The following is a 144,179-nucleotide window of genomic DNA, read 5'->3' on the forward strand; positions in this document are numbered from 1 at the left end:
GGAAGTCGGTACTCCCTCCGACGTTTGCAGATTGTCTTAAAAACATCATGGCGGTGAGTAAATTAGACACTTTATGTGGGGGTGAAAAGTCTGCTAATTTGTGGTCAGCGTTGAATGCCTGGAGTGAAAAATAAACTAATAGTCCAATGATTATGCCAGAGGTCTTGTGGTCCTGTCCTTCCTATGTAGCAAGTACCATTACGAGAGGAAGTTGGACGGGTAACAACCCTACCTCTGGGCAATCTTCAACGGCTATCCACAAACACGAGGGCTGGAAAGGAAGGTTTGTGTCAGTGGCTTGAAGAGCGCCTATTCAGAGTATTTATCAACTGGTTGCATGTATGAGGACACAATTTTTTTTTTTTAAAACAAGTCATGACCCTTTACAATCGAATCTTTTGTGTATTATTTCACATCTGGTGCTCCTACCTTAGTGTAGCACAAGCCATAGACCCTTTATGATTGAATCTCTATGTGTGATCCGATAATTACTGTTGTACTTGTTGCCAGCACAAAGCATTCCCTGAGGGCTGGCTTACAACCAACCACACGCATCCAGCACATTCGTCACTGGACATGTGACCCTGGTAATAAAAAGGGGCCGAGCGCATGTTCCTGTACTCAGTTCCACTATTGATCTAACTTTGGCCGTGTGTTCATTATGTATGCATGATGTGGCCCTGGGCCCAACCACATTACCTTGTGCTGTGGACAGTGCACGCAACCATGTTACCTCTGGCAGTGGGGAAAACTTTGGTTATGTAACATTGTCTGGGTCATTGTATAAGTACATAGGTAGAGACTGGATCATTAGAGTACTGCAAGGAGAGTGTATAGTGAATTTATAAGTACTTGGGGATTGGCAGAGTGATTGGATAAGTAGATTTGTTGGCTGAGCCTAAACACTGAGCATGAGCTTGGCTCTAATTGGCTGGCCTCCATGTGCCAAAAACAGAAATTTGTGCTTTGCAAGGCCCTGTATTGCTACAACTGCAACACTCCGCTGAATGTGCAATAAACATTCATATCCACACAGATACGTCATGTCCATGATCTTTCATGTGTGGAAGTATGGATGAATACAGGGTCAGTGATTCCGCCTACCTTCCATGTTAGCAATGTTGTGGGACTTGGGTCACAGGGTGACACATTGGCACTTGCGGCCCCCGTGGTGGCAACACTACAACAGAGACACCCGCATCAGTCAATAAATCAATCAGCCATTTGTAAAGCGCACTACATACCCATGAGGGTCTCAAGGCACTGGGGGGGCACTACTGATCGAACAGACAGGTCTTGAGCATCCTCCTAAAGGTCAGCAGGTCTTGGGTCTGTCGTAGGCTCAGTGGGAGAGTGTTCCATGTCTTGGCGGTGAGGTGGGAGAAGGATCTCCCACCAGTGGTTGTTATTCGGATGCGCTGGTTGGTGGTGAGTGAGAGGTCGGCGGAGGTAGCTGGCGGTTGGGGATGTAGAAGGAGATCCGTCTGTTGAGGTAGGTAGGGCCGGTATTGTGGAGTGCCTTGTGTGTGTGGATGAGGAGCTTGAAGGATATCCTCTTGCTGACGTGGAGCCAGTGCAGTTCCCTCAGGTGACGGGGGATGTGGCCGTGGCGTGGTACATCGAGAATTAGTCGTGCCAAGGCGTTTTGGATGCATTGTAGTCAATTGACGAGCTTGGTTGGGGCTCCTGCGTAGAGAGTGTTTCCGTAGTCGAGTCTGCTGCTGCCGAGGGCTTGGGTGACTGTCTTTCTTGTATCTGTTGGGATCCATCTGTACATCTTGCGGAGCATGTGGAGGGGGTTGAAGAAGGAGGAGGAGATGGCGTTGACCTACTTGGTCATTGAGAGCGTTGAGTCGAGGATGATTACCAGGTTGCGTGCGTAGTGGGTGGGTGTAGGGGCTGTTCCCAGTGCCATCGGTCACCAGGAGTCGTCCCAGGCTGAAGGGTTGGAGCCGAGGATGAGGACCCCCATCTTGTCCGAGTTAAGCTTCAGGCAGCTGGTCTTCATCCAGTCGGCGACGGCCTTCATTCCTTCGTGGAGGTTGGCTTTGGCGGTGATGGGGTCCTTGGTGAGGGAGAGGGTCAGTTGATTCCTCATACAGCCCAGGACGGAACCACACCCAGAGTTCCAGAGTCATTGTTCACAGCCTCATGCAGGACTGGCATACAACAGGCCAGATCACTCCGCTTACGCTTACAGGGAGGAACGACGATGCTACATGTTCCAGGTCTTCCCTGTAGTGATCTGCTGATCAGAGGTCTAGTTGCCAGCATGCCACAGTCTCTCCCTAACGGCTGGTGTACACCCATATCACACCCATGCAGCACAGGCATCACAGAACATGTGACCCTGCCAACAAAAAGGGCGAGACACACATGCTGGAGGACATTTCCATTCCCATGACGTGAAGTACACAGAGTGGGTGGCAGCCGAGGCACTTTGCCCGACACCGGCCTCCCGCAACGTGGCGATGACTTGAGTTCCACTGAGTTAGTGCCACTCGTGCTGAGCGGGTGTGCAGCCTGCGATGATGCGTGGCCTCGATACACCATCCTGACAATGAAGACCCGATTTGAATTGTGAGCTCGGCTGAACCGTGTGTACGCCAAAGGTAGCTGGCTGTACAGAAATGACTCTTTGGCGCGGTGCAGCAGGATGCGCTGGGGGCCTGTGCACCGGAATCCAGCGATAGCTGAGGAGGTTGCTTCGGCACGTGATGCTCACTCTTGGACACACGCCGGTGGCGGAAGGTGAGCAGAGACGCTTGTTTGCGCAGTGGTGGGCAGACCTCAGCTTCTTCTAAGGTGATGAGTATGGGAAAAGAATATAATTTGTGTCAACATGATATCATGTAGAACATTAAATACTTACTACAAGTGATGGCCAATTTTTAATTCCTAATTAAGCTTAACATTTATTGATGATTAATAAAACTAATACAATTTGGAACAGTTTGTAAACTACTCAAAAAAATAAAGCGACTTCATTAATAATTCAGCCGTAACTCAGAATAAAATTGAAACAGACAAAGCAAAGCTGGAAGTTGGACCCTTTAAATGTCAAATGTAATAAACATTGGTATGTGTATGTATATATATATACATATTTCGCCAGTAGGTAGTTATAGTTAGGACCTAGTTTCCATAGGAAATCCGCAACATTCTATTTGGAATAACTTTGGCGCCGGTCTTCGAAAACACGCAAAATTCTCCAAGAAAATGGCCTGCTCTGCTCCGCTCCTTCCCAGAAAGTTTTGGGGTGATTCGTAAAGCAGGGGATGAGAAAAAAGGGGGTCCCAAAACGTGTTTTCCCCATGCAATTTTCCATAGGACCTTTAGCCAGGGCTACAGCCCGAACGACTGACCGGAATTACACCAAATTTGGCAAAAAGGTAGAGTTCGATTCCAGATCACGCTTTTTGTTAAATGGTGTAAATCCATTCAGTAGTTCCTGAGAAAATCAAAAGTAAAATCATAGATATATCTATAGACGAAGTACTGTACGCGTACAGTAAGCGTACTGTAAAACGTACAATTACGAGCATAAGCTGCATGCTAATTGGCTGTCAACTGTCTGTCAACACTCGAAACCAGGAAGTGTTGGCAGCCATCTTGTGCCTTGGTAGAACCGAGGCATAAGAAAGCAGTGAAACAAACATGCAAAACATGCAAAGGGGGCAGGGTAGAAACACCCTGACCCCCTAGGCCTGCTCAGGGGGTTCCACAAGGACCCCCAAGGCCAAAAAACCACGGGATACGCGTTTGGTACGCGTACCCTGCCGATCGGCAAACAAAAAATTAATGGACCACTCTGCAAACGGACCCCCTGGTGCATTTGCAGAGGGGGAAATAATTCCCCTTGAATACTGGGGGTCCCTGGGGGCCAAGTAGCCCACCAGAAACCTCCAGTATGTGCCAGGGGGCTGGTGCATACTGATGGATAAATATTGTGCCCTGACCTAGGAACTTGCTACTTGTCTCAGGGGGTCCCTTTCTTATATATTCAAATAGAAAAAAAATACACATGCAATAAGATAAGGTATATAGGACTGCATACGCATGAATCGCTGCTTTGCCTTTTTGTATCCAGGCTGCGGCATCCCATCTACTCCCTCCGCTGCACACCTAGGCCTCCTTTTTGCGGACAGGGTATGTTCTACATCATGCAGTCCTGCTCTGCCACCAAGAAGTCTCACATTTGGTGCTGAGTCTTGATATCACTATGGCAAAGGACATACTCGTGCACCCATTTATTGGTAGGGTCACGTGTGTTGTGACGCATGTGCTGGATGGGTGTGGTGTGGGTGTATACCAGCCATGAGGGAGTGCGTGTGTACCGTTCTGACAACTAGACCTGGTACTAAGAAATCACTACAATGGAAATCTGGGCCATGGAGCGTTGTTGTGTTTTCCTGGAAGCGTAAGCGGTGTGAGCTGGACTGACGTAAGGCAGAGCCTCGCGAGGCTGTGAGTGATGACTCCGGAGCTATGGGCGTGGTTCTGTTGTGAGCTATGAGAAATCAACTGATTCAGGTGTCTGTGTTGTAGTGCTGCTGTCACCCGGGTCTTAAATGAAAATGTGTCATTATGTCTGTAAAGTCCCACAACATGGCCAACATGGACGGTACGGGGTATCACTGACCATATATTCATCCATAGTTGCACACATAAAAGATGGTGGACATGACGCATTTATGAATCTATGTACATTCAGTGGAGTGTTGTAGCTGTAGTAATACAGGGCTATGAATGCTTTAGGTTGCAGTTTTTGGCACATGAAGGGCAGCAGATATATATACGTATGTGGTCATTCGGGTATACTGTCAAACCTGGTGCTGGAAATCAGTGTTCGAGGCTCGGAGTCGTGTCCATATCCTGTTATTGTAGAGAAATGACATAATCTACGCAGGCCTGAATATGTACTGTAAATACGGTGCTCATGTAAATTGCTGATATAGTTTTGGATTGAATTTGCGCTATATAAATACACTATTATATTGCAGTATTGTAATGATCCAGTTTGTACATTCGTATTTATAGAATGAGCGAAAGAATGTTATATAATCAAAGTTTTTGTTACTGGCAGAGGTAAGATGGTTGCATACGCTATTTACAGCACAATATAATGTGGTAGGGCACAGGAGCAGCATTTTACAAACATAATAAATACACAGACACAGATAGGCAGTTGAAGTGGGTACGGGCATGTGTGCTCGACGTTGCTGTTGGTAAAAAACAGTAGAATAGTAATCATGATATCATACACAGATATTTAATCGTGGTGAATAGTTTATGACTTCTGCTGTACAAAGGTAAACAAATTAGGATGGCAAAAACAAGCAGACTCACCGCAGCCGAGACGCCGCCTAATCTGACACGGTGGAAACTCGACAGCGGAAACTTGAGGTCAACACATGCGCACAAAGCAGAAGGCAGGACCCCTCCAAGGCATGGGCAGGACACAAAGACCACAGGGACACATCGCCCCCAACCACACAGCAACACACCCCATCAGGTCACAGGCCAGGTGCCCATCATGTGAACCCTCATGCACACCAACAAGCAACAAGCACAGCAACAAGTAAGCACAATACACACCCTGCACCATACAACAAACAACCAGGGACACAGCCACTGCAGGAGTGGCTGGCAAGAAACACACAACGCCAGTGCCAATATCACTAAAGGCTGCCAACACCTCCCAGCACAAACACACACAAACAAACACACACCCTGGGTGTAGGTACAAACAGAACACACACACAGGGATGCCTGAACTGATGCCTGCATAAAGACAACACACAAACACCACAGGAACAAACACAGAATGACATCAGAAACAGACATACCCTGACAGCCAAACTGTGGAAGGGCAATGGGAGCACAAACACACCATGAGTGCACAGCATCATCACTCAAGAAGAAAACACACATAATAGTTCAGAAATCACACAAGAAGGGCACCTGCACAGCCCCACACTGCAACATCAAACCAACCACACATGCACACAAAAGCAAAAATCTACAAACACCACAGGACATCAGGGGATGCACATCTGTCAATGCCAAGGCCACAGACACACACCACTGTATGTACAACAAGAAGCCAGTGCACAACAAGCACAACAGCCACACACAGACATGACTGATACAACCTCAACACACACACTGCAACTCAGTACAGCACAAATACAACAGCGCACACAGGAAGTCAAGCAATACAACATCTTACACACATACATACATCCAACACAACAACAACAGGATGCACCACTCTGGGACACAAGAGCACAACCATCTCCACCAGATCTCTGGGCAGCACACACAGCTGTAGTGCACATGACCAATCCACACTAGACAAATAGCACAAAAACATCACACATAAACCAGTTGGGCAAGGTCCAATGTGCAACAACACTTCAGGCCCAAGAACTGCACCACATGGCACAGTCCCACAAACAATTGAAGTGGAAGTACATACACTTGTAAACCAAGGGGATATCTGACATTCAAGTCAACTGACTAGCATGTCAGTAGTAGACATATAAGTGTTGTATCCTACACAAATAGAGGTAGTGCAGACCTGCAATGGCCAGGCACAAGTGGCACACATAGGTGATGGCAGTGCACCACACACACCATGCCATGCAGGAGGATAAAAGGCACCACGTGCCTGCAATACATGACAAACACAAACACAATGCCAGTGAGAAGCAGCAGGGCCACACAGTCTACACAAACACACTCCAGACACGTTGATCATCAAACTATCACAAAACTGAAGTGGAAGTCACACACATATCACACCCATAATTGACAAAAACAACAAGGAAGAGTCACACAGAACTGCGTGGACACACCAACACACTGCACAGTGCAATCCAGACAACTCACACAACTGCATACAATCATGTATACAGGGCAGGACAATACAAACAACAGGCACACACCTCCTGGATGAGACATGTGTGGCCATCACAATCCAGGGGCACACACACATCCACAACCACCACAAAGTCACAACCTTCACACTGCACACCTCATCACCACCCAAGAGCACACATTACATGTAGTCCAGGGGACCATGACTGAGGGCCAACACAAAATGACCATACACATGCACAGCTGGGCACAGATACATGAATAACACATATACATCATGAGCTTGCCCAGCCTGCATGCAAAAATGTGCACACCATCACACCCATGTCAGCTTGGGGCACTGTACCCCAAGCTGACATTGCAACAACGTAGCCAACAATAGCAAACCACTACAAAGAGAATTACATGACAGGCAAAATATGCAACACAGATAACACAAGTATCAGTGTCTGAATGGATTGAAGACCCTGATAACCCTGTCTAAAATGTGATGTGGCCAAACAGCTTGGTAATGTTGAAGTCACACATACAGCATGGGGCACAGGCAACAAAATGCACAGCCCAAAATAACTTTATTCTGCAAGGACACTGACAAAGCAGACAACAGGAGTAACTGTCTTTATTGACATATTGCACAGATGTGACAGCAGAACAACAGTAGACAAGAGCAAGGCACACAATGCTGTTTAAATGCAATACAATCTGCACAGGCAAACTACAAACAGGAAGGCTAGTGTCCATGGCACAGGGGGGAGTCCAACACAGCAGAGCAACAGAGCCAGTGTCCATGGCACAGGGGGGGGGGTCCAACAAAGCAGAGCAGCAGGGCCAGTGTCCATGGCACAGGTGAGAGACCAACACAGCAGAGCAACAGGGCTAGTGTCTATGGCACAGGGGGGAGTCCAACACTGCAGAGCAACAGGGCCAGTGTCCATGGCACAGGAGGGAGTCCAACACAGCAGAGCAACAGAGCCAGTGTCCATGGCACAGGCGGGGGTCCAACAAAGCAGAGCAGCAGGGCCAGTGTCCATGGCACAGATGAGAGACCAACACAGCAGAGCAACAGGGCCAGTGCCTATGGCACAGGGGGGAGTCCAACACTGCAGAGCAACAGGGCCAGTGTCCATGGCACAGGGGGGAGTCCAACACAGCAGAGCAGCAGGGACAGTGTCTATGGCACAGGTGAGAGCCCAACACAGCAGAGCAACAGGGCCAGTTTTCATGGCATAGGTGAGAGCCCAACACAGCAGAGCAACAGGGCCAGTGTCAACTACAGGGCATACAACAAGTACATGTGAAGCTGCACAGGAAAGTGCAGAGCAGCAGTGAGTGACAAGGCCAGTGGCCGGGGAGAAGTGCAGAGTCAGGACATGTGAAGCTGCACAGGCAAGGGCAGAGCAGCAGTAAGTGACAAGGCCAGTGGCCAGGGAGACGTGAGGGGTCAGGACATGAGAAGCTGCACAGGCAAGGGCAGAGCAGCAGTGAGTGACAAGGCCAGTGGCCAGGGAGAAGTGCAGAGTCGGCACATGAGAAGCTGCACAGTGTGTGTGTGTGACTGTAGCCTTCCATGGCCAGCAACACCCCCAGGTGGCAAACATCGGCCAGGACTAGCACACCTGTATGAGCAATAGTTGTATGAGGGGGACTGCAATTCACATCTGAGTGTCATGCGGGCTTGGAGCTGGCTGTGTGTCGGGGACAGCAGGAGCACTTGACTTGGGAGACAGAGACATAGATGATGTAGGCCTTTCAGTGGTTTGGCAAGCTGGATGGCTATTTGGACCAGGTGGTATAGTGGCACAAGGAGGTGGAGTCATGCAGACCTGTGGCACAGTGTGGGTGGGAGAGGTTGGAGAGGTGCAGTTCCACTTTTTGGGAATATGAAATGGCCTCCCTGTTTTGGTGTTAATGGGAACTGATGAAGACACAACAGGCACACACACCAACAGTTCCGCATCAGGTGCAGACACTGGCACTCCCTCTGGTGATGTGCTGGATCCTGCGGAACACTTTGTCTGGCTACGCCTCTGGACCACCTTTCCCTGTTTGCCCGGTGTCCCACCTACAGTCCTCTCCTTTGCCTGTTTGCCCGGTGTCCCACCTACAGTGCCCTCCTTTGTGTGTTTGCCAGGTGTCCAACCGACAGTGCCCTCCTTTGTGTATTTGCCAGGTGTCCGAGCTACAGTGCCCTCCTTTGTGTGTTTGCCAGGTGTCCCAACTACAGTGCCCTCTTTTGTGTGTTTTCCAGGTGTAGCACCTGTAGTGCCCTCCTTTGCCTCCTTGCCAGGTGTCCCACCTACAGTGCCCTTCTTTGTGTGTTTGCCAGGTTTAGCACCTACAGTTCCCTCCTTTGCCTGCTTGTCAGGTGTCCCACCTACAGTGCCCTCCTTTGTGTGTTTGCCAGGTATAGCACCCACAGTGCCCTCCTTTGCCTCCTTGCCAGGTGTCCCACCTACAGTGCCCACGTCCATATGTTTCACTGGGCTTGGATTAGGAGTTGACGTGGTGGGGGGATGTTGCCCTGTGCCCTTCCTAGGTGTACCCTTGCCAAACAACACCTCCTCAGTGGGCATAGACACTGCATGCCTACTTCTGCATGAGGTCTTAGGGACAACAGAGTTCTTTGCTGGTGATGCCTCTGAGGCATGGGAGCCTGATGCCACCCTCATTGCTTTATCGACCTTTTTCTTCCCTGACAGGCTCTTGTCTATGCATTCTGAGGTGGCTCTGCTCTTCCTAGGGGATGGTGTCTGTGGGTGGGGCCGTTTGGGTTGTGTTTGCTGTGTGCTCCTTGTGATGTATCGTGTTTGTGACGCATGCGCACTGTGGTCACTTGCATCTGATGTGGCCACTGACTGGTGGGTGGACAAAGGCACCTGAGCAGGAATTGGAGCATGTGCCTGGTGAAGGGCAGATGTCACTGCGGATGACAAAGCCTGGATTTTATGGTGTAGCCCACCCAAGTCACAGTGTATACCCTCCATGTATGCAACCACCTGGCCTAATTTCTTGTCATGCTCGCTGAAGGCATTGATCAGGGCAGTCTGGCCCACACAAAGATGGCGCAGGACCTCTACTGACTCTGCAGTGAAGGCATCAGGGGAGACAGGTGCAGGCTCAGCAGTGCCAAGTGTGAATGTAACTCGTCCCCCCATACGAACATGGATACGGGCAGCACCAGAGGAAGTGGATGGGAGGCTGGCCACTGTGTGGTAGATGATGACGCTGACTCACCATCCCCTGTGCCTAACAACAAAGATGCATCACTACTGGGATCAGATGAAGCAGTACTCTGTGTGTGTATAACAAAGGAGAGAGTAAGGGAGGTTTGCACAGTCTATGTGTGGTGGGAACTCCTGGTCCCCTAAGGTAGAATTTAAACAACAATGGAAGAGTACCCCCTGTGGGCGAAAAATACAAAGAAGAAATTCCTTCTGTATCAGGAGCTTAAGGCTCTGGTTAGCAAAAAATTGCCCCAAACCTTATACAGGACAGTAGTAGTCCTTAGAGAAGACCCCTCACTCACCAACCTGGTTGGTGACATGCTTCATCATTGGGGTCCCACCCCATAGGCCGAGTGCCCATAGGGTGTGCTGCGACACCTGGTTACAGTGGAGCGGGTTTCTTTGTTATTATATGTGCAAAGGATAACTGTGAAAAGTGTGTTAAAAAGGGCCAAGTCTACTCACACCAAGAATTTATTCTGGAGTGCTTGAGCCCTGTTAAAATATATTTGTGGCACCAGTGCCTATTTAGGAAGGTTTTGGTGCCTCGAGAAGTGTGAAAAACTTAAAAATAGCCAAGTGTGCTATGTGAGTAAGTTAAAAGTAGGTCTACATGTTTCAACCATCTGTAAAAATTCTTTGGTTTTCGTCAGGACCGTGTATCTTGAACGGGGTGGTCCACACACGCTAAGGCGCGTCCAGCCCTCGTTCAAAAACAGACCATAAATAGTGCTCTGGTGTAAAAATGTGCTTTTGTCCCGGGTCAGGAAAAAAACACTTGAAGCGGTAATTAGCGCTTCATGGGCATCGAGTTGGCCAAGACGGCAAGTGTCCGTCACTTGCGGCTTCTGCTCGTCTGGCGTACAAACCTACTTGGTTCTCACTCGTTGATGCCCGCATCAACGAGAGAGAACCTACTTCTAATTTCTTCTTTGTATTTTTCGCCCACAGGGGGTACTCCTCCATTGTTGTTTAAAAAGCAGTACTCTGTGTCTCAGGGACGGATTCCTCCTGCATACTACGGTCCCCCTCAGATGCACTGGTGAGCTCTGTTCAATTGGCCTCCTGTGCAGCTGTGGTGCTACTTTCACCACCACTGGTTTCCAGGTCCCGGTCCTCCGTGCCCACAGTTGATTCTGCATGAGAGAGAGAGACAGGGTTGTGTTAGTGTCAATATCAGGACAAACCAATCCAATCACTGCAGTACAGGAGATGCCCAAATCAACATGCTGAACAACACAGCCTGCAATCACATAGCAGCACCACACTACATAGACCACTACAGTGCCTGTAACACTGAATCTCTGGCATGACTGAGCCATGTTGAGGACACACACCACAACACCCTGCCTGTGGATTAAGTGTCCCAGACATACAACTTGACCAGCCCACACCTAGGGGGCCTGATGTGTGGATAACACTCATTACTACAGACATACCTTCAGGGTACAGGAGGGGAACCGCCTCCCCATTAGGACATGACTGGACACAATGCCAAGTGAGCCATACCAAGCATCATTTAGTACTCTGGGCCACCTTGTTGTCAGATGTGCGGGCCTCAACGGTCATGGTGCATGCAAAGTATGCATACATGAACACACCCTTAGAGATTCCTCACACTCTATCAATGCTGAAGTGCCATGTGTATCTTCACACATCTGGCAATGAGGACGAACATCATGGAGTGTCACCTTTGTGAGGTCATTTTGTCACAATCCATGACACTGGCACACATCCCAGCAGACAATCACATGACACAGCACAGCTCCATCAAATGAACATCACATGGTCCCCCGCTGCAACATGCCCTGTACATATGCATCCACTCCCAGCCACAGTCACCCTCCCCAAAAACACACCCCTGCCTTCTTGCTGATGCTCCTTTAGTTGTGCATCCAGCTCAGGATGAGTCTCTGCCAATATGCGGACCATCAGTGGAGTCATGTTGTGTGGTGCTAAATGGCCAGTGCGCGGTATCATGCCCACTGTCATCTTAGCCACGGTTTTTGCAAGCCGACTGATGTAGTCCCACCTCTTGTGGCAGTGTGTGTGTTGTCTGTTGGAGACCCCCAGGGCTCGCTCCTTTGCTGCAATGGCCCTCCACTCGGCCTTACTGTGGTGTACCTTGAGCTGCAGGTATGGGAGTGAAGAAGGGGAAATTATCAGTCACACAGTGTCATGTACCAACATCTATCACCAGAGTAGCAAGACATCTACTCATGACCATTTTTAAACTCCCAACATAACATACTGGGGGATACCTCACAAGGGCACTCTGCATGGGCCAAAACCATGTGATTGCATGCATTCATGAGGGCGTACAGGGGCACAGATAATCACACACACATGCAGGATGACTGCACTGAACACCCTCGTTGGCTTGCAGACATCACCAGTCCCATGCATGTCTGCACACTACATACATCACATTTATACCTGTGTGTTTTGAAGCACGGTATGCAGGCACTGGGCCTAGTCTCTGGAATCACACTGATTCAGCCAACGGTGGCATACAGAAACAATCTCCCAAGCAATTCCTGTCCTGGCACCTACATGTCCAACATCCCGTGGCCCTTGATGGCTGATAATGTAACACACACCACTCACACATAGAACTGCAGGCAGGTAAAAAAGTGACATTGGAACACACACACTCCCTCGCCCTGGAGACAGCTTGTTTGTCAGTGTATGACACAACCCCACACCCTCAGGCATATCATACTGCAGCACAAGTACATGTCTGACACCCCACCTGCCCTACAGCTACCTCGACAATGACTTACCACTACATTGAGACCACCATACAACCTTGGGTACTGTGCCAGCACCTCGTCCACCAGGACCTCCAGCTCCTCGCTTCTGAATTGACTGGCACGGATCTTCTCTGTCCTTGCAATCCCTGTGGCCATGGAACACCTGTTTTGGAAGTAACTGGTGAGGGGTCCCAGGCAGCAGCAGGAGAGGGCCCCAGGCAGCAGGCACATCGGGCAGGAGAGGGTCCCAGGCAGCAGCAGAAAAGGGGTCCCGGGCAGCAGCAGGAGAGGGTCCCAGGAAGCAGGCACTTCAGGCAGGAGAGGGTCCCAGGCAGCAGCAAGAGAGGGTCCCAGGCAGCAGCAGGAGAGGGTCCCAGGCAGCATCAGGAGAGGGTCCCAGGCAGCAGCAGGAGAGGGTCCAAGGCAGCAGGCTCTGTGAGCAGTGGAAATGTGAGGCTCACTCCCATAGATTTATAGCCCCATGGGGTCGTTTCTAAGCTGCAAAGCTGCAACAATTGGTTGTGTAGTTCTGCCTCATTCAAATTCATCAGATGACCGGCTCCGCGGTGGAGGAGCACGCATACCGCGAATTTCAAAAGTGCATCATGCCACCGCGATCGTCGCTCCCATTGGCTGTAGGCAATGCTACATGGCGGTGATGCACCGCAGGGTCCCGGGGTGCGCGACTGCGATGGTGCATCGTTCAAATTCATCCACATGCTCCGCAAGATCTACAGATGGATGCCCACCGACACACGAAAAACCTTCACCCACGCTCTCATCAGCAGCAGGCTCAACTACGGCAATGCCCTCTACGCCAGAGCCCCAGCTAAACTCCTCAGCAGACTCCAAAGAATCCAGAATGCCTCGGCACGCCTGATCCTCGACGTCCCCCGCCGAGACCACATCACCCCCTACCTGAGAAACCTGCACTGGCTCCCCGTCGACAGAAGAATCACCTTCAAGCTCCTGACCCACGCACACAAGGCCCTTCACAATACAGGCCCAGTATACCTCAACAACCGACTGTCATTCTACGCACCCAACAGGAGACTCCGCTCCGCTGATCTTTCTCTGGCCACCGTCCCCCGCATCCACAGAACCACCTCCCGAGGCAGGTCCTACTCCTACTGCGCCGCCAAGACATGGTACTCCCTCCCTCTCCTCCTACGGCAGACAGAAGATCCTCAGACCTTTAGAAGACTACTCAAGACCTGGCTCTTCGACAACTAGCTGCAGCCCCCCCTCCCCCCGCCCCGGCGCCTTGAGACCCTCGCGGGTATGTAGTGCGCTTTATAAATTGCCTGATTGAATTGGCCTGATTGATTGTTCCAATGACCGCCTCCGCGGTAGCGGAGCACGCATACCGCGATTTTCAAAAACTGCATCATGCCACCGCGATCGTCACTCTCATTGGCTGTAGCCAATGCTCCATGGCGGTGATGCACCGCCGGGGCCAGGTGGTCGCTACTGCGATTTGGGTGGCGGAGCATCCCCACCTCCATCTACACATGTCCATATGTCAATGGCTACCGCACTTCGTGAAAGGGGTGGGGCTGGTGTCTCACCGCCGGGGCTAGGCGGTAGCTACCGTGATTTGGGCAGCAGAGCATGCCCACCGCCATCTACGCATGTCCATATGCCAATGGCTACTGCACTTGTGAAAGGGGTGGTGCTGGTGTCGCACCGCCAGGGCCAGGCGGTAACTACCGCGATTTGGGCGGTTGAGCATGCCCACCGCCATCTACACATGTCCAAATGCCAATGGCTTCCGCACTTGTGAAAGGGGTGAAGGACTGGGTTAATTTAAGACCCAGCGGTGCCAGGGATAACACCTGAAACCTTCGTGGGTTACCTGTTCCGGCGTACAAATAACAGAGACACGGGACACTTCCTTCGGCGTCAAAGATTCGAGGTTTATTTACTGCAGGGAACACAGAAGTCATGTGAAGTACATAACATGTAGGTTCGCGGAGCCTGATTCAAATTGTATCTGTGGATCGCTCCTTTTATACAGTTTCTGAGCATAGGATAACATGGTACACAAAGAATTACAACCTGGTTCCCATCGTAAAGACCGTAAGGGGTCGCTTTCATGTATTCAGAGCCCGGAACATAATTACAGTAGCATTTGGCAGTTCCCAACTGTAAAAGTACGTCTTTCCACCATTAGTACATTCCTTTCGGCAGTAAACGAATCAGGGAAGAAACAGAAACAGGTGCAGAGGAAGACGAGGACAGTAACAGATCGAAAAGGGTATAAAAAGGGGTGGTATCAGGAAATACGAGTTGCAGGAATCAAAGGTCGTGCCTAATGAGATGCACGACTGAGACAATAGACCGTCACGGCAAGATGAGCCTCGAGCGGGGCCATCTGCCTTACAGTGTCATCCCCCTCATCATAAAGACACCCTCAAAGGAACATGTGTCTTCCGTAAGAGTTTGGGAATCCCAGGGTCGCGAAGCGGACAGCGTCCGTTTGCTGGCTACTAAGAAACAAAATGGATGCCGCATCTAAAATGGAACCCGTGGGTTCAGATGAAGAAACCCACGAAACAAACGAACGGTTTAGGCTAGCACAGCGAAAACGCGTACACCCACTAAACTCGTCATTTGCAGTTCATAGATACTAGACTCGACCATATTCGTGCGAGTCGAAAACACCTTTTACAATTGTCACGGAACCTCAGACGCTCCTTTTGCCCTCATGTAGGCAAGCACTAATCGGAATCATAATCGATCTCGATATTCATCAGACCATCTAGATGCTGCTGCAACATAATTCTATCCATCAATGCTTCCTTGGTAACAGGCGGCCGTCTTATACACGTTGTAGCACAGAGGCCACATAAGGCAGGACCACACTGCACACAAAGACAGCACGTGAACAAAAATGCTACAACAACCCCAATGATCATCAGAATCTTCCAACCCCAAGTCGACATTAGGCCCCAAAACCATCCTAGTAGCGTCCAATCTCCTACATCCACGTGTATGGACTCAGAGATCTTATGCAACTTCGAGATGGCCTGATAGACAGTCGGAACGTTGTCTGGAATGAAAATACAACAGCTCGAATGGATCACCTTACATACTCCACCTCGATCTGCTAAGACAACGTCTAATACCATACGGTTCTGTAACGTCATAAGCCTATCCGCCTGAAGCTCTGCTGTGATGTTGCCAAGGGCACTGGCAGTGATATTAGCAGTCGATTCCACCACTCGAGTCAACTGTCTCAGGTTCCTACTATTGACCATAGGTCCCCAAAACAGAAAGAAACCCTTGAAAAAGTCTCCTGCCTCTTGACCGGCAGTGTCCTCTTTGGTAATCACGCCCCTCACAACTCTAGTCTTGTGGAAATCTGCTGCAACTGTGAAGGTTGGTGGCAACAAGTTTGCAATATAACAGGTGCCCACGAAGTCCAGGGGCAACCATGTATATGCACGGTCGTAACAGACAAAGTACGTACCCTTGGCAGTCAGAAGAACAGGGGAGGAGAGCATTGGTAAAACGTATGTTTCAGAGCAAGCACTCTCCCCAAGGTGAGCTCTCGGGCTTCGGCAACGGCCTTTCAGACAGAAATTACCAAGGTGGGGTACGATCCATATTGGAGATGAACTTCTAAGCTGTCTATCGCCCACGAGCGCACTATACTCAACCTCACTCAGATCCCTATAGGCTCGCACCTCTTCATCTGGGATAAGCGATGGATCATAGATATCCCTATCTAAGTCAGCTATCGCTATTGCCAACGACTTATGGTACGGACCAGGACCAAAGTGGGGAGAACGTGGCTCTCGATTGGGGTAAGAATCTAGTGCGCTTCGAAACATTGATTGGAATGCTCGAGCTGAACCCTGGGAGCTGTAAGGAAGAACCAAGTACGGAATTCCCTTATCGGTGGTATGTGGCATTAATCCACACACCCAACAGTTGGTAGTGTTTACAACTAACTGATGCTGATGGAGGAGCTGAACAAAGGAATTGTTCATGAATTCCGCACGTCTAGCCTGCTCGTGTTGCGGTAAGATGTGGAAAGAATGAGGAGAAACAGTAGAGGTAGGTTTAGATTCAGTAGAAGGGGTAGGTGAGGCAGTAGGCAGCAATGATTGTATCGTGTAATACACCCCACCCACCAATAACAAAGAGACAGTTAGGAATAAAAGGAACGCCTGAAACATGAAGCATTTTGTATAGGCAATTCTACGCAATTCAAATCTTTGAGCCTGAGCCTTTTCCAAATCCGACAGCCTTGAGAAAGCCATCCTCTAAAACCGTCCGCAACGTTTTTGACGCACTTCGTTCTGTGTAGCAATAGTCAATCCCCAGGAGTTCCTAGGAACCGACGGTCTTCGACCTAGTGTCAAGACCTACTAACCAGAAGGAAGTACCCGTGCGGCGCTACGGCCCACCCGGATGTAAGGTATCTTTAATTAACAGTATGTACAAAATCTCCTAGCTGTGGAAGTAAAACATATATATGGAAAAAGGCTCAAATTTACAAAATTACAATTTATACGAGTGTGTTCAGACTGAATGGTGGCAATGGGGTGACGTAGATGTCAGGGGAGTAAGCAAAAATATTTTTATTAGTCTTTAGTACTGGATCGAAGAAAATATCGGCTTCTCCCAGGACGTGTCTGTTCGTCAAACAGTTGATCCGAGGATGAGACAGAGTTCTGTTGATCAATCAATTGTTCAGATCCTGAGTTTTGTGGTGACAAATGTTCAACAATGTTGTTCTGCTGCACTGAGGTATCTCCGACAGGCTGAGCGTCGCTGAAAGGAAAGAAGGTCGGCACAGTTTCGTTTTCAGACGAGGCGATGCCCTTTCTCACCCACGAGTCTGCTGGTAAAGGTATAGGTACCTTTTTGGTATGGGTGGCATGCACCCAGTTCTTGCGTCCTTCCAAACGAACAGCAGACCTCGTGGCAAGGAGCACTTGGTAGGGTCCAGTAAAACGAGGCTGAAGGTTGCGCTTCCTGGCGAAATTCCTCGTCACCACCCAGTCTCCGGGCTGGAGCTGGTGGCCTGGACCCTCCGTCTGCGTCGGCAGTGCTTCAAAGACCTGTTGGTGAATTAACCTCAGTTTAATAGTCAGATCATGAAGATAATCGATCAACATAGGGTACTCAAGATCAGAGAACACACTGGGTCTAGGGACCCCCCAAACATTGGCAGGGCAGCCGAACACAATCTCATAGGGACTGAGCCCTACTCGGGAGTGTACAGTCGCCCTAGTTGACAGAAGAGCTAAGGGTAAAGCGTCAGGCCACGAGAGACCAGTCGTAGCCTGAATCTTTGCTAACTTTAATTTAAGGGTGCCATTATAACCTTCAACCAAGCCTGCTGACTGGGGATGATTGGCGCTGTGGAATTTTTGTGTAATTCCAAGGCCCTTACACACACTCTTCATCACACTCCCTACAAACTCACTTCCGTTATCAGACCATACAATCCGTGGCATTCCATACAGAGGAAAGTATTCCTTTAGTAGGATCTTTGCAGTGGACATGGCAGCGTTGTCTTTGAGAGTGTAGACTTCAATCCATCGGGAGAATGCGCAAACCACTACTAAAACGTATTTTAGGTTATTGCATCGCTCCATATGGATGAAGTCTAGTTGTATCACTTCAAAGGGACATGAAGGGGGAGCAAAATGGCCAGGAGGTGTAGGAGTTCCCTTACCAGGATTATACATCATACATATCATGCAATTCTTAACCAATCTCTCAGCACACTTAGTAATACCATCATTCTTCCATACAGGGGACAACAACTTACAAATACCTTTCGCACTAATATGTGCCAAGTCGTGTGCCATCGTCACAACAGCTAGCACATACGCATCCGGCAACATCCACCTCTTATTCTCCGACAAATCAATCCAGCAGCCATTTGCATCCAACTTTCCCGTACTCTCTTTCCACTTCGTCTTTTCAGATTCAGTGGCCTCGTTCTGAATCGCTTTCACACTCTCGATAGTGTCCTCACACATACCAGTCTCTGTAGGCCACCTAACCGAACTCGTCACATACATTCTAGTGCTAAGGTTCCTGGCAGTCTCCTTAGCAACTTCATCAGCGAACGCATTGCCACGACCAACATCATCCGTCACCTTACGGTGTGCACTACATTTAATAATCGCCACCTGCTCGGGCAATGTAAGTGCATCCAAAAGATCATTCACAAGCTGTCCATGCTGAATCTTCGTACCATGCGACGTCATGAAACCTCTCTCTCTCCACAAACGTCCAAAACTGTGCGCAACACCAAAAGCATACTGACTGTCAGTAAACACATTCACCCGCTTCCCTTTTGACAAAACACACGCTCTAGTCAAGGCAATCAGCTCTGCCGCCTGTGCAGAGTTCTGATTCAATCTCGCAGTCTCCACAACCGTACTCAAAGTTACCACAGCATACGCAGTCGTCACATCGCCATTCGGCAACTTAAAACACGAACCATCCACATACAGGGTACCATCGGGATTTTCCAATGGAGTATTTTTCAAATCAACGCGACCTTTTGTTTCCTCCTCGGTTCGTAAGTAGCAGTCATGAGGTGCTACTTCGTCTGATTCCATACTAATTGGCAACAGAGTCGCCGGGTTCAGGACATTGCAACGTTTTATTTGAATGTGACTTGCCAAGAGCGTCAACTCATAACCAGACAATCTTGCACTCATCAGGTGTTGAGTTTTCGTACGATTCAAGAGAGTGTCAACTGCATGTGGAACCATCACCGTAAACATATTATCCATGACCAATCCTGCAGATTGTCGGATGGACACCGCAGCTGCCGCTGTTGCTCTCAAACAACTCGGCAATGCTCTAGCTACTGGGTCCAAGGTCGAGGAAAAATATGCACATGGACGCTGCTTACCGCCGAATTGTTGCGTCAAAACACTCAACGCACAACCTTCCCTCTCGTGAACGTATAGTGTAAACGGCTTACTGTAGTCAGGAGTACCTAACACAGGGGCCGAACACAACGCATCACGCAGTTCAGAAAAACTTTTCTGACATTCTTCCGTCCATGGTAAAGGAGTTGGAACATCCTTGCACGTAAGGGCTACCAATGGTTACTTCTTGACAACAATATTGCAGTTTAGAAGGTGACACCTTGTGATGTAAGTCACAGAGATGCTGCAACAACGATACTGTAGCAGTTTTGCAAATGTCCTGAGTGTCCGCAGCCACCAATAAGTCGTCGACATATTGGATCAAGGCCGCACCAGCCGGCAACACAAACGCGTCAAGTTGGCCTTTCAAGGCTTGACTATATATCGATGGACTCTCACAGTAGCCCTGAGGAGCGCATTTAAACCTAAAGCTGCGGCCGCCAAGAGAGAAACCGAAAAGGTCCCTACTCTCTTCAACAATCGGAATGCTAAAGAAAGCATTCTTCAAATCAATCACTGAGAACCAGGACGCAGATGCTGGAATCAGAGTCAGTAGAGCCGTGATGTCAGGCACCACAGGGAACTGAGGAATCACAATTTTATTCACCTCCCGTAAATCGATAACAAAACGATAAACAGGAGGCTTAGATGGATCAGTGCGTTTCAAAATGGGCAGCACAGGGCTATTACACACGTTTCCCCGCGTCTCCTCAATAACATCTTTCTCAATTAAGTCGTAGATGATCGCTAACAACGCTCGCTCACCATCAAGGGAGATACGATACTGGGGAATACGTGGTAATCGCACATTAGATTTCAAGTGAACAACATAAGGAGAGATATCAAGTAGACCCACATCATTGGAACCTGTCGCCCACAAAGATGCAGGAAGAGAACTCAATTCCGGTGGAAGCTTATCGAGAGACAAGTACATAGGTGAGATGACGCTCTCACCCAAAGTAAGCTTCACTCCCGCAGGAGAACTATACAGAGTCGCATATAGTCGTTTCAGCAAATCCAAGCCCAAAAGGTTTTCACCACAACCAGTAGTCAAAATCAAGGGAGCTTTCAGCTCACATGGCCCAATTGTAAGGGGCAACGGACGAGAAACCGGATTGCTAACGGGGGCGCCTGAGAATCCAACTGAAACATTTGTTAAGCCAGACAAAGGTGCGCCAGGGAGTTTCGAATGCATAATGGAACTTTTCGCTGCACCAGTGTCCAACAGAAAAGGCTCAACTACGCCCGAGGTGGCAACTGCGACGTAAGGCCTTCCGTGATCAACCGGAACTGATACTACTCCCTCTCCTTGTCTATGGCTGTCCTAGTAATTACCGTCGTCAGCATCCTGATTGACGTAATAATCATCCACATTGTACTGAGCGGATCTGCCTTGCGACGATCCACGCTGATCAAAACAATTATTAGAATCAGAAGAATTGTTGGGACGATCATTTTGAACACCACGACCTCTACCACGCGAGGCCTGCTGAGGACCACTACGACCTCCTCTAGATGAATTTCCACTATTGCGATCACGCAAAACTGGACAATCGAATTTCAAATGACCCTCTCCCCTACAATAGGCACACTGATTGTACCCCAACATGGATCTCTGCGAAGAGGAATCATTTCGTGATTGCGACCTATTCGACTAAGACTGCGATCGATTCCGCTGTTGCGAATCATTCTGATTCGAACGTGGAGGATACGCCTGTTGCAACAACACTTTAGTTTTGAGTTCTTTTGTCTTTTTATCTGCTCGATCATTTTCTTCTTTCTCTCTATTCTCATAATATTGGGCCGTAGCCAATATTTGAGCAGAAGTGGAAACAGCCCACGCACTTTCTGAATTCCTTAACTTGTTGCTTAAGTCCGGCAACAAGTTCGACACAAATTTGTTCACAAACAATCTCTGACCTCCATCAGTGCCCATATCCTGACCACTGTGATCGATAAATGCCTCCTCAAATCTCGTAAAGAAATCGGAGACACTCTCATCCTTCTTTTGCTTGCAAGCGGACAACTTGTCCCAATTCACCTTCATAGCTGGCATAAGCATCTTCATGAGAGTAATTATTCTCTGGGGCAAAGCCGTAATTAACTGTTCAGGCTTAGCCCCACCAACTTGCCGTGTATCCGCCGCTATAAGAGCAGCCCAATCACCACCTAATTCTGCTACATGATTTTCCTGACAAATTTTCGCCCAAACCGGTTGCGGAACTACGTTACCGAACAACATATCAATGTCAGCAAGATTCATTATCGTAGCATCCACTAGCTGCGACAATTCTTTATAGTACCCTGTAGGATTCATTCGAGGGTCAGGCAAAGATTGCTTCACCTGCAAAACTTCCGATCATTTCCATGGGAGGTGTACCCACACTCTCTGGAAATGTGGCAGGATCGGCGGAATTTGAGTAGCATCACCCGGCATCCACACTGGTAGAACTTCGCGCATGGGATACTGACCAGGCGCTGCTAGTGGTCCCTCAATGTCTTCTAAAAACAATGCCGGAGGCATTATAGAAGGAAGAAAAGACAACAACTGCTCAACAGCACGTCGAACATTGGTACCTACCAACATTCCGCTCGCAAACTGAAGCTGAAGATTAGTCAAAGCAGTCAATACATCGTCAGATGCATCAGCCGATATTAGGTCACGTAAAAGCTTGCACATTTCCTCAAACACGAACCTTTGTGTCGGTACGTTGAATTGACAAAACGTATCAAGCACCACTCGCGGAGGATTTCTAAGGGGGTATTTCATCCAACCCATCGCCATGTTATACAGTGAGTCACGTTCCCTACTACCGGGAAGCTGACTCCGTCTTTGAGGACCATCCGAACCAGCGGACTCAAGAATAGGTCCAAGAGAATTAAAGAAGTTAGCGGCAACAGACGGGGTACGACGTCGAACAGATGGAGAAGAAGAGTAACTCAACGGGGTAACAAGAGAAGCGTCAGGTACAGAAGAGACAGCAGGAGTAACCAGAACAGTAGGAGCAGCGGAAACAGGAGTATGGGGAAGTACAAGCAGGGGAGCAGTAGGGACGGAAGCAGGTAGAGGAGCAGGAACGGGTTGAAGTACGGGGACAGGTTGTGGAACAGGAACGGGAGCAGGTAGAGGAACAGGGACAGGGGGAACCACTGGAGCTACAGTACCCTGGGCATATGGAGGTGATGACTTCAAGAGATAGGACAACAAGGGGTCCTCTACTGATTCCTCCTTCTTATCTGTACCCGTCGGTAAAGCGGGGTAGCACTTATCTATAGTCATACGCTGCAATCTATCAAAAACTTCCTTTTCCTTTTCCTCCTTATCTCGCGGGAACTGCTCTGCATTTCTTACCGTTGTAACGACACCTTCTCTCTTATTCCGTTTAATCTGCTTGATTTCTCTCTGCTTGGCTTCTTTACGCCACAACCGAAAGGAATCAAACATGGCCAGCCTTGCTTTTCTCTGAAACAATTTAGTTTCAAGATTATCCAAAATCGGGGTCTAAAAACTACCATGAGGTGGCCAACTAAGGACACCGTCTTTTTTAGTATAACGAACCCAACACTCATTGAATGTAATTGGACCCAAACCATGTCTACTGTACAGCTCATAAGTTGGAGTTCCAACCGGAGGTATCGGACACGAGTCCTCCAGTCGGGAATCCGCACCACAACTTCTGAAGCAACTGAACAAAGTACTACGGCCAGGCATCGTGCACACTAACCGAGTTTCACAAACGTCAAGGGTTACGGGATTACACTATATCCCTGCAATGAGCAAAAACCCTCGGTTTTTGGCGACTGCAGATGTCAAATAGTACAACGAAGAACAAAATACCAAGAACCACAAATGCAATGGAACCATGCAACAACTAAGCACCCACAACAAAGGACTCTGGGAGCGACCCACAAATACTTAACTCAAAGATCAATGGCGTCACCAGGAAGGCCCGTCCATCGTCTCGCTGTACCAAGGTCTACGCCAGGCGCCAAAACAGGTCTACAGTCAGGGCAGCAGTCCGTCGCAGCCGTCAGGAGGTGGGAATCTTCGCGGGAAAAGTCGTCGGGCCACTTATTTCGACAACAGGATCGATGAAGCGGGGTGCACCTTCCCTCGGAGATTTCACACGAAGTTCCTCACGATCGTCGGGCTTTGGACCGGTACCACTGACGTTGCCCCACGTTGGGCGCCAACTGAAGGACTGGGTTAATTTAAGACCCAGCGGTGCCAGGGATAACACCTGAAACCTTCGTGGGTTACCTGTTCCGGCGTACAAATAACAGAGACACGGGACACTTCCTTCGGCGTCAAAGATTCGAGGTTTATTTACTGCAGGGAACACAGAAGTCACGTGAAGTACATAACATGTAGGTTCGCGGAGCCTGATTCAAATTGTATCTGTGGATCGCTCCTTTTATACAGTTTCTGAGCATAGGATAACATGGTACACAAAGAATTACAACCTGGTTCCCATCGTAAAGACCGTAAGGGGTCGCTTTCATGTATTCATAGCCCGGAACATAATTACAGTAGCATTTGGCAGTTCCCAACTGTAAAAGTACGTCTTTCCACCATTAGTACATTCCTTTCGGCAGTAAACGAATCAGGGAAGAAACAGAAACAGGTGCAGAGGAAGACGAGGACAGTAACAGATCGAAAAGGGTATAAAAAGGGGTGGTATCAGGAAACACGAGTTGCAGGAATCAAAGGACGTGCCTAATGAGATGCACGACTGAGACAATAGACCGGCACGGCAAGATGAGCCTTGAGCGGGGCCATCTGCCTTACAGTGTCATCCCCCTCATCATAAAGACACCCTCAAAGGAACATGTGTCTTCCGTAAGAGTTTGGGAATCCCAGGGTCGCGAAGCGGACAGCGACCGTTCGCTGGCTACTTGAGGGCAAGAAACAAAATGGATGCTGCATCTAAAATGGAACCCGTGGGTTCAGATGAAGAAACCCACGAAACAAACGAACGGTTTAGTCTAGCACAGCGAAAACGCGTACACCCACTAAACTCGTCATTTGCGGTTCATAGATACTAGACTTGACCATATTCGTGCGAGTCGAAAACACCTTTTACAATTGTCACGGAACCTCAGGGGTGGTGCTGGTGTCGCACCGCCGGGGCCAGTCAGTAGCTACTGCAATTTGAGGCACATGCTATGGCAATGTCTATCGTGAACATTGCATCAGTAGACAGCAGCAACCTGGATAAGGGCACATGATAGGGCACACAATGGCATTATCACATATGATACACAGGTGGACGCACGTTATGTGTGAGGCACATTGGTCTGTGGTCCCTCCCATGTCACTTAGGCATTTGATGGTTGCTCATGCTACACAGTGTAAAGCTGGTGTGAATAATGTGTTCGGAATTAATGTGTTGTGTGTCAGTGCTGGCCTTGGCAATGCTTGTCCCACTGTATGGTGTTGTCACTTACTTCTGCTTTCATTTTAAGTTCTTGCAAATTAGGGACATTTTTACTGCTTCTGTCATCATTGGGTTTTGGATGTGTGCCAAGTTACATGCATGTATTAATGTGTGACAGGTACAGCAGATGGGAATGAGACAGTCATGATCATCTTACACATGTTGTTGGATGGTATGGTACAAGGTGTACTGATATGTAATGTGTGTTTCTGTATGTGTGCATTCACATTGACCAATGTGTTTTTTGTGGCACTTGTGTATTGCTAATGGATAGGTGTGCCCTCGGTGTGTCTTATATGTCCATCCATGTGACATGGTGTACCACGCATATCTCATGGCAGTCTTTGCTTTACCGTCACATCCTTACATGTATGTGCAGTGTCCATCTCAGGATGGTTGTCAGTGACATGTGTCCATGTACATCTCAACTAGGAGGAGGCCTAATCCCATACGTCACCTGACAGTGCTGGAAGACATGGAGGATATAGCGATCATTCGCAAGTTTCGCCTTGACAGACCGACACTGAAGACCCTTTGTGAACGTTTGGAGCCCCACCTGCAGCCTCATCGCCACTATCCAACAGCATTCACACCCACATACAAAGTGATGGCAGCCCTCCACTTTTTTGCTACTGGTTCCTTCCAGGAGACTGTGGCCAGCGCTGCAGGGATGTCGCAACCCATGTTCAGCCTGGTGCTGAGGGATGAACTTGCAGCCATGATGTTCTTTAAGGAGAGATACATTCATTTCCCTAGGGGAGCAGGATTGGCCGGTGTGAAGGTGATTTCTATCCCCTTGGGCACATCCCACATGTTGTCTTACATCCTGAGGAACAGCATTGTGCCCGGACGATGGCAAATCTAGTACCCGAGCGTGCTTGGATTGTGGATGAATATGCCTAGTGGTATGGTGTGCTGTGTGTGTGACCTGCTGCCCTCTGCCTGTGCAACATTGCAATGTGTGTTTGTCTGTCCTAGGTGACTCTGCATATCCCAGTCGGCCATGGCTGCTAAGCCCACTACGGAATCCCCGGACCCCGGCTGATATCAGTTACAATGAGGCCCATGGCAGGACCCGACGTGTCATTAAGCGGACTTTTGGCCTACTCAAATCAAGATTCCGCTGCCTTGACAGGACAGGAGGAGCACTGGCATACTCGCCTGGGAAGGTCTGCAATGTCGTTGTGGCATGCTGTATGCTGCACAACCTGGCCATTCACAAGGGGATCCCCCTGCTCCTGGACGATGATGAGGACCCAAGACCCCCGCCTGTTCAGGGCCATGAGTCCAGTGATGAGGACAGTGGAGAGGAGGAAGGAGTTGACATGCGTCAACAGCTCATCAACCGCAACTTCAATTGAAGGTGTGTAAAGATGTACGACTTGTACATTGTCTGTTGTGTTTGTTGTTGTTGTGCAGGGCTATCTACAGATGGTACAGACAGGCACATGTTGAGTCACCTGTGTGTAGGAAAGGTGGCATTGATGTTCCATATGTGGAGGTATGCTGGACTCTATTTGTTAACACCTGCTGCACATGGTCTTGTATGCCTGTAGTCTCATGTGTATGTTTTGTGTAGTGTTATGTCTGTGATGCCACAATGACACCAGTGACTGTTGTTCTGTTGTGTCTCCCTAGGTGCTTCAGAATAATCCTGCCCTACATACTGTACATCATTTGGACACATCATGGACATTTTCTAAACTGTAAATATTGCACTAAAAACGATACAGCACAAGATCTGGTGCGCCAGGTTTTTTATTTGCAAAGTGTACATGTGAGGGGTGCGGGAATATTTACATGAAGGTGGTGAATGGGCAGTGATTTGACAGGCATGGTAGATGAGATGCAAGAGTAGACACCACAAGGATGTGGTGACCCAGTCCAACAGACAAGTGCCATTGTCAAGGCAGTGTGGGAAGAGGGTTGCCATCAGGGCTGGCTCCGTGACTGGCGTGTGGCTGGTGCGTTGCCTCTGGAGACTCCCAGGATCTTCTTTGGACACCCCTTGACCTTTTTGGCGGTGGGGGCCTGCTGCATGGCCAGCGGTGTCTGAGGACTCGCCTCTCTCTGTTGGCGCAGGTGAGGATGGTATACTGTCATCCTGCGGCACAACAGAAGGGGGCAGAGGTGTTGGTTGTGATGCAGGCCTGTCCATCAGCAACGCCACTTGCTGGGCCATGAGTCCACCATTTGACCAATGCGTGTGTCGATGGACCTCATCAGCAGGATGAGCTCACGTAAAAGTTCGTCTGACTGGCCACTTTGTCCCTGGACCTGTTCATATGCACTGATGACTCTGGTGAAGTGGTCCAGGGATGGTGTGCCAACCTCCTGAGGTCTGGGGGGACCATGGCCCTCCCACCTGCCCTGCTGGCACAGACCTGTTGCCTCACCACGGTGGGTCCCCGCACGCTCTCCCTGCCCTCCATAGTTGGTGTTGTGTCCTGGTCATCCCCTGGGACAGGGAGGGTGGTTGTGGTGGCCGAAGTGGCAGTGGTGGAGGCGCACGCCGTGACTGTAGGGGTATGCTGTGCAGTTGTTGGTACAGCAGACGTGGTGGTGGGGAGGATTGAGTCCTGGGACCTGCTGGGCCTTGGCACACCAGATGGGCCGGCCTGGAGCTCATCGTCCAAACTATCCTGGGAGTCAACATCCGAGAGTCCATGTACCGGGGGTGGAGACTGGCTCTGCTGGTGGTTGTTGTCATCAGCAGCGAGTTCTTCATCACCTGTGGATTAGATTGTGAATGGTCAGTGTTGGTCTCTGTGCAAGTATTCTGTTAGCTGCATGTAATCAACTGTCTGTACACTACACAATTGAGAGATCTTCACTATTATTGGTAATGAAATTACTAGCGGTAATTACATGGCGGAGAGGAACATGAATAACTGGTACATGTAATGTATTGATGCATTGGATGCAACTGCTGCTGTGTGTTGTGGTACAGGCCTCCCTCCCCCAAACAGAACTCTCATGCAAGATGGATACCTACCTGTTAGGTGAGGGTGGACAATGCAATGGCTGACACATGCTCATGGGTGGTTTGGGAGGAGGGCTCCATATTGGTGGGCTGTGGGACAGGGGGAAAGGTGGGAGTAGTAGTGCAGGCCTCCCTCCCCCAAACAGAACTCTCATGCAGGATGGATACCTACCTGTTAGTTTGTTTGGTGTGCTGCAACGGCTGCCACATGCTTCTGGGTGGGGGAGGGCTCCATCTTGATGGGCTGTGGGACATAGAGCATGGTGGGAGTAGTAGTACAGGCCTCCCTCCCCAAAACAGAACTCTCATACAAGATGGATACCTACCTGTTAGTCTGCTTGGTGTGCTGCAATGGCTGCCACATGCTCCTGGGTGGGGGAGGGCTCCATCTTGGTAGGCTTTGGGACAGGGGGAATAGTGGGAGTAGTAGTACAGGCCTCCCTCACCCAAACAGAACTCTCATGCAAGATGGATACAAACCTGTTAGGTGAGGGTGGACAATGCAATGGTGTTTGGGTTGTGCAAGGTATTACTTATCAGTGTGTAAGTTGATATTAGTTTGTACTTACTAGCCTCCACTCCCCCGGCTACTCCTGTGAGACTCTCAGGATGCAGTATGGCAAGCACCTTCTCCTCCCATGGAGTGAATGTTTTTGGTGGAATGGGAGGGCCACCGCCAGTCCTCTCAGCCAGCTCCCGGGTCTTGCTCCTCTTCTCCTTGACAACCCTCTTGCGATCATGCCACCGCTTCATGATCTCTTTCTTGGACCTTGGGGTGGTCCCTACTGCATTGACCCTTTGAACTATCCTTTCCTACATTTGTGTCCTTGTGGCTAATGGTGTCTGTTGGACCAGGCTACCAAACAGTTGTGGTTCCACTCTCACTATCTCATCGACCATGACTGTCAACTCACTCTCTGTGAATTTGGGCATTTTCTGTCCTGCCATGGTGTGTGGTGTATGAAGTGTTTGTGGGTACAGGGGTTTTTGGTGGGTGTGGTATTGAGTTGTGAGGTGTGTTGTGTGGTGGGGTATTGTTGGTGGTTGTGATGGTGGTAGTGGTGGTGGTGGTGGTGGTGGTGTGTGTGCTGTGTTCTTTGCCTCTCCTGTCAGATGTGGTGTAGGGCCTTCTCTTCTGGAGTGCTGCAAAGGATTGTGGTCAGTGAAGGGGCGGGTTTTATGCTCAGCTGTGTGGGTGTGTCCAAATGGTATTTTAATGTCAGATGAGTTGTGGGTGTAGGCCAATGGATTTGTATTATTTTTTGCGGATCTGTTCTTTAATTGTTATGTGTTTTGTGTATTTGTAGGGCATGGCTACTTTACTTTGTGTCAGTTTTGGCATGTTTGCGGTGTTTTGGCATCGACCACCATGTTTTTCATGTTTGATCCGCTGCGGTAGCTATGCTGCAGCTCCTCTGCTGTCTCTCCCATTCACTCCTGTTTGCGACCGCGGCGGTCAGAAACACCGGATCGTACTGTGGGACCTTCGGGGATATACTAATTTCCCGTGCGTTGTCTCCGCTTTGCTTGCGGCGGGTTGTGATTTTTCTGCTGCGTTTCCGACCGCCGCGGTCGGATTTTGGATGTCTCCGCCCGCATCAAGCGGTTTTTGTTAGCCCGCTACGGTCGCGGTCGATCTTTTTTGGCGGTTGATCCTAATTTGACCGCCGTTTTTTCCGCGGTCCCGGCGGGCGGTTGTTTCCCGCCTCCATGGCGGTCAGGGTGATTTTCGCCCGCTATCCTAAAGGGGCCCTAAGTTACTATCTGTATAAATAAATGAAGTAGTGTTTGAATAAGTGTGTAGCTGAGTAAATATAAGTGTGATCAATAGCTAACATAAGTAAGTAGGATGACTGTATAAGTGAGTAGGATGTGTGCTGCTGTGTCAATGTCGATATAGGTGTATAAGTGCATTTAATAGTGTTCTATTGATTTGAACATCGTGTATGAGTCAATTTATAGGTGAGTGTTTAGATGTGTGTGCAGACCTTGGAATCACTGAGTGGGATTTTAGAAACTTGTATTGTGGGCCAGTGGTTTAAAAAATTGGTACTTTAAATTGTATACTGAGTGATTAAAGGTCATACTACTGTGTAATGAGGTGTATCAGAGTGTCACATGGATGATGTAATCAGTGATGTCATTTGAGATGTCATCAGTGATGTCACTGACCATGTCATGAATGATGTAATATGTGACATCATCACCAGTGGATTGCGGGCGCGCAAGTTATAGTTAGTAGAACTAGCTATAACGGAGGAATTTCAATGGTTTTGAACGAGTGAAGTGTCCAGCTAACTATAACACCCCTGAAACCTATGGTTTTTTCAGTGAATTTCAAAGGTTTTTTAAATGATAATTTTTAAATGTAATATTAATTATATTTTTTTATACTTATTTTCTACATGATTTTAACTATTTATTTTTACATATTTTATTTGTTAAATTGCATTATATATTTTTAATATAAATGTAAAACTCGAATATTGTTTTTTTTGTTTTATATTTTTATTTTAATATATTTATATTATTTTCTTTATTATTATTTTTTTTCCAAATTTTTTTGGGGAGTTGCGCACTCAAAGCATACCTTTCTCGATCATTGCACGGAACCTAACCGCCATTTTAGGAATGTTGTGAAGGATCTGCGCAGGGTGTGCGACGATTGCGTATTTTCATGAGTGATTGCTAGGCGACCGGTACACGACTCCTGCTCCCGCTCATTCGCCACACATTACTCTACGCGACGCTCGCACTTCTGTGTGATGTCTGTACGTGTTGGAAGCGGTGGGTGCGCGACTCCCACAAAAAACTGTTATTGTCTAAAATGATATATATATATATGTCCTTAATATACATATTAGGGCAAGACATTATCTAAGCTATTCATAAAAATCATATATTTTTACTTGTAATAAAGTTATATTATTTTTAAATGCAATTTCGCAAAGTCGCGTTGGGTGTGTGCTGCCTGTGCACACGGTGCGTGGACCCCATGTGACTTGAAAAAAAGAGGTTTGATTGGTTCAGAACATTTCCCAAGGTAACTATTGAAGGACCGCACACATTCCAATCATTCTTCTTTGTGCTTCTCTGGAGACACATCTCTCAGCTCAGAAGAACTTTTTTTGACATCATTTCTTTTGTGGTGTTTTTTCAACTCCATGACATCATGGCATCAGGACAGCAGCCACAACAAGATTCTGAAAATTCTTCAGGGGAAGAATTTGTTGCTGAACCTCCACGTCCTCAGAGGCCTACATCAGTGGTGTGGAAGTTTTTTACTTTTCCAGAAGGCCCAAAGAAGGTGAATGCCACGAAAGTCACCTGTAAAATATGTGAAAAAGTCCTATCTAGAGGCAGTGCTGAGAAGAAATATTCATGCGGTACTGCCTCTATGTACACACATCCAAGGACTCTTCACCCAGTGAATTTGGCTCGGGAGGAGAGCAGGAAACTATAAGACAACCCTCCATCTGCAGTGCCAAGTACCTCTGGCACTTCCACCACACCAGCACGAGCGGATATACATCCGGAATTTGCTCAACTGAAGATGCACTGCGTAAAGTGCAACCAGCTTCTATGCTATGGAGAGCAGTCGGTTGACCTAGTCTGTACAGCGCAACAAAATAATCGTTGTTAGACTTTTGTTTGCTTTTGTTAGGAATGCCTGTTAATTCCTGAAGTTGCCTATTTTTTTCATCCTTTTTTTTCTTTCATTAAAAAACCCCCCCAAAAAATATCAAAATTGTTTAGAAAACTACAAAAAAATATAAAACAAAAAAATAACAAAAAAAAGTTCTTTTCAGAACTAACTACTCTGGTTAAAGAAAGAGCCATATTTGTATGATAGTGTATGAAACTATGGTTGAATGTATGCATAGTGCATAAATGACTGAAAGAATGCATTAGTAGTGTATGGTGAATGTAGTGATGCAACATATGTACATAAATAAGTTGCAAGCCTACGCTTCCCTCTGCATTGCCGCACAAACTGCAGCCATGCGGTGATACAGGCACCCTTGCACCATGGTGCAAGGATATCTGTGTCGTGCGGAATTTGTTTTTGTGCAGGAAGACACACCTTCCTGTACAAAAACAATCAGTGAAGGCATTTTTCTCCTTCAATGTATGCTGTGCAATGCACCACTGCGCTGTATTGCAGAGAGGTGGTCTAGGCTGTGCCCCTTTTCACATCTCTGTGCAACACAGTTCTGTAGTGTTTACCGGATATTTGTAGTGAGCTAGTTGAACTCTTAGAACCCTTAGGATTCAAGTTAAATAATAACCCAACATAAAAAGGTTATAGGGCGTGTTTACACAGTGGTGAAGGAAGGGGATGGTGCCCGATGTGACATGTGGAAACACACTCTGTAGCGTGTTTTGAGTTAAGAAAATACGTCTCCAATAATCCTGAAACTTCCTGGATCTTACTAGCCCACTATGTCCCTCTATTAAACATCATAGAGCTGCATTGCAGTGAGTTGGTTCAAGGCCATGCCCCATTTTACACCTCCTTGCAATGCAACTTTCTGGTACTTCTAGCACATATCTGGTGGGTTAGTTCGCCCTCAGGGACCCTTAGAATGCAAGGGGACTTTATCCCCTAACTTAAAATGCCCACGGAGCATGTTAGCACACATATCAACTCAGTCCTTCCCCACTTTCTTCACCAGTGTGCAAAAACAGCCCATTGTGTGTTTTAATACTTAGTTAATCTTACCTTGAGAGTAGTCGATTTGAAAAAATGGTAAACATTTTTTTTCAGATATTTTTTATAATTTACATTTTTTTAAATGAACTGTGAAAGAAAAGAAAAAATCAGTTATAATATATAATATATTTTTTACAACACAACATAATTTGAATATTATATAAAATATGTTATTTGCCTTTTTTGCTGATGTCAGAATATATTGAATTTCACTACAGTGATTTCAATGCTACTCATCACATAACAGCGGGCAAAAAAAAAATCATTAAGATTGTTTGAAAAAAAACAAATCTATGTAAAGAATATACAATATACTCAACTATTTCTCAACATTCCACAAAAACAACATCCTCAATAACATACCATATAATACAGATCTCATATATATTAACTGCTTTCTTCTAAGACAATTTTCTTTTTTCAGTTTCAAAGAACTGAATTAATAATTAAATGAACAATTCTTTATCATTTTCATATACTTTAAATGATGTTCTTTAAAAATATATGCTGTGAGATTATTGAAGAAAAAGTCCTTAATTTAAATGTATACATTTCCTTTCGGTCAAATGGTATTGCTTAAATCCTTTATACTGAAACTCTGCAATAGTAATTGTATTAATACTTTTTAACATTTTCCTCATAAGCTGAATTATCTTCTTAAAACTTTGGCTTTGAAAATATTAGGTACAAATTTGGTAATTCACTAGGCAAACATTGTTTAAAAACCAATTGATCATCATTACAATATGTCCATCCTTTACTGCATTTTAAATAGACAGTGTAATGTCCAGATGTTGTAGAAGGACCCTCATGGAAAATAATTGCTACTGCTACAAAAGTTCTTCCTGATATTGATACTTGACTAAAAAACGTTTAACTAAAGTTTCCAATTTTTTTCCATCAGTCGTACAAGTTTGTATCATTAAAATTATATTTTGTCCATATCTTCATATAAATAATGTTGATAACATCTCTGATTTGCATTGGCTAAGCTCCAAGTTTTGATTTGCTGCTTTAACTAGTTTTTTGAAAGACACTGTTTTACAGTGTGGTAAAGTCAAATATAAAAAACTTTCAGTATCTATGTTAGTGCCACATCTAAACATCCAATTTTTACATTGATGTTCCCATTTATAACAAAGGCCAAAAAGATTTTCAATTTCTATTCCTTCATTTTCCAATACGGCAAGCATATACATTAGAAATTCCTGAGCATCTTGTTGGATATTCTGCGTAAATTGTGTAGAACCAGAACATATATCCGAAAGATTATGAATTCTCCATAATTTGCGTTAGCAAACTTTCAATAAAAAAACAACATTGACCACTACATTAGCATAGCAGTATTTTCTAACTGTTAACCAACAATCTCCTCAATAGTGTCCTTTGTCTTTTTGCTTGTAATCTCAACATTATCTAGATTTCTTTCCGTTTCTATAACTTCATTACAGATATTCTCATATCTTCTTTTTTGACCTACTACTCTTTTACACAGTTGGCATCTGCAATAAGCTTTCTCTCATCAAAATCAATCAAAAACAATCCAGATAAAGTTCTGACTCACGACAAAGCAACATATGCCATACCCTCTTTAAACACAGTACTTCCAATGTTCACCAAAGCACTCTCTTCACTTAATCCTTGAGATTTATGAATAGTCACTGCACATGCCAGAGAAAGTGGAAACTGTTTTCTACAGGCATATAAATCTTTAACAAGCAAAAAACTAACTGAAGATTGACCAATTTGTTTTACTTTTTTAATGTGATCACATTTTAATTTAAAAGAAATCAATTAAATCTCTATTTTGACAATTAACAAAATCAACAACTTTACCCGTTGCTCCATTTACTAAACCTTTTTCTACATCCAAATTACGCCTTAAAATTACCCAACATTGTATACGTACATATAGATTATTTTCTAAACCAGCAGTATTAGATTTCGATTTTACTAAAGAATCCAATTTTGCTTTCAGTTTTCTGTCAAAATAATAGGGATTCCTTCAGGCCCTATTTTATCAATGGCTTCCATTTGTATTATTTCTTCATTTTCTAGCTTCAAAAGTTGTTCATTGAATATAGAACACTGCCGCAGTGTTGGCATTAAGCAGATTATAGATTTACTTTCTGAAAGTTTCATATATATCTTTTCAGGAACTATATTTTCATTTGGAAATGAATTTGTAAGTAGTCGACTTTGCCAAGCTTGTTTGTAATGTTCTGTCAGTACTCCAATTCTTATATCTTGAAGAATAGTTCCATAATCAACATCATTTGCCTGCCGCATATTTGTAATGAGTTCTTTGTATTCAAAATATGACAAAATATTAATGTTTCCAACACTTTCCAAAGACTTTCTCGTGTCTTCATGCACAAGTGTTTTAAAATTCTGGTTGTCCTTTTACGGGAGTAAGTTGCAGTAGACCTCCAAAAATTATAACATATTTTCCTCCAAATAAGACATGGTACTCTGTTTTAAGAATTTGCTGCATTCTTAAATGCACAAAAGCAAACATTACGTTTGAGACCATGCTTACTTCATGAATAATCAGAAGTTTCATTTTCCTCAGCACTCTTGAAACTTCGTAACAAGCTTCTCTAGATAGCTTGTGATATTCCAATTTGTTTTCATGCTCTCCAGATAGCATTAGTAAACAATGTAATGTGATTACTTTAATGTTGTGTGCTGCCAACCCTGTTGGAGCAGTTACATCACTAGACAAAAGATCAAAACTTTAATTAAGAAACTTTTTTTTGTTCAAGCTTGACCGATGACATACATTTGAATAGGTTGAAATGCTGAGCATGTGCATTCCTTCTTTTCATGAAGAAATCCATGGTCAAACTGTTGTCTCACTTGCTGATATATTTCTTTCTGTTCAAAATGTAGTTGTTCTTCCAAGTTTCATAAGTCCATAATATCTTCTTGAGCTTGACGCATTACTGTTTCCACTTCATTCATTGCAATTGCCACTTCATTTTCAAGAATTGGTTGTCCTAGTGGATCTTGACACAGTGGAGCAGAACTTTGACTGTCTTGAGAACTGTCTCTAGCAATCGTAGCTGCAATAGTAGCTTCTTGATCAATTTTATTGTTCAGCAACTTCAGATAATTAGCAAAAACTGTACATTGTATGGTCTCTTTACAAGCATTGAAGTAATCTTCATAGCTCTGAAAATCTCCAAGTAATTCCAATTCTGTACACCACTGTTTGAACACTTGCAAAAGTGCTAAATAGTAAAATTCCCTTTTATCAGGAGTATCACAACTAAGTTTTCTGTGATTAATCAAATTTCCTTTCCTTTGTTTTACCAAACATCCTACGGAACCAATCACTTCCTATTTTCCATCATTTATGTTTTCTGTAGTATTCCGTTTAAAAGTGTAGTTTTGCAGCACCTCATAGAGACATATGTTCAGAAGATGATAACTTCTATTTGGATAATATGTGTCCAACATGTTTGTTTTGACAATATCTGTACTTTCCAGATCTTTTTCTGCTAAATATTTGATTTCTTGTACAGATTTATGTACTCGATTTTGCGTTGCAGCAAGACCTGGATTCACCCAATTTATTCTTCTAGATTTTGAATATAAATTAGCAGATGATAACCGATTTGAGCATTCATATGATCCGATTTCTCAATAGGTTAACTTCTTCAAACTGAAACTGTATCATCAGACTCTTCTTGTGAGAAATTTGTTCCCACCTTTCTATAAATTCCATCTTTCAGATTTTGTAATGCAGGATGTCATACCGGGCAACAGCAATGGAATTATCCGTAACATACTAAATATCTATTATGACACTCCACATTGAGAGAATAACTGGATTATAATCATTGATATACTTTGATTCCTCATTTCTTCTCAAATTATACATATTTTTTGGAGATTTTCTAGTGATGGTATGTCTCATAGCTGACATAAAGGTGTTTAGTCTTCATTTGGATATTACAGGACGTCGAAATCCAAAACAACATTAGGTATAAAGATTTTCCTTAAAGTTGTACTTTCGTTGACAGTATTTTCCACATCGATGACTTTGAATCATAAGACTTGTTGCCTTAAGGTGTTTTCTTCTGTTCTTTTTGGTATGGCACATGTTGCATATTCTTCAATAAAAAACAAAACAATGTCATCCGAATCAGTTCTGAATTTGGGTGCATCCTTAATCCATAACAGCATATGTATATGAGGAGCACCTCTAGCTTGATACTCCTTTTTCTAAAAAAATCCACAACTTCTCCAAGAGGAGAATTCTTTTTTTTGCAGATAAAAGACATCATAGCTTCAAACCTAGGATTGAAATATCTGCATACATTAACAGAAACCAAAGAGCACAATTCTCCAGGTGTCTTGTATTTAATATTTTTTATATTAGAATTTTCCTCTCGAAGAAATTCAAGTAAATTATCTCAAGCGTATTCAGCACAGCTTAGGGTAAGAAACCACATAGGAGTTCCTAAGTTCCTTAGCATGCATTTAAGTACTCCATGACGTCAGTACCAATACTCATTAGTACCACGCTGACATGCCATCAAATTAATCAGCTGAAATTCTAAATGATCATCTCTCTGATGTACTTTATCCATAAATTCCTTTGCAGAAACATTTTGAAGATGTACTCCTGTTTTCAAAATATGGTTGACTGCATATGAAAGTCCAGGCAAGTCACTCTCAAACAAAAGATGAAATATATATGGGATACATTGTTGAAATCTTGGATCTTCTGCATACAATCTGGTTGTCCGATATTCAGATGCAGTAATCTGCTCTAATCCTTCATCATATCGTCCACCTTTTCCAGTTGGGAACAGGTGCGGAAAACAATGAGCTATCAAATATTTTTCCCATACACTCATGGTACTCCCCTTTGCTTTTTTCATTCACAATAATTCAATAGTATTCCCCATCACTTCCTTTGAAGGAAGTAGATGTACATTATAATGTTCATAGATTTCTTCACTTTTGGACATGTCCACTTTTTCAACCACTTGACGTTTCAGTTTCATCTCCTAAAAGTATTTCTATTCTTCCACATTCACTTTTTCATAGTACTCATTGCTTTTTATGAGATATAATGTTGCCTTTTGTACTTTCCTAACATCCACTAATATTTGCCAGATTGTCTTACTCTTAGTTGGAACACCAATTACTAGAAGAACTAGTGGTTCACTTTCTACATTCTCTACAACAATAGTTGTCATATATTTCTTTAAATCTAGGGGTAAATATACAACTCTTCCTTTTTATCCTCTGTAAATCTGAAGGAGGCAATTTACCTGTTTTAGGCCTCCATACGAACAATAGCTTGAAATGGGTGCACACATTGAATAAGAATAGACTCATACGTATTCTCTGGAGGAATACTTACCAACTCTAGATTATTATGGACACCTCTAGCAGGCATTTTATTCTCATCTACTTTGTTATAACAATATTTGCAAATACGCTGGTCAGAACCTAAATCAAAACAATTCTCTACCGACAAATAAGTTGCAAATTCATTCCACTTAACATTATTTTCTCTTTCACTTTTTAAATACAGGTCACAAGTCCTAGTCTGATTTTTATAAAGAGTTCGCCGGCAACAAATACAAGAATAATTTGACCTTTCACCTGAAACTTTGTAATTTGTTCTTCAACATTTTTTGTAGTAGTATATTGCACATTCTCCTCAACATTTTCCTCTATTAATGTGTCAGTTTCTGCACACTCTTGTCCAGGAGCAAAGTAACAAAACCGAACTTCATCCCAATCCTTTTTCACATCTGATACTGACCGGCACAAATATGGACTGGGATGCCCGCCACCCCTTCCACCACCAATCCAATGGGAGGAGACAGACACAGATTGAACTTTTGGAAGGCAGGGGGGCCTCACGACCCCCCCAGCCGTATTTATTAAAATATGAAACAAAATTTAAAACTTTAAATTAAAAACGTTTCATGTATCATGTACAAATTCAACTTCCATTACATTTGATGAAGACAGGTATTCAGGCTAACCTTAACAAATCTCTAATACAAAGATTTCCTAACCGAGTCTAACATCATGACATAATGCATTGCATACGAATTTGTACATCCTAACGTTAGGGGCCAACGGCAAGGTCTTAACCGGTGTCAGGTCCCTATCACCAAATTCCCGCCCTCACGTGTGAGTGGCGCATGTGCAGAGGACTTTACCCTCGTAGCCAACTGTAACTTCCCTTGTCGTGGGGACCCCCTTTCACTCGACGACATCTTAAGGTCGTCCGAGTTCCCATTCAGGGTATCCGTAAGAAGGACAGTGTGGACTCCCCCCCTTTCCCCGGCCTCTCTTCCGCCGGAGCAGATATCCGGCCCCCGGGAAATTCTGGGGAGGGGTATATAGCCGTCTCCCCATGGGAGGGGCCTATGGCCGTCTCCCCCTGGGTGACCCATCCGTAATGGGTGCCGCCCCCCTGTGGGAGGGGCCAATGGCCGCCTCCCCCCGGGCGCTCCCATCCATAATGGGTGGCGCCCCCCCTAGGGACCTTGAAATCACTGCTCACCGATCATGACCTTACCGCCCGACCGAAGACTAAATAAATACGACAGTTAGTTACCTACTAGGGAGAAAAACCTATATTTACTCTTAAAGTACAGCTTGATATATCCAATGACTTTAATATTGCTACAAAGGAAAAAAGGTCCTATAGCACAGAACGTTCTTTATTGCATACTTTCCTTAGTTATTTCTACAAAGGAAAAAAGGCCTATAAGCAAGTATTCAGTTACATGCATACTCTTGGCATCGACTTACGACGAAGGCAACGATTCCCACAAGACATGTTTTATTACAATCAAATTGCAACTTAGAACTTTGTTTCGTCCCAAATTTCTGGAACAGGGGCTGGTGGGTGGGTCAAAAAACTGCAGCTTGTTCCCTTGAGGGCTCACGAGCGACGAGTGGTGCAGCCTTCAGAGCGCAGGAACAAGAGGACGCTTCCCTGGATTCCCGCGCGTTTTATCCAGCAGCGGGAAGGCGGGGCCGCGACCCCATCCCGCCCATAGGTGCACAGACCTCCGGGCGGGTGTTTTAGGACAACCCTTTTAGGCGGTGGGGGCGTGCTCCGACCACGCCGCTATGGGCATACCGGCCGGGACACGCCCCCTGCCCGCAACGGTTTCCCGGGGGATCGGGGCACCCAACCATACAATCGGGGTGACCGAGTGGTCTCCCCTTTCCATATGGACCGGGATGCCCGCCACCCCTTCCACCACCAATCCCAATGGGAGGAGACAGACACAGATTGAACTATTGGAAGGCAGGGGGGCCTCACGACCCCCCCCGGCCGTATTTATTAAAATATGAAACAACATTTAAAACTTTAAATTAAAAACGTTTCATGTATCATGTACAAATTCAACTTCCATTACATTTGATGAAGACAGGTATTCAGGCTAACCTTAACAAATCTCTAAATCAAAGATTTCCTAACCGAGTCTAACATCATGACATAATGCATTGCATACGAATTTGTACATCCTAACGTTAGGGGCCGACGGCAAGGTCTTACCGGTGTCCGGTCCCTATCACCAAATTCCCGCCCTCACATGTGAGTGGTGCATGCGCAGAGAACTTTACCCTCATAGCCAACTGTAACTTCCCTTGTCGTGGGGGCCCCCTTTCACACGACGCCATCTTAAGGTCGTCCGAGTTGCCGTGCGGGGTATCCGTAAGAAGGACAGCGTCGACTCCCCCCTTTCCCCGCACTCTCCTCTGCCGGAGCGGATATCCGGACCCCGGGAAATTCTGGGGAGGGGCATATAGCTGTCTCCCCCTGGGAGGGGCCTATGGCCGTCTCCCCCTGGGCGACCCATCCGTAATGGGTGCCGCCCCCCCGTGGGAGGGGTCAATGGCCGCCTCCCCCCGGGCGCTCCCATCCATAATGGGTGGCGCCCCCCCTAGGGACCTTGAAATCACTGCTCACCGATCATGACCTTACCGCCACAGGCCAGATAGTTGACCGACTATCTGGCCCCCCACACCTCCAATAGGTCATGTCTCTTCAACCCCACTAGCCAAGCTATCATGTCTCCTATCAATAAGTCATTCCCCACCCTGGACAGGTGTACCCCATCATCAGAATAACAGTGATCGCCCCAGATGCACCCATGAGATTTTCTTTGAAGATGAGCAGAGCGAAACTATTTCTCCATTTTATTGTTGACCCTCCTTACCGAATGGTTCAACGCCGTTGTGGACAAACCACCCCGCCATACCCTCCTCGGAATCATGTGAGACCAAGCTATTGTACATCCCGGGAGCGTCTTTGCTAACCAACTAACTGCAGAATGTATGTGCTCAATTAGAGCTTGTCTGCCCAACCTTACCAAGTCATTGCCCCCAATGTGCACTATGACTACAGATGGCGGTGACCTGTGCCGCCCTAATAATTCTTCCACAAAACTTTGCAGTCGGTCAATACCCAGGCCCCCCTTCCCATGGAAGGACACCCTGAAACCATATTCCTCAGATGTGTGGATCGCATCACCTGTCTTGAATATGTCCCCGGCACGCCTCACGTATGAGTGGCCCACGACCCAGACCACTCGTCTTCCATTCCTTGTTCCTGAAGTGGTGGTTAGCTGACACTGGCCGGTCCCAATTTCCGCCCTGCGTCACAGGCTCGTGAAACTGTAATCCAAACAAAAGACAACAAGCGTGAGTGCACTTCTTCAGTAAATTACAACATGTGCAGCCGCACGTAACGCTTGAAACAATTTGAAGACCAGCGCCCCAATTGATTAACCGCATCGCTGCTGCGGTGATTTTTGCGCTGTGCGGCATTTTTAAAAATACTCGTCATCAGCATCGAAGGAGTTAACATTGTCTGCCCGCTGACCCCCGGCCATTGCTTCTGTAGCGGCCCCTATCCTGAAGGAATGAGTTCCAAAATCACTCGGGTTCAAGCCCGCAGCTGGGATCGTGATCGCCAGCACCCTCTGGAACTGAAACTTTGTTAACGGGGTGCCATCAGCATGCCGCAGCAATGCCCCCCCCCCCCACATTGTCAACCTCTGTTTTAGGTAGGCCTCAAAATGCCTCACTGGACAACAGTGACTACCTGGAGCGCGCTGCAACACAATGCTATTCCCCTGGGCCTCCTGAGCCGTCTTTGACCTGGCTATCGTGATCAGCAGAGAATCCCCCCTCACTTGTATGTGATCCCTGCACGTATCTCTTTTGTTGGCAGCCACTAGTTCGCTCACCCACAGGGCCCCATAGAAAGCCAATGCGAACGCTGCCCGGAATAGTACAACTTCGCTAGGTGAGGAGCATGTCTCCTCCAGTTTAGCCAACAAGGAGGTCAATCCGTCAAATCCTATTTGGTGCCTGGTATCCTTTTTGCGCCCCTCTAGGCACTGCCAGCCACGCAGCGCCTTCCTGACTACGAAGGAGTCCGTTGGGTCCCTGATACCAAGGAGCTGAGCCATAAACGATATGGCCGCCTTATACCGACTGGCGTTTGCCGCCGACCGGCCCTCCTCATGGAGAGCCACCAAAAATTGGGTAAAGGACGCCTCCTGACCCCATCTATGCTCCCATGCCGGGCCCAAAAAGGCGCAGTACGAGCGGAACGCCCCTTCATAAGGTTTTCTTGTCTTGGGCGCTAAACTGGCTGCCACGAGGTTTTGTAGTCCGGGGAGCCCATTTGCCATAATGCTTCGGGAAATGGCGCTGCCACTAGCTCCGCTGAGGGTAAACAATCCCTGAAAGCCTGCATTTTGAAACGAGAGAGCGCATCAGCTGCATTATTCAGTACACCCGGCACATGTTTTGCCCTGAATTGTACCTTTAATCTCAAGCATTTCAACACAATTTCTTTCAACGATCGCAATATCCATTTGCAGCGTGCTGCCTGCTGATTAATGCACTCAACCACAGTCATGTTATCGGACCAAAATATCACCGAGCGGTCTCTGAACTCCTCCGGCCATGCCGACAGAGCCACCCAGATGGGGAATAGTTCTAGAAAGCCAATGTTACTCGTTAAACCTCTTGTTTCCCACCATGCTGGCCATCTTTGGGCCGACCAACGGTTTCCAAGGATCGCACCGAACCCCACGCTGCCCGCCGAGTCGGTCCATAAGCCTAGTTCGGCCGACGAGGCCGGGGCTTTGCTCCAGACTACTCGGCCATTGAAATCCGCGAGGAATGCCAGCCAAATGAGCATGTCCTGACGAACCTCTGCCGACAGTCTCGTGCAATGGTGCCCTTCCCTGAGGCCAACCATGGCCTGGACAATGGATCGCGAGAAAGGGCGGACCATCAGCATAACCCTTAATGCAAAGTTAAGCTGACCTACTGTTTGCTGCAATTGGTGCAGTGTCGCTTTCTCGTTCCGAAGACACTGCAACAAGGAAGCCCTGAATTTAGTGTTCTTCTCTGCCGGTAAGCGGAAGCAATCCTCCACGGAGTCTAGTTCGATACCTAGAAACTCCAGGGAGGTAGTCGGCCCCACCGTCTTACCTGGCGCCAACGACACCACAAAACACCGCATGAGCACGCAGAAATCCTGCAATGCCCGTGCACAGTCCCGAGAGCCCGCTCGGCCGAGAAACAGGAAATCATCAAGATAATGCATCACATGTTCGTGCCCTGTGGCCTTCGAGAACATCACTCTAGAAATGAGCTAAACATTTCAAAATAGGGACACGAAATTGAACAACCCATCGGCATGCACATATCCATGTAGTATTTCCCCTGAAATGTAAAACCCAGCAAGTGTTTATCCTGGGGATGCACCGGAAGCAACCTAAATGCCGATTCAATATCCGATTTTGCTAGCAATGCACCGGGGCCTAAGCGATTCAACATTACAACTGCGTCATCGAACGATGCATACCTCACACTGCAAATGTCTGGATCGATCGCCTCATTGACGGAAGCCCCCCTTGGTGCCGACAAATTATGGATGAGCCTGTATTCCCCCGGGTCTTTTTTAGGCAGTACCCCTAGTGGGGAACACACAAAATCGGCCGTTGGTGGGTCACTAAACGGTCCTGCAACCCGCCCCAAGCCAACCTCTTTGGCGATCTTTGTGGCCGCAACCGCCGGATTGTGCTGAACGGACAGTTGGTTCTTACATGAGGGGGCCCCCCGAAAATCACCCGCCGGGATCCTGAAACCATACGAGAAGCCATCTTGCAGAATCCCAGCGGACACATGATCAGGGTATTTGTTCAGCCACGGGGTCAAAGCCAGAATATCTAAGGGCGATTGTTTGGACTTCCGCGGCACCGTATCAATCCTGCTTGGTACCCCCTTTTCCTCCGGTACCATTGGCTCTGGATCGGCAGCTAGTTTCGGGGTGGGAGGTGTTACCACAACTAGAGCATGCATGCCTGAACCTACACATTCCTTGCGGCCTGCTACACGTTCCCTTATTGAAACCCCAACACACTCCTCGCATATTTCCGTTCCTGCCCGATCTAGGCTGATTCTCCCCCCATAGGTTGGTCGAAAGGGCTGAGGATGTTTCTGTTGAAAGGCCCTGGAGCCGTTTGTGCTTGACCTTGAACCACCCGCTGATCCCGTCAAGAACTGCGCATGCCAGGAGACAGTATCCAAACAATCCCATGTCAGTGTTTCATTAAACTCTTTTGCTTTTCTAAAAGCCATGTCATACCCTTTCCATTCTTCCCCTCCATACTTCTCATGGAAGCCTGTGATCCTGCTCTGGTAGCAAGCCAAGTCACTCAACAGTTCTGGTGTTCGTTCAGCGATAATTGCTACAAAAATAGAAAAGGCCCTGATCCAGTTCATCATAGACTATTCGACCCTGAATTCTGCCATTTTTGCCCGCCATACACTGGGGTGCCATAAATCTTTCTGAGTCTTGGCATATTCTAATTCTCGATGATCAGTCAACAATGAAAACATGTTAATGTATTTATTAGCCCACACCATTTCCTTAGTTGCCATAGGAATATGTTGCGCCAAGCTTTCCCGCCTTGAGGGCACCGCGCCCTCCCCCATCATTGGGAGTGATCTCTTACCGGCTTCCGCCGCACCTCCAGCCGTGTTCGTCGTCTTATTCCGGTTTTCGGCCGCGACCGGATCCGCCACCTGTGGAGAAATAGAAGGCACGTTCGCTGTCCCAGCACCCCTTGTCTGCCTTAGCTGCTCGATAATCTGCCTAGCGTCTTCGGCCGGGTCTCCCACAGCCGCGGATCCCCTGCTCCCTTTTTCAACCAGGGTAACACAGCCGCCAACTGAAGCGCTAGTTCGGGAGGCATTTGGTCGTTATCCAGCGGTGTGATAAGCACAGGGATTGGCAATCCCCCATCCGGTGTGGGTACCGGGCTGGACGCTGGTGCTACTGGGACCAGTGGGACCTCCATCGGGACTGGGGCCTCGCTAGGACCCGCTTTCCCTTTCTTCTTTTTCCCCTTTTCCCCCCTGAGGTAATGTTTGGCAAAGCAGGCCCCACGATCCTCTTAGGTCGCCCTGAGGGCCCTGCTAGGGCCTCCACTTGTTTCCTGAGGGCCGCTAAGCCGCGACCCAACTGGTCTACTTTACAGAACTTCCTGTCCATCGCCAACACTTGGTTCACCAGTGTGCGCAGCATTCGTTCCATCTCAGAGCTCTTTCCAGTCTTCTTACCAGGCATATCCGCGTTCTGTTTTATCTCTGCCAGTAATGACTCGGACTCCAGCTACGCCTTGACGACTGAAACAGAAAAAACAATGATTACACGTTCAAAAAACTGCAGCTTGTTCCCTTGAGGGCTCACGAGCGACGAGTGGTGCAGCCTTCAGAGCGCAGGAACAAGAGGACGCTTCCCTGGATTCCAGCGCCTTTTATCCAGCAGCGGGAAGGCGGGGCCGCGACCCCATCCCGCCCATAGGTGCACGGACTTCCCGGCGGGTGTTTTAGGACAACCCTTTTAGGCGGCGGGGCGTGCTCCGACCACGCCGCTATGGGCATACCGGCCGGGACACGCCCCCCGCCCGCAACGGTTTCCCGGGGGATCGGGGCACCCAGCCATACGTTCGGGGTGACAGAGTTGTCTCCCCTTTCCAAGAGCACTGTTCATATCATTTAACATTAATGCTGGACTTTTTGCGTGATACATCTTCTGACTAACTTCCGCATTTGAGAATGATGTACTGCTAACATCCTGAAATGATGAAAAAGACTTTGACATACTTTTCTAGAAAGACAAACCAGAGAATGACCTTGCAAACCAGTATTTTTTCTCACTCTGCAAAGATCAAGTCTTTGCAACATCTTAATCTTTTGTTTAACACTTTTTTTTTTTTTTACTATATTCTCATAAGAAATTGCGTAAAATATGAATAGATTCCTGTCGTATACTACAAATACTACTGCAATCCCAAGTGTACACTGGGGCTTTAGGACGTCTCCCTATAACTTCATCAGCTATCACTTGTTCTGCATTTCTGGGTACCATCTTCTCTTTGTCCGTTGGTCAACCATTTCTAACCTTATAAGTTCGAGCACTGGTATCAACTGAATGCAATAAATTGATGTTCTAAAAGTAACTCTCTACATTAAAGAAAGTCTCTGAACTTGAACTGTGTTTCCATTCACCCAAAATTAATCACAAAAATTAGTTCTATTAATTACTCTTCTCCTCTTACTTTTGGCCTTCATAAAATAGATTGGTTTATCGTGTGATCAAATTCTTTTTAAAACTAAAATGAATAATTTCATTTTTAATTCAAATGCCTTCTCTACAATAATTTGTATTTCCTTCTTATTTTTTATAAAATACTGCTTTTTTTGTATTTCTTCACACCTTTTAACAAATTAGAGACAACTCTATTGTAAAACATTTTCTTTCTAATTTCAGCATACTGACATTTCCTCCTTTTACCACACATTGTGTCTTTTGAATGTGATTTTGTTTTATGTACGATTCTTTCCTTATTATACTTCTTAGTTGTTGAAGCATTCTTTGAACTTTCATCAATGTGCACATTGATTGTAGGCTTTGAAAGTTTTTTGATACATTCTTTGGTCCACTTACCGGAACACTTATTGTTTTTCACCACATGATGTTGCTCATCCAATACTTGTTGTTGAATTTTCTTCTAATAATTGTCCTTTTTCTGTGCTTTTCTCTTTCTTGAGTTTTCAGGCATGATAAGTTTATTTTAATGATGATAAACAATATATGTAAAAATAAATGTAGTTTAATACATTTATAAATTATACTTTTCTATTACTATATAAACACATTGTATATAAAAACCATTTAACCACTTTCTTTTGTAATCTAATTAAAATTGTAATTGAAGGTGTAAAGATAGGCATGTAGGTGGTTAGAGATCTGCATGTGTAATGGACAAGTGTTTGTACCAGTGTTTGTGGTAAGCCCTAGCACATTGTATGAGTACTTAGGTACTGACTGATTCATTAGAATACTGCAAGGAGAGTGCCTGGGTGAATTTATAAGTGGTTGGCTTTTGGCGTAGAAAATGGATTAGTACATGGTGCTGAATGGGTCAGTGGAGGAGTGCAAGGATAGTGACATGGTGTTTGCAGGAAGTGTATAGACACTGACTGGGGAATTGAAAGTGTGAAAGACAAATGTGTAGGTGGTTAGAGGACTGCATGCATAGTGGATAGGGGTTTGAAGCAGTCCATGTGCTAAGGCCTGGCTCACTGCATGAGTACTTGGGTACTGACTGAATGATCAGAGTAGTGCAAGGAGAGTGCCTGGATGAATTTATAAGTGGTTGGGTTATGGTGCAGTGAATAGATTAGTACATGGTGCTGAATGGGTCACTACAGGAGTGCAAATGGAGTGGCAGGGTGTTTGCTGGAGTGTATGGACACTGACTGGGGAATTGAAGGTGTGAAAGACAGATGTGTAGGTGGTTAGAGGACTGCATGTAAAGTGGATAGGGGTTTGAAGTAGTCAATGTGCTAAGGCCTGGCTCACTGCATTTGTACTTGAGTACTAACTGAATGATGAGAGTACTGCAAGGAGAGTGCCTAGGTGAATGTATAAGTGGTTGGGTTTTGGCGCAGTGAATGGATTAGTACATGGTGCTGAATGGGTCCCTAGAAGACTGCAAAGGGAGTGGCAGGGTGTTTGCTGGAGTGTATGGACACTGACTGGGGAATAGAAGACTTGAAAGACAAATGTGTAGGTGTTTAGAGGACTGCATGCATAGTGGATAGGGGTTTGAAGTAGTCCATGTGCTAAGGCCTGGCTCACTGCATGAGTACTTGAGTACTGACTGAATGATGAGAGTACTGCAAGGAAAGTGCCTGGGTGAATTTATAAGTGGTTGGGTTTTGGCGTAGTAAATGGATTAGTACATGGTGCCGAATGGGTCACTGGAGGAGTGCAAGGGGAGTGACAGGGTATTTGCTGGAAGTGTATGGTCATTGACTGGGGAATTGAAAGTGTGAAAGACAAATGTGTAGGTGGTTATAGGACTGCATGCATAGTGGATAGGGGTTTGAAGCAGTCCATGTGCTAAGGCCTGGCTCACTGCATGAATACTTGGGTACTGACTGAATACTTGGAGTACTGCAAAGAGAATGCCTGGGTAAATTTATAAGTTGTTGGGTTTTGGCAGAATGAATGGATTAGTACATGGTGCTGAATGGCTCACTAGAGTAGCACAAGGGCAGTAGATGTTTAGGCAGTTATGTGCCAGGAAAGAGATGGAATAACCACATGCTTCTGTCACAATGGTTGCAGAAGTGAACACAGACTCACAGTGTAATTCTAGACAAGCAAAACTATTCCCTGGACTTTAGCAGGAGAAACACACTAGTCTCGAAAGGGCAAGGTGACTACATACATTTTACACGTTTCACTACTGCACTCTACTGTGAATGCCTGACTCATTTTGTGAGTGCTTAAGCAATCACTGGGTTCTAATTCTACTGAAATGTCACAACAGGACAGCTTTTTAAGCACTTATTTGTCTGAAAAGACATGAAGTAACCACATGCTTTTGCCACAATGGTTGCACAAGTACACACAGACTCACAGTGTGAATCTAGACAAGCAAGACTATTCCCTGGATTTTAGCAGGAGAAACTCACTAATCTCGAAGGTGTAAGTGATTGCATACGTTCTATACATTTTACTACTGCACTGCTAGTGTGAATGCCTGACTCATCCTCCGAATGCATAAGCAATCACTGGGTTCTAATACTACTGAAATTTGACAACAGAACAGCTTTTTAAGCACTTATGTGTGTGCAAAGACATGAAGTCACCACATGCTTCTGTCAAAATGGTTGCAGAACTGGACACAGACTCACAATGTGATTCTAAACAATCAAGACTATTCCCTGGACTTTAGCAGGAGAAACACACTAGTCTGGAAGAGGTAAGGTGACTGCATACATTGTACACATTTCACTACTGCACTCTAGTGTGAATGCCTGGCTCATTCATGCATAAGCAATCACTGAGTACTGATACTACTGAAATTTGACAGCTTTTGTAGCATTTATGTGTCTGCAAAGCCATGAAGTAACCACATGCATCTACTGCAGTGGTTGCACAAGTACACACAGACTCACAGTGTGATTCTAGATAAGCAATACCATCCCCTGGACTTTAGCAGGAGAAACTCACTAGTCTGGAAGGAGGAAGATGACTGCATACATTCTATACATTCACTACTGCACTGCTAGTGTGAATGCCTGACTCATTCTACAAATACATAAGCAATCACTTGGTTCTAATACTTCTAAAATGTCACAACAGAAAAGCTTTTTAAGCACTTATGTATCTGCAAAGACATGAAGTAACAACATGCTTCTGTCACAATGGTTGCAGAAATGGACACAGACTCATAGTGTGATTCTAGACAAGCAAGACTATTCCCTGGAATTTAGCAGGAGAAACTCACTAGTCTGGAAGGGGTAAGGTAACTGCATACATTCTATACATTTCACTACTGCACTGCTAGTGTGAATGCCTGACTCATTCTGCAAATGCATAAGTAATCACTCAGTTCTAATAGTACTGAAATTTGACAACAGGATAGCTTTTTAACCCCTTTCCTGCTGCCGTCGAACATTGGCCATCGCGAGCACTACCTTCGTAGTGCTGCGCACGTCCAACGGCAGATGCAGCCCCACCCGTGCAAGAGAACGCCCGCACCGCGGCGGAATTACCGCCGCGGTTAACGGGTTAAGCATGTATGTCTCAGCAAAGACATGAAGTAACCACATGCTTCTGCCACAATCATTGCAAAAGTACACATAGACTCACAGTGTGATTCTAGACAACCAAGACTATTCACTGGACTTTAGCAGGAGAAACACAGTACTCTAATTAAAAACAAAGGCACCACATACAACACCTCACAAATTAATAACTCACCTTTCAAACTGATTAGTAGATTAAGAAGTATCAGAATCACACATCAGATGTTCTTATAGAGAATGTCTGTAGTACACTACTTTTAGAAAACCCAAAAATGTCAAAGTTTCCCTCTCATTCTGTACACATATACATGTAAATATCAAATCACATTGCTTCCCACATTAATTCAAGCTAACACACATTTCTATTGGTTACACATTTCAACCCTTTTCAATAGACATAACTTTGAACCCTACCCCCACTCGGCTTAATGCCTGTTACCATAGTAACAGTTCATGGAATACTCAACTGTCCACACAGGTCACAAGTTCAGCACACAATGTTGCAAATCCAAACAGCAAGTGTACTTGACTTTTCAAAATAGCAGCTTATCCGATGTAATGTTCCTTTCAAACAGTTTTCATTAACCAATAAGCAACATGCTTTTAAAACACAGACACATGCACCCTATTTTTCAGTCTTTAATGTTCAGAAACAGCCAATCATTTTTCTTTAAACTGCATTTTATCCACCATTTTAGAAAAATCTTAGTTTTCAAAGTGCCCATTTCACATACAGACAGAGGAGGATAACAGAGTCTTCCCAACAACTTTAGACTCTGAATCGGTACTTACTGTAGGTACCAAAATCTCCCACTAAACACAAGGGCTCCAATTTAGAGCCACCCAAGATCTAAACACATAAGCGTGATGTATATTTAAAAAATATTACTTTTTTTTGCTTGGAGTCGTGAACACAGTGCGTTTTGGAGTCACGCACCCAACGCGTTCACACCAGGGGGCCGCGCTGGGAGTCACGCACTCAATGCGTTCACATCAGGGGGCAGCGCTAGGTGCGCGACCCCCAGCTTTGTCAAATCTAGACATTAAATGGATTGGACAGAGAGGACTAAAGTGGCACTAATTGATGCCATTGGTTAAATCATATTTGCATCTCCAACACCCTGACCTCATAATTGTGCTGTGTGGTGGCAATGACCTAGGCACTTTTACTGGGGTAGGTCTGGAAATGCTTATGAAGTAGTACACCTTTGGAGAACTGATGTTACTTTTCCCCCAAACTGACTTTGTCTATTCTAACATATGCCAAAGGCAGAAATGAAACTGGTCCAATCAATTTTGTCTACAGATTGAGAAAGATAGGAAACATGTCAATAACGCTGTTTCTGCTTATCTCAGAGATTATGGGATGGGGTCCATTTACAACAACAATCTGCGTTTTAAAATGGATGGCATCTATAGGAGAGATGACGTACATTTCACAGAGGAGGGTAACAGACTCTTCCTCAACAACTTTAGACTCTGCATCGGTATTTACTTGTAGGTATCAAAATCTCCAATAAACACAAGGGCTCTTTTTAGAGCCACCCAAGATCTAAACACATAAGTTTGATGTATATTTAAAAAACATTACCTTTTTTATGCTTGGAGTCGCGCACCTAGTGCGTTTTGGAGTCATGCACAAAGCACGTTCACACCAGGGGGCAGTGCTGGGAGTCGCACAGCTAAGACGTTCACACCAGGGGGCCGTGCTGGGTGTGCGACTCCCTGCACGGCCTCTTGGTGTGAACGCATTGGGTGCGCAACTCCTACTTTAACACATTTTTTTTAGCTTCTATCACTAATCTATATTCTCCCCAGGGAACCCATCCCCCGGGGTCTATAGACAATGTTGGGGCCGTGGGGGGAGCCCCAATGCCCCCACGGTCCCACCGGCTCCCCGCGTCCTTCGGAAGCCGGCATTTCTTTTCCAGATCGGGAGCTGCTAACATCCAGCTCCCCGTGTGAAAAAAGCAGTCAGGTTTGCATTTTGAAAGAGAGCAGGTTTCCCTGCTCTCTCTTTCAAAATCCATACCAAGTTTGCTATGGCAGGGCAGGAGCCGCAATGCTCCTGCCCTGCCATAGCAAACAGCGGTGTCCCGGGGGTGGGCACCCCGAGACACTGCAGGAGCCGGCCCTGGGGGGTGGCGGTTTCCAGGGCCCTCGGGGGCTCCGGGATGGAGGCCGCACGGCCCCCCTCTCACAATTTACAAAGCCCCAAGGGGGTGATGGTCCCTGGGGCTGAGGGGTCCGTTACGGACCCCACAATTTTACTATGTAGTGTCCCAGGGAGGCGGCGGTCCCCGGGGCATGTGAGGGGCTTGAGCCCCCCCAAACATTTAAAAAATATATATATATATATACAAAATGAAGCCCCAGTGAGTAGCGATCCTCTGGGCTGCGGAGGGGCTGTGAGCCCCCTGCATGTATTGTTATAAAGCCCTAAAGGGTGGCGGTCCCCGGGTCTTAGGGGGCCTTTGAGCCTCCTACCCATGTATTGTGTTGCCCCGGTGGTGGCTGTGAGCCCCCACACATATTTGATAAAAGCACAGGGGGTTGTGGCCCCCCATTACATTAAATATTTTTGCCCCTGGGGGCTGATTATTAAAGAAGGGCGGGAGCCCACGCTTCTTTTTTTTTTCCTTGTAGAAAGGCCCCTTAGGGGGTCGTTGTAGGACCCCCTGAGCAGGCCTAGGGGGTCAGTGTGTTTCTACCCTGCCCCTTTTTTGCATTTTGCGCACTTTTTTGAGGGATTTCTTGTGCCTCGGTTCTACGGAGGCGCAAGATGGCTGCCAACACTTCCTGGTTTGGAGTGTTGACAGCCAATTAGCATGCAGCGTGTGATCGGGAGGGTGCGCTCAGGGTATGCACAGGGTGCACGGATCCACCGCTGCCATAGATATATATGTGTTTTTACTTTTGATTTTCTCAGCAACTACTGAACAGATTTACACCATTTAACAAAAAGGCACCTTTTTGGAACCAAGGGCTACCTCTTTGCCAAATTTAGAGTAATTGCGTTCAGCAGTTTGGGCTGTAGCCGCGGTTAAAGTTCCCAATATAAAATTGCATGGGGAAAACACATTTTGGGACCCCCTTTTTTCTCAGCCCCTGCTTGCCATATCACCCCGATACTTTCAAGATGGGAGCGGATATATATATATATATATATATATATATATATATATATATATATATATACATATATATATATATATATATATATAGATATATATATATATATATATATATATATATATATATATATATATATATATATATATATATATATATATATATATATATATATATATATATATATATATATATATATATATATATATATTACCTACTTGTGGTCGCCAGTAGGTATATATAGTTAGGACCTAGTTTCAATAGGAAATCCTCAACATTCTATTGGGTATAACTTTGGCGCCGGTGGACGAATCTTCATGAGTTTCTCAAAGAAGATGGCTCATTCTGATCCGCTTCTTCCCTGAACGTCTCGGGTAGATTCGTCAAGCAGGGGCCGAGAAAAAAGGGGTGTCCCAAAACGTGTTTTCCCCATGGTATTTTCCATAGGACGATTAGACACGGCTACAGCCCGAACCGCTGAACAGAATTACACCAAACTTGGCAAAATGGTAGGGACTGGTATGTAGTGCCCCCTTTTGTTTAAATGATGCAAATACCTCCAGTAGTTGTTGAGAAAATTTTATTTGAAAAAATGTATGTATCTATGGGCACGCACCGTACAAGTACTGTACGCGTAACGTGCGCGCACGGTACTCGTTCCGTGTGCGGACCTTCGCGTGCATGAGCTGCATTCTGATTGGCTGCCAATGTCTGTCAACACTCCAAAACAGAAGCCGATCAGCATGCCTTCCTGAGAAATCTGCATGCTTATTGGCTGTCAACACTTCTAACCAGGAAGTGTTGGCATCCATCTTGTGCCAGTGTTGACAGACAGTGGCAGCCAATCAGCATGCCTTCCCGAGATAGCTGCATGCTCATTGGCTGTCAACACTTCTAACCAGAAAGTGTTGGCATCCATCTTGTACTCGATAGACCGAGGCACAAGAAAGCTGAAAAACAAACTTGAAGAACACAAAAAGGGGGAAGGGTAGACACACCCTGACCCCCTAGGCCTGCCCAGGTGGTCCCACAAGGACAAAAAAGGCCCAATTTTTTTTTAAACCTGATCTGTTTATTTAGGAATTACCCCCCGAGGGACCAAATTGCGGGGGCATAGTGATAAAGAAGTGTGGGGGGTGCCCAATATCCCCCACACTGACCCGGGGATCGCTGCCCTCCGGGGCAAAAAAAAGCAGCCCCCTGGAGCATACTGGAGGCTCCTGGTGGGCTAGTTGCCCCCCAGGGACCCCCAGTATTTAAGGGGAATTAGTTCCCCCTCTGCAAACACGTTGCGTTGCAGAGAGGTGTAAAAAAGGGTGTGGCCTCATTACACGGCTCTGCAATGCAGTCCACTGGTTTATACTGGAGGCTCCGGGTGGGCTAGTTGCCCCCCAGGGACCCGCAGTGTGCAAGGGGAATAAGTTCCTCCTCTGCAAACTCGCCAGGGGTTGCGCTGCGGAGTGTTGTAAAAAGGGGGCATGCCCTCTGAACACCTGCAGTGATGTCATTTGAGATGTCATCAGTGATGTCACTGACCATGTCATGAATGATGTAATATTTGACATCATCAGCAGTGGATTGAGGGTGCGCGAAATATAGTTAGTACAACTAACTATATAGGAGCAATTTCAATGGTTTTGTATGAGTGAAATGTCCAGCTAACTATAACACCCCTAAAAATTATAGTTTTTTGAGTGAATTTCAAAGGTTTTTTAAATGCTAATTCCTAACTATAAAGGCCTGAAACGTATGTTTTTTTTAGTGAATTTGCAAGGTTTTTTAAATGCTAATTCCTAACTATATAAGGCGTGAAACCTTTGTTTTTTTCAGTGAATATATATATATTACCTACTGGCGGTCGCCAGTAGGTATATATAGTTAGGACCTAGTTACCATAGGAAATTCCGAACCTTCTATTGGGAATAACTTTGGCGCCGATTGAGGGATCTGCCTGTAATTTTCCTTAAATTTGCCTCGCTGCACTCCGCTCCTTCCATGAAGGTTTCGGGGAGATTCGTCAAGCGGAGGCCGAGAAAAAAGGAGGGTCTCAAAACGTGTATTCCCCATGTTAATTTCCCTAAGGACATTTTGACAAGGCTACAGCTCGAACGGCTAAACGGAATTACACCAGATTTGGCAAAATGGTAGGGTCTTGTATGCAGCAGTGCCTTTTGTATGTTTGGTGTAAATCCCATCAGTAGTTTTTGAGAACATTGAATTTGAAATTTTTCAAATGGCATTTTCTATGGTACCTTTAGACACGGCTACAGCCTGAACGGCTGAATGGAATTACACCAAACTTGGTAAAATGGTAGGGACAGGTATGCAGTAGTCTATTTTCTTTATTTGGTGAAAATCCCTCCAGTAGTTTTTGAGAAAATTGAATTTGAGCAAATTATATATCTATATGGCCTCAACATTCTATTGGGAATAACTTTGGAATCTGCGTGTAATTTTCCTGAATTTTGGCCAGCTCCGCTCCTCCCTGAAAGTTTCAGGGGGATTTGACAAGCGGGGGCCGAAAGGGGGTCTCAAAACGTGTTTTCCCATGTTAATTTCCATAGGGACCTTTAGACACGACTACAGCCCGAACAGCTGAATGGAGTTACACCAAACTTAGCAAAATGGTAGGGCCTGGTATGCACATGTGCCTTTGATATGTTTGGTGAAAATCCCTCCAGTAGTTCTTGAGAAAATTGAATTTGAAATTTTTCAAATGGCATTTTCTATGGGGCCTTTAGACACGGCTACAGCCCGAACGGCTGAACTGAATTACACCAAACTTGACAGAATGGTAGGGACAGGTATGCAGTAGTGCCTTTTCTATATTTGGTGAAAATCCCTCCAGTAGTTGTTGAGAAAGAGCAAATTATATATCTATATGCGCTCACTGTATGCTCATCGTACGCATACGGTACGCGTACCGTACGCGTACGTGCGCGTAACCTTACAGGCGCGAGCAAGTTTTTGATTGGATGGCAGTCGACTGTCAACATTCCAAACTGCTCAAACCAGGAAGTGTTGGCCACCATCTTGTTTTTCAGGAGAACTGAGGCACAAGAGAGCCCAAAACAAGAGTGGAAAACACGAACAAATTGGCAGGGTAGAGACCCCCAACCCTCTTGCCCTTCCCAGGGGGTCACAGAAGGACCCCAAGGGAAAAAATAAAAAATAAAAAAATCGAAAAAATCGAGGGGTACGCACACTGTACGTGTACGGTATGCGTACCGTGCGCGTACCCCGCGGTTTAAAACAAATATTAATTTTCTTTGCACCTGGTGGTCCTTCTGGGACCCCCTGAGAAAGGCTAGGGGTCAGGGAGTCTCTACCCTGCCCCCTTTTTGTGTTTTCCACTCTTGTTTTGTGCTCTCTTGTGCCTCACTTCTCCTGAGAAACAAGATGGCTGCTCAGGTGTTCCCAGAAGGATAATAACATATATAAGCGTTATCCGCTAATAGAATTATCATTTACAAAACCTTCGAAATTTATTGAAAAAAAATATAGGTTTCACGTCTGATATAGTTAGGAATTAGCATTTAAAAAACCTTGCAAATTCACTGAAAAAAACATAGGTTTCAGGCCTTATATAGTTAGGAATTAGCATTTAAAAAACCTTGCAAATTCATTTAAAAAACCATAGGTTTCAGGCCTTATATAGTTGGGAATTAGCATTTTAAAAACCTTGCAAATTCACTTTAAAAAACCATAGGTGTCAGGCCTTATATAGTTATGAATTCGCATTTAAAAAACCATTGAAATTGCTCCTATATAGTTGGTTGTACTAACTATATATCATTGGTGTAGTATGGGTTCTCTCCCATCGGGCCTTCACTCAACTTATATCTCTAATAATGCAAATCTCAGCTGCCTATACCCTAATGCCAGATCCCTACCCAGACATGCTCTGGACATTTGGGATTTACTTACCTCTAAATCCCCAGACCTGGTTTTCATTACCATAACCTGGCTGTCCGATATTAACACCCCTGACCTAGCAAACGCCCTCCCCTGTAACTACAATATCATTACACTAGACAGATCTGTTAAAAGAGGAGGGGGTGTAGCTGTGATTTTCAGGGAGCACTTTACATGTCAGGTGGAATCAATAGTCACTTACAGTGAACATCAGACCCTATCCTTCAGAGTATGCCATGAGGGCTCTACCATACTAGCAGGAGCCGTAGTTTACAACCGCCCAGGACTACAAACCAACTTTGGCGCTAAACTACTCAATCAGCTGCTACCTCTCTGCCTAAAATTTGAGAACTACCTCATTGTTGGCGATTTTAAATCCATTTTGAGAAAATAAACACTCTGGTTACCTCCCAATTAAAAGACAACATGGAGATTTTAAATCTCAGACAGTGGGTAGTAGACCCTACTCATATAGCGGGCCACACATTGGACCTACTTTTTACCAACATAGAGTCAACTTACATATCTGAGGTCCAGCCCTTGTCTTGGTCGGATCATTTTCTTATTTCTTTTTCATTTGACCTCCCTTAGAAAATTAAGAAACTAAGCACCACTCATAGAATATCGAAACAAGCTTGGAGACTAGTTGAGGAATCTAACTTTACGAAACACTTCCAGGAGGCCATACCTGAATTCCTGCCGGACTCTTCTGCCTGTGCAGATGTTGCATCCTTAGATGCAGGCATTCTGCAAACCCTAGATAAGTTAGCCCCAATGCGGGTATCCAGGAATAAGGCTCCAACGGAGAAATGGTATACCCCCCATTTAAAAAATCTTAAACGAGAATGTCAAAGGCTTGAACACCTTTGGAGACAGTCTAAGAATCATGCTGCCAAATTAAACTATGTCCAGAACTGGAAACAATACACCCTGGCCATCAAACAAGCTAAGAAAGATCATTTTACCCAACGCATCCAAGAGAATAGTAACTCTGCGACAGAACTGTTTAAGATAGTGAAGGAACTGAGCAAACCCACCAGTATTTCACAAACACTTATCCCCACGACTAAGGCTTGCAATCGCATCAGCACCTTCTTTTCAGAGAAAATTAAGAAAATCTATTCAACTTTTTCTCCTCAGCCTTTTAATAGCTACTCTGAGAATCCTTCTGATAGTTTGCAAGACACGGAAACCTCAGCAGTTATGTCTGCCGAGGGTATTGTACCCTGTCTAGCTGACTTTGAACCACTCTCAGCTGAAGATGTTCGAACAGCTATGCTATCAGTCAAATCTGGCTCCCCTTTGGACCCCTGCCCTCATTTTGTGTTCTCCAAGATTGCATCCACAATCTGCCCTTTAATTACACAACTTTTTAACAAGTCGCTCAGACTGCTACCTTCCCAGACGTCTGGAAGCATGCTGCTGTGATCCTCCTCCTGAAGAAAGCGGGATCTGATATCCTCAACCCAGAGAACTACAGACCCATTTCTCAGCTCCCTTATCTCTCTAAGGTCCTGGAGAAATTGGTCAATGCCCAGCTGACAAAATACCTGGAAGATAATCTTCTCTTGGATCCCTCCCAGACGGGCTTTAGAGCCAATAATAGCTCCGAGGAAACGTTGCTGGCAGTGTCGGACAGTATCAGATCCTCCACCGATCAAGGAGGAGCGGTGGCACTGATACTGCTTGACCTGTCAGCGGCGTTTGACACAGTGTCCCACCACTGTCTGCTGAAAATACTTCGGCAGAAAGGAGTCTATTCCAACGCCTTGAAATGGCTTTACTCTTTTTTAAGTAATCGCACCCAGGCGGTCCATGTGGGTCAGTTCCAATCTAGGCCTACTCCCATCGACTGCGGAGTGCCCCAGGGCGCCTCGCTGAGCCCCACTCTTTTCAATGTACACATGTAATCTTTAGCCGACATTGGAAGGAAGTGGGGCATCGGCCTTTGCTCATATGCGGACGACACACAGTTGACGGTGGCCCTGAATGAGAAGCCGGATATTATCAAAACCAAACTTCATGGCTGACTCTCAGAAATGGCCCAATGGATGCATGCCCACTGTTTAAAACTGAATGCGGGGAAGTCCGAGATCCTTTAATTCGGTGGTGCCAAGCGAGTGTGGGACATGTTATGGTGGCCACCCTCGTTGGGTTCAGCCCCTATCCCTAAACAACATGCTAGGAACTTTGGGATTATCATGGATGAAGATATATCCATGAAAGTTCATGTGCGATCCCTCTGTGGCAAGGGCTTTACCACTTTGAAACTGTTAGCCAGGCTTTTTCCCTGGATACCCCTGGACTGTAGACGTTCATTAACACAGGCTCTACGGGTTAGCCTCCTGGACTACGGCAATGTGCTATTTGTGTGGATGAATGAACATCTATTCTCTCGACTACAGGTATTGCAGAACTCGGCAGCAAGACTGATTTGCGACAAGGGCAGGCTAGACTCGGCATCGGAATGTCTGAATACACTTCATTGGCTTCCAATGCGTCAGAGGGCTGCCTTTAAACTACTTTGCCATGCCCACAGGGTCCTGCATAGGACGGGCCCTACCATCCTCTCAGGGAAGATTGAATTTTACGTCCCCACTAGGAACCTACGATCAGCTCAATCAGCATTAGCCAGGATGAAACGCATTTATAAAGTTAGAACAGGTGGCCGCTGCTTCTCTTATCTGGCAGCCAGGAGGTGGAATGAACTTCCGGATGACCTTAGACACACCACAAATTATCTCTTGTTTCGGAAAAACCTGAAGACCCATCTCTTTCCTATTCATCGCTAGGTCCTCTTGCCTCAGTTTTCAGTAGTGATCACTTGGGTCCTATTGCCTCAGTTTTCAGTAGTGATCACTTGGTATAAGCGCCGTGATATCCCTCGGGATGAGTGTCGCGCTCTATAAAATCCATAAATAAATAAATAAATATATTTCGCGCACCGGCAATCCACTGCTGATGATGTCACCTATTACATCATTCATGACATGGTCAGTGACATCACTGATGACATCTCAAATGACATCACTGATGACATCACTGATGACATCTCATTTGACATCACTGATCACATCACTGATGATATCATTCATGTGATAATAAGATGCACCTTCTCACACTCTAATATAACCTTTGATACACCCAGTGTTAAATACAGACTACCATTCTTGAAACCATTGACACACCAATACCAGTTACTACATACACACTCACTGATTCCTAGGTCTACACACACATTCACTCATTCACCCATAGAATCACTCATACATACAGTCACTCACACAGTTACTCACACACCTAGTCAGTCATGCAAAGAATCAATCACACTTCCATTTCCTCAAATATACAGTTATACACACAACACCTTACTTATTCAAACATGTTATGTTATGTTATGTTATGTTATGTTAAAAGTGTTTAATACAGCGCACATACACCAATTGGTTTCTTGGCGCTCGAGGACCATGGAAGAGGACACAGGGAGTGTAAGCAGCTAGCCGTGAGAAAGATGGAACAAATACGTTTTCAGAGATTTACGGAAAGTGGGGTAATCAGAAGTGAGCCGAATTGGGAGGGGAAGGGAGTTCCAGGTGGACCGGGCAAGGAAAGAGAAGCCAGCACCACCATGCTTCTTGCGTCTGAACCTGGGAATGATCAGCAGATTGTGGGCAGAGGATCGGAGGTGTCGGGAAGGAGCATAAGAATGCAGGCAGAGAGAAATGAAAGCAGGGGCAGAAGCAAAGAGAGATTTGAAAATGGTGCAGCCCAGTTTAAAAATGCACCGTTGCGCAACTGGGAGCCAGTGGAGGGTTTTTAACAGCGGGGTGACATGTTGGTGTTTGGGCTGCTGGAAGATTAATCTGGCTGCCTGGTTTTGCACCAGTTGGAGCCGTTGAACATATACTAACACATACTTACTCTCTTATACAATCACTGATACAAGTACACAATGATCCATACAGCCACTCACACATTTACTGGCTCTCATGTATAGTCATTTATATATGCCAACTCTCACATGCACTGTGTTTTACATATGTACTTACTTGGACCTGTAGCACTGAGATATCCATGCACTCACCAATACCCATGCACACAGTCAACCACCCATATAGCTGTTTCCACATGCACACTTGAACTCATACACCTAGTGAATCAACTGCTCACACATCTATGCACAGAGTCACACACCTCCCAGCCACCCACACACACACTCAGTCTCCCATTCAAATACTTGGGCAACCAATCAAAACCCATATAGCCACTCATATAGCTACTGATCAACACATGCAGCAGCTTACACAACAACAGACATACTGATGCACACATTCAGACAGTGTAGTCACTAACCCATGCATTTAGTAAGACACAGTTAATCACTCACTCATACAGTCAGTCACGCACCTACTAAATCCTTCATCCAGACACTTATACATCCACTCATAATTCAATATGTAAAACATATTTAAACTTTACAGAAACACACAGTCACTGGATGATGTCATCAGTGATGTCAAATGAGATGTCATCGGTGATGTCATCAGTGATGTCATTTGAGATGTCATCAGTGATGTCACTGACCATGTCATGAATGATGTAATATGTGACATCATCAGCAGTGGATTGCGGGTGCGCGAAATATAGTTAGTACAACTAACTATATAGGAGCAATTTCAATGGTTTTTTAAATGCTAATTCCTAACTATATAAGGCCTGAAACCTATGGTTTGTTAAGTGAATATATATATTACCTACTGGCGGTCGCCAGTAGGTATATATAGTTAGGTTTTTTTCTCTATGGGATTTTTGAAAATTCTATGTCTAATAACTTTGGCGTTTGTGGACGGAATTGGCTGAAATTTTCAGGAAAGTGGCACATTTTGTTTCTAAGCAGCTCCTGAAAATTTGGGGGGTTCGTCAAGGGGGGGCCGAGAAAAAAGGGGGGTCCCAAAACGCGTTTTTCCCATGTTAATTTCCATAGGGCGGTTGGCCTCACTTTTAGCTCGAACAGCTGAATGGATTTTCATGAAACTTGGCAAAATTGTAGGGACTGTTAGCCCGATGTGCCTTTGCTAGGTCTCAATATATGTGCTCCAGTGGATTTTGATAAATTAACGTTCCAAAAAATATATATATCTGTGACAGCGCTCCGGGTAGCGCTCCGGTTCGCTTACCTTTCGCGTAACGGAACTTTGCGAAGCGAATCTGATTGGCTCTCCGGTGTCTGTCAACATTCTAAACAGTTCGGAGCGGCCGCCATCTTGTCTCTCGGTAGGATCGAGAGACAAGAGGAGGCCAAAACGAAGGGGGAAATGACCGTAAGGGGGCATAGTAGATCCTCCCTCACCCCTAGGTTTGATGTGGAGGCTTTAAAAGGGCCCCGCGGGGCAAAAAAAAATCGTTTTTTTTTGCGTGGGGAGCGCCCGGTACGCTTTTGTGCAATGGGCGGTGGTAATCTAAATGATGAGGAGGGGGGGGGCATCGTTCAAAGCACATCAGCGTGCATAAACACGAAAATGTTTTTATCTACCACGTATTTGACTTATCTCCCTGAGATGCATTCCCTTGTGTTTCGGCAATAGTAGTCTGTTCATTACATAGATCGCCCGAGGGCGGTAGTACAGACCGCGCGTAGGAAAGGATCAAAAGCCATGCGTATAGGAGTATGTAACAAGCAAGTCATTTATTTGAAAAAACTAAACGTGACAAACGGTTGCAGGATCAGTGAATGTTGTTTTTTTAATTGAAAGTATAACAGGATCAGTTACAATAAAATCGTCTATACGCACACCATGGGCGAGTATCATGGGTAACATTACTTCAAAGCTTTATTAATACAATAATTAATAATGAAAAATCAACATCAATAGGGTTGTCCGTATTCCCAGTCAGTACCCTTCCCTGCCCGCCATGTGCACAAAGACAGCATACATCCCCCATAACGTCAAGGCTAAGTAACTAGAATGTCATAAGGAGTTGCAAGGTCAAAAGCCAGGGGTATAGGAGTATGTAACGAGCGAGTCATTTAATTGAAAAAACTAAACGTGACAAACGGTTGCAGGATCAGTGAATGTTGTTTTTTTAATTGAAAGTATAACAGGATCAGTTACAATAAAATCGTCTATACGCACACCATGGGCGAGTATCATGGGTAACATTACTTCGAAGCTTTATTAATACAATAATTAATAATGAAAAATCGACATCAATAGGGTTGTCCGTATTCCCAGTCAGTACCCTTCCCCGCCCGCCATGTGCACAAAGACCGCATACATCCCCATTAACATCAAGGCTAAGTAATTAGAACGTCATAAGGAGTTGCAAGTCGCTCCCATACTGGCGCCATTTTGGTCGAGGCCAGGCAGGTCCAGAGTATAGTTCAATGTCTCCAATAAGTAGCGGCAGGACCAGAATCCCTTTCGGCAGTTCTGGCTTCGTCATTACGAGCACTAGAAAACAAGACATTCTGGGCAATACCACCCTTGACGCAGCCTTTTATGCTACAAGATGGTGTCTTCCATTCAGAAAATATTGTTGGCAGCATTTTGAAAGGAAAGATAAACGGCCGTTCTCCTAGTGAGTCTCACATTGTTACATTTATGAAGAATGTTGAAGAGTAGTATGTTGAAAATCTGAAGCCATCGTTCTACAAACTCTCAACCAGCCTTGGATGGAAAAATCCTGAAGAATGTACAAACTGAAAACCAGTTTTTGTTTGCATAGCAGCAACACTTGAGTCAGCTTTGTGTGAAGCCGCCATCTTGATCCAATCAATACCGTCCCCTTGCACACATTCAGGGGCCAGGCCGCAGGACGTGTCTTCAGGTCAAACGGATTGTGGGACAAGGTCCAGAATGGAAGAGTCACCAAAAGGCAAAAAGTTCAGCCGGACCCCGGGAGCCGGCCGCCTATGTCGGGGGCGATCTTAGGCCACACCAGGGCAACAAGACTTGGGGAGGGGGCAGGAGTCAAGCGCCCCCTCCCAGTCCGCGCCACCACACCGCCTCTCGGGGGCCTCCGTCAAGCGGTTCAGAGAGGCACCGCATCACATTGCTTTCCAATGCAGTCAGGTCCTCAAACAGCCCCCACTTACTTTGAGAATAGTGAAGCTGCAGCAGGTGCAAATGAGCTTCAGTCAGTGTTACAAGCACTGCTCGGAACCCTCAACTATGGCACCCAACATCCAGGACTTATGCCATTTGTGCAAGGCAGTGACATTGAAGCATCCTAGGGACCAAGCAACATACCATATCCAGAGTCCTTCCTACAGCCTCTGCCTTCCTTCTTACCTAGTTATGGTTCTTTCACTCCCACTCCAGGCTTTTAGTCTGTGGATGGAAAACCATGAACCTACACTCACCTATGAAAATCTTACTATTGATGCTTGACTGATGCCAAGGAGATCAGAGTGCATGTCTGTGTAAGGTGAAGTACCTCTGGGGAGACAAGGTCCAGAATGGAAGAGTCGCTGTATCGCAAGAGTGGGTGAAACTTAGCCGGATGGCGGGTGAGACGCTGTAATAGCAAGAGCAGGCGCAACTCAGCTGGCCGAGAGAGACTTGGGGAGGGGGCAGGAGCCAAGCGCCCCCTCCCAGTCCGCGCCACCACACCGCCCCTCGGGGCCTCCGTCAAGCGGTTCAGGGAGGCACCGCAGGCAGCTGTTCTTCAGATCAGTGGCTCTCACCAGCAAGGCTCCCCTCCTTTAGCAGCGATCGTTGGCGCTGTGGTTGCGGCCGGAGGCCCCGCCTCGTCAACGCCCCGGCCTCTCCATGTCGAAGGCCGCAAAAGTGGGCGCAACTCTGCTGGCCGAGCGAGAAATACCGTCCCCCTGCACACATTCAGGGACCAGGCCGCATTGCGAGGGCACCGCAGGATGTGTCTTCAGGTGAAACGGATTGTGGGACAAGGTCCAGAACGGAAGAGTCGCTGTATCGCAAGAGTGGGTGAAATTTAGCCAGATGGCGGGTGAGACGCTGTAATAGCAAGAGCAGGCGCAACTCAGCTGGCCGAGAGAGACTTTGGGAGGGGGTAGGAGCTAAGCGCCCCCTCCCAGTCCGCGCCACCACACCACCCCTGGGGGGCCTCCGTCAAGCGGCTCAGGGAGGAACCGCAGGCAGCCGTTCTTCAGATCAGTGGCTCTCACCGGCAAGGCTCCCCTCCGTCAGCAGCAATCGTTGGCGCTGTGGTTGCGGCCGGAGGCCCCGCCTAGTCAACGCCCTGGCCTCTCCATGTCGTAGGCCGCAAGAGTAATCGCAACTCAGCTGGCCGAGAGAGACTTGGGGTGGAGGCAGGAGCTAAGCGCCCCCTCCCAGTCCGCGCCACCACACCGCCCCTGGGGGGCCTCCGTCAAGCGGTTCAGGGAGGCACCGCAGGCAGCCGTTCTTCAGATCAGTGGCTCTCACCGGCAAGGCTCCCCTTTGTCAGCAGCAATCGTTGGCGCTGTGGTTGCGGCCGGAGGCCCCGCCTAGTCAATGCCCCGGCCTCTCCATGTCATAGGCTGCAAGAGTGGTCGCAACTCAGCTGGCCGAGCGAGACTTGGGGAGGGGGCAGGAGCCAAGCGCCCCCTCCCAGTCTGCGGCACTACACCGCCCCTCGGGGGCCTCCGTCAACTGGCTCAGTGAGGCACCGGTGCAGCGGTTCTTCAGATCACAACAGAGTCTCATGCTCGATCGATTGAGCTGGCCGAATCAGGCAACAAGAAGGTGTGGGGGGGGCATCTCTTGCTCAACCACCACATGAGGAGGTGGTACTCTCTTCCTAGGAGGTGGTGGTGGTGGTGGGGATGCACCAGCTGAAGCTACAACACTTGCTATTGCTAAGTGATGAAAAAAGGTCTTCCTCTCACGAAGATGAAAGTCAGAGTGAGGAAACAAGGAGGGGTTTTCATCATTTGGGACAAAAAATAGTTCTCAACCAATGAAAAGTGTTATTTTTAGGTCACATGACCTAGCCTTACATCATTAGGAACCCAAAAGTGAAATGAACCAATGAAAAGTTTTATTAACAAGTCACATGACCTGTTATGCTTTCGTTACGCGCTCCGCGCCGCGCCGCGCCCCGGATCGCTTCCGGGTAGCTGCTTTTCGTGCCTCGCGCACCGGAGCACTTCCGGGTGCGCTAACGCGGTGCGTCATATGACAGAAGGGACAGGCAACAAGAACCATCAGTCAAAGAGGGGAGGGCAAGTTCTTCTCTACAGGGTCACGTTGGGGCTCCACCGGAACTGATCGAATTGGTAGTCTACAGTGTTTCTGGATGTTTCAGACTGAAGCTGGCGTCAGCATGAGAGCATTCCGTGGCTACGTCGTGGCCATTCCGCGAGCAATCATGGCAGTCGCTCCCCACCGGAAGTCTGCGGGAGTCGGGGGCCCCGGTGACTCTTGTAGAATCTTCAAGGCTGAGGGGACGCTTTTGGGAATGGGGCCCATGCCCTAGCAGTCAAGTGTCCGAGTTCCAGGGTTGCCCAGAGCCATCCTTGCAGGCCAGGCCCAAGTCTGTGGAGCTGACCGCCATTTCCTGAGCTCCGTGGCAGCCGCCTCTCGCTGTACTGCAAGAGTGGGTGCAATTCATCCGGATGGCGGGTGAGACGCTGTAATAACAAGAGCAGGCGCAATTCAGCTGGCCGAGCGAGGCCCTGTGCCGCAGGAGCGGGCGCAACTCAGGTGGCTGAGTGAAGCGCTGGGGTGTAGCTGAGAAACCTCCACCTGGGGAGGTGGGGGAGGCTCGTTCGCGCCGCCTCTCCCTTCCAGAACACCCCACGCCGTCAAGCATCCGAGTTCCAGGGTTGCCAAGAGCCATCCTTGCAGGCCAGGCCCAAGTCTGTGGAGCCGACTGCCATTTCCTGAGCTCCGTGGTAGCCGCCTGTCGCTGTACTGCATGAGTGGGTGCAATTCATCCGGATGGCGGGTGAGACGCTGTAATAACAAGAGCAGGCGCAATTCAGCTGGCCGAGCGAGGCCCTGTGCCGCAGGAGCGGGCACAACTCAGGTGGCCGAGTGAAGCGGTGGGGTGTAGCTGAGAAACCTCCACCTGGGGAGGTGGGGGAGGCTCGTTCGCACCGCCTCTCCCTTCCAGTGCACCCCACGCCGTCTCCTGGCGCAGGTATATGTGATGGTTGGACCAGGGCACCGCAGGACGTGTCTTCATGTCAAACGGATTGTGGGACAAGGTCCAGAATGGAAGAGTCACCAAAAGGCAACAAGTTCCGCCTGACCCTGGGAGCCGACCGCCTATGTTGGGGGCGATCTCAGGCCACACCAGGGCAACAAGACTTGGGGAGGGGGCAGGAGTCAAGCGCCCCCTCCGAGCCCGCGCCACCACACCGCCCCTCGGGGGCCTCCGTCAAGTGGCTCAGGGAAGCACCGCAGGCAGCGGTTCTTCAGATCAGTGGCTGTCAGCAGCGATCGTTGGCGCTGTGGTTGCGGCCGGAGGCCCCGCCTAGTCAACGCCCCGGCCTCTACATCTCATAGGCCGCAGAGTAGTCGGGGAGAAATCCCGGGAACGGCGGCATGCATTTGGGTCGATGTTGCAGCAGGCTGCCATGTAAATAGTTATTTAATAAAACGTTTTACCCTGTTACTTTGCTGGTGTGTTGTATATATTTATAATATTTGCATAGGGTTTGTCGTTGTTTTGGGCGGGGTGGGCGGTGGAGCCGAGCTGTCTTGCAGCCATCATGGCGTCGAGCTCAGTTCCTCTCACTAGTTTCATATTTCTCATGAGGGGTTGTTCCTAGTGTTTCTAATTTAGCGAGGTCAAAAAGAGATCCCATTAGTGGCCTACTGATTTTGCTTGATTCCTTTTGTTGTTTCTAACAATTTTTCCCTATCTGCAAAGACTGAACAGAGTATTGCGACTCTGTGCTTGTTTGTAAATAGAGAATGAACCAAAGAGAACCAATTCTAAAACAGTAAACGCTTGGATAACAATCAATCAAATGGAGAGGGAAGCAGGCACGATGGATTACAACGGGGGAAAAGGCCTGCGTTACCTACCCTTCACTATCTGCAAAGAGAGAATACTCCTAAAAGAAAAGAGGGGGGAGGGGGGGCAGCGTTCAAAGCACATCAGCATGCATAGACACGAAAATGTTTTTACCTACCACGTACTTGACATTTTAAAGCTTTCGATATTTGCTATTAAAAAACCATTGAAATTCACTGAAAAAACCATAGGTTATAGACCATATATAGTTAGGAATTAGCATTTACAAAACCTTATTTTACTCACACAAAACCATTGAAATTCCATATATAGTTTGTTGCACTAACTATATATCGCGTACCCGCAATCCACTGCTGATGATGTCACATATTACATCATTCATGGCATGGTCAGTGACATCACTGATGACATCACTGATGACAACTCAAATGACATCACTGACAACATCACTGATAATATCATTCATGTGATAATACGATGAACCTCTTCAGACTCTAATATAACCTTAGATACAATCAGTGTAAACAGACACTCACAGATTGTCACTCATCCATGGAGTTACTCATACATCTAGTCAGTCATGCAAAGAATCAATCACACCTCCATTTCCTCAACTATACAGTTATACACACCTTACTAATTCAAACATATTCTAACACATATTTACTCTCCTATACGATCCCTGATACAAGTTCACAATGATCCATACAGCCACTCACACATTCATTGGCTCTTATGCACGGTTATATATGTCAACTCTCACATGTACTGTGTTTTACATATGTACTTACTTTGACATGTTGCACTGAGATATCCATTCACTCACCAATACACTCATGCACACAGTCAACCGCCCATGCAGCTGTTTCCACATGCACTTTTGAACCCATACATCTAGTGAATCAACTGCTCACACATCTATGCACAGAGTCATACACCTTCCAGCCACTCACACACATACTCAGTCTCCCATACAAATACTTGGGCAACCAATGAATATCCCATATAGTTACTCATATAGCTACTGATTAACACATTCAGCAGTTTACAGAACAACAAACATAATGATGCACAAATTAAGACAGTTTAGTCACTAACCCATGCACTCAGTGAGACACATTTAATCACTCTCTCATACAGTCAGTCACGCACCTACTAAATTCTTCATCCAGACACTTATACATCCACTCATTCTTCAATATGTAAGACATATTTTAACTTTACAGAAAGATACAGTCATTGGATAATGTCATCAGTGATGTCATTTGAGTTGTCATCAGTGATGTCATCAGTGATGTCACTGACCATGTCATGAATGATGTAATATGTGACATCATCAGCAGTGGATTGCGGGTGCGCGATATATAGTTAGTGCAACTAACTATATATGGAATTTCAATGGTTTTGTGTGAGTAAAATAAGGTTTTGTAAATGCTAATTCCTAACTATATATGGTCTATAACCCATGGTTTTTTCAGTGAACATATATATATATATATATATATATATATATATATATATATATATATATATATATATATATATATATATATATATATATATATATATATTTATATATATATATATATAATTCAACAAATGGTCCTTTAGCGGGGGGTCGCTCAAATTTGCTGGTGCCCATGCCGAGAAAAGGACCATTCTTGTGCTCTATTGTTCATCAAGAAAAATTAACACTGCACTCTTCTTGGGTGCTTTAACTGGTTTATTCACACCACCATTCTCCTCCTCCTACGCTTTTCAACCCCACAATAGGTCTTGATCACTGTAGTAAACACAGTCCTTTCTTACTTTCATACTATTATACTGAGTCACCACTCCACCCATAATGAAGCATTGTGGGATCAGTAGTTTCTATTATATCATTTCAATTATATTTTATTGAATATACTTTTTTGATGGATAAATGCAGGTTTTTGCCCTGTCCCATTCATTATTGATTTCACATGTGATTGTATTTGTATTCATGATGCTTGCCAGTCAACATTATTCATTTTTCGTGCAATGGCATTGGATCGATCTGACATTAAGTATGTAAGATTTTGGACCATTACCAATACTCCCTCCAAATATTAATTTGTAATCCAAGCATTTACGAATTATGTGGAGTTTGCATCACATTTTCACTATGCAACATTATGCGACTGAGTGTCCTCTATTGCGTTCTGTGGGCTTAGTGCTGTTAGAATTTAACATTCACAAGATGCCCACAGGGCCGGCTCTAGGCTCATGGTGGCCCTGTGCAGGGAGCGTAGGTGGGAGCCCCGTGTGTTTCGTTATCTGTGAAAATACAAGTGAGTCAATAACTTCAACCTATTCCAGATAATAAAACTTGGCTATATGTGGCCACTGTAAGTACAACTCACTTGTAATCACTCGATTACCTTTGCAGATATTTGTTCTCACTTCGCAATTGCATGATTAGAGACCTGCGTGAGTTAGCAGACTCATCTCTGCATTTGCAAAGAGCTGTTTTTGCAATCACTGTTGTTTAAAGGGACAGAGGTTCTGCTACCAAAGAATTGGGGCACACTGCAAAATGGATGTATACCGTGGCCCATGGGGTCATTTGGATAGAGGAACAGCTCTACTTTTGTGGAGAGTGGCCAGCTCCTATATTCACTTTAACACTGTTTTAATTTGGTGTGGAATAGAAAACATCGGCACAACTACCAAACTCTCTGAGTACAAAATCATACGAAAATGGGGCCAGGAACTGCACAGCTACAGAATGAAACCTGCACAGTTAGAACAAACACCTCAAACTGTGCCATGGAATGAAAGACTCCCTATGGAGCGGCGGCCTGAAGAACCACTAAGGTGGTACAAAATGCAGAAGGGGACAGGACAGTAGTTTGCTATGCCAGTCCTGCGTTTCGTGCCCAATGAGGAGGCAAATGATGAGAGTCAAGTTTAGGTACAGACACTAAGGGAGCCTATGCCCTGCACAGAAGGATACACTGAGAGACTAGTGACACGCACCAGCGTCCAAGCAGTTTAGGCACAGCTTGAGCTTCAGCTACCTTTTTTGGGCGAGGAAGTGAAAAAATCCATCAAGAATTTTACAAGCAGTTTCATTGCTTGGAAACGTTAATACACCTGCAATATATATTTTCTTGAATTCCGGTGACAAATTAAGTACAGCAGACAGTTTTCTATGGTTCAAGTTAAACAGTAGGATTAGGAAAGGGGGTTCGGAGAAACTATGGAATTATTTAGTTAAGAATACTATGGCGGCTCAAAACGACGAGAAATACTTTAAATAGTATGAAATGTAGCAAATTAGTCATTTTGAGGTTAATTTCTACTGAAAGAGATTAACTAGTGCATTTGTTACGAAACGCCTAACAAAATCATCCCAAAACTACCAGAGAACAGCCGCAAATGTTTCATGATCTGTGCCACTGACCAAAGAAAAGTCAATGTATAAAGTACGACGAGTCACAGAAAGTTTACAAAACGAGTGATAAATAAATGGATGGATGTATAACCTAGAGGGAGAGTTAAATCAAATCAAAAGAAAGTTGGGCAGTCAGAGCAAGTAATAGCGCCAACCAGAATTGTTTTATGATAGTGTCTGCATTACATTCCACCATTTCGTCTCAAGAGGTGTTCCTGTATTATATTTTAAATACCATTTAGGTTACGAAATGAGCACTGCATTTCACACCTACTTCTTGGAACTGCCCGAGGACCACTTTACGCCTGCTCAGACAATGACTGCCATTGCAAGTGAAAGAAGAGACACTCTCAGTTCCTGGATTGCCACAAAAGTAAACAAAAGCCTTATTGGTCGCCTTCTGCTCTCATGACACCTGAGATGATTATTTTCTTCTACCAATTTGTCCACACAGCGCAATACTGTCCGCTCAGTCACGTGTTCGTTCACCCATCCACTCACCCTTGCAGGTGCGCAATCACGCTAATTTGAAATGACATATTTTTTCATGAAATGGCTGGCACTTAAAATGAGCCCGAGGGCAAAACTCTCAGACTAATGTTATCGACTTAAGTGTCGAGGGCGGAAGGGCGCCATGACCAAACTTAACTAGGCCCACCACGGCCACCCGCCTCCTGCCGCCAACGAACTCGGAACTGTTTGGAATATTACTCTCTTCTCAAAAGCAATTCACTCAGGCAGGCACCACCTCACATAGTTACAGACGCATGTCGTGTCTCGAGTCGTGACATAATGTGGCGCAGAGAGACAAAGTAATACCATTCAGTACTGACGACTACGCTGCGCACCAGATGTAAACAGTTACAGTACACTCATGATAAATCATATTCATTAGTAGGCATAAGGCAGCTCAACTGGAAAGACAGGCAGGCGATTATTACAAGTCATTAATAAATATATTTTGTGAGCACATTCTCTCACCGGCGCGTTAGTCGGACTCTCGGGGAAGAGACTTGCCGGAGGACCCTCAGGTGTTCTAGTGTCTGGCTCTATCGATGATCGGACGGGCGACAGGACGAGGAGTCAGTTAATTTATTTCTTTATGATAATTATATTTTAATTATTCTCTACATACACAATGTGACCGTGACGAGCTCGGAGTCGACGCACCACCGCTCACAGTGACGCACTCTCCGAATGAGGCGCCACGGGGCGGAGCGTGACGTACCCACATACGCGTGACTTGTAAATTGCGCACTGCGCGCGGGGGCTGTCCCAGGGCCGTCACGTCGTCATAGGGTAAGATTGACGGCCCTGGGACCCAACTGCTGGCTGGCTGCCTGGGCAACTGAAACCAAACCCATGAATGACTATGACTATGACTACTGTAATGTAAACAACAGCGCTCACGCGCGCCGTCGCTGCCATTGCCGGTCGGAGGCCACCAAATCCTGCCAGGGGGCCGCCAGTGATAGTTCCGAATCCGATCATCCGATCCTCGGCTTGGTGAGGTCGGCGTCGTGGCGGCCCCTCGGGTTTGGCGGTCCTGTGCAGGTGCACAGTTTGCACATGCCTAGGACCGGCCCTGATGCCCATCTAAATCATAGGACAAGGGGCTTCATTCGACACACACACCACCAAACAAAATATTACTGTTACTCTTTTTAATCAGATTAAAACATATTTATGACAATGTTAAGCGGTCAGTCATTGCTAGAATTTTTGGTTTTACATTCCATTACGTTGGGGTTATTGTTAGTTTATTCCTTCTCTCACAAGTAAATGTCCATTCACTCCACTCAGTTCTATAGTGAATTTGCTGATTGTTCATTCCTTTTATCACAAGTGGATAAACATTTTCTCGTCCCCATTAAGTCACGGCGGATCTTCGTTTTAAACCTGATGATTAGTCTTGATTCAAGGCGCCTGAGTTTTAGAGTCCTCTTTCCTCCTCTTTCATGGGGTGGTACAGTTATCAATCCAGAGTATTTCAGGTCCATCCATGTTTTGTTTTCATGCGCTTTTATATGCTTTTCAACAGCATATGTCATATCTTGGTTTTGTGTTGCCCTGATAGTGTGATGTGTTGTTTAGGTCTTGCATGCCCTCTTCAACAAAGTTACTTTTTTCCATAATAACTATGTTGCCACCTTCGTCTGTTGGTTTTATCTCAAAGGTGGCATTCTTACTGAAGGATGACAGGGCTTCACATTCCTTTTTGGAAAAGATTTTCTCTCCTGTTGCCATGTTTTACATTCTCCATCATGTCCAGTTCTGCCACCACCAGATCATGAAAGGTGTCAACCCTATTGCCCAGGTAGAGTGCAGGACAACATTTCGAATGACTCCTGAAGTTTGTTTGAGTATGTTTGTCCGTTTTAATACCCATTTGCTCTAGAATTTGGGCATTGGTCAAATCTGTACTGTCCATTGCATTTGTCAGTATGTGTGCAATTCTCAGATTGGCACCTCCGCAATTATGTAGACATTCTCTTGTTCCACCTGTGTTGTCATTCCAAGTGATGGTTCTGCAGTAGTCATGGCTATAGGTTTGTTAAAGAACTTTTTAGCTACAGTTTTTGTACATACTTGTACATGTCTATTTTAGTTTCTACTTGATCATGATGTCTCTCAGGACAGAATAGCAATCCTTTGTTTAGAAGAGTTTGTTGTGCATCTGTCAGTGTGTGTCTTGACAGGTTTATGATCAAGTCTGGTGCCTTTATTTTGTGGGCATCATCAATTATATCCTCAATATCGTGGGGTTGCGCAAGTGATATTTTCTTGCTTTTTCTGGTGCTTCTTCTTGTCTTGCGCCATTGTTTCTGTGGCTTGGCATTCCTCTGCCTCTTGGCCATGTGAATCCACTGCCTCGTCCCCTTCCCTTCATTTTTGGATTCTGTTGGTCTTGACAGACTAATTTCATTTCCTCCAAACAATAAATATGATGTGTCACAGTAGATCTACCTTCAACCTCGCTTACTGTGGTTTCCGGGGATTGTTTTACACCCTGCTTGCTTGCTTGTGTGCATTTGTTGTTTTAAACCTTCAAATTGTTTGACGAATGTTAGTATAGTGCCATATTCGTAGTCACACTCCTCTCTCCTGAACTTGTGTTGTTTTCGCTGTTCCACATCCGTTTCATGCTTGTCCAGATTGCGATGATCCATGTCAGTTCACAATTTCTTTGATGCATCCATATCCTGTTGCAGTGTTTGAATTTCAGATTCTACCTCAGCTATCTTTGAGTGTAGGTCCTCAATATCCCTTTTTGCATATTTGTTGATAATTAGCATCATTGTGCTTGAGCAGTCCATGTTGTTCCTCCCCCCACTCTTCCAGCATCTCTGGTCGAGTGTCAGGATGATTAGGCAGTGTGAAGATATGCAATCCTCGTGGGACCCTTTCGCATTCCACATAATTTTCAAGTGTTATTACTTCCCAGCTTTTTGATATTTCTTTACGTATACGTTTTTCTAATTGGATGAACAGTTGTTTTCCAGTCTTTACACCTTTGTTCCCAATAGTGGCCTCATCTGGTTTCTTTTCAGTAATGACATTTCCTCCCAGACAGTCATACACTAGAGGAAAGGTGTGCCTGAATGGGTCATCTGCTGGCAGTGTGGGGGAGGGCTCAGCTGGTCACAGCCCCAGTTGCAACTGAATAGGCGGTTCACTGCCTTCACACAAAGGGCTTGTGATCTCCATATTGTCAGTGCAGTCAGCATGGAAGCAGGTCATGGGAGTCAGGAAATTCCAAGCACTTCAAAGAAGAAACCTCTAGAAACATCTGTCAATTTCAACGGGGACAGTAGGTATACAGATAGGACAGTCAGACTCACTCCTCATTTCACATTCAGAATCTGTGGAAGGAGTCCTAGAGGACCACTAGCTGCTGCGACCTGCTGTTCACTCTGCAAGACTGCTTTGCTGTACCTGGAGCCTGCCTTGAGCCTGCAGAGGCCGACCCATCTTCACCTGAATGCAGGACTACAAGAATGACTCCAAGGGCTAGTTCGCTGTCCTCCTGTTAAGGGCTACAGGGACATAAAAGTCTCCCACCATCTTCACAGACGTTGCGGCTGCTCCTGTTACAATCTTCTCCGCACCAGCAAATCCTGTTCAGTAGTCCTTCAGCAAAAGGATATCCGAGCTTCTGGAACTGTCTTCAGTGATAGCCTCCTAACTCATTCCATTGCAGATCTTCAACTTCCAAAAAAAGAGACTAAGTCTTCAAACCAATGCCTCCCAATGAGGAAGCTCCCTCCCCAGTCACCGCTGGCTGTCTTGGCCTGCTGAACTTTACCTCCTCAAAACTTTTTCCTGAAAATTCTTCTAAGTCCGAAGGTAAGTGCGGACCGGGCCCAATCCAATTCTTGTATCCGACCTGTGCTCCATCACGATCTGCCATATTTTTCGAATTTGACCCAGTCTTATGTGACTAGATGCACATGGTTGGTGCTTTGCTCTCTTAGGCACTCGTTTTTACTAAAAACAAATTCTGCAATAACAACACTGTCCGTTAGCCTAGAGTACACCCTAGCAGCAATCGATTCAATAAAACCCAGGAAAGTCCCGGGCCTAGATAAACCACCTGGCGACCTGCTAAAGCACGATAAAGCTGTATGGGGGCCATACGTCAACTGCCTTTGCAATGCTGTGGCGGCAGGTGCTCTAATACCCGAGTCCTAGAAAGGAGCTGAAATTACTGCTATTTTCAAAAAGGAGAACCCCAAACCCTGCTAATTACCGGCCAATAAGTTTAATTGACGTTCTTCAAAAAACATATGCTAAGCAGATTTTATCAAAATTAAACACTTGGCTTGAAGAGAACCACATTTTGTCCCAATACCAGGCTGGCTTTAGAGCCAAGACCAGTAGAATTGATCAAGTTTTTAGATTTCTTTGTATGAGCTGCAAATATATGATTAAAAAACAAGGCCACTTGTATATAGCTTGTATGGATTTGAAAGCTGTCTTTGACCTCATTCCCAGAGATTTGCTCTCGAAAACTTTAGGAAGCCAAGGAGTACCAGAGGATCTTCTTGCCCAAATAATACAATTGCATGAAGATAATTATGCAAAGGTTAGATAGGGTCCAAGGGTAGAGCTTACTGAGGCAATCCCCGTATAGAGAGGTGTAAGGCAGGGCTGTGTACTGGCACCAACCCTATTTTCATTATATGTAAATGATGCTCCGAATTACCTTTTGGGATACAGACCTGGCTCACAAAAGTTAGGTGGAGTGCCAGTACCCGCTCTTTTATTTGCAGACAACACTATTTTAATGTTGCAGACCCTGAAGGGCCTTCATGGTCTATTAGCCTCTTTTAGTGTCTATTGCGATTCCAAGGGCCTAGAAATTAACTCTAGCAAAACAAAATATATGGCAATCAATCCACACAGATTATTCACAAAGAATATAACGGTCCAAAAACAAAAGCTAGAATATGTGACAAATTTTAACTATATAGGTATAAAACTAGAAACTACAATGACCTGGCACCCACATTTGGAACAAAGTAAGACTATCCTGAGTCAAAACTCCATACCAATAATACAAAAAACATGGGAATAGCATCACAAAGGCAGTGTCCCCACACTTGAAGTATAAAAATACAGGGCACAAGCAGCATCCCTCTACGGTGCAGAAATATGGGGGGCGGGGGGGCAAGTTGTAGGAACACATATGCCAGGCAAGAAAACACATTTTTTAGATTGCTGCCACATCTTCCTGTGTGAACACCTATCATACCCATTGCTATGGACTTGGATATAAAAAGCATAGAACATCAGGCCATATTGAGACCTTTGTTGTTTTGCGTACGAATATGGACTACAACAGAACTAGGTAGTTACAAGGAAGGGGTAGAGGAGATCCTAGAGTTTGACAAAAGTAACACTCTATAGTGGGTTAAGCATGTGCAAACATGGTTTGATAAACGTGGGATAAAGCACTTTTGAGAAACTCCTATTCTAGTGACAGCAACAGCCAAAAAGGCATTGAAAACTGCTTTCTGGGCGTTTACACAGAATAGAGTTTCCCACGGCCGAGACACAGGCAGAATAACGTCTCAGTTCCTGCTTATAAAACCATTCCCAGTTTTCGAACAATACCTGGATGAGGTACAGCTCCAGTTGGCAAAAACATCGTAAATGAAATTTCACTATGGTATATTGCAAATTAACTCAAACACAGCGAAATGGGGTCAAAGGTCTGATGTGACTAAACATAATGACTGCTGTGTTTTATGTCATCACAATTCGCCGGAAAATGAGACTCATATCTTATTCTTTTGCCCTGTATATGGCATGCCAAGGCAAACATGGATTGAATCCATTTATCTAGACCTGGGAACTAGGTCTTGTTCTGAAGCATTTAGAATACTAAAAACGAATACCTTATAGAACATTGTTTTAGTATCAGTAGATACTAAGAGAGAAAAATGTAATGTGTACCTGTAATTTCCAGCATGTATTTTCTTATTTTTGCACTTGCACTTTAAAAATGGGTAGTGGTCTGAATGAACTTGTCTCCTTGTGTTCTTTCTTGTCTATATGAACTTTCAAAAGCACCTGCACTTGGTTTGCTGTCTTAACTCTTAAACGTATTCTCCTGTGGGTTTACCTATAAAGGATTATAAGTTTAGCATCTTTTTATTACTTTTTAACCGTTACATTTCATTGCCAGTGTTATTTTCAATATCAAAATAATGTCTGGAATTTTAAATCATGTTTTTAAAATCTAACATGTATACATTTTTATTGTGTATCTTTTATGGTTTTATAAATTGAAATAAAGATTTAATGTAAGTTGTATTATATTTATTATTTGACATTGAGACGTAATCTAGTGTTATTAGATATCAGATGACCCTATGCCAGATGTCAATATGGCCGCAAATAAAATGCCACAAAATACCCTCCCCTTGGTCTTACACTCCTTAACATACATGTATACCAACACAACACAACATTCTGAAAACATCAGTTATTAATTTGCACAAATTACAGCTCCTTTTCAAACATTATTGTTTATATTATTCATAGCGTTATATTTTTTATTCACCTTAGAAAGTAAAACTATCCACATACACGGAGATCCATATTTACACTTCAGAGTTTTGTTCTCTAAAGTGTTAGAAACAAACAATACGCAAAACAGAAGATTCTGTCTGTAATATTTCCTTTATGCTCTATTTCATTGGGGATGGGAAGGGTGTTGAGAGTAAATGCTGTGTCTCATTTCCATTAGTCTGAGACGTTTTTTTTTTTTTACTTGACTGACTCAGCTATGATGCGTAGTGCCATAAGCTACAGCCTACAGATAGACATGAAAAAGAAACAGTCTTTGAGTACCTTTCATCTAATTTCCATTCCAAATCCCATTGCTCACTAAGAATTTGTTTTCTTTTTTTCTTGCGCGTTATAATATGATCAAAGAAAAGCAAGTATAAATTCAGGAGAAAAACCAGTAGGGAAAACCCTTAATGAAGCCTATAAAGAGCTGCTATCCATTTCAAAGAACACTGCACATAATTAGACATGGCTGGGAGCAAAATGGCGAAAATAGCCTATTCCAGCTGGAAATGAAATGAGAAAAGAATATACATAGACTATGTAGATGCCTAATGAATATGCTTTCTTGCTATGTGTTATAATGCAGTATCCGGCCTCATACGGGCACTTCCTTAGTTCATTTGTATTGATGCGTAATTAAAATGAGGGCAAAGGTCAAATAAGCTAGAGCACTGAATGCATATTGACCAAGATCACATTCATCGCAAATCTGTTAATGCCATACAACTAAGTAACATGCAAAGCACACTCTTAAATTGTATGGCTATATTGAATGAAGGTTGGCTTTACCATCACACTTAAGTAATGCGCATATATCAAGATAGATTCATATTTTGAAGTATGTAGTCAGGCTCCTTTGGCTACCAGATGAGGGTTTCATCTTTTTCAAACAAGTGACATCACTGGGAAGATGCAATAGTCATTTACACTGTGGGCTTACTCGGTGGGCAGAATGTTCTTTCTCGCCTGCAGAATTGGCGTAATTTTGGCCGCGCCATTTTACTCTTTAATGCATATTTCTAGCCAAATTACACCAATCGCTGTGTGTTGGAGGTTTTCTCCCATGAGGCTCCTGAATAAGCAAGCTGGTCAGTGTGAGCAAGATTGTATGTCCCCCTAGAGCGAATTTCTTTACATGCGGTGTAGGCAAGCGGTCACGGTCAAAGAGCCGCCGTTTAGCATAGATTTGCTGCTGCTCGAGTAGAGTAAAATAAACTTGAATAGCTACATCGTCTTGTGCAATGCATTATGCCATTCATGCAGATTTTCAGTGCTGCTCATTCTAAATTGTAGCACGAGCAGCGCAAATGCATATTTTCTACTTGTTGTGGGAATTCCATGGAGTCTTGCTGAGTTTTTCTGTAACTCCACAGAATTCCGCTGAGTGAAGCTCTGCAAGTTCCACCCCTCTCAAGTAGGTTATTTCCAAGCCACTTGCACTGCTGGTGCCTCACTTTTTTCCCATATTAAAAGTGACACACCAGCGGCACAGGGGTCCTGTAAATAACCCAACTAGAGTATACCTAGAAAGGGTTCTGGCAAAGTAATTGCAGTGTATGCTATAAGTATTTGTACTAAACATACAGACACACCCAGCAATATTTGGGGTGCCGGTAAGCATGCGAGTAGAAAGTCTAAAACAGAAGGTAGTTGTCACTTTTAGGTCTGACTAGAGGTAGCATTAGCTGTTGAAACAGCCACGGGGACTAAAAAACAACAATCATAAAAAATACACACTTATAAACATACATAGAAGGGCTCTGGGTCAGCTCTCTTCTATTGGTCTGCTCAACTTCCAATGGTATTTTGCTTTTGCCCTCCGCAGCATAGTGCGTGGGGCAATGGGTCAGCCCCTCAGCTATAGACTGTCTTGCACAGTGAGTGGAACTGTTCTGACTGACTGCATGTGCACAGCCAACTAAAGGCAGTGTACATTAGTGCAAGGGCTGGCAAACTAAAATTTTACATTACCAATGCTTGAATTTTTCCATTACATGGTTTTTATTTCTTTAGTAAAGCTTGGAGCATATTATCAAGGATTTATTGCCAAGTTATCAGCACATCATTGCAGCCAAAGTTGCAACAAATTCATCGCCCCATTCACAAGCTGGTGCTAACATCCGATATCACCAGTTTACCTGCGATAACAGCTGCAACAAACAACGCCACAGATGACACCGGCAACTATCGCTAATGACATGCAGAGTAGGTGTTCCCGTGCAAAAAGCAGCAACAACACCACTCTGCAACATTCTCAACGACCAGCCAGATCGGTGATAAGATCCCAAAACAGACGATAAGGCGCTTTAGCAACAGAAACAGAAATTTAACACCTGCTCTTACCTGGTGTAAAGTCGGACAACAAGGCCAGAGCCACACCTGAAGAACAACAGATGCCATGGACCTACTGATCATGCAGCCCGGTGCCCCAAGAGGCCAACAACACCCACCGCCACCACTCCAGGACCCCCCCAGGATTCTACCCCCCTCCCACGGACAAAAATATGTTACATCAACTTTGCGAAGTCATGAACAAAATAATTCGCCTGATGTCACACAATTACAACACTTAACATGCATGCATGCATGTGTGGTCAGAAAAAGGAGAATCACCCATTCATCTTTGAATTACCAAACAAAACATTTTATTCAAATAAACTCCAAACAACTAATTTGAAGAGTCATGATGGGTCTTCTCAGGACAATCTGTAAGTCACAGCCTGCAAGACAAAAATCTAGATACAAAGCTGTGTCATGTGCTCATCAAAGGACAGAGAGAGAGAGTGAAAGAGAGAGAGAGATAGAGAGAGGGAGATAGAGAGAGAAAGAGAGGGAGGGAAAGAGAGGAGAAGAGAGAGAGAAAGATGAAAAAAGAGGGAGGGAGAGAAAGAGAGGGAGAGAGTGAGAGAGAAAGGGAAAGAGAGGGAGAGAGAGAGAGAATGAGAGGGAGAGAGTGAGAGAAATAGGGAAAGAAGGTGAGAGAAAGAGAGAAAGAGAGAGTAAGAAAGAGAGAGAGAGAGAAAGAGCAAACAAGAGAGAGAAAGAGAGGGAGAGAGAGAGAAAGAGAGTAAGAGAGTAAGAGAGTGAGAGAGAAAGAGAGGGTGAAAGAGAGAGAGAAAGAGGGAAAGAGAGAGAATGAGAGAAAGAGGGATAGATAGAGAGAGCAAGAGAGAAAGAGAGGGAGAGAGAAAGAGGGAAGCGAGTGAGAGAGATAGAGAGAGAGAAAGATAGAGAGAGAGAGAGAGACTGTGAAAAGAAGAGAGGGAGAAGGGGAGAGCATGCCGACACTGCGGAACCAGGCCGCACTGCTCACCTGCTGCCACCGCTGTGTCTTCAACTACGTGCCGGTACACACTGCAGTCCACCAGGTCCCTTATCTGAAACAGAGTCCAGCGTCATGAATGGAAGAGTCCATACAGTTGCAAACGCCATCATCGCTTGCCCACCCCTATGCACACAGGCTGCTGCACCCCAGCCCCTTCTGCTGCTCAATGGTGATTTCCCGCCCCTGCGCACCCAGGCCTCCCTGCTCACCTTCCGCCACCGGCGTGTCTCCAAGAGGGCCCACCACGTGCCGTGCTAGCTCCAAGCGCGGGGCGTGCGACCTTGGCTGCCTCCACAACATGCAGCCCCACACTGTGGGCCACCAGGTCAAACACTTGATTCTGGGTCTTGATTTCGCTATGGTAGAGATCCTATCAGTGCACACGACATCATCGCAAGCTGCACACCCGCTCAGCTCTTTAGGTGCCACTAACTCTGTGACCCAAGAGGTAAAGCCACGTGGTGGTAGGCACGTACTGCCCGCTGGTTCAGGCCTACAGGGCGGTCCAGCAGGGTTCACACAAATCCTTACCATTCTGGACCACCAGGACGGCGCATCATCGCAGGCTGCACATCCGCTTAGATTTAAGGTGCCCCTACCTCAATGCAACTAAAGTCACCGTCCCATGGTGTATTCGGTGCCACCAAGTCTGTGCACCGCAAGTCATGGACCCTTTCTGATTGAGTCTCGCGGTGCAGATGCCATTATGTCACCTCCAGCACTGGGGAATGTGATTTGGTAGGGCCCTAGGCCCTCATGTATTAATAATAACGACAAGGATACACCCAGATAGAGAGTGGAAATGCCGTCCAGCACGTGTGCCCAGCCATGCTTATTGGCAGGGTCACATGTCCTGTGCCGCGTGTGCTGGATGGGTGTGGTGTGGGTATAAACCCGCTGTGAGGGAGTGGCAGTGACATGCTGACAACTAGGCCTGTGATCTGCAGATCACTACAGGGAAGACCCGGGACATGTAGCACTGTCTTCCCCCCATAAGCGTAAGCGTAGTGGGGTGGCCTGGCGTATGCGAGTCCAGCGTAAGGGTGTGAACAATGACCTCGGGGCTCTGGACGTGGTTCCATCCTGGGTTGGACAAGCAAGTAACCGATGCATGTGTCTCTGTTGTAGTGTCGGCGCCACCTGTACCGCAATCGGCAATGTGTCACCCTGTGACACAAGTCCCACCACATGAGCAAAATGGACATTAGGGTGAATCACCGACCCTACATTTATCCATACTTCCACACTTGAAAGATCAATGACATGGCACATCTGTGTGAATATGAATATTTAATGCACATTCAGTGGAGTGTTATACCTCGAGCAGCACAGGGCCATGCAAACCCCAATTTACATTGTGGGCCCCTGGAGGGCCAGCCAGAGTCCTTTAGGGAAAGACAAGTTCATCAGAAGAGGAAGAGTACAGACCACACTCTGAATGCTGTGTCATTGGTGATCAAACAGAATATGGCTTTCCATGTCGGGCTCCAAGATTAGTGTCACAGAGTGTATTGGGGGACAGTGGAAGGTGATTATGCAGAGGGCAGAACCAAGCAGAAACCGGCCAAATGGCAGGGATAAATGCTACTGCGTCCTTTTCACCATGAAGGCAGACTCATCAGCATCTTCGTCCTCTGCTCTTTCATGTGCCTCACATGTGGGAAGTGGTGTTCTGTCTCCAGCACTGTGCCAGTGATGCCTCAGGGGCCAGAGGTGGAATGTCAGCCGCATTGTGTAGCACGGACACTTCAGGGGGCAGAGATGTGGACGGAGTGGTAGCAGCAGCATGCATCAGCGCCAGGCCTTGTGTCAGCAATGCCATGAGGAGGGTCTCTAGGGTATTGAGTAAACCAGCTACCTCTCGCTGGTGTACAGCCATTGCAGCTGCTCTGTCCATCTGCATCCGCTCCATGTTCTCCATGATCCTCCGCATGTGTCCCAACTCCCGGATGACATCGCTGGAACCACTCTGACTAGACAGTTGTTCTTTTCTCTGTGTCAGGACACCAGTGATGTCAGTCATGGATCTTTCGAGAGCATGGAGCAGACCGTGGGTGTCCATTAGGGTCTGTGAGGGGTCACTGATCTGACTTAGACACCCACGTATGGCATCTATTTTGATTGTCATGCGGTCAAACCCACCCTCACCTGTCCAGCCAGCCTCTTCTGGCACCCAAACACACAGTGTGGTAAGGCCATTTGTTCTTCGTGGGGATCCTGGGAGGCAGCTGTGGTGGTGGGTGCTGCCTGCTGTGTGGTCTGTGCAGGGGGTGTGGTCTCCTCGATGCAGCTTAGCTGCCCTGATCCTGTAGGTGGGGTGCGGAGGCTGTCCACAAGCTGTTGGAGGGCATCAGGGTTGAAGGTGTGGTGGTCCTCTTTGTCAGCAGAGAAGAAAAGTTTGGCCTTCTCTGCAGGAGGTGTTGGTTTTCCCTCTGCACTGTGAGATGCAATTTAGCATTGTGTTCACATGTATTTTGGCGCATTGTATTGTTTACATACAGACTGCATAACAGTGTACATTGTGACTGTTTGGGAAGGACTGCCTATTTGATGCGGGACAGTGGACATTTCTACAACATCACATATGTGTGTCTGTTCTTGTCAACTCACATTTCTCAGCAATGCCAAATGTGATTGGCCAGATTCTACACACAAGCGGCACCAGTTGTGTCCTCTGTTCTGTTGTGGCTACGTTTCAGTTTGTACCACATTGTTGTCAATGTTGATGCACTCTGCATGTTATGTGTGTGTGCTGCATGTTGGGGGAGTCGGCCCTGCAGGTCAGATTTTGCTGCCCCTTATCCCTTTCATGCGGTGTGCCTTTTTCTTCTGTGCTTCTACAGTGCTGAGATGTTGCATATTTGGGTACATTGGTCTCTTGGTGGGAGTTGGGGGTCTGGGGCATGGCTTGTCTGTAGATGTGCTCTACTTAATTGTGCATGTGTGCCATTGTGCCCACTCCCCCCGTCCCCCCAGTCCCCGATCGTTACTCACCCTGGTGCTGTTGTGCCAGGTCATGTTGAGCAGTGTCCGGTCCCCCAACTCCTACCACCGTCTCCTATTGATGACTGCGCACATCTCGTCCAGCTCCTCCTGTGGCGTTGGACTCCCACCTCTCGTCTGCAGTGCTGCCTTCCAGTTGTTGGCAAGTTTTTGGTTGATTTTGTGCTTCACATCGTTCCAGCGCCTTTTGGCCTCTTCCATTGTCCCCTTCAGCACTCTGGCTGCATTCACCTTGTCCACGATGGACTGCCATATTCCATCTTTTGTTTTCAATGACACAGTGGAGGTGACGAACAATAGTTGATGGTGTTCTACCAACTCGTTATAAGGATCCTGTTTCCTGCAGACTGAACTGCGTCTTCCTCTTCTTCTTGTCCTTGCACTTCCCTGACCCCGAGGTCCCAGGCTGGTCCTCCGCGGGGCTTGTGGGGTCCTGGTTCCCCTCTGTACTTGTTCCAGCTACCTCCATTGTCCTTTGCTATTGTTTTGCTTTAGATTTTTATAGAGATTTTTTCCGCCTGACGTGTGTGAAATGCAGGCCTGGCGCAGCTTAGCGCTGATTTTTTTATCACAGTTGGGCCCATCGCAACTTTTTTCATGCTGGGGTTTAGATTTTTATCGCCCCACCGGTGACTTTTTCTCAGACATTACGCACGTTATCGGGAACATATCGCATGTTAGCGCCGTGTTGTGAATAGGACGTTAACACAGAGTTATTTTCCCATGATAGACGATGATATGAGACATTGCGATAAGTGATTTTTGCGATCATTATCACACGTTCTTGAGAACATACCCCCTTGTGTTTTTCAACTATGCTTTCAGATGACAGTAAATAATTCAAGACAATAGTACCAGAAGCAGTAGCGTGTGGCTTATGCAAACTCAAGACTACATTACATAGTCATTCAGTCCATTAGCCAGCACAATATTGAAGGTAAAAAGAGCCAAACTCCTTCTATCAGTAATATATGGTCACCAAGGCTTCCCAGGACGCGGTGCGTCAAAATTGAACTTAATAAAGTGCAATACCTTTCTAAAGCTTTTCCACTTACTATGGAGTTTTTCAAGATCTTAAAACAATTAGAATTCAGATTAGTTTGTCAAGATCTTGCATGTAAAGCAAACATTTTGTCAGAATGTTCACAGTTCAACAAGCTGAGAGGGAAACACTGAAAGAAGGCATTAAACCAATTCATGACAATGGCTGTTTTGTGAGGAATCCTTGTTCCACATAAGCAGCACAGTTTTGAGTTTCATCAGGGACCTAGAAGCAAAGTCAATCTGTCAAAGTAACATCTCATTAGCATCATTGGAATCAGCTATAAAAACTCAAACTATGCTGCTTAGTCGTGCAGAAGATATTTCAGATCTGGAAAAAAATACACACTTGCACTACACTTTCGAATTGTACAAAACCATGATCACTCAGTGTTATTTACCAGAGCCAACACTAAATCCAGTGAGAATACCCATTGTGTTCACGTGGTTTATGCTCTTTCCAATGTAAGAACTAAGGCCCACATGCATTAAGCTAATTTGCAACCGGAAACATTACGAATCGGTAAAAAATGCTGTTTCCAATAGCAAAATAGCTAGATCAGATGCATGAAGTAAATTCACACAAAATAGTGGTTTTCGCAATTTTAGCACTTAAAAAAATACAGAATCAGTAATACCGATTCTGTATTTTATGAAGCGCAGTTAAGAAAGCGCAAAATGGAATGCATCACGTTTTCGCAAATACAGAACTAGACAAAAATCGCTATTTGCATTGCTTAAACCAGAAGAAATCAAATCAGGTGGTAAAAATTATACATAAGCTAAAACAGGTGGAAACCATCTGCAAACTACTTAAACACTCCCGAAATGCATCACAATGACCCACTATGGCAGCGCTCTACGTCGTGGTGAGGAGGATGAGGCTGAGAGCAGCAGCACAGAGGAGAAGGAGGATCCAGGAGAGAATATTTAGAGTGCACGTCACATTGCTAGGACAGATGGAGGAGGAGATATATGATAAATATAGGCTGAATGCTGCAGCTATCTTAGATCTAATTGCTGATTTAGTACCTATACTGCAGCGGCAGACCCGCAGGACACATGCCATACCCACCCATGCGCAGGTCCTGTGTACCCTGCATCTCCTAGCATCAGGGACCTTCCAGGGAGTAATTGCAGGAGCTGGAGGGGTCTCCCAAAGTGCCGCATCACAGTTTCCTAAATGCCAGGTTGCAGAGGGTACACCACCACATCAAGTTCCCCACAGCACCACAGGAATTGATGCAAACCAAATTAGATTTTTATCAGATTGCACAGTTCCCACATGTGATTGGTTGTATCAATAGGACGCATGTACCCATATGTCCCCCTGCAGTGAATGAGTATATCTAACACAACCGGAAATGATACCATTCACACAACATACCATACATGCAACTCCAAAACACTAATCACTAACATAGTGGCAAGTTACCCTGGCAGTGCACATGACGCCTACATCTTCCGGCACGGTGGTATACACAGACGTCTACTTGCCCGGAGTGTGGAGAAGGATATTTTCTGGGTAAATCAATGTAATACTATATTTCAAAACTGTTTGTTGTGGTGACACATAGCAGTGACTAATGTATGTTTATCTCTCACATCCTGTAGGTGATAGCGCATACCCTGTGAGGTCTTACATACTCATCCCATACCTGAATCGTGCCACACAAAGGGAGCGACGTTACAATTGTGCTCACATAGCGACGTGCAATGTGATAGAAAGGACATTTGAGGTACTAAAATCACGATTCCGCATCCTACACAAGACCGGTGGTGCATTACATTATAGTCTGGAGAAATGCTGGAAGATTGTGGCAACGTGTGCTATGTTGCACAACATAGTCACTAATAGAGGCATACCCTTGGTGGACTCTGACAGCGAGTCAGAACAGGACATACAGCCAATACAACCATCCCATGCAGCAGGCAGACCAAATGCAGCAGAGGGCAGACAAAGAAGAGCAGAAATCATGCAACATTACTTCTAAGGTGAGTAAGCACATGACAACACAGTATTTGCTTAAAGGTTTAATGTGACAGTTGTGTGGTTGTGTTAATGCACACATACAATGTACAGACAATTACTTTCCATTGCCTGGGGACTGCAACTACAGTGTGAATATGCAACACATATCTGGTTACCTCACCAGATTGTTTGAATGTCCAAATGTCTAACTCTTCCTGCGATGCCCTCCTGTGGCCCTTGTAGTTGGCCCAGCTACATCTGACGTGGTGCCTTCTGTGCCTGCCTGACTCCTGCTACTGCGCCTCCTGCTATGTGCCACAGGCTCTATTAGGCAGCTAAGGCTGGAGGCCTCCTCACTGTCACCTCCTCCATGTATGAGGTTCCCACTGGCTGCTGCTGTCTGTATCCCTTCCACAGCAGTGGTGACCTGAATTAGGCCCCTGGCCACATCGCCACAGCAGTGGGTCATCTCAACCTGCATGCCGATTGCACGCCTGTAAAGCTGAGTTGTTGTAGTACTCAGCCTGTTGATGGCCCTGGTGTATCCACGCATGCACCCCATAGAATGGTGTTGCCTCCTGGCATTAGAGACGTGCTCAGCCTGGATGACCCTGCACATCTGTTCAATGGCTGTTGCTACATGGTCAAGTTTCTCACTGTGTGCCCTGAGCCCCTCAACGACCACAGTTGTCTGCTCCTTCATGCAGTCACGTATACCACCCATGTGTGTGACCATTGTTCCCAGTTGCTCCTGCATACTATGCATGTTCTTTTGTTGCAGGTGCAAGCCCCTCAGCATCTTGGACTCCAGCACACTGCAGGCAGCTTTACCATCATCCCCAGCAGACCTCAGAAATTTAATTGGCCTTCACCTGCGGAACGGACTGTGATGTTGCAGGATTGTTCCCTCTGGTGGTGGGGGTGGTGGTGTATGGGCAGTGCCCTGTGGGTGCGCCCATGAATGGGTGTCCTCCTCACTATCCAAATTGGGCAGTGGTTGGACTCTTCTCCTACAATTAGTGGGAACAGGTAGGGGCGAGGATGCTGGCATCTCTTGTGCTTCATCTGGCTGTTCGGTATGTCCCTCAGAATCATGGAAGTCTGACACGTCACTTTCCTGGGATGCATCTGTGAGGAAAATAGTGCAAGATCATTTTTTTTAGAAAAATGAAATTAATTTTTTTGTACATGTTTGTGACATTGCGCATACAGGGATCTAATAAATTGACTACTGTGATGTAGAAAGTCTACTGTTGTCACTGTCTTTCTATACTCTGATGCAGTTGAGCTACGCTACTCCCTCCATGCTTTGCCATTACATTTGTATGCATACAACTCCCACAATTCATTAGGGGGTTGCAAGTAAGAGGCGGACTGGACTCATGTCTGCTACACTATGCAGGGGCTGCATTTCAATGTAAATATTTTCGGCTGTGCACTTACCTTGGGAGGTCCCCGCATGTCCTGATGTGTCAATCTGTGTGATCTCGACAACTGCCTCTGGCTGCAGAGTGGATTCCACCAAGTTATCCAGTGGGGTGTTTGCAGACTGAGTGGATGTACCGCTCCTAATTTTCTTGCAGATGCCAGCCTTTGAACCACTCTCTCTTTTGCCCGGCTGCGACGGTCTTACCATCTCTTCTGTAGGTTGGTGATGTCACAGTGTGTTACCTCCACAGAATTGACCCTGGCTTGTATCCCAAGCCAGATCTTCCTCTCCACTGACTCTGCAACATGCAGGGATAGTTTCCCAAACAGCTGGTCATATTTCTGAACAACTTCCTCAGTGAGTATTTCCAATTCCCTCTCGCTGAATTTAATATTCCTCTTCCTGCCTTCTCCTTTTTGCTGTTTTTTTTTGCTGTGTCCACTGTGTTTGTTTGTCTCAACTTCTGCAGGGAAGAGTGTTTCCCAGGCTGAGCACCAACAGTCTTCCTCCCCCTCAGTCGTTCCCTGTGCACAGGTGTGTGGAATCTGGGAATCACTTCCTGCTTGTGATGTCATCTCCATGAGACGATTGGTGCTTTCGCAATTACCGATTCGGTAATTGCGAATTCACAAATACAGATTTGGTAAATAAGTAATCGGTAAATATTTTAGCGATTTTTAAGAAATTGCAAATATTTACCGATTGTTTTGGTGCATTCGGTTTAGCGAATCTGTAATAGGGATCCCTTATTTCTCGCTATTTTAGAATCGCTAAATCTTTATTTGATGCATGTGGGCCTAAGACTATCCTGGACCAACTACAAATTCTCAAATCCCAGATGCAGATTGTGTGACTATGAAAGGGAATCCATATAGGACCTTCTCTGCTATTACCCCGGAGTAAAGTGTGAGGGGAAGTATATGCCAAAAAGATTTTTCTGACAAACAACATTAGACATTGTAAGAAAACTTTAAAACACTGTCTCAACAGAATATTTTGGAACTTTGCTGATTAACCACAATTTTCCAGGAAGCTCATATTAACCATGCAATAATATCATTCATGGACATTGTACTATCAGCAATTTCTATTTTTTGTAGTAGTACTGCAAATCGGGTCTCGATTAAATTAATGCTTGTTTTAAACTCAAGATGATTGGATTGTAAACAATTTTGTATATGTTTATTGGTTGGTGTAGAGAGGTATGGGTTTTAATTGATTGCTTGAGTTGAGTTAAATGAAAATATTGCATCCATCCTTTTCTTTATTCAAAGGTTTTTATCAATGAAACATAATGAATTATTACAATACCACCATTTTTGAGCACATAATAATCAAATGCTCCTGTGATGTGCATTACAACTGGAACATGTTTCTCTACGTGTCCTAAATACACCTGCTTGCTAGTACTGTTATTTTTTTAATTCAACATTTTTATTTTAAGCATATGGCAACCTCATGTACGTGACATAAGATTTCTTTTCTTCTTTTTATTTTTGTGGCTGATACTCGCAATTTAAAACAAAAAAGGCAGTAACAGCCATGCATATATTAGTTAGCTTTGCCAGTGAATGTTTTCAAATTAGTTGAGCATTTTTGACTCTGGGTATTCTGCAATGGCTGGATCCCTAATGCATATGCCAATACAAACTGAGGTTGCCTAGTACCCAAGTCTACTAATACCAACCATAAAATGTGTACTATCGCAAATGATTTATTGATTACTACTATCAACCGTACAAGAAGTAGGACCATTCTTCATGTAGAAGTTATGTGCCAAATGAGCCCCCTTAACAGTACTCAAATGTGTGTAAAGTGTTCCAACACAGCCAATACCTAGTATGTTGGTACAATATTAAAAAAAAAAAACATTAAACTAATCAAAGAAATAGGTAGGTACAAATTAATAACATGGAATCGTAGGGAAATACTGTTTTCTTCATCTTTCACCAAGCAGTAAACAGACATTTACATTTAATTTAAAGATGTTATGGGCTACCAGGCCGTGATATCTGCTATGGGGATGATTCACAAAAGCATTATGAGTACAGGAAAGAGTAGTGCAGAATTACTCTTTTACGTACTTTTGCATGTCTTTGTGAATTGATCGAGAACATTTCAATTCCCAATTAGTAAAGCTGCAAAGGGATAACAGTCATTTCTATTTGTAGCATTGGATATGATTATTTCTTGAATATGTCCATTTTATTCCAATTTTAGCGTTTTGGTGCACTTTGCAAAGGGATGGAAAGGAGCGTAAAGGAGCACAACAGTAATAACTTGATGTACTCCAAAAAGGCTTTCTGAATAGACCCTGACTGTACAGAGGCCCAACAGCTTAATTCAATAGGAGACTTTAACATCTGTCTGGATAGCACAACTAACAGAAAGCAGCACAACTACTCTGAAAGTAGTTCAAATTTTAAATTCACAAGTAAAAGTATCTGCTTGATTACAGCAAGGCATGACCTTCCTTTTTGCATTGCCTAATTTTTACTCCCATGAAGCCACAATGGAATAGCCAATAACAACAGAATGTGGAGCTTATAATTAAACTAGTCAATCCTAGGTGCAGTTCATAGCTTGCATAGCCCTATCTCTGTTTCTAGACTTGCGTAGGATTATGGCACATGTAGTTATATGTCAAACAATTCTAAAACAGCCTCTGTATACATAGTCATTTCCGTCAGTATCCCATGTCTTTGTATTTTCATGTTTGTAGTACATGAAGCATATTGATTAAAGTCTGTGTTCCTTATTTCGCTCTTTTTGGAGAACCTCAAAAGAAATGTAGCACAGATGGTTTGAGAGAGTTCAACATTCAAATGATCACTGAAAAGTGTGAGTACTTTTTCAATAACAAACTCTCTGCAGGGAATCATCATCTCCAGGTGTGCGACCAACATTGTCCTTCAGAGACCATAATCCAAAATCCAAACACAAGAATGGGGTGTCATACCATCAGGCTTGCAAATCATAGAGCAGTTCACATCTTCAACAGCCATTTCTCTGTTCCTACTCTTGCACAGCATTAGGTACCATGTAGTTATGTGTTATATAGTTCATTATTCAACAACCAATGGCCTCACGTATGAGGGGAGAAGAAAACACAAGATTAAAACCAGGATAGCCGAACTTAAAAGTATGATAAAGACAATACTTTGGAAATCCTGTTTAGCAGCACACTGGATTGACATGACTTGTACCAGACCCCAACTTCATTTTACATTTCTAGAGAGACTGATTTCAACACATGATAAGTATACACATAAACTGTTAGCTCAGAGAGAAGCCTTTTGAATTACTTATTTATATATGTAAATCCCAAAAGGACTCAAGGATAAATTAGAAATGATGTGTTTCATGTAATATGAGGGACACACACTGTTGTAGATCTGAATAACAATCAGTAGCATTTCCATCGTGAATGTGTGTATTCTCAAAAATGTTGCTATACTTGCTAATATTTTGTGTAATTAGGAATGAATATGTGTACACATTGTAGTTGCACCATCCTTTCCTCTGGGGTATCTGACTTTTTGGATCCAGACATACTTCGTATGTGGTTTGTCTTGTCGCATTGGAGCACTTATCAAGTAAGAATTTATGGTGCATGTTTGGATTGGTAGTAACACTTCTTGACTAGCGGATATAGTCAAAGCTTGTGGTTTGTTCGCCTTTTCATTTGTTAAAACTGGTTTTGGTAGGTGTTTGAATTTTTTCACTTTTTTCATTTTCTCGTTGGTGTACACGTTTGACTTGCTTCTCTTCACCAGCACAGGTTTCTTCTTTATTTAAAATGATGGTTGGTTAAGCATACATTCTTCTGATATTCCTAATGTAGAGGGTGTAACATGGCTTTCAATAAGATTAGTATCAACAATTAGATTGTCAAACAACGTCACCAAGCAACGTTGTTCTTTTTAAAGTCTAATGACACAGGATTATACAATGCGATGTAACAACGTTTTAGGGAAAAATAAGTGTTTTATTGGTTTGAACTTTTTGAATACGTTGATGTTGTGGAATAGGTACCCTATGGATCCGATAGTGCGCATTTTTCCAGTAGTTCAGCAACGAAGATGAGCAGGCTTCATCACATGGTGGCACACACAATTGATTAATGTAGACATTTTCATCTCACACAGAGTAATCATGAGTGCAGGCTAAACACCTTTGCATGTACAGAGACAATGATTCTCACTATTGAGCTGCCACTACGCCAATCTCTGATGAGAGATCTTTCATGCTCTTCTTGTGTATATAAACCTATTGTTCCCTTTATAATGAAACAACATGCCCACATGTTGGTTTCCACTTGAACAGGCCATGTCTCATGGTGGTATGTGAGTAATGCCTTTCTATTCAGTAAGACAGAGAGCAAAATGTGAATGTGTTGTGCTCTTGTGTTCCTCCATCAACCCTGATTGTTGACATCTACGTGCACCTCTGCATGATCATGCTTAAGGACCAGATTCAATCTTGACAGTTTTACGTAGCTAACAAACAGGTCCTTCTTTGTGTCAGGGATCTTTTGGTGTGGGTTACTGCAAGTCTCTTGTGAGCTGTCATACAAAAACAATTGCCTTCCACTCAATTGCAGGCAATTGGTCTTTGGCCAGAAAGACAGAGGCTGTTAGTCCCTGTGTTAGTGACATTTTTTAATTTTAATGCCATTGAAGTAATGGATTCTTTTCAAGAATCTCAGATTGTTTTATAAGTGTCTGAAATACCAGGATTTTTCTATGTGTGTGAGTAGACTTGCCAAACATATGCCCACTGGCCCATGTGCGCTGATAAATTCATCCAGCTTAGCATTCATTCGTTCAATGTATGGGTTCAGGGGATAAAGCTTTCTTCTTCAGGCTCTTCATGAATGGAGTTGATCAACTTTTTCAAATTACTTTAATTGAATGCACTTCAGAAAACTCCTAGGGCCAGATGCACAAAGCTTTATTGAGGTCGCAAATGGCCCAATTTCCCGGAATTGGATCATTTGTGGCCACAAAATGACTGTTGCGATTCAGTAACTTGTTACCGAATTGCAATTTTTATGAACCAAATCCAATTCAGTATTTGAAAGGGGTGTGTTTAGGGCATTTCTTCCAAGTACCGAATCACATTTTTATGCGTTATTGTTTTGTGACCGAATTCAGTCCGCAAAACAATAATAGTTTGTCACCAATTCAACTCCTTAGCCTTTGAGAAAGTTAAACAACAAACATTTTTAAGAGCAGGCAGTGATCCCAGGGAAGTCCTGCTACTCTTATAAAAAATGAAACTTAAAGGTCCTTTTTGAAACACATCCTGTTTTCATGCGTTATTAAAAAGCAAATACAGGCATGGTGGTCTGATGACCCAAGCAGGCCACCCTTCCTATGATGGCTATGATTCCTACTGGATTGAAATTGTGACCTACCTCATTAATATCCATGTGGTAAGTCAATTTGCAACCCACTAGGAAATTAAGCTGTGGAACATTAGGAATTGTGATTTCCAAATAGTGATCTGGGAACAATCGCAGTTTGGGAATTGCAAATCCCAATGCTACTACATCTGTTCTTTAATCGATTTTTGATTCAACCTTCTAGGAATGTCTGTGGTCAAAGACAGTCAATGGAATCCAGATGCAGTAGAATGTTTCTGTTCTCTTTCAGTGCAATACAATCCATCATTTTTGCTATGCTGCTGCATATTCACCTTCTTCATTCAAATCAACCTTTAAATATATATTTTTTTGTTTAATCAACAAGTAAGAAGGTGCACTTCCAGGTTTCCATGTTATCTATATGTAGCATTCAGAGTTTTACAAAGTTCATTAAAATGCCTCCTCATAAATCCAAGTAGAATAAACCATGATCCAGCAATAGCCTGTGAAGAGTTTTGAAAACTACACCTTTCCTCTTTTTAGTGTCACACTTCCACATGTACACACATTTTTATTCCACTTCAACCAATACTCTTTGATGATGGTCTATGTGCATTAGTTCTATGTGCAGTAGTGTCACGTGAAAACAGACCACCCTTGGAGTGCCGCTTGAAAAAATTAAAACCCATAAAAGAAGCATGTCTGCTAATCAATAAACTGAGTGTATGCAGTTGTACCAAAATAAATGCTGTTGCTCTATGGTGACTAATGTATGGCGGCCATCCTCTCATTGTTTGCCTTTTTTTAGGTCTCTGCTAGACAGCGCTTGCTTCTGTCTCTTTGAGACATACTGTATCTACTTTGTGGGTACAGTTCACCTTAAGGCTTCCCATTTGCTGGCTCCATTGCGTCCCCCTATTCTTTCTCCCCATTTGTCCATGGCATGCATTTGTCATGCCTTTTGTGTGTTAACCACTCCTAGACAGCAGGGACTAAGTACTGAATAAATACACTGGTAACCATTTTAACATCTGTTCAGGAACTCCTTCTGTCTTTAATCTGGAACAATTGAGAGATTGCACTGGTTTACGGTTAGGGCTATAATTCTAGGGGCAGATTTATGAGTTTTGGCGCATCTCTGCAAATCAGCAGGTTTGCGCCAAGTACAGATGCATCACGCAATTCCCTCCCTGCGCCACCACAAATGTGTCGCATTTACAATGTGGGGCACCGTGGCACAAGGATAGGGTGATGCATGTCGCATCCTATGGCGTAAGGGCGGCGCATTGCTGAAGTTGTGTTGCAAGCGTGACGCGGCTCCAGCAAGCTCAGGGGCGCCTTATGCCTAACATGCTGCATCTCTCCTTACGCCTGCTTCAAGCAGGCACAGGGGTTTGACGTAGCATGGACGTAAAAGTGACTCAGTGAAATCTTGTAGATTTCACTATGTCACTTTTACGAAGCGTTCCTGCGAAAGAACACCCACCCTGCGCCGGAATGTTCACATGAAACCTAACGCAGTTTTCATGTGGCGCAGGGCTTTACAACGTGACGCATCTGCCTAGATGCGTCACGTTGTAAATAAGGTGCAATGTGGTGCATGGTTTACGTCACCCCTGCATCACAGAAGTGAGGCAACGGTGGCATAAATGTGGTGCATGGGGCTTGTAAATCTGCCCCTCGTTTCTTATCGCACATTTGCTGTCCGTTCAATGACTGAAGTCTGTTTTTTTGTTTCTGCTCTGTGGTCTCTACTTGCGTGTCTTTTAAATTGCATGCAGTTTTCACTTTGCAGAAAGTTGCCACCCTTCACACTATTTATGGATTTCAGTACAGAAAAGCACATAATGGGGCCTCCGTATTTAACTTGAAACAGGGAGCAGGGAGACCTTTTTTACGTCTCTGTAGGACAGCGCTTGCGCTGTCTCTTTGAGACATGCTTTATCTACTTTGTGGGTACAGCTCGCCTTAAGGCTTCCATTGAGTCCCTCCTATTCTTTCTCCTCATTTGTCCATGGCATGCATTTTCTCATGCCTTTTGTGTGTTTATCACTCTGTGACAGCAGGGACTTATTACTAAATTAAATACACTGGTAACCATTTTAACATCTGTTCAGGAACTCCTTTTGTCTTTAATCTGGAACACTTGAGAGATTGCACTGGTTTACTGCTGTAAACAGGGCTATAAAACTAGGGGCAGATTTTTGAGTTTTGGCGCATCTCTGCAAATCAGCAGGGATTCCCCAGAACAGATGTGACACACAATTCCTTCCCTGCTCCATCACAAATGCATTTCATCTACAATGCGGCGCACTATGGCGCAAGGATAGGGCGATGCGTGTCGCATCCTGTGGCGTAAGGGCAGTGAATTGCTGGAGTTATGTCGTAATCACGACACAGCTGCAGCCATGCTCAGGGGCGCTCTTTGCCTAACATGCTGCGTCACTCCATACACCTGCTTCAAGCAGGCGCATTGTTTTGAATGTCCGCCCTGTGCCGGAACACCCACATAAAGCCTAGCCCATGTTTCATGTGGGGCAGGGCTTTACAACGTGACGCATCTGCCTAGATGCATCACGTTGTAAATATGATGTAAATATGACGTTGTAAATATGACGCAACTAAGGTTCATGGTTTGCGCTGCTGCTGCGTCAAGATAGTGACGCAACGGCGACCTAAATGTGGCGCATGGGGCTTGTAAATCTGCCCCGTGTTTCTTATCGAACATTTGCTGTGCATTCAATGACTGAGGTCTGTTTTTTGTTTCTACTCTGTGGTCTCTACTTGCGTGTCTTTTAAATTACGTGCAGTTTTCACTCTGCAGAAAGTTGCCACTCCTCACACTATGAATGGATTTCGGTACAGAAAAGCACATCATGGGCCTCCGTATTTAACTTGAAACAAGGAGCAGGCAGACCAATGCTGTGACAAAGAGATTCACCGGAACAAACAGCGAGGTCCGGGGCTCCAGCTGTGGTCTGGGCAAGAGAAGCTGCCATTGATGAGCCCCCACAGAGCACGCTTAAAAGAACTGCAAGCTGCAGCCCAGAGTGTTTCCAGTAAACACAGACACATACAGATAAATGAGCGGCCGCATTGGTTGGGAGTTGTGCTTCGCACCCAAGGTTGCAGTTGTAGAGCAGGGGGCAAGGATCGGCCTCATAAAAAACATGAAGCTGAAGCAGACCGGGCATCGTTGTATGTGGTGTAAATGCAAATTGGTCTACTTTACACTTCAGGAAACAGAGATGTCTTGACGTAGATAGACTGCACGAGGGCTACATGAACTCCACACACCAGGTTGGGGCAACAACTTAAACATGTTGACGTGTACTTCTGAACTCTTAGGGGTCTTATTTCCTGCAGCGAGAGGCACCTGCATTACATTTTTTGCTACTTGTTTTCTTTCAAAACCCACTTGAATCGTGATGTGACCAAACAGATGCAGCAACATTTGGTTTTGTTTCGGGACAGCTCACTGAGTGCTTCGTCCACGGCCCCTGCAGGCGTAGGGTGCCACCTTCAACAGTTCCACGCTCTGTCGAGCCCCAAGCAGGTCTTAGAAGAAGGACATCTGGCAGATTAGCCCATAAATCACAATCAGATCTCTTGAGGAATCTTCAGGCCTGCTATCATGCTTACACGCTACCTACTGCTCTAACTTGTGTATCGTAGGTGTTCATACGCTTGTCTACAATCAAACTCACACGATGTTACAAATGGAACCCCTAAAAAACATCCAGGGTGTTCAATGGCTCTTAGCATTTATACTTTAGGCAACTGGGTCATTTTAAAAGTGGGATTTTTTTCTGGAAGATCAGTTTAATCTAGAGAGTTATTGGAGTCTATATTTAATACACCCCACCACATGCCCTCCTTGGGGATACACCTTCAAAACAAGCATGCTTTTAGTTCAAAGAGCTCTACATTTTCAGTTCCAGAACTTGCCTGTTACATATTTTGGTGCTCTCAACTTCTACCAGCTGACATTCTTGAATTCCCAGATGCCTGCAGCAGGTGCACTGACCTCATGCATTGTGGAACATGCAGTTCTGTTAAAGGATATTCCCATATTAGCTTTTTACAGTGTTTTATAATGCAATAGCTAATACTGCAAATGGTGCATTTCTAATGAAAAAAGTGTCATTCTTCCAGTCTCTGAACTTTGGAATGTCCAGGGATATCGACTGTAGATGTTCAACTCACATCCGATAATAATGTATTTGGAAAGCGTGAGCACATCACCGGTTATGGGTTTGAAGGCGCAGGGGGCCGTCAGAGATATTAAGTCATCGATTGCCGGGAGTCACATAATGCTGAGCTGAGCTGCCTGCTGGCACCAGATATCAAACCGTGAACTCTGCACTCTGGAGGCAGCTGCTCTGGCCACTGAGCCACACCGCTCCCAAGGTACATTTCTTCTCGAAATGGTGTTGTGCATCTACATAGAATTTTATGCAGAGCCGTTCAAAAGCACACTGAACAAGAACACTGAAAATAGAGCCCCGTCAAAAATGCAAGGCGCCACCCCCCTTCGGGGAGTGGCGTCGTTAGTGGTAAACAAAGTGCCGACCCGTCTGAGGTTTCACTTCCGGGTCAGCCGACCCGGAAGTGGAATTGCGTGTAGACCAATAGAACCGGGGCTTATTGACGCCCCGGAAGTGATACCTGGGCGCGAGGCTTAAAAGCCTGCGTCCATCTTAGGACTCCCTCTTTGTCTACTGGCCAGCCGAGGAGTCGGACGTCCGTGAGGAAGACATCGCTTCACGGGACCATCGCGCGGAGAGAGGCTAGCGAGGGTCGAGCTGACTTGAGGGCAGGTTAGTAGGCCGTGCAGTGTGTAATGGAGTTGGATGGTACGGCACGCATTTGTGTGTCGTCAGGTATGCGTGGAGTTTTGAATTTATGTGTGAGCGGAGGCGCGCGTTGTTTGGCGTGCGAGGAAGTTAGTAATGGGTTGCGTGAGCGGGCTGAGGCGCGCGTCGTGGGTTGACGACAGGAGCGCGTTGGCAAGGGAGATGAGTGACGCGCACACGCGAATGCGAGTGAGGGGGCGTGCGACGCGTTGTGTGTGAACCCCGGGGCGCGCGTTTGGTCCCAGCGCGATGCGTGCTCCGGGGTCCCTGGTGGCAAATGCTTGACTCGACCAGCGGTGCCTGCAGGAAGATGAGTCGCACTGCAATGAACGGAGGGCTGTAATGCGGAAGGCTCTGCCGGCAGCCAGACTTAAAATGCGTTGACCGCTTCTGATCGAGTGCCTTGCTGGAGGTGGGGACAAATTTAATCATGTGCCCTGATCAATGGAATTGTTACCAAATGATCGCTATGAACAGCGTAGTGGGTAATTATAGTCAGTGGGCATTTAGCATTGTTCAAGATTAAGCCCCCTTCCAGATTTGAAGTGTAGTATACGTTGTTTACAACCCCCCCCTCCTCCAGTGGTGATTAGGGGCTAAACAGGCTGAACAGGATGCATATTGGGTAGTCCTGCATCAACTTCATATAATTGTGTGCGCCCAATCATAAACAGGGGCAGGACTGAGGCTGGAATAGTGGGACATGGCAACCTGCTTTTGTTAAGCGCTCAAAGCAAATTCAGTATCAAACATTAGCGCGATGCAATTTCTATTTGAAGCTGGGGATATAGCGCACTGGTTGAGCATTTGACTGCAGACTAAGAGGTCGCTGGTTCAAATCGGGGTGTCCCCTCCAACTTTTCAAGGGGTATGGTGGAATGGGCACTAGGTGAACAGTCCGTGTCTGGGCAACATGCCCTGGGGATGGGCACAGGCACAGGTGGCATAACCTTAGCTGTTTGGGAGCAAGCTCAAACCACGTTGGCTTGCGCCTGAGTGAGCAGGGCCCGGGGAAAGGTGAGCGCGGCTGTATGGATGCTTGCAATGTTGCTAAAGAAAGTAATGCTTGTTCTCTTTAAGTGCAGGATGCCGCCTAAAAAGTCTCAGAAGGGTAAAGAGCCTTCTACAAAAAGTGATGAATACCTCAGGTTTACGGAGTTGCTGGAGTATACGAGAGAGAAAGGCATGGATTGGGTGCTAAAGAACATGCGAGAGGGGGCTAGAGCGGACGCGAACCCTCAGGAAGAAAGAGGGAGAGGCAAGAGAGCGAGGCGCACACCGGAGAGGTTTAAAGAGACAACAAAAGGCAAGCGGCCCAGGGCGACGCAGCCCCAACCAGCATCATCAGGTGAGGAGGAGGTGCTAGAGACAATAGATTCACCCGCAGAGAAGGACAAGGATGGCATGGAAGGACAGAATAATACTGCTAAGCATACACAAATAGGAGGGTTCCCCGTCACTCCTGTGGGGGCGCCATGTGCTCAGGGTATGTTACCGCCAGTAGTGGCGCAACCAGGTAGCGGAGTGTCGCAAGTGTGGATACAACCTGGGGGGGTCGCACAGTTACCAGGGATGCAATTGTACGGTTCCCATGGGCAAGCAATTGGTAATGGCCCCATAAGCTCGATAATCCCCGCCATGACATACCCAACGGGGGCAGGGCAGGTAATGTTGAATGCTTACTCAAACTTAGGCTGTCCACCACAGGCATCAATAGATAACATTGCTGCTGATCATTCTGTGCCCCACAATAGTCAGACGCAGGGGGGGGCAGGGGGGCAACCGACGGGTCATCCACTGTTGGCATTCAGCCCGCTAATGTTTGGCTCATCCTCAATGACCCTATCGCCATCCACGGGGATCACTTGGCATGTGCCTGCAGAGGTAAAGGAAAAAATACTTAGAGGCGAATATATTGACGTGTTTGACCTTATTAATGCAGGAGTGGCGGCAGGGAAGTCAAAAGGTGGGAAAGAGGGCGAATATAGTCAAAAGAAGTCATGGACAGAGTGGTCCATGAAAAACTGGATCACAGGATTTGCCATTTATGCTGCAGTTATACTGGAGAAATATCCTGTTTTAGGTCTGCAGATGATGAGTTATATATCCCTTATTCATGGTGCCGCATCTGAGTTTCCAGGACTGGGGTGGCTAAAGTATGATAAAATGTTCAGGCAAATGAAAGCAGTCCACCCAGGTATATCGTGGTATCAACGAGAGATTAATTTATGGCACACAGTTTTTTACTCCTCACCCTCAACGCCTAAGACTAGTGCCCCTGCTCAGAGTCAGTCCTTTCGGAGTGACAAGGGAGTCGGTGATAAAAAACAGGCCTGCTGGCAGTTTAACAGAAACGAGTGTACGAGGGGGGCCGCATGCAGGTTCAAACACTGCTGCTCCTACTGTGGTGGCACGTCCCATCCTGAAATCAGATGTTTCAAGAAAAATGGAAATCCTAAAGAACAGCCCACCCATACCACCCCAAAAGGAAAGCCACCCAAAGCATCCGACAAAGCTCCCAACTCCCATTAAACGTCATGTTTTGACACACCTCCTCAGTAAGTATGACAAACTTGAGGAGGCCCAATTCCTGCTCCATGGCTTTACATTTGGTTTTCGGATCCCGTCTTCAGCATCCCCTACTAAAGTCCCGCCTCGCAACCAAAGCTCTATGCTCCAGAACATGGATGCGGCACGAAGTAAGATCATGAAAGAAGTTTCCTTAGGGCGTGTCGCTGGACCTTTCAAGAATCCCCCGAACCCTGAACTGGTCTGTTCACCGTTAGGTTTAGTCCCAAAGAAAGAGGTGGGTAAATTCCGACTCATACACAATCTATCAAGCCCTCCAGGGTTATCGGCCAATGATAAATTAGACCCGGAACTGTGCACAGTGCGCTATACATCTTTCGACACAGCCATTGAAAAATTGCAAGGGCTGGGTGAAGGTGCCTTAATGGCCAAGGCGGATATCGAGTCAGCATTTAGGCTAGTCCCCGTTCACCCAGATGATACTAGGCTGTTGGGTTTCACTTTCGATGACAACTACTTCATTGACTTGTGCATGCCCATGGGATGTTCTATCGCCTGTGCAGTTTTCGAGACCTTTGCAAGGTTCCTGGAATGGGCGGTGGAACAATTCTTGACATCAGACAAATCCCATGCAGTAGTACACTACCTCGATGATTTCTTATTTTTGGGCCCTAAGGGTTCACAGTCCTGCAGGAAGGCCCTACTGGGCTTCCAACAGGTAGCTGGAGCTCTGGGGGTACCATTAGCGGCAGAGAAAACAGAAGGCCCAACAACATGTCTGACATTTTTGGGCATCGAAATTGACACCAGAGCAGGTGTGTGCAGGTTGCCAAAGTCAAAAGTGGATGCCTTCAAGGAGGCAATTGATAGCTGTCTGGGAGCAAAGAAAGTAACGTTACACCAGTTGCAAGTACTCTTGGGCCAACTGAACTTTGCCTTGCGGGTCATACCAATGGGCAGGGCCTTTTCCAGGAGTATAGCAAGGGCAATGTCTGGCCTGCGGGCCAAACACCACAGAGTTAGGTTATCATCTGAGGTGAGAGAAGACTTGCGGATTTGGAAGTGTTTCTTGCAGGAATTCAATGGCACGGTGTTGTGGCGGTCCGCCAGCACTTCAAATGCTGATCTGGAACTGTTCACTGATGCTGCAGGAAGCATTGGTTTTGGAGCAATTTTGGGAGCCAAGTGGTGCATGCAGCACTGGCCTGATGATTGGGTAGAACGAGGGCTGACCCGTAACATTTCCTTTTTAGAATTGTTCCCCATAGTAGTGGCATTGCATTTGTGGGGGGATATGCTCTCGAACAGGCGCATTGTATTTTGGTCAGACAGCATGTCAGTAGTGATGGTGATTAATAACCAGAGCGCAACCTGCACATGGGTGCTTCATCTCTTAAAGAATTTGATCCTGAAATGTCTGAGATACAATGTCCATTTCACTGCTAGGCATGTTCCCGGTGTTGAGAATAAAGCGGCTGATGCATTGTCTCATTTTAAGTTAACAGAGTTCCGGGCACTTTGGCCGCAAGCAGAGTCGACAATGTCAGCTTTCCCAGCGGAGCTATGGAAGCTTGGTGCCCCACTGCCTCCGAGTTGATAGCAGCATCCGTGGCCCCCAAGACTAAGTGTATGTATCAAAAGTCTTGGGAATGTTATATGTCATACTTAAAGGGAGCGGGACTAGTGGAAGTCTTTATGCCGCAGAGTGTGTTGGGATTCATAGTGCATCAGAAGGAGAAAGGAAATTCGGTTGCATGTATGAAGAGGCAACTTTCAGCAGTGGCATTTTATGCAGGGTTGCAGGGAGTCAATGACCCAACGAAGGACCAGAGAGTAAGAAGGGCGGTGAAGGGTTGGGAGCGCTTGGCGCCTGGGGTGAAAGACTCTAGAAGGCCTATAGATGTAGGGAAATTGGTAAAAATCTTGGACACATTGCCATTGGTTTGCTTTTCATCATATGAGACCCAATTATTTAGGGTGGCCTACGTGTTAGCCTTTTGCGGCGCTTTTCGAATCTCAGAATTACTCCCGGCATCGAAAACAGATAGGGAGGGTGGCCTAAGGTGCTCAGACGTAATAGAGTCAGTAGATGTCCTGAGACTCAGGGTGCGAAGGTCGAAAACGGACCCTTTAGGCAGAGGGTCTTGGATACAGTTGGGTAGAGTGGAGGGTGAGTCTTTCTGTCCAGTTAGCCTGATGAGAGAATTCATGCAAACCAGGCCCCAAGGGGCCGATGATAGAGTATTGCTTCACATGAATGGTCTGCCCCTCACTAGGTTCCAGTTTACAAGGGTGGTTAAGATGACTTTAGCAAAGATTGGGGTTGACCCGTCCGATTTTACTTCTCATTCTTTTCGCATCGGGGCAGCAACAACAGCTGCGGGCCTGGGGTTACCCGAGCAGGCGATTAAGAGGTTGGGTCGTTGGAAATCTGCTTGTTAAGAGCGTTATGTGCGACCGCAATTGGTTTAACAGCTGTATGATTACTTTTCCCCCCTTCTTCGCAAGATCGTTCTCATCGTGTCTCTTAATGTTTACTGTAGGTACCTCCCCTAAGAGGGTCCAAATATGTTGGTGCGGCCATTCCTTCATTCGCAGGGCTGGAGTGATCTTCAAGGAGACGCTCAAAAAAAGGGTGCACATGGTGCAAGGATGTGATCATCATTGGGTGGGAGTAGGCGGGCAGCTCCTAGCCGACGTCCCTAAGGATTTAAAGGCGGCGTTGGCCAGAGGCATGCCTTATCCAGATGTATTCGTGTTGCACTGTGGTGGCAACGATATGATCCCGGCAGGAAGGAGAGGAGTGAAAGAGTTCTTGTTTTCGACTTTAGCAGCGGTCAAAAATATCTTGCCCGAGGCTAGGCTACTGTGGTCTGAAGTCATCCCGAGGTTGGTATGGTCGCGGGCCGCACCCAGGAAAGCGGTGAATAGATCGGTAAAGAGGCTAAATCAAGGGGTGGCGGAGATCTTGCAGAAGTCCAGTATCAGAACTATCCGTCACAAGTTGATTCAAACATCCAGGCCGGAATTGTATGCGGAGGATGGAGTGCACCTTTCAGAGGCAGGCACCAAGATATTTATAGAAACAATCTTAGGAGCTATCTCCGAAGCTCTCGAGCGCGGGGTGGGGAGGTCGAGTCCGCCAGTAAGCGCCTCGCCCTGTGGCGGGGTTTCCGGAAAAGAATAACACGGGAACTTCTTGTCCAGTGACAGTTTCTACCTCTGAACAGGTTTTTTAGAAATCATCATGGACTCCGGGGCTGGCGGGAGAGTTGAGGCTGACCTGCTGGTGGCCTTGGCTTCTCCAGCCCTACCCTGGAAGCCGCTGGTTGCCCAAGTGGGGGCATATAATTCACCTGCGGCTCTGTTGACCGGTAGGGGGTTAACGAAAAGAGAGCAGGCTATCTGGGTTGTGGCCTGCTGGCGCAGCCCTGAAGTTAAACCAAACGCCCATTGGAGAATGGGCGGTAAAAGAGTATATATGTAGATAAGAGTGAATTTTAATGCTGTGATGTGAAAAGTAATTTGGACTTTAAATAAAGAAATGCGGTCAATGAAGTAATTGACCTGTGAAGTTATTTTTAATAAACATACGCACTGCAGAAAATCAAGCAAGACTCCTGAGTTTAATTGTTAAGGGGCCTCTTGTTGATGCATGCATTGGGGCGGGGAGTGAGTGCACTTGGTTTGCCATCTATGCAAGGCGCCACCCCCCTTCGGGGAGTGGCGTCGTTAGTGGTAAACAAAGTGCCGACCCATCTGAGGTTTCACTTCCGGGTCAGCCGACCCGGAAGTGGAATTGCGTGTAGACCAATAGAACCGGGGCTTATTGACGCCCCGGAAGTGATACCTGGGCGCGAGGCTTAAAAGCCTGCGTCCATCTTAGGACTCCCTCTTTGTCTACTGGCCAGCCGAGGAGTCGGACGTCCGTGAGGAAGACACCCACCCACCCAACCCTAAAATTAGGTCTTTCGGCAGGTCAAGAGCGGGGTTTCCGGACAAGAATAACACGGGAACTTCTTGTCCAGTGACAGTTTCTACCTCTGAACAGGTTTTTTAGAAATCATCATGGACTCCGGGGCTGGCGGGAGAGTTGAGGCTGACCTGCTGGTGGCCTTGGCTTCTCCAGCCCTACCCTGGAAGCCGCTGGTTGCCCAAGTGGGGGCATATAATTCACCTGCGGCTCTGTTGACCGGAAGGGGGTTAACGAAAAGAGAGCAGGCTATCTGGGTTGTGGCCTGCTGGCGCAGCCCTGAAGTTAAACCAAACGCCCATTGGAGAATGGGCGGTAAAAGAGTATATATGTAGATAAGAGTGAATTTTAATGCTGTGATGTGAAAAGTAATTTGGACTTTAAATAAAGAAATGCGGTCAATGAAGTAATTGACCTGTGAAGTTATTTTTAATAAACATACGCACTGCAGAAAATCAAGCAAGACTCCTGAGTTTAATTGTTAAGGGGCCTCTTGTTGATGCATGCATTGGGGCGGGGAGTGAGTGCACTTGGTTTGCCATCTATCCAAGATCTGCTTCTTGAATCAGAACTCATGCAGAGATGCGGACACTTGCACAGTGCAGTGTGAACAGAGGTGCTGCCTCTTGAAGAGAAGTATTGGCATTGCAGTTGTTTTAGAAATGCGACCTGGCCAAGACAACAAAAGCAGACCCGAGAACTGGAGATGTGTGGACACCTGAAGCAGGCATGAGAAATGGAGGGGGGAACCATTACAATCAGTGGATGGCCCTGGTGGCCCTTTAAGCGTATAGAAACACTGCAGTGTCCAGTATTCTTAAAACCGCAATGTTTTGCAGCATTATTTTTGTTTGAACTAACACAGCAAAGCATTTTAAAAAGGGGCTGTATGTTACTTCATTTAATGTAGCCTCTTACAAATTACGATGAAATCCAATGGTAGCACCAAAGAGTCACAACATAAATATCTCCTTGAATGTATGCATAATCATTTGCAACAAAATACAGGCTAATAACAGCTGGTAGTCTTGAATAAATAGCTGTAGACCCCACCAGCTACAGATCCCCACCCACATCTAACCCATCCAAACAGCCAGCACATCAGTTAACATTTCATCCTACTTGGCAATTTAATGCCATGAGAAATCTAGTATGAAATAAGAAAAGTGAAAACATTATAATTTCTTGCTGCTTTATTGTAGTCTTTTTGTTAGCAAAATATATTTGAAAGATCATCTCTCAAAACTTTTTCACCAAGATGACAGAACCTAGAATACCAATATGAAATAGAGAGTTTTAAAAGTAGTAAGCACAACAATTGAGATTTGAGTTCAATAAAAGTTTATTAATCATGGTTTAAAATAGGAATACACAATGCAGCAAAAGAAAATTATGTGGAAAAATGGGAGGGGGAAAGGAAAAACATAGAAAGAGTAATCAGATTACATCGTAAAATAAAAGAAACAATGATCAACTCATCATGGGTATGAGAAAGTCAAAAGAAAGGGTATAATGAATATGCAATAAAGGCAAATGCAATTGAGGTTATGCAGTGAAAATACTGTAACAAAGAAAGGGGAATGAAAAAGGGCATCAGGGAGGTTTGGAAATTTCCTGCTGAATAGGTCGTGGACAAAAGGAACGTGTTGTACATTTATCTAAATACATCGTAACAGGGAGCCATAAATCTGCACGTTTAGCTGCCAACTGGGCAGGAAAAACAAAAGCATTGTCAAGTCTATGGTTATGACAAACATTATACCACCATGCTTTGAAGGTAATGCTAGAGGAAGACTTCCAATTAATAGTAATTAGTTGAAACGCAACAGCCAACAGCAAATCAACAATACGAACATAGAGATCAGTCTCGTCCCAGCAAGGAGAAAGACTACCCAAAAAGATATGAGCGGGAGAAAAGGGAATAGACGTGCAAACAATAACAATAATTTGTGTCCAGACTTGTAACCAGAATGCATGCACATTCTTGCAGAGGAACAACATATGAAACAAAGTAGCAGTAGTGTAAGGAGCAAGACCAACAAATATCTGGGTGGCGGGAAATCGCTTGTGAAGGGGGGTTGAAGTAATCGGTTGTATATGAAAAATATAGATTGTGTCAAGGACCCCTCCCTAGAAGTTTTACGAACCTTTGTCCAAATCTTGTCCCAGAGAGAGATAGGCCATGATGTGGAGAGATCATTTTCCCAGTGCTCCTCCACTTTGGACTTAGGTCTGGGGAATGCATGTGCATGAAGGTGCTTGTAAACAACAGAAGCTTTAGGAAGGGTTTGTAGAACAGAATGTAGTTGAAGAGTATGATTAGGTGAAGTAGGAGAGGGAGTCGCCCCAGAGAGTCTGGTATAGGTATCCATGACTGTTGTTTTAAGGAGGAGATATTTGGGAGCGAAGGAAGGGGGCAAATCAAAGATGGAACAGAGGGTGTGGAAAGGCAAAAAGGTAGATTGTGAAAATAGCTGTGATATCCAAAGCAAACCTTTGGATCTCCAAGATTTCCAGTAAAAGGGTTTGCCACGGATTAGAAGGTGTTCATTATGCCAAATGGTGGATGAAAGAAAGTCAGCAGTGTTTGCAGGGGGGGAGGATTAGAAGACAGGAGGAGTTTGACAGTGAATTTATGAATAGGAGTAGGAATTGAGGAGGGTTTGAGGGAAAAATAGATATATTCAGCAAAAGAGAAAGGGGACAAGAAGAGACGCTCAACCTTGCTCCACAAAGGGAAAGGGGACTCAGGGTCCTGTAACCAAAAGGAAGCTTGACGCAACAAAAAAGCTTTGTGGTAAGCTGGGAAGTCCGGAAAATTAACTCCTCCTTCGGAAGCAGGACGAATGAGTCTGGCAAGGGACGTTCTTGGTTTTTTGTTATGCCATAAAAAGGATAGCAAAACTGAATTCATTTTCTTTAAAAATTTGGCTGGGATAGAGATTGGAAGATTGGAGAAGGTATATAGAACAATGGGGGATAGCATCATCTTAATGGTGTCTAAACGACCCCACCAAGACAGGTAAAGAGGGTGGGCCCGATTCACAGAATGAATTTAAGACTCAATCCTAAACTTACTACTGTTTTGGTATTTACAGATTGCACTTACTACTTTTGGTATTCACAGAATGAACTTACTACTTTTGGCATTCACAGAATGCACTTACTACTTTCGGTATTCACAGAAGTTAGGACTCCTAACTTTCGGACTCCTAAATGCCTTCTGTGAATACCGAAAGTCTTAAAATTAGGATTTTTCTCAATTTAGTAGTAGTAAAGTTAGGACTCCTAACTTTAGGACTCCTAATTGCCTTCTGTGAATACGGAAAGTCCTAAAATTACGATTTTTCTCAATTTAGTAGAAGTAAAGTTAGGACTACTAGCTTTAGGACTCCTAAATGCCTTTTGTGAATACCGAAAGTCTTAAAATTAGGATTTTTCTCAATTTAGTAGTAGTAAAATTAGGACTCCTAACTTTAGGACTCCTAAATGCCTTCTGTGAATACCGAAAGTCCTAAAATTATGATTTTTCTCAATTTAGTAGTAGTAAAGTTAGGACTACTAACTTTAGGACGCCTAAATGCCTTCTGTGAATACCGAAAGTCTTAAAATTAGGATGTTTCTCAATTTAGTGGTAGTAAAGTTAGGAGTCCTAACTTTACTACTACTAAATTGAGAAAAATGGTAACAAAATAACGAAGGGAAGTAAGGGAAACATACCTACAAAAGGAGAAGACAAGATGGAGCTGGGGGGGAAGAGGCCACTAGGCAAGGCAGCACAAACGTGGTCAGCCGGGCAGTAAGCCAGGGAGACATCATCAAACGGGGAAGAGTCCTGCAGAAACAAAATGTGAGAATACAAAACCAATTACAACATGTATCAGAGGAAAGCAAGGAAGAACAACAAGGAAGAACAAGGAGTAGTCAACAACATTGTAAGCAAAAAGGGAGTAACAAGCAAGGGAACAGAGGAAACTAGGAGGACAAAAATGTGACTAAAACAAGAGCATCAGAAGAACAAGAACCAGCACGGCAACTGTTTAACCAGGATGCGATGATGAAGGCCCAGAAGAGTCCATGGCAGTAGTCTTGTGTGCGTTAATGAAAACTCTGTAGGCGCACCGGATCTTCAAAGGTAGTCATCCTGTTGTTGTAGGTAACTTTAAATAGGCATGGATGGTACAGTCCATATCTAGCACCCATGGAGTGAAGGACACCTCTCATGCCTAAAAAGGCTTTCCGACGGTTGGCAGTCGCCTTTGCATAGTCCTGAGCGAAGATCAAGGGAGAACCAGACCATGATAGGTTTGGTGAAGCCTTGGCAGCCATAAGACCCTTCAGAAGGTCAGTATATTCCAGAAAATAGAGAATGACACCTCTTGGTCGTTGCGACATTGAAGCAGATGTAGGTAGATGTCCCAGCCGGTGCGCATGTTGAATGTTAAGGGTGGTGCCTTCTGGCAAGTGGAGCAACTTAGAAAGGAAGGACCGAAAGAATGTAATGGGGTCTGAACCCTCAAGACCTTCCACCAGGCCGTAAATGCGTAGGTTGTTCCGTCTGTTCCTGTTTTCCAACTCCTCCACCTGCTTCTGGAGGGCACCTACTTGTGAGGTGATATGGGAAACCGCGGTACGAGTTTCCTGAAATGAAGCAACAGATGGTTCGACTGAAGAGAGTCTGGTTTCAATTTGCGACCAATTGTCTGTGAGAGTTTGAAGCTTGGCAGTGGTTTCCTCCATAAAAGGACGCAAGGTCCATATTTCTTCCAAAAAAGGTCGAAAGGATCGTATCTCTTCCAGAAGGAGTTCCATTGAAACAGGTGGAGACGATTTGAGAGGTGAGGGAGGATCTTTTTTTAGTCTCTTGGTGTTAGTTTTCCCCGATGCTGACTGGGGGAGTTCCATGGTAGTGTCAGAGCCAGACGAATTAAGAGAGTCCTCTAGTTTAAAGAGAGCAGAAAACACTTTAGAATTTTTCAGAAAGGCCATCTTCGTCGTAGATTTGGAGTGTAAGCGTGACATAAGTTTGAGCCGTCCCATATAAAATATAGGAAATTATGTCAACTTACAAAGCGCACAGTACAGGTGAATGTGCAAGAGCTTGAATTAGGAAAAAATAAGTAGTACAAGAAGGCAGTGCTGGATATAGCCGGGCTCAAACTGGAAAATTGTCGAAGGAAGGCCAGTCATCCACCATCAGAACATGACAAGCAAGCATCAATGAAGGTGCAAATAGTGAGTGAAAAAAGAACAGCAAAGCTGCAGCTTCCTGCTTCGTTGTTGTGGTGATAAGCCCGAGTGCGAGTCTTGATAGCTCCCTTTGTCAGTGAATGTGACAAGATAAAAGCAAAAAAATTATGACTTACTGTCATTCGGAGTAGTAATCACCCGGTGAAGGACAGCAAAAGTTAGTATTCAGCAAAGGCTTGACGAAAGAAGGCTGCCGTTCAAGGACTCAAGCATTTTCAAACATAGCAGCAGGAAAATGAGGCAAAGTACGTAGAGCATTCATACTAGACAAATGACGCAGCAGCCTCTCAGGGCGGAATTTATAAAAAATAAATGAGCAGCTTACAGGCAGTGAAGAGGACAGGCGCACGCATGCTGGCGAAAGTTTTGAAGAGCAAGCGGTGATGTTGTTGAGAAGGTCCCTCACAAAAGCGGCATTAGAGCAAATCGCGCGGCGTCACAAAATGGCGGCCGCGCTAATACCTCAGATGGAGTCGCTGACTGTTGTAAAATTCTCCGATTTCAAGGCATCCCAGCTTGCGAAATTATTCACAGCGTCATCCAGAGGTGTTCCGCCGCTCGGAACAGCTGTTTAGCAGGGAAAGACGAACTGCAGAAGATATATCTCCCGAGGCGCCAGCCGAGCCTCAAACGGGCACCGCCATCACCATCAACAATTGAGATTTGAAACAGTCATCAAATTAAGTCTTAGCGTGGTTTCTTTTCTGTCTTTTTTTAGTTTTTTCTTGTTATGTTATAAGATTGGTGTGCAAATCAAAGCGTCGGGACACTCTCTGAGTAGCCGTACGCTATACAAAATATAGTATAACATAACATAACATAACATAACAAAACAGTACATGTTGGACTAATGTATATTTTGTTTTCAACATAAGCTGGAAAACAAGTGATTTTACTATTGAAATCTCCTTTGTAAAGTTATAATTTGAGGCAGAAATCTCAACAAGTGTGAGTTAACATACCCATTATCATTTGAAAGTGAAAGGAAGTGCTAAGGTCTCTGTTAGATTAATCCACCTCCTTAATAGAAGGGTGAGGCTTGGCACCACCCCGTAAAGCCTGATCACCAAAGTCGGCACCGGGCATTTCCCCAGATATCCTGCCCTGGTAGAGTTTCAAGAATATGGGGTTACAGACCTTCTCCAGCTTTTTCTGCTGGTGCTCATACTCCTTCTCTGCCAGCTGGTTGCTCTCCAGGCAGGAGATGGTCTGGACACATTTGTCCAAGATCTTCTTCGCTGATCTTGTCTTTAAGTTTGCCATCCTCCACAGTGCTGTTCATGTTGAGGGCGTAGAATTCAACCGAGTTCTTGACTGCAGCCTTCTCTCTCTAGGCTTCATTATCTGCTTTGTAGCTTTCTGCATCCTGTATCATTTTCTTGATCTCCTCTTTAGTGCTTCTTGACACACTTTCAAGTTTCAGCTCAATTGAAGGCCTACTGTTCTCCATCTTGGAAAGTGATAGATGGATGGAGATGGCTGGTGAGAAAAGGGTACCTCTGGTACTGAGGAGCAGTGGAGGTGTAAAGAATGTGACAAGATAGATGCAAAGAAAGAGTGGTTTGACATAAAAGAAAGCTTCAAAATACAACTAGAGTAAGCATTGGTGAGCTGGAGGGCACCTATTAACAGATTGAGATAAAATGCAATCAGAATGGAGTTTTTGGAGAATGACTTGCTTCTTTCACATTGTCAGTACTACATCTGGGATGAAGGTGAAAAGAGGGTAGGTGGATAACGGGTTGCCTAGCCTCTTTCTTTTAGTTTAGAGACTCCTGTACTTACTTTAATGGATTTTGAATGCAACTCCACAAGCCATTGGCTTCTTTAGCTCTGTAACCTCCAGCAATTGGCATGAGACATTTTCAGGCGTATCATAGATCATCTCACCATTTTTATCTTGTTGGTTTCACTGTGTCCTGCTGTGAAATGCAATGGGATGCTGTTTTTGGGTCAAAACCTAACCTGAACATTTGGAAAGGTTCCCTGGGAATGCATTTCGCCCATTGCTTACCATTGGTTTTGTGGTTTATTACTCACATTTGCTTGGTTTCTGTTTACTGGCTTTATCTGTTTTAGGCTGTCCAGCTTGAGTTCATCCCTTTCCTTTCCCAAACCCTTTTTAGTGTATTCTTCCACCATTACACCATTTCAGTAAACATACCTTTAAATCTTGTTCTTAGATTGTCACATTTTCTGTGCATTTAAAGACAGAGGTCAAATGTCAGTGTCTGTCTTCCAGGGATGTTGATGTTTACTCTTCTTTCTCTGACTTCAATGTGAGAGGATTTATATGACAATCATGCCGGCTACTCCGGATATGCTGTACCATATAAATTTTTTTCTAACACATGTAAATGAACTGTGTAGATAATTCAAAATATGGCAAGCACGAATGAAGCATATTTGTTGATAATTCAGAATGTGGTGGAAACAAATATTTTAATGCAAACAAATAATTACACTAGGTGATGAAATTTCCACACATTATAATTTGTGCGATGTATACTTGTATCAGTAAAACTGTATGTCAGTGCAGAGGCAATGTTCTTTCCATTTTAAGATGTGTTGTCTGTAATGGCAGTGCACTACCATACCACGCATACTCCACCTTACCCAACTCCACTCTACTCTGCATCCCTCCACACGGTCTCACTACAACATACTCTGCACCACTACACACTATGCCATTCCACTCCACACTGTGTCTCTGCACTCTACTCTGCACTACTCCATACTGCGCCACTTTACTCAACGTCTCTCCGCTCTAAACCACTGTACTCTATACCAGTGCACGCTACTCCACCCTACTCCACGTTACTCTACTCTGCACTACTGCAGTCTACGCCACTTCACTCCACCTTGAAACAATCTACTTTAGGTCACTCTATTCCACTCTGAACTGCTACGAGCTATGCCACTGCACTCTGCATAACTGCACTGCATGCCAATGTACTGTGCCCCTGCACCCCACCTTATGCTACTCTGCAACTCTTGACTGTACTGCACTATACACCACTCTACTTACACCATTGCATTCAACATCACTTTTCTCTGTACCAGTCTACACCACAAAACTCTGCTGCAATGCACTCTACACCACTCGGCTCTACTCTGCACTGCACCACTTTGCTCTGTGCCACTGCACCCTACTCTGGACCACTCCATGCCACTTCAAACTATATGCCAATGAACTCTGCTTAAATGCACTCTTCACCAGTGCACTCTGCACCACTATACTCTGCACAGCACTATGCCCTGCTCACCACTCTACAGTATGCCACTCTAATCTACAGTGGACCACTCTACTCTGCCAGTATACTCTACCCCACTCTACTGTGCACTCTGTGCCACTGCACCACTGCATTCTCACCACTGTACTCACCTCTACACCACTCTACTGCACTCTATGTCACCACTCTGATTTATTCTGCATCTCTGCACACCACCCCACTGCACTGTACACCTCTGCACTCTACCCTGCAGGACTCCCCTCTACCCTGCACCTTTCCTCTCTACCCCACACTACTCCACAATGCACAATAACATTCCACATAATTAGGTCCACCACACACAATCTCACTTTACATATTTATATGACAGATAAAACCATGTAATTACTATCAACACAATTCCGCAGCACACCATACTACATATTTCCACTACACAACTTCACACCAAACCATCAAATTCCACAACACAATCTTCCACAACAAACAATTCAAAAATAGCCCATCTCTACCTCACACTTCCACCAACCCTGTCATCTCTCTCCCACGCATACACTTCCCCTTCCCTTACACTACCACTACCCCTCGTATCTCGCAATTCCACTGCAATCCTCTCATCCCTCCCTCACACTCCCTGTCTCCTCTCTATTCTGCCTGCTCCCACATACTACCTCCTTATACCTCCTCATTCTGTGCACTTTTCCACCTCTCCGGGTTCCCCTCCCACCCATCCCTCTCTTGTACTCTCTCTCAAACCTCTCTCAAGCACTCATCCCACCTCTCTAATGTGGTTCACTTCAGGTCTTGATCACAGTTTCTTTTCAAGATTTCCATCCGCAAACCCGCATACTCCTTCTCTTCTTAGGTTGTGAATGAATGAATGAATGAAATTATTTGTAGAGCGCACGATGGCCAAATGGCTTCCTGGCGCTGAGAGCTCTAGGGAACAGAACAGGCAGGGCCAGGAGGTTTAGCGGGGGTAGGCCAGGGCAAACAGAAAAGTTTTGAGCGCTTTACGGAAGTGTGAAAAGATAGGGATAGAGCGCATGGAGAGAGGAAGGGAATTCCAAAACCGGGGTGCAAGAACAGAGAATCTAGTTCCACCAGTGCGAGTTTTGTGGAAACGGGGAACAGTGAGGAGGGCAGAGGAAGATGAACGGAGAGTGCGGGCAGGGGTGTGGAGGGAAATCAGAGAATTGATGAAAGCCGGTGCAGAGTGATCAAGGGCCCGATAAACAAGGCAACCTAGTTTGAACAAGGATCTCTGCAGGATGGGTAACCAGTGAAGGGATTTGAGGACAGGAGTGATGTGATGGGTTTTGGGCAAGTGAAAGATGAGACGGGCAGCCTGATTTTGGATTGCTTGAAGGCGGCGGGTTTCGTAGGCAGGGATACCTGCGAACAAGCTATTACCATAATCAAGGCGGGAAGTGATAAGGGCAGAAATTATGATTTTAAGGGAGTCAAGAGAAAAGAAGCGAGAAATTTTCCGGATCATCTGAAGGGAGAGGAAGCAGGAGGACACTACGGCACTGACCTGGCCATGCATGGACAGGTCCTGGCTGACCTTAATGCCCCATGTTTTAACGGAGGGAACCGGGGTGGGAGGGGGGCCAAGAATAGGGGGCCAAAAGGCAGGGGACCAAGGGCTGGATGAGCCGCCAGTCAGGACAAGCTCAGTCTTATCTGGATTGAGCTTGAGGTGATTGGCGCTCATCCACCCAGAAATAAAGACCATGGTGGAGCGAAAAAAAGATAGGGAGTGAGAAGAAGAAGAAAGATCAAAGACGAGCTGGAGGTCATCTGCGTAGTTATACACAGAGACCCCCAGCTCAAGGAGAGAAGAAATAAGTGGATGAATGTAAAGATTGAAAAGAAGAGGAGAAAGGGAGGAACCTTGGGGAACCCCACAGGGCACCGGGAGGGGAAGAGCAGAGAAGCCGGGGAGGTGAACAGCTTGTGAACGTCCTGTTAAAAAGGACGTGATCCAGGAAAGGGCGGGGCCTCGCATGCCCTGCTGCGCTGACACGGTCCGAAAGAATGGTATGGTCGACCGGACAGGTCGAGGAGAACCAAAGCTTGGGGAGAGTTGGTGTCAGCCTTGGCTTTGAGCTCGTCGAGAACGGCTAGCACCACAGATTCGGTCGAATGACCCGAGCGGAAACCTGCTTGGTGAGAAGCAAGGAGTTGGTTCTGTTCGACATAAGTAGAGAGACAGGAGGTGACGTAGGATTCCAGAATTTTGGCAAGATAGGGAAGAAGAGAGATGGGCCTGAAGTTAGAAGGGAGAGAAGAATCAAGACCAGGTTTTTTAAGAATGGGGGAAACAATAGCAGATTTAAATGAAGAAGGAACCAGTCCAGTAGAAAGAGAAGCATTGAGGAGGGAAAGGGGGGTAGCAGGGCAGGAAGAGAAGAGAGTTTTAAGAATGCGAGCAGGGGCACAATCAGTGGGAGAGCCAGACTTGATTTTTGTGAGCAGAGCTAAGAAGGAATCCAGGGAGAGGGGCGGGAAAGAGGAAAAAAAAGATTTAGACACATAGGGGACAGAATGAAGTGGAGTAAAAGGAGTGATAGAAATGTTGGATTTAATTTTAACGATCTTCTCGATGAAGAAGTCGTTTAGAGAGGAGCAGAGGGCCTGGGAAGGAATAAAGTTAAGACAAGCACGATCAGAGGTGGCCAAATTGTTGACCAAGGAGAAGATCTCTTTAGATTTGTTGGCCGAAAGGATTACTTGTTCGGAGAAATACTTGGTCTTTGTCGCCAGAATGGCTTTCTTGTACTCTTTAAGAAGAGATTTGTGTTTAGCCTTGAGGTCGGGGCAGTAGCTACGGCGCCAGAGGCGCTCAGAGCGTCTAAGTTCCAATTTGAGGACCTTAAGCTCAGAGTTAAACCAACGGTGAGCCTCGTGAGGACGAATGGACTTAACTAACTTGAGAGGGGCTACTAGATCGCAAGCGGAAGATAACCAGTTGCCAACTGCAGCGGCCTGTGAGTCAAGGGAAATGCCATTAAGATCGGGAGTGGAAGAAGCAAGGGAATGAGAAAGGGAAAGCAAGTCAGCGCGATTCCAGCTACGTGAAAAAACATTCTTGGGACAAGGGGGTTTGTGAGGGGAACCAATATTGATAGTGAAGGAAATAAGGGAATGGTCGGACCAGGTACAAGGGAGGATGCTGGGGGGGGAAACTATGTCCTGGGATGACCAGACTTGGTCCAGAATATGTCCAAGATTGTGAGTAGGGATCAATACATGGGACTTAAGGTTGAGACATAAGAGAGTGGCCGTGAAGTCCTTGGACGCTAAGTCCTCCCTGGGGTCGCCAGGCCAGTAATTAAAGTCACCTAGCAGGAGAACAGAAGAGTTGTTAACTACAAGCGTAGCGAGGAGTTCCTGCAGGGAGGCCACAAACAGAGGCATGCTCAGGGGAGGGCGATAGACAAGGACGACAGTGAGAGGCGCGGAAAGATTAGAGGAGCGGGCGACCAGAAAGTCCACCCCAGCTATAGATGGTTGGGAGAGAAGCTGGAATTGAAGAGTGGATCGAGTATCATGGCAACACCCCCCCGGTCTTGCCTTCGGGGCGGTCAGCCCGAGGGCATAATAAGAGTCGGGGAGGATGGCTAGAATGTCGGGGAGAGAAGCCTCAGAGAACCAAGTTTCCGTTAAGAACAGAATATCCGGGGAGTCTGTGGTTAGAAGGTTGAACAGTTCAAGTTGGTGCTTGCCTGCCGAGCGAGTGTTGAGGAGATAGGCAGAAGCAGTGTGAGGTGGTGATGAGGATCTAATGGGAGGAAGTCCGGTGTCCTGAAAGGGCAAGGGAAGTGTGGAGCATGGAGAAATGACACAGTCTGAGTGGGGGACATAGATATCTAGTGCAACAAGGTGCTGCATGAGGGAATGGGGAAGGGGCACATCAGCAGTGCAAGCGAGGAGTTGTGCAGGTGTGTATGCCAATGATGAGGCAGGGGGTGTGGCCCCTGGTCCCGGCCCATCGCGGACGGGCGCAAACGGGCTTAAATTTGGCGCAACTTCGGCGCGCCTTCGTCGCGCCCGCTGCGCTCGTCCTCTGCGCGGCCGGGATAGAAGTGCCATAAGTAGGGGACCAGTAGTAGCAGGGGCGTGGCAGGGGGTGGAGGGACAGAGGAGCTGCCCCGCCAACCAGAGAGCAGCCCAAGGTGGTAGCCACGCCCATCCCCGCCCTCGTGACCTGCCCGTCAGAGGGGGAGGGAACGCTCAGCGTGGGGCGCTCTGGCGGCGGCAGGCAAGGGGATCCCAAGATGACAAGGGGTGAGCGATTTCCACAGCGCAGCCCCTGAAGCAGTGAGGCAAAGTAAGTAAAAAGTGTCAAAGCAGTGTTAAAAATGAAAGTTGCGCCGCGCCTCGGCAGCGTTGTTGCTCCCGGCGGAGCCTCGGGAGGTCTGGCAGTTCCGAAGAGTTGTCTTATGTTTACACAGGAGCTTCCACTTTATGCATCTATGGCCTGCTCTTCCCTTCTTTCTTTCTTCTCACATACTCTTTCTGCTCCTCTGTCTGGAGTTCTTTGACTGTTTTGTACACAAACTACCTATTCTTCTCTATCTTGGCTTCTATTTTTTCTGTGCAGCTCATATCCCTATCATTTCACCATGCCACATAATTCCACTACACAAATCACAATTCCAACCCACACAATTCCACAACTAATAGTTCCAATTCAAACCACATAATTCCACACCACACAACAAAAACACATACATAAAAGACATTGTCACTTACAACAACAATAGCTCTAACTCTGGCAAATGTGAGACCTATTGCATTGCAAATGCTTGTTCACTGTTGACAACTGGTGCTTTTAAGTTCTGCATTCATCAGTTACACATTCTATCTTTAGAAGAACAGCAGATTTAAGTTTGAAGAATCCATATTTGCCACTATGCTTTTTCACAGTATTATAATATGCAGATATTGGGTTTTAGAGTGAAGGAAATATTTTCCCATTGACAGGTGTAAAGTAACACATGCTTCTCAATACAGCATAAACTTGATTATACTGATTATGCCCTCACTAAGTGGCAATAAAATTGCAATGGGACCAGTAACCGAAATTACTAGCGCATTGGAATTAGGAGCTGTGCAGCGACCAGTGATTAATTTGAGCCTGTGGTTTCTGGTGCCCAGCACCGGCACCTAATCTTCAACACCTGAAGTATATTACCTGCTAATCTTCTAGTAATTCTTCCTGACACTTTCCTATGTAAACCAAGTTTACAGCACATGGTTAATCCTGCCTGAACAAAACTGGGACTATATTGAGATATGTATTACTTTTCGTGAATAAAACTCTTTAGAAATGCCAAAAATAGCCTGCCTAAGTGCAGCTGACAAACGAATAAATATCCCAGGCTATTCTTCTGTAATTCATAACTAATCTTCACAACTGCACAGGGAAGAGCTAAAAGTTACACTTAAAAAGTACCTATGAAAGAGGCCAAAGAAAGAAGGGGTTTGATCTCGAGTCCTACCAGGTCGCATCTTCATGTAAATAGCTCTTCTAGCGTATCCCTATTTTCGGAGCTTAAACCCACAAGATTGTGGGTAAAGATGGGAGTTAAGGCTTTGTTTTGTTGTTTAGTGGAAATATCTGGGCCACCCAGGATAGAAGTACAGGAAGAACATTACAAGGAAAAAACGTATCATCCTTTTGGGTTATGGGGTGAAAAAATAAATATTTGTTGATTTTACCTGAAAACCAATCCCAAGAACAGAAACCTAGTCACAATGCTGCACAACATGGCAAGAGAAAAAGTCAGATTTTAAGTGTGATTGTTATACAGTCTATCATCATTCACTGGCTGGTTTTACACTTTAAGATGCCTGATTTACTCATCCCTGGGTTGACACGAATCCCTGAGCTGTAACATGGAAAACCTTTGAAAGACTTGTTTCTACCTCTGTCAGGAATCCCTGGGACCTAGGGGTTCCTCCAAGGGATAGCAAACGGCACACAGAGAGCTAGTTGTGGAACTAAGACAGGGCTTTCTTACCCTATGGTGAGCCTTCAAGGGCAGAGAGATTGATAAGCAACGCTTCTTATCTGGGCACAAAAGAGGCCACTAATTTGTACTCTGGGGGCAGTTGAGGTGTAGTTCAGTCTCTTTATCGTCACTCAGCACTGGGGGAAATACTCACAGGACAAAGATAATAGTGGACAGACGTACAACCCTGCCCCTCCCCCTCTTAATCTTCTGTACAATGTTATTTGCCCTTGGTATTTTCCCTTGTGAAGACTGTTTTTATAGAAAAGTGTGATTTCCCTGTTATCACTCCTTTCGTTGAATCTGATGGGCATTGGAAAAACTATTTTCAAGCGGAAGGCTGCAATAATTATTTCACTTTTACTCAAGGCAATTATCCAGGGTCTCCAAGGCATCTGTTGAGGAGAAATTGGATCTGCAGGGGGTTCTTTTTTTATTTAAAAAAAAATGTTATTGGTAGTTTCAGACATAAAACAGAATAACAAAATAAAAAGAATGATGACAATCGTTCAAATGTGGTACATACAGCAGTTAGCAATTGGTTCTAAGACATACAGTTGAGGTGTAATAATTGGATAAGAGCTGAAATGGAAGATGATAGGTACCAATCAGTAAACATACCACTAAATAATACAACACAAAAGGCTAAATATAAAGGAAGCAGATCATACATGCGACAGCACATAGAATAACGGAGTCAGCCGTAGTAACCCATGATTGATCCACATTTTGTTGTCGTGAAAGAAAGTGAGCAGCATTATGTTCAGTTATGCAGAAAAGCAAATCCAGCCATGGAAGAAATGTGGCATGTGAGGTCAAGGTGGCGAATAATTGATCAAGGGAGTGAGGGGTTGGTTCAGGGAGGTTTGTGGGCTCTAAAATAGTTGTCAAGGGTGATCCACAAGCGCCTGCACGGGGGGCGCCAAGGGGATTGAATAAGAGCCGTATTGACAGCGCCACGGAGACTAAGTACCCAGTTTAGCCAGCAGGCATAATTAGCTTTGCGGGTATCCTTCCAATTATTGAGGACCACCTTTACAGCAGCGGTGAGAAGAAGGTCAAGCAAGGCCCTATCATTGTCGTTGAGGGACTTGACTTTGAGACACCCAAAGACTAGGTAGGGTAGTTCCCTGGATGGGGAGAAAGAAAAGGCTTTATCAGTAAATTCAAAGACTTTATCCAAGAATGGGGCAACACATTCACATTGGAGGATAAGGTGATCCAGGTCACCCTCTGCACAGTTACAGTTCCAGCAGAAAGCGTCAGACCTGATGTTGTGGACAAAAAGACACGCCAGCATCCAAAAGGCTTTATGGAGAAGCCAGAATTTAGTTTGGGATAACATGGGGCTGATTTTCTGACGCATGCAGGATTCCCAGGATTTGGCCCAATCCATGTCTGAGATGGGGAAGGGAGAGCATGATGTCCAGAACTGTTTGATATGAGCAGTGAGATTGGAGTGCTGTGATCGTAGGAGTTTATAGATCCATGACACCTGGTGACCAAGCCTGTTTAATCTAGTGAAGTAGGACGGACGGGAGGGATGGTTAGAAGAGAGATTCGCTTCGGTGATCGCTGTTTTTATGTGTAGGAAGGAATAGAACTCAAGTGAGCTAAGGTTAAATTTGGATTGAAGATCTTTGAATGATAGGGGGTATGCCCCTTCATATAGTTGGTGTGGGAAATAAATGCCTTTTTCTACCCAGAGGCGATTGTATAGGTGTTTGCCTTTGTAGAGCACCGTGGGGTTATGCCATATTAATTCCCATCGCGAACGTCGGATGGAGGCATCTAGTAGCTTATCCACTTTAAGAAGGGCTATTCTTGTATTTCTAAAAATAGGTCTCGAGCAGGTGATTGAATTTAGTTTAGTGAACAGGGCAGTCATTGGGGCAACATTCCCAAGGAGGGCCTTCTCTATCTCAAGCCACACAGGGGAGTAGCCCTCTGGTGAAGATAGCCAGTAAGAGCCCTGTTTGGCAAGAAATGGAGTTTGGTATCTTTTGAAGTCCGCCAGGTTTACTCCACCTGCAGACTTGTCTAGGTGAAGTTTCTTTAAACTAATTCGTGATTTTTTCCCTCTCCACAGAAAGTTTGTGAGTGCGGTGTCTAATTTGTGATTGAATTCCGGGGATAGTGTGAGGGGCAGCATGGTGATTAGATAATTTACTAGAGGGGAAATCATCATTTTGATGGTCTCAATTCTTCCCCACCAGGTAATGAAGCGGGGGGACCACTTGTCTAGTTGCGTTTTCATTTTATCTAAGGTTATTTTTTCATTACGTTGAAGGGTTTCAGCAAGAGTGCTGCCAAATTTAACCCCAAGGTATTTAATGAAGCATGGTTGCCAGAACAGGCCTGAGTTATCCAACATGTCTCTTGTACCGAGTATGTTCAGCGCTTTATCCCGGTTTAGTTTATAGCCATAATGTAGGGAATAGGTTTCTATGGTGGACATGAGGCCCTTAATGGAGGAGTCTGGCTGTTCGGGGATCCCTAGGATGTCATCTGCGTATGCCGCCAATTTCACTTGCTTATCACCGAATTCCACCCCTTTGATGTTCTTGTTACTTTTTATGGCAGCTAAGAGGGGTTCGAGAGCCAGGAGGAAAAGGGCTGGGGAGAGTGGACAACCCTGTCTAGTACCTCGTTCTAAGCGAAAAGGGGCGGAAAGGGAGCTGTTTATGACAATTCGGGCTGATGGGGAGTATAGAGCCATAACCATGTCGATATAGGGCTTCCCCAGATTAAAGGACTGCAGACAGTGTTGTAAAAAAAGCCATGACACTCTATCAAACGCTTTTTCAGCGTTGAGGGTGATGGCAACGAAGGAGTGGTGGTTATTTTGGCTTTCTCTAAGACATGGCAGAGTAATCTAGTATTATCATTGGATAGCCAGTGTTTGAGGAAACCCACCTGCGAATTACTAAATAACTTGGGGAGGATTGTATTCAGTCTGTTGGATAACATTTTAGCATAGATTTTACAATCTAAGTTTATGAGGGAGATTGGATGATAATTTATTGTTAAAAGAGGGTCTTTCCCTTCCTTCAGGATAACGATTATGGTGGCCTCGCACATTGAATTAGTGACAGCACCCTTGGACATAAAGGACTGGAAAAGGTTCAAGAGGACCGGGCTAACAGTTCCCACAAATTCTTTATAAAAACTGACTGAGAAGCCATCAGGGCCAGGGGTCTTGTTGCTCTTAAGGGATTTGATGGAAGTAGAGATTTCCTGTAATGTGAACGGGGAGCCCAACTTGGAACTGTCCTCCTCGGAGAGTCTAGGGAGGTCTAACGAATTCAAGTATTTGGTGCATGCAACAGAGCCAAACGCTAATTTGTTTTTGTAGCGGTCCTCATAGAAAGACTGGAAGGTGTGCAAGATGTTGTTGTGCTTGGTGTGGGTGTTATTAGCCTGGTCTTTAATGAAAGCAACATGGAATAGCTTTTTTTTATGTTTGAGGTAAGACGCATGAAGTTTCCCGGCTTTATTACCCTCACATAATTATAGCGCCTTAAATTTGTTTATCCATACCCCTACTCTTTTGCTTAGAATTGCATTATATTCGTACTTCATTTTAGTGAGGCGGTCTAAGATGGATTTATTACCAATTTCGGCAGCGTGGGAGATCTCTAGTGCCTTGATATCTTTCTCAAGGGATTCCAGATCACGGTTCAGTTTTTTATTCATTTGTGCTCAGATGCCAATGATAACACCCCTAATTGTGGCCTTAAAAGCATCCCAGACGACCGAGATGTCTGAATCTGGCAAAGTGTTCAAGGTAAAGAACTCCCAGGTGGCGTTCTCTATCTTAGTCTTATTTTCAGGGTCGGACAGGATGTCTTCATTATAGCGCCAGCGTTTTGGGGGGAGGATCGAATGTGAGCCTGCTAGCTTGGTATAATTGCAAGAGTGACCCAAGACCAGTGTGGGAGCTATGTCAGACTCCTCTATGAGATGTTTGAAAGGGCTAGAGATTAAAATGTAGTCGATTCTCGAATAAGAGTTGTGAGGGACCAAATAAAATGTGTAGTCTCATCCGTCTGGGTGTTGTAGGCGCCCTGAGTCGTGTAGGTTGTATTTGGAGCAGAGACGGGTCAGAGTATCATGGGAACATAACGGGTGGTATGTGCATTTGGATTGACGGTCTAGGAGGGGATCTAGGGGCAGGTTGAAGTCCCCACCGACAATTAAGAGTTCATCTTGGGGGATGGTTTCTATTGCAGATGAGACAGATTTCCAGAACTCGGGGGTATCCGAGTTAGGTCCATAAATGTTTACTACACAAATGGGGTCATTGTCTCTCTTAAGGTGCGCCACAAGCAACCTGCCGTCATCGCCATGAGTGTGTCAGGTAATAGAGATGTTTTACTTTTTCGAGATTAGGGTAATCACTCCCCACTTTTTGTGAACCGCAGAGGAGCAGAGGGTGTGCGAAATCCAATGTTGATTGATGAACGCTGCATCCTCTTTTGACAATTTTGTCTCCTGTAATAGGATGACATCGCCTTTGGATTTAGCTAAATTATCAAGGATATTTTTACGTTTAACCGGGTGATTAAGACCCTGGACGTTCAAAGAAACTACATTGAGGCTTTCTACCAGTGACTTATTTTGAGTCATTTAGTCGGTGGTCGTCGCAAGGGAGATGTTGGCACTCTGCGATTGGATTTGAACAGTAGTGGGCCGTAAGTTTATGGTAGCCAATAGTGTGAGCAACACGTGGGTTAGCTACGTGCCACCTGTGTGGTGCAACTTTTAATGACTGTGCTGTAAAAAACAAAGGAATTGAAAGGAACAAAACTGAAACAACCAAAGTTACATTTACCCCATGCCCCCGCTCCTCCGTCAACCCTCCCCCACTCCCCCTATCTCCCTTCCTCCCCACCCCATTCCCACCCTCCCCTAGAGAAATCGAACCTAGGAGCTGCGACGGCAGTACCGTCCATGGCTGACACAGGATTAAAAAAAGGGTGAAGAACAACAGGAGAATCAACATGTTAGGAGCTCTTATACTAAACTCTGCACCCGTGGGGGTCTAACTTAAACAGAAGAAGGACCCCACGCGGGGACTCATTGTGAGGTTCAAGACTCGTAGCCACGTGACTTTACATCCATGCGGCCTTAAGCTGTGAATAAGAACTGACAATTAGTGACAATAACATAAAGACCCAGCAGGTCTACAAAGGAGCTAACTAGCTTAGAGCTTCATGGCATTGGGAACATTTTTAATTTCAGGAATTAGAGATGATGCCATCAGAAGGAACATATGTGGTGCCATGACTTACTCCTAAAGCACTGAGAGCTCATATATAACACCTATGAATAGCATCTATGAAAGCATGCAACTTGGCAAACAGTATGAAACGTACTAAAACCTATTAAGGCTGGACATAATTGTACAAATATACAGATCCAGAAGAAGGATCCGCAAGGGGAGAAAACTCAATCATTGAACCTGCTACTTGTTGTACATAGATGACAATATCTATGGACAGGCACAGATAAACCATTTGCAATGATTGGGGATCGTGGATAGTCCACTGAGATGGGTTGAACTAGGCTATGTCTCACCAGACCAAATCAAGTCCCCTCAGTGGTTAGCAGACTCTTGCGTTTCCGTTTTCCGTTTGTTGGAGGCTCCACTTGAGGAGTCCATGAATTGTGGAGGTGAGTCCTTCAGGTAGCATGCCAGGTCGTGGGGGTCAGAGAAGATGCGAGGTTTACCGTGGTCAATTATTTTAAATCTTGCCGGACCTGCAATTGAGAATTGGATGTCCTTTGACTTCAGTTTATCTCTCAATGACAGGAACCCTTTTCTTATTTCAACCGTCTCTTTGGAGAAGTCCTGCGTGAGGATTATGCGGTGGCCTTCCCATGTGATAGGATGATTCTTCCAAGCAAATTGTAGAATGGCCTCAGTATGTTGTAAACAAAGAGGTTTGCAGATCAGGGGACGTGGCCCTTTTTCCCTGTGGGCAAGGAATGTCGGGATTCTGTGGGCTCTGTCCAGCTCCAGGCCATGGTGGAAGTCAATTCCAGTGACAGTTGGGATCCATGCTTCCAGAAAGGCTACGCAAGATTCTGCATCCTTTTCTGAATCCTCCGGCACGCCAAAGATTAGAATATTGCCCATCCTATTACGATCCTCTAACTCAGCGTTTTTTTCATTTTAGGTCTTTAGTAGTGTTCTGAAGGTGTTGTATGATTTTACACGACTGGGTCGTTTTATCTTCTACGTCGCTTATCCTTTGTTCCGCCTCAGTGATGCTTTCGTTCATGGAGCTCATATCCGCTCTGATCGCTGTGAGTTCCAACTGCATGGTATCGGTGTTACCTTTCGTGGATTTAGCCAAGTCGTGGACCTCCACCAGTTTCTTAAGGATCATGTCTACAGTGCTTGTTAGGTCAGCTTTAGCTTTGATAGGTGATTCAGATATGGCTGGTTCTGGTCTTAGTTTCTTGTTATTTTTATTTTTTCTCTCCACCATCTTGTATGCTCTTCAGGTCCCAGGGGTGTCGAGAGAACCAAGGGACGAGGCAACACCAAGGCGCTGGGACGGAAGCAGATTGCGACTTCCTGATAAGTGACTATGTTCGGAGGCGAGGTGTACAGAGGAATGATGGCATTGATGTTAGGCTGGATATGTGGCTGGAAAGGTTATGATCGACACTGATTTGGGTGGATTGAATATGAAGAGCACCCTTCCAGGCACCAGCTATGTTGATAACCTCGCCAACACCGGCAATGACTGTTATCGTAAGGACAGCTGGAGGACCGCTATGTGTACACAGCATGGCAGCCGAGGATAAGTCGCAGCGCCAAGAGTTGTCATGGAAAGATGACCTCAGCAGTGTGGGCCTTGGCTCTGGTCAAAACTGTTGTGGTGTAAGAGCTGTTGTGGTGTACGAACCTTCGATTAGGGTGGCACCAGGTGGGCACTGGTCAGATTCTGGCTATCCCCTTGACGGACCGGTTCCGGGCCTCGCTAGCATGGCACAGTGAGTGCAGGTTCCATCAGGCCATGGGCAGGGATGTAGGAATAGGCTCTTGTCAGCACCTTTTGATGGTTGAGCAGACATATGGCATAAGGCAGGTGTGGCAGGTTGTGGCAGGCCTTTGCAGATATGGCAGGGTCAGGATTGACTCAGCACGTGTTGGTTAAGATAAGCGCTGTGACTGTGAGGTCACTGTGTTGAGAACAAGACTCCCCCACTGTGGCCGACATTCAGCTACAATATGCGCTGGGCATGTCCTTGCATTTCCGCCATTGTCGCCATTGTAGGGTCAGGCAGGATGAAGGCGATATCTTGGGCTAAGCATGAGAGGCAGATGTAACTTGGTTGCAGGCAACAATAGGGTAGATAAGCACTCTACATCCGAGCACACAGTGGCTAGAGAGGAGCTTGATGGTCGGCTCACACACTCGGTGCTTCGGCAGCGCGAGTCATGGCCGTGCGACCTCCATTTTAAGGTCAGGCAGGAGAGATCTTTGGATGGCGGGCAAAACCTTCCTCGGGTCCAAGTCCAAGCAATGCACCACAGGTGAACCGCACTCACCTCTTGGGTCGATACTCAAGCGCCAGCGATCGCAGCTGTGTGAGGTGGCATCCAGCAGGCGGGCATGCAGGGTCAGGGCTCCATGCTGATCGGCGCTATTAGCGGGGACGGCCATGATGCAGGTGAGTCTCCGTCGTCTTAAATACTAAATGGCTCACTATATCTGATTAGCACTTCCCCCGAGATTGAGTGAGGTCACCATCGAACAAGCTGCGTTTGTAGAAGGCCAGCAATCTGAATCCGAGCTATGGCCGGGGCTCCGTACTAGACGGCGGCATTTTCAGGCTCAACCTCAGAGAGAAAACTCGGTCAGTCCCGGGCCTCAAACTCGCTATTACCGCATTCTTCGCCTGTAAAACTAGTCCCTGGGTGCACTGAGTTCTAGTCAGCACCTCCGAGCTGCAACGTTGGATATCTGGGACTCCTGGAGGCCTCAAAGTCGCTATCCTGTGCGACGCGAGACAGGTTCAGGCGGCCATTTCCACTGTTGTCCAAGCCACGCCCCCTGCAGGGGTTTCTTAAACTGAAAATCTAGACCGTCAAAAGAAAAAGTTCACACCCCAAAGGTTAACAGTTATCCATGTTTCCCATACTCATTTCGATCGGATTTTGGGGAAATTCAAAGTGGGAGAGAGCTATTGCACTAACAAACAGCTCCCCCTAGCTAGTAGCTCTAAACCTTGTAACTAAGAAAATACATTGGAAGGTCAAAGGCAACACTCAATACTGTGTAGGAAGCAAAGAAACATTGAACATTGTAGAAACAGTATCAATTTAATTTGAAATATTTTAAATACTGAGAATAAAAGCAGGAGGATGGTGAAGTATATACCTGGATCAGTATTAAAATATCGAGTGACAAAATATCGAATTACCAAAATATCGATGCCAAAATATCGGGGGACAGAATATAGGATGCCTATCTACAAACAGGTAAGTACTAAAATATTGATTCCAATATGTAGAATGTTAAAATATAGTTAACTAAAATATCGATTTTTTTAAATGTATTAAAAATACTAGAAATGTAATTAAATAATTACCATAATTAAATAAAACATAATAAAAATAATGTAAAAAGCTTCAAATGTAAAAATAATAAATGAAATGAAAGAAAAGGTTTTAATTTAAATGTACTTAATAATATTATAAAATAATGATTATCTTAATTATAACATATTTAGAACATTAATAAAAATATATTGACATAAATACATGAACAAATATATTATATATATATATAAAAATAAATAAAATATAATAATTAATTTAATTAAAATAAAAAGATTTATGGTAATTAATAATGAGTGCAACAGTAGTGAAAAGATTGGATAGCGTAGGGGAAAAAATTACTCTTCCCACTCCAGAGAGTGCAACAGTAGGTAAAACATTGGATAGCTTGGAGGTAAAAATGACTATTCCCACTCCAAAGAGTGCAACAGTAGGGAAAGCATTGAATAGCGGGAGGATAAAAATTACTATTCCCACTCCAGAGAATGCAACAGTAGGGAAAACGGTGGATAGCGTAGGGGTAAAAATTACTATTTGCACTCCAGAGAGTGCAACAGTAGGGAAAGCGTTGGATAGCGGGAGGGTAGAAATTACTATTCCCACTCAAGAGAGTGGAACAGTAGGGAAAGCGTTGGATACCGTAGGGGTAAAAATTACTATTCCCACTCCAGTAAGTGCAACAGAAGGGAAAGCGTTGGATAGCGTAGGGGTAAAAACTACTATTCCCACTCCAGTGAGTGCAACAGTAGGGAAAGAAATGATTTAATATTAAAATAAGATTAAATTAATTATAAATACCAATAAAAAATGTATTAAAAATAATGACCAAATAATAACAATTAATTACCAATTAAAAACAAATATTACCAGTTAATAAATTAATCACCAATAAATAATTAATTATCAATTAATTATCAGTACATATAAATAAAAATAAATATTAACGTTATAACAATTAAATTACTTCCCACCAAATTCCCCTTTAAAACCACAACCCACTTCTAATAATGAAAAATACAATTAACATAATGATCAACTAATTAATTAATAAAAACTATTTACCAATTTATAAAAAATAATTACCAATTAATAAACATGTATTACCAATTAAAAATGAATTATTAATTATCAATACATGTAAATAAAATGTAATATTAAATTTACAAAAATTAAATTACTTCCCACCCTATTCCCCTATAAACCGACAACCAGCTCTAATAATAAAAAATACAGTTAACAGAATTATCAATTTATCAGTTAATAAAAATTAATTACCAATTTATAAAATGTAATTACCAATTAATAATTAATTATCAATCAATTAACTATCAATACATACAAATTAAAATGTATATTTATTTACTATAATTAAATTGCTTCCCGCCCTATTCCCCTATAAACCCACAACCTGCTAAGGAATTAAATTATGCAAAAATTAAATTACATAACATTCATTAATTTAAAAAAATTAAAGATACAGATAAAGATAAAGATACATTAGAAAAATAATACTTAATTTTAGCACATATACTACCATACAGAACACAATTTTTTTTTCAAGATTATGGGAATCTTTATTATACAATTCGATATTGTGGGAATCTATATTATAAAATTCGATATTGTGGAATTCGATATTTCCTACCCCAATTTCGATATTCTGTCCTATCTATATTTTGATAATTTGATATTCTGTCTATTCTATATTTTTGATTCGATATTCTGTCCATTCGATATTATGAATCGATATTTAGGGTGTTCACCATATACCTTACCTACAAGCTCAGCTTAGCTCCAGAGATCAAACCTCTGTATGGCTCTTATTCTTTCATGGATCCCTTTAAAGCTAGCACATACACAATTGGCCTGCCAGGGCATTTGACTTATGTTAATGAGATTTTTCCAGCCTAATAGATGTAAAGAGACCAAATATTTAATCAGGGTTGTAAAAAGACAAGATATTTAATTTAGTAAAGTAAAAATATAACTTAATTATGGATTCAGTATTCTGCACTGTATGCAAAAGTACATAAACACAGTGAGGTTGGATCAATGGTTGCTTCCAGAACATAAATACATAAAAAAACAAAGGTCATATTATGCATTTCATTATTAAAGATAGACTGCTGCACTGCATCAGGAAAAATATAAACTAAACAACCTACAAATAGATAACAGGTAGGGGGTCGTCCTAAACCTCCACCTCTAGGTTATACAGTGGCAGTTCGAAACTGCACTGGCAGTTTATTAAAGGGATGTTTTGTTTGGTATACCCAATAATCCATTAGTCGACCCTCCATTATTTTAGAACCAGATTCAAGTATTACATTCACATTCTCAATCTGCAGTCGTTTAACTTTGCACTTGTGTTGCAAACCAAGCATAGGCCTGAACAGTTAAAGGCACGTCCCTTGGAACAAGCTGCCTTTCATCATTATGTCAGTATGAAACATTTTATATTTTTATAACCTACAACTTAACTGAAAAGAGCTGCTTTCCAACCATTTGCTTCTACTGCACTAAGATACCTTGGAGCAGATTACATATTATTCTAAGCAGGCTGGAGTACACTATAGGTAACACATTGAGAAAAACACCAGAAGACACGGAAGATTTAGACTTCACAAGACCATTAGTCTGTCAATGCACTTATCATGACGTGCACCCTTCAGCGGCTTCGTAGCTGCCCAGTCGATTAGCAATTCCAGTTATTGACCATTCTGTCATTCACTGCCAGTTAACTAATTTGTAAAAACATGCATTCTCTTCCATGGGGCATTGTTTTCTCAACACTTTCTTTCTTTCTGATGGAGACTTTAATTATTTATGAGGTATGAAAATAAACATTTTGCAGCAAACAACTGTTTTCACATCACTCCTTACCTCCTTACCTCACTCCACCGTGCTCCTATTATAAAAGTCGATTTTAAGAAGCACTTTGCAGCAATGTGGTGAATGAAATGTACAATTTAACTAATTAGGGGCATCCGTATAAATAAATAATCCCCCCACCCCTGGGGCACCTAGGGGAGACCCTGGAGTATCTAATTTGCCCAGAAATTGTAGTTTATCATTTTTGTAAGTGCCCCAAACAGTCGAGTTTGGGAACAATTTGGATTTCAAAAGCAGTCCTGCAACACAGGGCTGCTTTTAAACTGACCTCAGGTTTCAGCAGTGCACACATGCAAGTGCAGAAAGGGCTGCTGGCTTCTAAACTCCCATCTCCTATTATATTAGGGACTTAAAGTTAGTTTCAATCCCCTAGCCCTATTATGTACTAAGGCCTCATAGAGGAGGTCATGCCAATCATGGGGGTACCCTAACCAATACTGTACCCTAGTGTATGTGGGTGTTTTCACTAAAATCTAAGTGTCTCTTTCAGCATAGCACTGGCCTGGGTCTGGTTAGGCAAAGCCCAGGATCAGTCAGAGTTAATTAGCAGTCAGCAAAAACTGGTGGTTCCCAGGGCACAGGATAACTTTGCAACACAGTCACAATGTGGTTCTCCTTATTTAGAAACTATTAGGGCAGCAATAAACATTTCATCTTTGGACTTCTAATTGAAGCAATTGGTTTTGACTTCTTGACATATCCGTGGTTATATGTTTAACAATTTGTCAAAGTAAAAAGTATAAAAACTTTGAAACGGTTGAGAAGCAGATGCCGATATGAATGAGCCTGCAGTTCCAGAAGGTATATCAGTTATGGCAGTCATTTGTTGTCAAGTCACTTTACTCGAAACCTAGTGGTAGCCTTTTCATTGGACCAGCAGCAGAGGTTACAACAGTTCTTCAAGCTAAAACCACCCATGGAAACTCTCTACTCCAGTACATGTACTTTCCATCACAAGCATCCCCTTTTGTCTCCAGTTATTTAAAGGATGTCAGCTGTAGCAACTGTTTTGATGAAGACTTAGGGGGTCATTAGGATGACGGGTGGACTTTGTCCACCCGCCATCCTCTCGGTATGCGGGACCGCCAGCCATAGGGTGGGGGTCCCGTGGGGGGTATTAGGATGTGCCCGCCACAGTTGTGGGCACATCCTGTACTTTTAGCATTGTGGCGGGCAGTGCTCTCTGCACCGCCCACCACAATGCTAAAAATGCATTTCAGCATTTGCATTTACAAAGCGGCAGGCACCGCGTGGTGCCTGCCTCTTTGTAAATGCAAATGAAGGGGGGTCCGTGTGCAACCCCCACCTCTCCTTCACTCTGGGGGTCGAACTGGCTGCAGTGTGCAACACAGAGTATGAGTCCACCTTCGGCGCTGCACACACCACTGAGGAGGATACGTCCACCCCTGCACCCACCACACACTACCCTTCCCACTCCTGTCCCTGCGGTGCCTGCTCCTGCCCCCGTTGATGCCCCCCAAGGGTCCACATCCCATTAACTACTTTGTGCGCAGGCAAGTTGAGGTAGACGGCCTACCCAACGTCCCCCTGCAAGGACATTTGTCTGGACTGGCCATTGGCCTTATTTGAGCAGGGACTCTTTTTTGTTCCTGCTGAATAAAGCCTTTTATTTTACGTTCAACACTATTGCATTTCATGTACTTGATGTTGGTGATGAGGGACCTGGAGTTGGTGTCATGGTAGTATTTTGGGGTTCTGTAAGATGTTTTTTGTTGATGGTCATGAGGTGGACCATGGTATCTGTGTGCCATCGCAATGTCTCAGCAATTAATCATTAGTTGTGTGTGTTCAGTTTGGCTAGAGACATTGTCCCAAGGAGTGTTCCTTCCTCTGTGGCACCTGACATCTTCACTGCAGACAGCTGCACAATTGTTGTGCTGACATGTGTGCACATTACCTTTGTTGGTGACGGTTCTTTTCAACAATGGCCATGCCTGCTCACAGATGTCTACTTCTCATTTGTCTGTGCCATGCTTGCAAATCACTGTACTTGTGTTTTGAGTATGTATAAATGCCTTCATGGACACATTCACCCTTTTCACCACTATGCATGTGTGTAATCACAGCCTACCCCGATGTTGGGGATTGTTATGCAGGGTATTTGGGCACATGACTCACACTTTTTTGCATTGCATGTATAAGTGGTTTCAACCCTGTTCCTTCCATGAGAGACTACATCTTGGTGGTCTGACCACCACTTGGACTTTCATATCAGTCCTGGGATGTGGGTGGCAGTGTGTGTTCCCTTTCGCTCTCTTTGTTTGGTAGGCTGCTATACCACTATACACTATGTTGTCATGATGGTAGGGTGTGTATTTCGCCTGCAGACTCCATGGGTGGGTATGCATGTGGAATTTGACATCACACCCACATTGGGTGTGTCACGCAGTGTGAAAGTAATCCATCCTCCAGGGAGTGGGACACTGCTGTGAGTGATGTGTTGCTGTGGCACTATCATTATAGTCACAAGTTAGGGATGTGCACATACCCTCATGTAGTTGTGGTATGCTGATGATGATGTACCCACCCTATATCTGAGCACTGCTGGGAGTCATATCCACCCACCCCTCATATGTCTGGGCACTGCTGGGAGTCCTCTGCACCTACCCCTCATGTGTCTGGGCACTGCTGGGAGTCCTCTGCGCCCATGACTCATTTGTCTGGACACTGCTAGGAGTCCTCTGCACCCACCCCTCATATGTCTAGTCACTGCTGAAAGTCCTCTGCACCCACCCCCATACTGTTGGCCACTGCTGGGCGTCCTCTGCACCCACCCCTCATGTGTCTGGGCACTGCTGGGAGTCCTCTGCACCCACCCCTATACTGTTGGCCACTGTTGGGAGTCCTCTACACCCACCCCGCATGTGTCTGGGCACTGCTGGGAGTCCTCTGCACCCAACCCTCATATATCTGGGCACTGCTGGGAGTCCTCTGCACCCACCCCTCATGTGTCTGGTCACTGCTGGGAGTCCTCTGCACCCACCCCTCATGTGTCTGGGCACTGCTGGGAGTCCTCTGCACCCACCCCTCATATGTCTGGGCACTGCTGGGAGTCCTCTGCACCCCCCTCATGTGTCTGGGCACTGCTGGGAGTCCTCTGCACCCACCCCCATACTGTTGGTCACATGGGGTTGATGGTGTGTGTGTGCCTCGTATAACTATTGTGAGGGTGCCGTACGAGAGCGCGTGAAACACACCAAACCCCAACATTCCTGGCGTGTGTGCGCATCGTATTACTATTGCAATGGTGCCATACGTGAGCGCGTGAAACGCACCATACCCCAACATTCATGGCGTATGTGTGCATCGTATCACTATTGCAAAGGTGCCTTATGCGAGCGGGTGAAACGCACCGTACCCCAACATTCATGGCGTGTGTGCGCATCATATCACTATTGCAATGGTGCCATATGCGAGCACGTAAAACGCACCGTAACCCAACATTCATGGCGTGTGTGTGCGGCTCGTATTACTATTGCAATGGTGCCATACGCGAGCGTATGAGATGCACCATACAAGTACACTTCCGTTGTTGCTGTACATTGTTCTCACCGTAGGAGCCGTCGTCAGTTTCTGTGCACCAGGTCGTAGGCGTACAGGACTGGAATGACACAGACGATGAGGTTCATGGCGTGGATGTCGCGTACCGGGGATACAGTTCGGGTTGGACTCTGCTTTTACGGACGTTTTGATCTCCAGTAGAAAAAGGGTTGTACGGTGTGTCGCAGAGATGAATCGTACTTGCTGGGCCGGAAACTGCTGCTTGTTTACGTACGGACGTCAGGTAATGCGTGTTCCGGATACAATTTGCACGTATTTTCTTGTTGTACGGTGTTTAGCACGGTTCGTACGAAGATCTGCTTTGGATGTACTTCATTATACTTACGGGAACGTTTACGGGTACGATTCGTACGGGAAATATGCTCCATACGGATATTCGTAGGGGATTTTACCGAATCGGAATCGGCCCCTTTATGTTACAAAATAAAAACATATATACAAAAATAAAGTATTTAAAATAAATACTCGTCCCTCCCTCCTACCGAAAATTTCACCATTAAGCAATCAAAAGTATTTAAAACATTACATTAAATAGTAATATTAAAATATTAGGAAATGAAACATTTAAAATAAAAAATTAAATCTAACACATATAAAATTCTTTTTACTGAATGTTTTAATTAAATAAACTGACTAGCCAATTACCAATTAATTAAAAACAAGTACCTAAACAAATAACATCAATTAAATAATGTACATAATTATCAAGTAACAATTTACATTAGGATAAACATAATAAAAAATAATAAACATATATTATCATAACATTAACACCTTCTAATAACAGAATATCTATGATAGATTCACTTATTTAAACTACATTTCAAACACCTGTATTAAAGAACGCTATATCATATTCAATTATATTTTTAAAAGTTATATCTTAAACCTAACAAATTATATTCCTACCTATTACATTCAGTCCTAGGATAAGTTCACAATATTTTAACACAATATTCCTGGATCACAATCTTTATTTTTCAATATTAAGTATAATACAAGAAATTGAAACCGAGTTCAAATAAACCTTATAATCACATACAGGAAAGCGTACAAAGGTTCCTAAATTAAAAAAAAGTTCATTTTATTCAGTGGAATCAATGCAAGACTCAGTTGTAATATTTTTCATCTCAATTAAGGCATTGTCAACTAGTAGGTCAAGTGTTAGTGCTGTTATTAACCAGGTGTAATAAAATGCAGATAAATTACACAGATCATTTCAAATATTTGTTTTTAGCTCATGGAGGATCCACTCATAAATCACTTACTTTGCTATTTCTCACACCCTTTGATGAAAGGAGAGATTTGAGGAAGGGTTCAGAGATGCAACGGTGCATTGCTTCAATGGAGATAAGGAAAGACACAATAATTTTTCTTTCAAGCTTGGAGCGCTAGTGAGTAAAGTAATATTACACAGGGGGTTATACCTCCCTCTATATATTTAGGCTTTCCAAGAATATTCTCTAATTTGTGCAAAGTCTGAACCTAACACAATCAATTCTACAGGAATTAATGATATCTTAATGTAAATGTACTAGAATAGTGATCTTTTATGCATAAAAGCCTAATCTGTTTTTCTATAAATGAATAAACAATATAATTGGTAATATTGACAGATTAAAGACTTGTAAAAATTGACCCCCTGAGTTTGGACTATTACTCGTCCACAGTATTACCACCAGAACATACATAAAGCCCTATTTTGGTAAGTAGACATGAAGGCTCAAATATAGTATATTGAATCAAAGTAAATCTCTCTGAAAATAGACTACAGTATCTATATTTTTTTTATTAGTGATTCCAATGCGAAGAAGGAATTCACAAGGCCATTTCGCCTAGGAACATCAAATTAACTACGGTGGCTCCTCCGTGCCGATATAAGGGAAGAACAAATATACTGAAAGGTAATGAATAAGTTATAGGAGAAATGCAGTAAGAATACCAGGTTAAGAAATTAAATGAAATAATAAAACTCTGGTGCTCTTTTATTTTTATAGAGGCCCAACTTCACCAGAAATAACATAACAGAACACAATCTATTCTTTGAAGAAATCTTACCTCTTCACAAGTTTCCACTGTTAAGGTATTAGTTGGATACATACAATAATCACAACTAATATACAGAAAGTTAGCTCACAGAGATAAGCACTCTATATTTGTAACATGTGGAGGGTGGGTGAACATGTTTTTTCTTGTAAATGGTAATATCATTAGAAAATCCTTTTCTGGAATAGCAATAAGGAATTGTCATCTATGTGTCACTGTAGTTAAAAAGGCATCTAAAGCAATGTTTTTAACTTTTAGACGTCAAGTCACTATAGCCTAACGTCCTGATGAAGGTGCAACCATCATAAAGCCACTGAAACGCAGCTTCGACTCTTGCTTCTTGACTGTTTTTTATGCTCATTTGCATTGTTTTTTATATGAAATTAAGTCTTTTTAATGGTTTTTATTTTAGAATGTAACCCTAACAGGGAGGTACCTTAATAAATTGTGATACATATATTTTTTTACAAAATTTTCTCTAGTTTTATTGTTTCTTGAATTCAAGTGTGACACTTAATGCGATTCATGTTCAATGTTTAATATATAATGTTTAATACATAATGCATATCATCGAGCACCCCCCCCCCCAATAGTCTTCCACATAATGCTTAAGCAATAGTCAACGCTCTTGACTTCTATTTGAATCAGAAACCACAGGACTTTACTTTCAAGCACATCTGAGACATGAGCACAAAATTAGTAGGTCACACTGCAAATCAATGTCAAGTCAAGTCAAGTCAGATAATTTATATAGCGCACTACCTACCCAGAGGGTCTCAAGGCGCTTAGAAATGGGAGGAGGATTACTTGTCAAATATCCACGTTTTAAGTTGCTTTCTGAATGCTAGGTGGTTCTGGGTGAGGCGAAGGTGAGCGGGGAGTGAGTTCCATGTTTTAGCAGCCAGGTATGAGAAGGATCTGCCTCCCATGGTGGTCTTGTTGATGCGAGGTACAGTGGCGAGGGCTTGGCTGGAAGAGCGAAGTTTGCGGGAGGGGGTGTAGAAGGATAGTCGTGAGTTGAGGCATTCTGGTCCGATGTCGTAGAGTGATTTGTGTGCGTGGGTTAGCAGTCGGAAGGTGATTCTCTTATTGACGGGTAGCCAGTGGAGGTCTTTCAGGTGACCAGAGATGTGTTCGTTGCGCGGGATGTCTAATATGATCCTGGCTGAGGCGTTTTGGATTCGTTGGAGTTTCTTCTGGAGTTTAGCGGACGTACCTGCGTAGAGGGTATTTCCGTAGTCCAGTCGGCTCGTGACTAGAGCATGGGTGACTGTTTTCCTTGTTTCGGTGGGGATCCAGCGAAATGTTTTTCTGAGCATGCGAAGAATGTTGAAGCAGGATGAGGAAACGGCGCTGACTTGTCTGTTCATTGAGAGTGAAGAATCCAGGATGACGCCTAGGTTCCGTGCGTGGTCTGTCGGGATGGGTGCTTTTCCAAGGGCTTCCGGCCACCAAGAGTCGTCCCATGCAGAGGGGGATGTACCTAAGATGAGGACTTCTGTTTTGTCTGAGTTCAGTTTCAGACGGCTTTGTTTCATCCATTCGGCAACTTCTTTCATTCCTTCGTGTAGGTTAGTTTTGGCGGTGCTGGGGTCATTGGTGAGAGAAAGGATTAGTTGAGTGTCATCCGCGTAAGAGATGATGTTGAGGTTGTGTTGGCGGGCGATGGTCGCGAGGGGGCTCATGTAAACGTTGAAGAGGGTGGGGCTGAGTGAGGATCCTTGAGGTACGCCACAGATGACTTCAGTGGCCTCGGACTTGAATGGTGGGAGGCGGACTCTCTGGGTTCTTCCGGTGAGGAACGAGGTGATCCATTCAAGTGCTTTTCCTTGTATTCCGATGTTATTGAGGCGTTGTAACAGGGTGCTGTGGCAAACTGTGTCGAATGCTGCCGAGAGGTCGAGGAGGATGAGGGCGACTGTGTCTCCATTGTCCAATAGAGTTCGAATGTCGTCTGTTGCTGCGATGAGGGCGGTCTCAGTGCTGTGTTTTGCTCGGAAGCCGGACTGTGAGGAGTCGAGGGATTTGTTGGCTTCGAGGAAAGCGGCGAGCTGGTTGTTGACGGCTTTCTCGATGACTTTGGCCGGGAATGGAAGGAGCGAAATGGGGCGGTAATTTTTGAGTTCGGTGGGGTCCGCTGTGGGTTTTTTCAGAAGGGCGGTGAGTTCAGCGTGTTTCCAGCTTTCCGGGAAGGTGGCGGAGTTGAAGGAGCAGTTGATGACGTCTCGGAGGTGCGGTGCTATGACCGAGTCTGCTTTGTTGAAGATGTGATGAGGACATGGGTCTGTGGGGGAACCTGAGTGGATGGAATTCATCAGGCGGATTGTGTCCTCAGTAGAGATTGGGTTCCAGTCGTTGAGGGTGTTCACGGGGGGAGAGTGTTCAGCAAATGGTTGGGTGGGTTGGTCTCCGGGTTGGTTGTCGAAGCTGTTGTGGATGTCTGCAATCTTGTTGTGGAAGAATGAGGCTAGGGAGTCGCAGAGGGCTTGAGAGGGGGTGATGTTGTTGGAGTTGGCTGAGGGGTTGAAAAATTCCTTGACGATGTTGAAAAGTTCCTTGCTGTTGTGGGCGTTGTTGTCAAGTCGATCCTTGAATGCTGTTTTCTTGGCCTTTCAGATTAGTTGGTGGTGAGTGCGGGTGGCGTTTTTGAAGGCGTCCTTGGTGCTAGTGGTTGGGTCTTTTTTCCAGGCCTTTTCAAGGGAGCGGCAGAGTTTCTTGGACTTCTTAAGATCATCGTTGAACCATGAGGCCTTCTTGCTGCCAGGTTTGCTTTGACGTATTTTCAGTGGTGCTAAGGTGTCGGCATCATGAGTAACAGCCAGATAACTCTGCACATATTTGAGCCTTGTACTGTCCAGTTGGTATAGACACAATGCTACTTGGACACAATGATCCAAAGAACACACCAAGCCACAACTTGAATGAGAAATACACAGATAAGCTAGTGTTTGTTTACAGGAGAACAGATCAATACAATGAAGCGATGCCACTTGAAGTTCACAGAGAAATAAACAGTAGTGGTGCCCCTCAGGGCAAACTAACCCACCTCACTCCCCAAGGTGACACCACACTCAGAGCCCTGTAAGTACATTGGGCAAAAAATAAATGTAAATAAATGTTGGTATCTTGGGACTCAGCATACTTTACACAATCGACATGTAATGAATATGGTAATTCACCATCTTGTGAAGAGAACACGTATGTGCCTGCATGAAAGATGTCTCACAATGAAATGCACACTAAAAAACCTTTATACATTCATTGAAAAAGCTGGCACCCTTTAAGATAAAATACTGTTAGAAACAAATGGCGTTGCAGATTGTCCATATACATGGTCCAACGGAGGTCTTGATTTCTTGACACTCATTAGTTTGTATAATTGACAACAAAGGAGTTTCAAGACCTCAAGACCACTGTGGGGACATGTATATGGAGATCAAGGCACACCATTAATCGCTAACACTGGCCTCTTTGAAAAGGTGCCAGCTTCTTTCAAGAAAGTGGAAATGTCGTTTTGTGTGCACTACCTTGTGAGACATCTATCATGCAGGCACATAAGTGTCATTTACAGAATTCGTCATATTAACACTTTCTAAACATGAACAACTTTTAACAAGTGTTGTGAGTGCCAAGGTACAATCATTTATGTGACACAACTTGAAATATGTCAGTCCTCACATGGGCATCCATTCCCTGATGACACAGTTGCTTGCACATAAAACATACTCGCTGTCATGTGGAGTGGCACACATGTCCCAACTCTGGACAATGCTTAAGCTATTGGGCCAGCAATTGTGATGAACAAAATCATTGCTGCATTGTGGACACACCGTTATCCCCAGGTTATCCCCGATGTACACTTAGTCAGGCAAGCACCACACCCGGAAAAGTGAAAACTGTCCCAGAAATGGTTTCGAGTGACCACAGAAGAGGGGCTTTTTTTTACACCGACAACATGTCTGGGTGTAATTAAAACAAGACCTGGCGATTCGAGCAGTAGCAGCACCCCCGCCTCCCTTCAGCGCCTTGAGACCCTCACGGGGTGAGTAGCACGCTCTATAAATGCTTTGAATGATTGATTGATTGATTGATGGGTGGACTCACAGGCTCTGCACATGTTGAGAAGGGTTTCTCCATCAGGGTGAGGGGCACTGTGGGATTGTTTGCAGGAAGACAAACACACAAACTTATTTGTTTGGATAGGGTTACACATCTGAACTTTACCCTTATTAGGGAGGGGCTAGATCCTCCCCCCACTCACAAGTTAGTGGCAGACATAAATGTGACACTCAAAGACATCTTCAGAAAATTTTTGAACCTGAGAAAGAATATAAGAGGACTGGACCTTCTGTCCATGACCTAAGGGAAAGAACGGGATCTGACCTATCTTGTATGTATGTATATATGTGTCTTGTAAAGCGCACTGCTGCCCTGAAGCATCGTGGCGCTGTAGACCGCTGGGGAACCCGTCTCGGCTATCCCTGTGAGATGGTCCCTACTGGGTATCTCCAAGGTGAAACCAGGCATCTCCGGCAAATGTGGGGGGCCGTTGTAGAGATGAGGCAAGCTAATGCCCAGAGTTGCCGAGTGTGATCCCTGGTTAGAGTAGGCACTGAGGCGAAAATTATCGAGTCTGCAGACCCTGGTCCACGACCCTGCCGCGTCGGGAATTGAATCCTGGTCCCAGGCTGCTCTCTGCTTCCGGGTCTGCCGTCTCTAACCAGTGAGCCACACCACTCCACCTTGTTCTCAAGACATGGAAATTGACTCCAAGGGTGGTTGGCCTTCTGATGGCTACAGTGGTACAAATAAATACAAGAGGTATTTTTCCTGCAACTCACAGCTGACCAGTGCCAACTGGACGTGACCTCTGCTGGAGTGAGTCTTTACCCTGAAGTGCTGTTCATGAGATCCTGGGTGACCTTTGGCTGTGTCTAACTGGACCTCTCCTAACACTTCCTACTACTTTTGAAAACCTAGCACCAGAAAATGCCTGCCAAGCTGGTATGCCCAAAGCATGACCTTACTGGGCCGAAGAAGCAGGTTTCCCCCACTCGGAGCTTCTTCACAGCAGAAAATCCATTTCAGCAAGATCTTGGTGAGAAGGTATATTGCCTTATGGAGCCCTCATTGAACACAGCCCGCAGCCTAGCCCTGGTAGAGAATTTCAAGCTCCAAAAAGTCCACAAGACCGAAAGTAGAAATATTGACTGGGTGAAGATGCCAAAAATGGTTTAAAAGCTACAGTGCCATTAATCTGTTTTGACCATTTAAGTCATTTTGTTTATTATATTTATCCTTTTTCCTTAAATATTTTTCAAATTGTACCTATTGATTTCATCACATTAATGTTGGATTGGCGTTGCTAAAATACTTTTGCATTTCTCTGAAGAAACCCAATCTTGTTTGTACCATTGCTACCAAGGATGACACCAGGATATGTCAGTGAAACTATATTTGAACTAACGAGGCACAGGTTTATTTATTTTTTATTTAATTTTTATTCACTTATCACATTTTTTAATGAATACCTAAACATAACAGTACACCCTACAAGCCCTAACCCTCCAGAATGGTAAAAGTACTTACATATGTAGAATCGAAACCCCACCAAAACTAACAAAACAACACTCGATGCAGAATTTATCCCAGTGCAATGTACCGCTACAGACCTGATGGATGGAACCAAACCAGACTGCCACACTTAGACACATCCCAGCCTCACACATCTCCCTTCACTCTTTGCAACAGATTACACATGTTAAGTAAGTAGCACTCCCACACAGATAAAGCTAAGCTTCCGATCAGTCTCTCTTTACGCACAAACACCAATATCTCTCTCAGGAAATCCATCACACATCACACCACCACAAATCATGAACACAATGGTAACCTACACCAAGGGTCAGTTTAGCAAATTCATAAGGCATAGGCTGATAATAAGCAAAGTTGATTCCAGTTTCTAAATTTTGCATTGTTCAACAGTGGTGCAACAGGTTCATATAATGATGTCAATAACTGCATATATACTATGATGTGTAATACTGAAAATCAGTCCCATGGTTAAATCTAAATACATGTAAATCCTCAACTGCTCTAATGTCCACGAACGTTAAAATAAAAATCAGTAAACATTATTATAAAAGAAACTAAACGTACCAGTAGCGCCTAGGTACCAAAATCAGCTAGAAAACTGTATGCAGATAAACTTTATTAAGGCACACAACTTCAATAGAGTGTGTGTGTAAGACATTTGAATTTTGTACCTGATGTCAAGTGAGATTGTGCATGAGCCCCCACACACTCCTACAACCCCAACATGCATCCAATATAATGCAGCAATAATGAGAGTATTCAAAGGGAGCAGCTGGAATGCTTTCAAGGCAAAGAGATCTTGGGAGAGGTGTAAATGTCTGCTTTCTCACTGCAGATAGTTGTATTTTTTGATCCTGTCCTTCACCTACTATACTGGTTCTCAAAGCCAATATCACAGCCAAT

The sequence above is a fragment of the Lissotriton vulgaris genome, chromosome 7 (genome assembly GCF_964263255.1).
Source record: "Lissotriton vulgaris chromosome 7, aLisVul1.2, whole genome shotgun sequence".
In the NCBI taxonomy this organism is placed as follows: domain Eukaryota; kingdom Metazoa; phylum Chordata; class Amphibia; order Caudata; family Salamandridae; genus Lissotriton; species Lissotriton vulgaris.